The sequence below is a fragment of the Aplidium turbinatum genome, chromosome 2, assembly GCF_918807975.1.
Source record: "Aplidium turbinatum chromosome 2, kaAplTurb1.1, whole genome shotgun sequence".
In the NCBI taxonomy this organism is placed as follows: Eukaryota; Metazoa; Chordata; class Ascidiacea; order Aplousobranchia; family Polyclinidae; genus Aplidium; species Aplidium turbinatum.
This window is the reverse complement of record NC_137473.1, coordinates 14,056,234-14,200,412: the sequence shown is the minus strand read 5'-3', so window position 1 is coordinate 14,200,412 and position 144,179 is coordinate 14,056,234. Positions and strand designations below refer to the sequence as shown.

The window sequence follows — 144,179 nt, the reverse complement described above, 5'->3', positions numbered from 1 at the left end:
ATTAATAGTCAAGAATTTTTCCCCAAAATGATTTGCAGTTAAAATCTATGGTTTAAAACGGTTTAAGCCTATCATGTAGGGTTTACAGCAGTGCTACAATGTAAAGTTATACTGGTACTTCTCATATAGCCTACTATTGTTTAAGATAGGCAACATTTCTTTTTTGACTAAAATACGTTTTTAAGAATGCAGTAGGCCAGTGACATTCTTGTGAAGGATTTTATGAAGTGTTTGGGCCATCATGTCCACCATCCACCGTTAAAATTTAGAAAATATTTTTTTGCAAATGTTCTCATCAATTTATTGAAGGAAAAGATTCCCATAAGGTCAGCGTTTCTCAACCTGGGGGTTGCGAAGGTCATTTCATGGTGTCGCAAAGATATTCATAAAAGATTTTCGAAATTGCAAAAATTTCCAGATAAATGAAAAAATCTTTGCAGCCATCACTTTAGTATAGGGGGAAAGTGGGGCTTTAACGATCATGCTCTCGTGTTTTCTTCAATATCAAGAAATGTATAAATCTCAGGCTAAAAAAAATTTTTGTGTGAGATCAGGACAACCTTTTTTAAAATGTTTTCAATGATCATTATAGCCCCAGTAGTTAAACAGGCTTGTTACAATGGTTTTTAAAAATCTTTTTGGTGATTGGTATAGCCCCTATGAACTGGGGCTTTAACGATCACTATTATGTTTTTTAAAAAATGTGCGATAATCGAACTAAAGTTGCAACAGTATTGTGTAGAACATGTGACTTTATCAACACAATGTGCCCACCTAAATAATATCCACACCATTGAACAGTTGAACATAGTCAGACCAGAGGACTAGTGTTTGTTTGTTACATTAAAATGTTCAATAATAATTTATTGGGTGCATGATGGGTGCATTCCTTTTGGCAGACGCTATATTTACTATATATATATATTGTGATTAGCTATATATTTTGAATATATACGTAGCCTCTGAGATTATATTCACAAATTTTTGAGCATGACATTTGACCTCAATAGGCCTATGCGTTCAGGTGTATTGTATACATCAGCTCCGCGTGTTTTATTTTCCTAAACTAGGCAAGCAAGTTTGAAAGAAAATTTCATTCAGTCATATAGAACAAACAGTTCTATTCAACTTTGTTTTTTCTCTAAAGATCATGTGCAAGTTCATTCGACAAACATGGTCACATCCCTTATTGACAAACAAAAAGTTACCCTAAGAAATTCTCAAATTCTAGCTAAATTAAAAAAAAAATCAAAATCTAAACCGGATTACTCCTATTTTAAAAGGCATAAAAAATTGGGTTGTTCTCAAATTAAAAAGCACCACACGCAAATAAGTTTCAATCAAGTTAAAAATTGTTCGGGCTGTTTCAGAAAGATATCCTTTGGAATCTCAACCGCAGACACAATGCACAAGCTAATGATTCTCCTGACAAAACTCATGAGTTTTATGGTCATATACACATCTTTTCTTCGTTGTTTTCTCGTTCTTTGTTAAGGAGGTGAAAGAATAAAATATATCATGCTCGAATGAACATGTGCATTGTGCATTAGGGTTATGACTAGGATTCTTTTTTGCCTGTAGCTGGATTCAATGAACATTTTGGTATAAATTAAAAAAATTATAATTATTTTGTTCAAATCGTAAAAAATGTCTCGCACAAACTGACTTTAATTTTTGACATTGGTCCAAATGTAAAAAAAATTTACAATTCAAAACTTATTCTTTGCTACAAATTTAATGTTTAGATATTTGTCCTTTTTGCGCTTCTGGTAAAGTTCTTCCATCAATTTGACTCCCTTTTCTGCAATTATGTTAGTGCGTGGGATATCTACAATTGACTTATCCAAATTCCATTGGGTTTTAAGGCTCCAAGACATTCGAGCTCAAAGATAGCATCAAATAATCTTTGGTATGTTCCATCTTTAAACCTTTGGTTAGAAAATCAAGCTTCCTGCCACGCATTTGCGATGAATGAGCAATAAGCATGATATCTTATGTTGGCAACCAATATACTGGCAACCAATATGTTGGCAACCAATATACTGTGGTTTATCAAACCCTTGCTGATCATTGCATTTTGCAGTTTCACAACAACGCCATGCAGCCGTCCAGTATTAACAGATATTGTGTCACATTATGATCATTTTCAAATTTTTCCATTCATCATATTCATCTAATAGGTTTTCTAGACTCCTGAAAATATCTTGAGCTGTTCCACTTTCGCATTTTAGAACACCCAGTTTGATTTCTCTTGATGGACTTTTCAAGCATGCTACCTGATATTCATGTTTGCCAATCTTTTTTCTATCAAAGTGTAAACAGAAATTATTCTCTTTCATAATTGATTTTAGCTTTGCATTGTTGCTATCTCTTATAACTGCTCTCCAAACACCAGATTGCGATGGTGTGATAACACTGATTCCATCATCAGCCAGGCTAGCACAGACAACTGCTGCTTTGTTGGTTGAAAGAGAATTGCGTATAACCAATTGTGTTGCATGCGATGTAGAAAAATGCAACACTGGTTTTGACTGGGTAATATTGTCACTGTATTCTGCCATAGTACTGTCTGCATCACTTCTACAACTCTCGACATCAGTTGATCTCATCTTCTTTATTTGGTGTGACATGATGTGAAGCCACATTGGTACTGGTATGTGAAGCACTTGATGTTCGCACTCTCTTTGAAGGCTGGATTGACGATTTTGGAGCAGTTTTGTTGGTTGTATAATATATCATATATAGTCAATTTTTCCTTTAGATTCAATTTGTAGGTTATATAGTTTTTGTCTTCTTGGCACAGCCACTCTCCTTCTATCTTGGTAATGTTAAACAAGTTTTCTGTTTCATCTTTAAATGAATCCATTTTTCTTTTTATATTTTTCTCCTGTTTTTCCATCAATTTTCGTAGCTTTGACATTATTGTTTGCTTTGTCACCGCTGGAAAGTTCAATTTTGCCCAGAGAATAATTAATTCATCAGCTATTTGAATCGTTCTTGTAGTCTTGTCCTTAGCTTGGTACAAAAGTGAGTGGTATCGCCCGATAATGTCTTTCTTTTTGGGAATGCGAACATAATTACTCAGGGTTTCAATCATTGGCATGTTTCTTCTTGTTGGCTAGAAAGGTAATCGCACCACAAGAAAACAACGAAAATTTGAGATCGCAGCAAACGTGTTAAACTGTTAAAGTGTAGCAAATTTATTAATAGTGGCAAACCTAATCAATATTTGATTATATTTAATTTAAGCAATATGCATATAATAATAAAATAGACTCTCGGATTTGAATGTAAACTTGCGGAACCCCTAGACTTACTAGCAGAACCTTAGGGTTCTGCGGAACCCTGGTTGAAAACCACTGGTCTATATCTACAAAAGAAAGCCATTCCTTCATACATTGAAAACTGGAAAAATTTGGTGCGGGAGATTTTTGTTTAAACAGTCTTAACTTTTGTGAGTTTTCAAATTAGGACATAAAAGTTCATCATTTGTGACTACAGGACACACAAAATTTTGAATTTTTTTTTCAAGTCATAACCTTAATTTGCATATAACCTCAAAGGCTGTATTTATAATACAATATATGGTAAGAGTAGCCACTGCATTTCCTTTAAACGGTCATGTTTATAATCAATTATAATTTAGTGAATGTTATTTTTACATTGTAGTACTGTATTCACCTAATAATATTATTAAGTTTTTCAGTATCTGTAGAATAGATAACACGTTCAGTCGTTTAACAACAATGGGAAAAACGTTTATTTTAATTTCCGTGTTCTTGATGGCAATAGTTGGCCTGACCCAATCAGCTGTCGCCAAGAAGGATCGTGTCATTGATCGTCCTCTCAGTGACAAAGAGCCAGGATCGCCGGAATATGATCATGAAGCATTTGCTGGCAAAGAAGAAGCTGAAGAATTTGATGAGTTATCACCAGAAGAAAGTCTAAGAAGGCTTGGCATCATTGTAGATAAAATTGACAAAGATGGAAATGGAAAAGTTACTGAGAAAGAACTCCATGACTGGATTGTATTTACACAAAGTCGTTACATAAATGAAGACTCTGATAAGCAATTTAAACAGCATGATAAAAATCAAGACAATAAAATTGACTGGGAAGAATACAAAGAATCCACATATGGTTTCATGACTGAACAAGACATGGCAGATTCTGAGTCAGATGGATTTAGTTACCGCCAAATGATGGCAAGAGATCGAAAACGGTGGGAAAAGGCTGATGTTGATGAGGATGACAAATGTTCAATAGACGAATTTCGTGCTTTTCTTCATCCGGAAGAATACGATCATATGAAGGAAATTGTTATAAAAGAAACAATGGATGACATAGATAAAAATAAGGATGGTTTTGTGGATTTGGAAGAATATATCGGTGATATGCGTGGCGGTGATGATGAAGAGGAACCAGACTGGATTGAAACGGAGCGACAGCAGTTCAAAGAGCATCGTGATATTGATGGGGATGGGAAATTGAATGAAAAAGAAATTGGTTATTGGATTATGCCTGAAGATTACAATCATGCTGAATCAGAAGCTAAACATCTTATTTATGAAGCTGATAGTGACAAAGATGGAGAATTAAGTAAAGAAGAAATTCTGGCAAGCCATGACAAGTTTGTTGGGTCTCAAGCTACAGATTGGGGTGAAGCATTGAAGCGTCATGATGAATTTTAATTTTGTCTGCATAGTGATGCATGCGGGATTTGAATAAGCCTTTTGTCAGCTTCATACCTTTTGTAGATTATGTTTCTGCATTCAATGATGATGTTTTAGTTATGGGTATCTTTATCTTCAACTTGACAAAGCCTACTTTAACCTCCTTGTGCATGTCTTGAACCACCGTCGCAGACTCTGTGCTATAGGCTATTATCGTGAGTGAATTAAAGTTTTGCATTTACTTACGCAGACTTCATATAACTATAAATCATGGCAGTAATCCAAACAAAAATTTTGAACCTGGTTCTGTGCAGTTTGCAGAGCATCGTCAATCTTTAGTTATTTCCCACCAGTTTATTGTCTGCTTAGATGCTATTTTCATACAATTTGGCTTTAATATGCATATGTCCATCATAATATTTTTCTTAGCTTTTGCATGTATACCATAACTTTGTCTTCCAACCTATTTCGCATTGTTTTTTGCAGCATTACTAATGTGTCAGTTAACATCAAATGTACTAGTGTATATTTTTCTTAAGTAAAGAAAATTTGTCCTTAAATAAAACAAAGCACAGTAATATAATGCATGGTTGTTGCAGTTGCTGTGTGATCTTGTTTTGTGTGGAAGACAGCGCTACTACATGTCACCACTCACCGGTGCATGTGTCTTGTTACCATTTATTTACTTTTACCTATTACGATTGGCAGTATGAAAACACACGCCTTACTACCCGCAGTGTCTCTGTTTGTTTGTGGAAAAGTTTTAAATCTCAATCATTTTGTATTATATTATATATCACGGCAAGCAAATCCTTTTTGTGCAAGGTTAGATTGTGTACATTAAAATTTCTGTGTTGCAGTGAGCAAGTATCACATTTGAATTTGCTTTGTGTTTGTATGTTCATTAGTAGTTGCACAATGCATATGGCATCATTTTTTTCTATGCTGAAATTACAATTAGACTTTGCTGTATGATCCATGCTTGTTAGTTACTATATCAAATGTAAATCAGTTTTAAACTAGTTGGCTACTTGGCAAGTGATTTACTATCATCGTTTTTTTTAAGAAGTTAGTAATTGTTTGTGTCACAATATGCTACTTTAATAACCACTGTTCCAAGTTTTCCATTTTAATGAAATTAAACATTCATTCTCAATTCTCATCTCATGGCAGTTTCCTTCTGATACAGGAGGTGATTGTTTTTCCTAAGTAATTTTTCTTCCAATTTTGCATTTTTCTTACCCAACATGACGCCTTTCTCTCTCCACAGCACTTCTCTGGTTTAACCCTGCTGTTTTTCTGTTTTAATCATGTAGTGCATTCAAAATAGAAGAATATTATAAACAATTTGAATATGAAAAAGAGATTGCAAGTTTTACGTTTCAATGTATGTGAATTTGTGACTTGGTTAATTGTATGTCTGTTATCTGGCTTTTGCATTATTCATATATTAATAAGTATTGTTTAAGATGAAATGTGTTAGGTCAAATTCGCAGATTATTTCATGTGTAGCTTTTGCTTTTGATGTAAGGCTAGTTGTGATACATTTGGAAAGTTTATGTAAAGTCCTGGTGATCTGCCTGGCGTATAAACGTGTTATAAACCAACTTTTCTGATGAATAATTTCGTGTTTTTTAATTTTTTTGTGCCATATACGAAAAGAAATTTTGATGTTTATTGCAAACACTTACTCGATTTTTTCGTTGCCCAATATCAAATGCAGCATATATCTGAAGCGCAGTCATGTCAATTGTTACTTTGCATTTGCAGGATACAACTACGTTAAGATGAAATATCACTTGTTTTTCGTTTCTATGTTAATTTGTGGAGCACTTGCTGGTGTTGCGCAACACAAGGATCGTGTTGTTGACAACTCCTTAAGTGACAAGGAACCGGGATCAGAGGATTATGACCATGAAGCATTTTTAGGAAAAGAAGAAGCTGAAACTTTCGATCAATTGTCTCCTGAAGAGAGCAAAAGAAGACTCGGGATCATTGCTGATAAAATAGATAAAAATGGAGATGGAAAGATCAGTGAAGAAGAACTTAAGGATTGGATTGTATTCACACAATTGAGATACATTCGGGAGGACTCTGATAAGCAATTTGATTCGCACGACACTGACAAGGACAAGAAGATTGATTGGGCTGAATACAAGAAAGCAACGTATGGGTTTTTAGATGATCAAGAAGAAGAGACTGATGATGAATACGAAAAGATGATTAGCAGAGATGAAAGAAGGTTTCAAAAGGCAGACAGTGATGGAGATAAAGCTCTTACAGTTGAAGAATTTAGAGCTTTCTTACATCCGGAAGAATACGATCATATGAAGGAAGTCGTCACCAAAGAAACTCTTGATGAAATTGACAAGAACAAAGATGGGTTTGTGGATTTAGAGGAATACATTGGAGACATGTACAATCCAGAAGATAATGAAGAGGAGCCAGATTGGGTGACGACCGAAAAAGAGCAATTTACCCAGTACCGTGATGTGAACAAAGATGGAAAGTTGGATGAAGAGGAAGTGCGTGCTTGGATCATGCCCGAAGACTACAACCATGCCGAAGCAGAAGCAAAACATCTCATTTATGAAGCAGATGATGACAAAGATGGTGAGCTAACAAAAGACGAGGTTATCAGTCATCATGATAAATTTGTTGGTTCTCAGGCTACTGATTGGGGTGAAGCGCTAAATCGTCATGACGAGTTTTAACGAAATTGTTTTAACGCTGCTACACCAAATTGTAACCAAAGCCTGCTATACTACCGGTTTGTATTATTTATAGCTTCTTACACAACTTTTGTATCCTGAGCACGAATAGAATGATTTTCATGGGATGTAGCATGTGTTTGCATATGAAACAATTTACTGTGCACAAGAGGGTTATAGGCAAAGTGTTCGTAAGCAATTGTTCGTAAAGCAATTGTTCGTAAGCACGTGTTCGTAAGCACTTGTTCGTAAAACAATTGTTTGTAAACTGTTTTTCGTAAAATGAAATTCGTAAAACAATTCTTCGTAAAGCATTTCTTTGTATACATCAAATTTTAACTGCATGCACGAAAAATGCTTTAGGAAGAATTGTTTTACGAAGAATTAATTTTACGAACAATTTGTCGGACACCGCACAAGAGAAATAAAACGGCAGAAAAAACATAGTGCATGCTGATTTGCTGAATCTGACGTCATAAAGTAGCTCTATAATATTTTACACATCAACAAACAGAATAAACAACCCTCTTCATGTATGTACATAAAAATAACTTAATGAAAATTGGAACCAGTTTGTGCCTTTCGAACATTGCATTCAGATAACAAGCGTATTGAATTTTAGTTTGACACAATACTTGTTGATTTCATCCTAGAATAGTGTTAAATCTAACTATGGTGTTGCTTACTGCCATAGCTTATATCGTAATTTTATCGCTAGGTTAGTTGATGAACAGAAGCTTATTTGTTCCCGTGTTTATAATAGAGCATAAAAATTCGGCATTTTTAAATGCCCAAGATAATTTGGGATTGCTTACAATTCATTTACGAATTTCTATTTTTCATTCGATCAAGGTTATTGAGCTGAGCAAGATGCAGTTACATTTGTAAGACTTTGTTGGTTATTTGATGTCGATTGTGTTGCTTTTTTAAACATAAAATTGATTTGATTATTGAGATCAAAGAATTTTTAAATGTGCCATCACGCTTTTGTTTAGTTGCGTATTTTTACATAGAAGAAGCAATTTTTGGAAAGTACTGCTATTATGTGTTTGTGAAATTTACACTACGATTTATGAACACAAGAAACTCTTGCCATGAATGTGATCGTGATCTTTGTAAATGGAAAACAGCGAACAGAAGGTTACGGCTTAGTTCTGCAACGCAATTACCGTGGAAAGAATTTCTATGTCTACCATAGAAGCCATCATAGCTGGTTGTTGCGTGGTATTTTGTACGGTCTGGGGCAATTCGAAGACGTCGATTCGGAGACGACCAACTAGGTAATTTTTTGAAAATTCAGCGATGGCTTATGTCTATTTAGTGAATTTGTAGGGATCTTGATTTATACAGGCGACTTTTGTATTGATCTTCCCATATACCCATGCAAACGAAACAGTTTATCTTGTAATTGTTTCACGCAATGAGGTAGCCTAAATGTACATTAGCTGATATCTTGGGGAATACTTGGATTAATAGCGCGTTAGCCTAATCACGAAACGCAGTTGGACGGTTGTTTTTTTTTTCTCAGACTTTTCGGTCATTTCTTCAAAAACGGCCGTCTCCAAATTGAGATATCATCTCCAAAACTAGCCATTACAGTAGGCTGTTGAGAGTAAAAAATAAACAGTTTATACCAGAAAAAAAAAAAAAAAAAAACGCTTTCAGCACTACACGGTTAGTGCAGGCCCTTAGGGGCAAAAATGAGCATCTTTAGGCTAAACATGTTACACGTTGTTTTTTTGTAGTTGATGAATCTAACTTCAATTTTAGTGGGTGCCGCAACTTTTTGGGTCACGTGATCACCCCCAAATCGGGAATTCCCCCCAAGTAAATTTTGAGCTCTTTTCACGGCATTTTTATGCAATTAGATACGTTATTTTTTTATATTTGGACTGACTGCCACTACAAAATACACGAGATAAAAATCACACAAAATTATGTTATTAATGACGTCATTGTGACGTCATGTATTAATTTTTTGCTTGTTTTTTTCTTATTGTAGTCGCTTATTTGTTGTTGGTGTTACTTTTTTGGTTACAATAAGTTACCAATGGTTTTTCAACTGATTTGATTAGTATGGAGTGTCAGTACTAACATATTCAAAATCTTAAGGAATCCAACTTCCGGAAAGTGGTTATTTTCAAGATAGCTTCCAAGATGGCCGCCAAACCATTGAACAAAACAGTAAATTGACCATAACTCGGTCATCATATGACCAAAACATGTAGTTTTGGTGTCTATATCTAGGTTTTTATACCCTGTGAAGTCAATGAGACTATTCTCAGAATTGTTGAATTATCTGATAGCCTATAAATTCAATATGGCTATCCAAGATGGCCACCAAACCATTAAAATAACAGTAAATTGACCATAACTCGGTCATCCTATGACCAAAACATGTAGTTTTGGTGTCTATATCTAGGTTTTTATACCCTGTAAAGTCAATGAAACCATTCTCAGAATTGTTAATTCATCTGATAGCCTATAAATTCAATATGGCAATCCAAGATGGCCGCTAAACCATTAAAATAACATAGTAAATTGACCATAACTCGGTCATCATATGACCAAAACATGTAGTTTTGGTGTCTATATCTAGGTTTTTATAGAGAGAGAGAGATATTGTTTATTTGCCTTTCTAATACGACTCGATATAAAGAAACACAATTACATACAAATCAAAATATGGCAATAGAAAGGTCTGGCAGCACCGAACAACCTTGCGGTTAACCAGTCAAGGTGCTGCCTGTCATCAGTCATCTTACATTGCAGCATCAGACATTATAACTGTATCAATAAAATATAATGATGGATGGAACAGTAGCTTCGAAATCGAATTGTATATATAAGGTTTTGTAGAATATTGAATCAAGACCAGCTGGGAAAACATGAGCATATAATGAATCATATCGTTTAAGAACACAAATACGAGGTTACATGAGATAAAATAATTTAACTGAACGATTTTAACGATTTAATAAGAACTTAACAAGGTAATTTTATAAAGTTTTTTAAACAAAGCTAGGTGTTTGCTTTTAATACATTCATCCAATTCACTCCACAGTTTAGTACCCCGATGTGTCAGAAGATTGTGTGCCACGGATTTGTTTATTTGTGGAAGAAAATACTTCATTTTATTTAGTTGTCGAGTGTTGTGCGAGTGAATATTATCAAGTTTTATAAAACGATCTTGCAATACAGGCGGTAGATTATTATTGGAAACTTTATGCATAAATTTTGCAATTTCGAGTTTGTAAATATCTTCACGTTGTAAAATATTCAAAGATTTGTATAAGCTAGTGACGTGACTGAATTTTGTACTTCTAGTGATTGCGCGAATAATATTATTGTGTCTTACGTCAACTTCCTTGATTAGTGTTTTACCTGCAGTACCCCATATAGTAATACCGTATTGAACACGACTATATACTAGACTATAATATAACATAAGCAATGTTTCCTCTAACACATAGTTACGAAGGCGATAAAAAATTCCGGAATATCGAGCCAACTGCAGCGACAAATGTTTAATGTGTGAGGACCAGGTTAGATTTTCATCGACATGGATTCCCAGGTACTTAACTGTTTTCATTCTTTCAATCACTGTTTGGTTTATACACAACCTGAAATTAGTTTCAACAGTACGCTTAGGTACTTTGTTTATTAAAATGTAGCTTGTTTTAGAGTAGTTTAAAGAGAGTTTGTTTCTTCGTAGCCAAGCATCAATTTTTTGTAGTTCAGTATTGGTTTCTGTTTGTAAAGATTCCAAGTCTTCACCACGTAAAGCTAGATAGGCCTATGTGTCATCCGCAAAAAGCACTGTAGAAAATTTAGACATTAAAGGAAGACATTAATTTTATACCCTGTGAAGTCAATGAGACTATTCTCAGAATTGTTGAATTATCTGATAGCCTATAAATTCAATATGGCAAACCAAGATGGCCGCCAAACCATTAAAATAACAGTAAATTGACCATAACTAGGTTATCATATGACCAAAACGTGTAGTTTTGGTGTCTATATCTAGGTTTTTATACCTTGTGAAGTCAATGAGACCATTCTCAGAATTGTTAAATTATCTGATAGCCTATAAATTCAATATGGCAATCCAAGATGGCTGCCAAAACAATTAAAAATGTACAATAACAATGTATTGTTTATTAATAAACCCGGTAAATTTCTATATATTATATTTGGGTTAACTGAGCAGGCATAAAGAGCTCATACGATGTGGTCATGTAGACTCTTGACATAATCAGCGTAAAGAAAGCAAATGGATCAAGTATTACTAATGCTCATCGCTGTCATCGTCTGTAATTATGTGATTGCTGTATGGACACATGAACCAGTTTGGCATGGTCCACATCCAGCATGGTATGGTAGCACATATCTCCGGCAACTACAGTGAGGTGACCACGATTCGCAATTGCAGTGATCATTTTCAGTAGGTTGTCCGGGGCAGCTTTCATGTCCGTCATGATTGGAACCATCTGATTATTGTCTACTTTCCATTCCCAGTCTAGAGCATCCATACCATCGTCAGTAGCCTACCCATCCTGACCATAATCTGGTAGTAAACTCTGAGGCAGTGGAATTTGGTAAAGGATGATGTAGGTGGCAAACGTTCAGGGTGAACAAAGGATTTAGCTGTTTTAATTTTCTTGACCAATGTATTGTATCGCTGTGTTTCTAGGTTGCTACTGCCATCGTTGCCAAACATAACGGTCATAGCTTTGTTTCCAAGATCCTTAATGATGTGGTCTGTCTGATTTGGGAGAATAAAGCAATTTGCACATTCTTTGATTATTATTGGTTGACTTTTCACTAGTTTCTTGAAAGCGTCTTCTTCCCGATACCAAATATCCTTGACGTTGAATCACAACCGGTGAATGAAGAGGAGCTGTAAGCATAACTATGTTTGGTCCGATGATTGCTTTAAGTTTGATGATGTCGTGTATCTTGGTTGCGTAAGCCTTTTCGGAGCGGAAATAGAGGTCTTTAATGTCTGGGTCAGTGTCAGCATAGCGTAGTATCAATATTAAAAGGTCCGGGTCTTCACCAATTAAAGTCGTACTATGTCGATGAGGGCTGTCCATCTGCCGTCTTGACGATGTCAACATCTGCATCACCTGGAGCGTTCATCACATTGCAGCTTCTATTCCTCAGTTGAGCAGAAATGAATCCTTCCTTGTTGGAAGCTCGAGGCAAGAACTGCTCCTTCTTTCCAATGAACTGGGTGTCTACAGTAAAGTGAACAACCGGGTGGACGTTCATGCCGCGTCTTTGATAAGTATGGGTAAGCTCGAGGCAAGAACTGCTCCTTCTTTCCAATGAACTGGGTGTCTACAGTAAAGTGAACAACCGGGTGGACGTTCATGCCGCGTCTTTGATGGGTATTGTCTTTGATAGACGGACCACCATATCCATCAAAGACCACCGTTGCTTAGCGATAATGACGAATGGTAAAATCTGCGTACGACTGTGCAATAGACCCATAACTGTCTCCAGTTTCCATGGCACTCGATGCAACAAGAACCCTCCATCAAAGACGTAGTGATCGGTTTTCGAGGCAGATTCTTTCACTACTTCATAATCGGCTGACATCACACTGCTGGCATGTTCTGTGATGGCAGTAGCTATTTGAGGCTTATCCTCTGCAAGAAACAGGGTCTGGATGTTACGTGGCTGTCACAAGTAATACTCGTCTTCCTCTCAACTGGCCTGAGTTTTTGGGAAATGACAGCAACAAAACTGCGTGATATCAACTGGGTCAACAAGCTGTGATAACTTCAGTCGATCCAAACTTGTTTACGATTGTTGTAACATCGTTAGATACAGCTCTTAACAATCAAACATTGGACATGTCTGAGGTTTCCCCATGTGATCACGAAGAGGCAGACACCCGTATGTTTCTCCATGTGAAACATGGAAAATCCGATGCCATAGTCAAAACAGTAGATACTGATGTGGTACTTATTGCAATTTCGTGTTTTGACAAGTTAGAAATCTGTAAACTATGGGTTGAATTTGGAGAAAAAACTAGCTTCATTCCAATCCATGATATTGTTTCATCTTCACCTCAATCTCCGATGATTTGCGCTTCTTTACCTTTGTTTTATACTATCACAATCTGTGATACTGTTTCGTCTTTGGAAAAAAAGGCTTGGGATTGTTGGAAGCTTAATCTTACCGCAATGTGTGGCTTATTTAACTCTCTGAATTTCTCAAGCTCACCTAGTTCTATAAATGACATACAAAAGTATGTCATAGCTCTTTAGGCAATGGTCCTACTATCACGGATGTAGACGAATGCCGTTATATGATGTTTACCAATGGTTGCACTATTGAAAAGCTGCAACCAACGTCAGCTGCTCTGATGCAACATACACGCAGATCGATACATCAAGCTGAAATACGGAAATCAAGCCTCGTAAATGTTCAGCAACTACCTTCTCCTTTAGCTTGGGGTTGGAAGCATAATGATGCAAATCAACTTGTTCCGTTTTGTCAGTCTACTTGTGGCTCTCGATGTTCCTGTAAGAAAAAATCCATAAAATGCACAAGTCTTTGTTCATGCGAGTACGAAACATGCAATTCGACCACAAAATATCCAATCCTCTCTGATGTTTCATCTTCAATCCACATTGACGTTTCATCTCCAATCCACACTGATCATTCAAGAAATGCTTTTGACTTTCTAAACTCTATCTTGTAACTTGAAAAAACTTGTCGTACACGAATTTTTTTAACATCAAATTACGTATGGTAGAAATTTAACATCGAAAACCGCTAGTTTTTTCATCTTGAATTAACAGTGTTAAGACTCTGACATTGCATCATCTGGGGTCGTGTATTAATTTGATTTGTAGATCATAATTAGGCCTACATATTATTTTAAATTTTAAAGTGGCATGACCAAAAGGGAAATTCACCCCTGGTAGCTGCTCTTCTGGTTATTCCCTTGATGACGTCGTTATTGCGTCATACTGTACTGGAATTATTGTTATTGCTTGCAATTGTAAAATTTTAAGCATTTGCAAAACTTATAATGAGAGTATTTGATCGCTTTTTTCGGAATAAACTTACCTTTGGTTCCTGAATTTGAAGTTGTCTAGTTTTAATAATGTAATGATGACGTCATAAAAGATGCAATCATGACGAAACTACTTTTAGGAATTGTGAAATGGTTTTAGTAACCGGTACTCCAACTAAAACCAACAGCAAACGACCAAAATAGGTTAAAAAAGCAAAAAAATATATGTGATGACGTCACAATGACGTCATCAGTAAAATTATTTTGTGTTTATTTTGTCTCACTTATTTGTATGTGCTTTTTAAGTTAAAATATACAAAAATCAAATATGTAATTGCACAAAAATGACGTAAAAAGAGCTGAAACGTGATTTCTGGGGAAATCCCCGATTTGGGGGTGATCACGTGACCCAAAAAGTTGCGGCACCCACTAAAATCAAAGTTGGGTTGACCAACTGCAAAAATATGCAAAAAAACAACGTGTAACACGTTTAGCCTAAAGATTCCCCTAAGGGCCTGAACTAGGTGCCCTCATCAATTTTAGTAAAAACTTCTCAAAAAAAATAACCATCTCTGTAGCCTACTTAACTACTGGCGATGCCAACAAATGAGACAGCACAACTACACATCAGACAGAGGATAGGAATGACAAGCAGAAGTTATCAGGGTTGCCACACGGCATAAAATCATAAAATCCTTCCAAAAACACCGTGTAGCATAAAAAACTCATAAAAATCATACTTTCTCATAAAAAGTCATAATTTTTTTGAAAAATCATGGTATTCCAATAATTATATGACGCTAAATATTTTTTAAACTTTTGTTTGATTGTTGTTTCAATTGCCAACCTGTTATGAACACATTAAAAAAACATCATTCTTTGCATGTTTGTTTATCTGCAACGACAACAAAAGTGATTACTGCAGCTAACTGCATGGTTTAACCAATTGGTTATGGATATACAGTACTGTAATATGTCGGGCTGTCTGTAGACTTGGTCTGATTTGTTGTTCGGCAGTTGATAACTATTTAACTAACTGTGCTTGTGGAAGGATAGTTTTATCACTATGTATTCAAGACTAACCATGTTTATCCGATCAGCACAGGAGCACCAGAAATTTAAATTTCCCTGAACCCCTTCTTGCCGTAACTCACACAACTGCACAATATCAATTTCCTAGTATTTCGGTTCCTGTGCTAATTGGATGCGGCGAAATGATTTATTTTTGAGCATTTTTGTCTCAGAAATTATTTAGAGTAGGATAATGGGTAAACCTAAGTTTCAATTTTCCTGGGAGGGTATGTACTATTGTACTTACCAATTACCATGGATTGATCATATGAAGAATGATGTATAGGCCTACCAAGCATTTTGTAAGCAATGTTAAAAACGGTTAGGATTGATGGCAGTGGTGTTGCAAAAGTTAAATTTCACGCAAAAGTTAAATCTCACATTCCGCATCATTGCAACGCACTTTTGTTTTGGCTGGCAATAGCACAGTAGAGCTTTCTGCAGCAAAACCAGAAATTCTTGTTTAGGAAGACGAAGTGGTTAATAATAATAATATATGAGATGTTGTAAAGCAGAGTGCTTATTCATCTTTCAATCACGTACAGTAAACAACTAATAAAGATAATAACAATATTAAGATTAACAGAGGTATCAACAGTGATACACACGCAAAAGTAAACAGCTATTATATATAATATCAATGTGACTAGGTAAAAAGACACACAAAAACAATACCAAAATTTTGTTATTGTACTAAAGCAATATTGGTATGCATCAATTAGGCAGTGACTACTGGAGTGCCTAATGTTAACAGTGCAATTGAACACTAGTGTTAATGCCGAGATTCTTCAGGCATTGCATTTTGTTCAGTATAATTACTCGTTTTTGAGTGCTAATCCTGATAGTAAGAGATTTCAACTAATATTTCCTGATTCAATAATTGCACAAAACTATGGACAAGCTAAAACAAAAGTTAAATATAACATTCAGTTCGACATTGCTCCTTTTCTTAAAGAATTGATTTATGATATATGATATGATTGATTTATGATATGCTCAACACACCATTCTCTTTCAAATTTGATGAAACTGTCGCCTTTCCGCTTATGGATGGGTTGGGGTCACCAGCTTAGCCCTTTGCTAAGCGCCACACGGTCTACGAAGCAACTGTGATGGAAGTCGCTACGGCGACGCGACCGTGTAACTGTATAACAATAACTGTGTAGCCTACTTATTACCGTATTCACTGTTCACTGCGTCCAGTAGTTTATTCCACGTTACTGTACATCCAAAGGTTGAGGGTTGTATCTCCAATATATAATCATTACTTTGATACAAGATCCGAAATAAATCGATTATGCATTTAAACATATATCCAGTGCTTGACTGTAATAAGCGACCGTTAAGCAGACGTCCAAAACGAACTAACTTTCTTTTTCAAGTTTCAGAAATAAAAAATGGCTTCTTACAAGAGAGGAACGCATCTCTCATAACGAAGAAACAAACACTGCGCTCTCACTAAATCTAACGTCACATTCCAGAACTGTGGAAGAGAGGACCAATCACGTGCTACTACGAGCTTGTCTCCCCAGTGATGCACAAAACACATTATTATTTGGGTTCCATGGAGGGGAGTACCGCGACAAAACAACAGCCTCTAAGTGGGTACGAAGTTATGCGAACACACGACAAGAATACAAAACGAAATGACAAAAATATTGGTAGTTCTGGGTGAATCGGCTGATGGTCGTTGTTACGGCATGAAGCAGGCGGAGAAGAATGATCGTTGTTCTTCTAGCATGACGGTCATTCCGAGTAGCAATCCGGATGTGATAAAAATCCCGCGGAACGGCCGCAGTATCGCGTGAGCGATCGACATGCAGAGTATCCCTGCTCGCGATGACATAATGTCCGTAATTGTCCAATCAGTCCTTAGATTTCTTCTGATCTTTCAAAGTTGTGTCACCCAGTCTACAGCAGTGTTGGAGGTGAATATCTACAAAGTATATACAAGGCAGTAAGAGTCCTTCATAAGGAAGGTATCTAAAGTAAGTCAAAAATTTTGAATCACACTCATACTCAAAGATGTTCAAGACTCACCAGAGAAACGAAGGGACACGAACACAGAATCCCTAGACTCAAGGTAAGGTAAAAAAAAAGGGACTGTGTACAGCAGAAAGGTACGGTAAAGGCAAGGGTTCATCACTTCCGGAAACGAGTAGGTAACTTGACTTCTCTGCCGGTACGTGTCACGTAGTGTGAAGCGGTCGATGAGACTGGGAGCTCATCGGAAACCCTAGGATCATCCTGGGAACGAACGTACTGCATAGAAGAAGTCGAAGAAGTTAAGAACGTATCGTCTCGAAACGGCAGTGACGTTTCGGCATGACTTGAAAAATCCTCATCAGGGGAAGTGTCCATATAAGCAGGTTTTAATCTGTCAATGGTAACTGTATCAGTGCGACCAGCGATGTCAACAATAAAGTACTTCTCACAACGATCGATTACACGGTAAGGCCCGTCGTAAGGTGGACGTAACGGTCCCTTCACTGCATCATGTCGTATAAAAACGTGTGAGCATGTGTCAAGGTCAGCGTCCATATAAACAGAGCGTTTGCCATGACGCGGGCGTATGTAAGGAAAATTGTTGACAAAATCACGTAACTGACGCACGTAGTGGGAATTGACAGGACCTACAACGGGGTCTGCAAAAAAATCACCTGGTAAACGAAGGGTGGTGCCAAGTGTGGCTTCAGCAGAAGAAAAACCAAGATCTTCCTTTATCACTGCACGAGTGCCCAGGAGTGCCAATCCGAGGTGGGAGAACCAGTTGTTTGGGTTGGATTGAGCTCTGATGGTAGTTTTGAGTGTGCGATGCACCCTTTCAACTAATCCGTTGCAAGCAGGGTGGTAAGCAGTAATTGTACGATGATCACACCCAAGGTATTGGCATAGCTCTTTCCACAGGAGAGAGGTGAATTGTCGACCACGGTCAGTGACCATGGTGACAGGGGCGCCAAAGCGTGATACCCAACCCCAGAGAAAGGCATCAGCACATGCACGTGCAGTAATGCTGGTCAACGGTAGGGCTTCGACCCAACGCGTGTGGCGGTCAATAACGGTGAGGAGATACGAATATCCGCTGGACTCAGGTAGTTCTCCAACAATATCAACATGGACATTCGCAAAACGTTTGTCAGGAGTAGGAAAATGAGTTAGAGGCGCCGAGACGTGCCGTTGAATTTTGGCGCGTTGACAAGAGACACATGTCTTAACCCAAGCTTTAATGTCAGCCTTCATGTCAGGCCAAACGTAGCGTTGAGCAATAAGGCGTTGTGTTGATTTGATTCCTCCGTGGTTGAGGTTGTGCAGTTTGTCAAAAACTGTTTGGCGATACGTCGTCGGCAACAGGACTCTAAAGCGTCCAGTTGAGGTATCCCCCTCGATGGAGATGCCGTGTTCAGGTAGGAGTCGTTTTTCCAACGTAAGAGAGGTAGGACTCATACGAAAGTCAGCTAAGGAGGTGTCATCGTGTTGAGCAATGGCCAGGTCACAAAAGTCGAAGTTGATACCATCTTCATAAATGGCATTGACTGCAGCGCGACTGAGACAGTCTGCGACCACGTTTTCACTACCCTTTAAGTAGCGAACATCAGTGGAGAACTCACTGACGTAGGCCAAGTAACGTAACTGTCGTGTTGTGGCTTTCGCCATCGTTGCGCTGAAAGCTGTAGCTAGCGGACGGTGATCTGTAAAGATTGTGAAATCACGTGACTCAAGGAAGTAGGAGAAATGTCGGACGGCGAGGTACATGGCTGTAAGCTCCCTGTCAAAGACACTATACTTCTGTTGAGCTGTATTAAAGAAACGAGAAAAAAACATGAGCGGCTTTGCTTCGCCATCGATGAGTTGTTGAACAACAGCGCCAGCGGCAGTATCTGACGCGCCTGTGACTAGTTGGATGGGAGCACCATGAACGGGGTGAGAGAGTAACGTGACTTTCGCGAGGCTCTGTTTCGCAGTCTCAAAAGCATGCTTCATGATGTCAGTCCAGATCAGAGGTTTCTTTGACGACTTACCAGGCGGTAAGGAAGTATACAGAGGTTGAAGGATTTCCGCACAGCGTGGTATGAACATGCGGTAGAAGTTGAGCATACCCAGGAAACATCGTAATTGTCTTACGGTGGTGGGTAAAGGAAAGTTCAGGATAGCTGAGACTTTGCCAGGAAGCGGCCGTATGCCGCTCGAGTCGAGCTGGTGTCCTAGGAACTTCAGTTCGGGTACCGCAAAGGAACATTTTTCCTTGTTGAGGATGAGACCGTAGTGGTCAAGACGTTTGAACACCTGAGATAGGTGGCGTTTGTGCTCCTCTAAGTCTCGAGAATGGACGAGGACGTCGTCAATGTAACAATAGACATAGGGAAGACCCCGCAGCACTTCATCCATGAAGCGCTGAAACGTCTGTGCGGCACCCGAGAGACCCATAGCTGTACGTTTGAAGTTGTAACTCCCCATTGGAGTCACAAGGGTCGTCTTGTGACGATCCTGTTTTGCTATGGGTATCTGGTGGTAGCTCTTCACGAGATCCAGGCTGGAGAAGATAGTGGCTCCAGAGAGGTGGTCTACAAAGTCGTGAAGATAGGGTATGCGGTAAGAGTCTTTCGTGGTTTGTTTGTTGAGCAAGCGGAAATCACCCGTGATTCTGTACCGCCCATTTGGCTTGGGTACAAGGTGTACTGGTGTACCGTATGGAGAGTTCGCCGGTTCTATAATGTCCAAGTCAAGGAGCGTCTGCAGTTCCTTGCGGAGACCCTCCAGCTTTTCTGGAGATAGTCGTCGTGCCCGTTGGCACACAGGTGGACCATTGGTAGGAATATAGTGTTCCGTTGTGTGGCGAACTGGACGGTTGAAGTTCTCCAGCTCAAAAACAGAAGGAAACTCTTCCTCTAGGAAAGCTAGTTCGGCAGGAATCTGTGCCGTGCTCGCAGAAGGTGAACAGGCATCAGAATAGAGTTGAACTTCAGAAGCATCAGTAGGTGAAGTAGACAAATCCGTATCAGGAGCAAAGTCAGTACTCGATACACAGGGATCGGCTGGGGTCGTCTGTAGGAGACGGCCGTTAACAACGTCAGGTGTTAAACAAAAATGGCGTAAGAAATCCAGTCCAAGAATGGGAAAATCTACGTCTGCAACGCGGAACGTCCACTCAAATGTGCGGTCAAACCAAGCGACAAAGTCAATGGTCTTTCGCCAAAAATGTTAACCGCAGTGTGATTAGCTGCGCGTAGACTGGATTGCGGTTCGGAAACGTCGGTATAACAACGCGGCAACAACGAAAAGGTCGATCCTGTATCAACACAAAAGTTAATGTCAGTAAGAGTGTCAAGAATCATGAAAAGAGCGGAATGTGTCGTAGGTCCTGCGGAGCCGAGGCTGCCCACTCGTCCATCCCTCGGCGTTATTCGTTTTTTGGCTTGCCTCTTGGGACCCAAGAGCAAGGTTTTTCACAGCGATGTGCCTTATTACCATATGTGAGGTGGTAATAGCATAAAACACGCCTTAAGTCATTGGACCTCGGTTTGGGTTTGAAGTCGGTGGAGTCCGTAATTTTCGGAGTAGAGGTACTCGGCTCCGAGCGCCTAAAATTCGCAGGCGAGCTCAGTGTAGACATCGAGGTTGTACATGAACGAGAGTCAGAGGAAGCAGTAATGGAGGTTTGGAGCTCCTCCAGGCGGTCCGCGAGTGAAGAAATGCGGTTCTCCAAGTGGAAGTTAATTTCTGGCTGTTTATTGGTATCTTGCGTGGGAGCAGAATTAGATGGCTCTCCCGCAGCAATGATGTCATCTGCTCGTTCGGCGAGCGTTTGAAGATCGTCACCCTTACAGATGGTTAAAAGTTGTCGCACTCCAGGAGGAAGACGGTCAAGAAAAACTATGCGAAGGAGAGGAAAAAAATTCTCAGGAACACGACCGTTTATAGCAACTAACTGACGTAAACGCTTTAAGAGCTCGGTCGGCTTAAGGCCTCGATCTTTGTTACCATGTAAGAACTCGTGAAGTCTCTCCGTAGAAGACTTCATATTCTCGGCAGTGATCAAAGTTTTAAAATTTTCATACGGTAAATCACAATGTACACAATTATCCAAAATTTCTGTCATATCAGCCAATTGCTTAGGATCAAATTTTTGTACGATGCAATCGAACTTATCACGTGAGCTCATGTCAGGGTGCTGCATGAACGCAGATTCACACAATGATAACCATAATTGCACATTGCTATGAGTAAACACAGGTAATTTAAGTTTTTTTGATACTGGTACGTTTGCCGACAAGTTCATAATATTTTGTGCAGCAGTGTGAAAAGCCTCTGTGGCGTTATTATTTGCCTTAGTATTAATGCTACGTACTACGAAATACAGTAAGGTAGTTAAAAATGACGTCACAATAGCCAAAAGTGACACTACAATAACAATAAACTCCATGTTGGTTGAATTAGGCCAAGTTAAGTTACATAAAAAAATTGTTGCAACGTTCCAAATCCAATCACGTCGGGGTCACCAATGTCGCCTTTCCGCTTATGGATGGGTTGGGGTCACCAGCTTAGCCCTTTGCTAAGCGCCACACGGTCTACGAAGCAACTGTGATGGAAGTCGCTACGGCGACGCGACCGTGTAACTGTATAACAATAACTGTGTAGCCTACTTATTACCGTATTCACTGTTCACTGGGTCCAGTAGTTTATTCCACGTTACTGTACATCCAAAGGTTGAGGGTTGTATCTCCAATATATAATCATTACTTTGATACAAGATCCGAAATAAATCGATTATGCATTTAAACATATATCCAGTGCTTGACTGTAATAAGCGACCGTTAAGCAGACGTCCAAAACGAACTAACTTTCTTTTTCAAGTTTCAGAAATAAAAAATGGCTTCTTACAAGAGAGGAACGCATCTCTCATAACGAAGAAACAAACACTGCGCTCTCACTAAATCTAACGTCACATTCCAGAACTGTGGAAGAGAGGACCAATCACGTGCTACTACGAGCTTGTCTCCCCAGTGATGCACAAAACACATTATTATTTGGGTTCCATGGAGGGGAGTACCGCGACAAAACAACAGCCTCTCAAGTCAAAAAGAAATACGGCGATTATGTGCAGTATTGGAGTAACAAACAAAATGAAATTGTTAATGCTTATTGTGGTTCATTGTTTCTGGGCCATTGCAACAGTGACCTTCTTCTGGAACACTTGGGACAGTTCATGCAAAGCCTTTCTTTAAACCCACAATTGATTTTGGGCATTGGAATGGATGGGCCAAATGTAATTTTAAGTTTTGAAAGAAAACTAAAGGTGTATTTGGAAGAAACGTTGCAAACTACCATGCTTAACATTGGGACCTGCACACTCCATCCAGTTCACACAGCTTTTCGAAAAGGAGTTGTTAGTTGATTGATTGATTGAATCTTTATCCTCGGACTGGGAAAGCTTCTTGCTGAGCTTAATCCTGGCAGTTTCGCATACTTGTAGAGGCTTTGAACCACTGACGTAGGCCGGTCACCGAGATTGGCAGAATGAAGTTTCCGATTGTTGAAGTGTTGTTGCCGGGGAACTATTCCATCCATTAGATGCCGCTGAATGGAGAGCAGTTGTTAAAGAAAGAAGTTGTCCAGTGCAATGCGTGAGGACTATAGTTGAATGGCAGATGTAATCGATATTGCAGCACACTATGTCACTCATCACATTGAAATTAGATGGTTATCGATGAAATATGTTGCAGTGCGTATATTAGAACAATATACCAACCTAAAGCAGAATTTCTTAAACTTCCTTCCGAAGCAGAAAAATTTTCATTTATCAAGAAAACTGCAAGGTATGAGAGCAGTGTGCAAATGCTCTGAAAGATCTAACTGAAGCATCAATTTTCGGCGGTTAGCATAAAATTTTCATAAAATTTGAGATAAAATTATAAAAAATAGGCATAAATTTTCACTCCATTTTGTCATAAATTCATAATAAAATGTAACTTTTTAAAGCGGCAACCCTGAGTTATGCATTTTGACCGAGAACAGATCTGATGAGGTGTGGAAAAAAAGTGATCAGAAATAGCATACAATTGCCTGTTCAGCGAGATAATGTTAGCTTACAGATCTTCAAAAGTTTGCTATTCATAGCCTACTGCTTAACCCAAACTTTATTGTTGCACGAGCAACAAAAAGCGACCGGCTTCGATTGCACTTTTGTTAATAAGATTCTAATCGAAATCTAAGGTGTTTGCGGCCGTGCCATATTTTAAACTGATTGCTTTGCTTCGGTATCATACACGTTATAACTTAAGTTATAACGTCCGCGTTTTGTCGCTTCTACCTTTTTCTAAACTTTTGCTATGTTTGGCATAGGCCTATGTTGTTTTTTCGTTTTGATTGTCAGAAATAAAAACAAACTGAAATGCTCCCCGGTCATAAACGTCTGCTGACCAATGGTGCCACTGCTAGTGTTTTTCCACTAGATCTAGTGTTTTTGGATTGCATCTAGTGTTCTAGTGTTTTTTTTTTGCTACCGTATCTGTGTTTTTTAGCGATTTAGCGCTATGTTGGTGTGCATCACTTTGGACAGTGTTCAAAGTAGCCTTACCTATTGTTTTGTTTGGCTGCATCAATGTGTTTGTAGGGCTTTTCAAAGTGGACAACGAGTTTTTTGTCCGGTTACACCCAATGATGACCAAATTTGAGATATTTAGCATGAATAATTTAAAAAATACACGCAAATAACTGTGAAAAGTGTTCAAAGTAGTCCCATTTTATCGTACGCTTAGTCGCTTACATTTCGGCTGTGGATTATATTGGTAAATGACGAGGGACCATTTTATTGTGCTCCTGCAACCTTTCCACTCGGGCTTTGAAGGTAAAACACAAGGGCCTTATCCAAACAGGTTATTTGTGCAGATTAAATTGCCATTTGAATTTGACTTGCTACCCCTGTTTATTACAATATAGCCTAACTACAAAGAGCTTGAGCAAAGATGTTATAGACAAAGCTCTGCACAAAAGATATAGCCTAGTAGGCCTACCAGTACTTCAACAATGTAGCCTAATTGTTTCTCTGGGCAAGAAACTTTACGATAATTGCCTCTACCTATAGTGATCGATTTCGAGTAATGGGTAGTAGTGATGCAAGCCGCGCCGTGCCGCGCCGCGTACGCGGCCGCTTTTGACTTTTTCGCAGCGTGCCGCGCCGCGTGGAAGGTTGAAATGATAAAGCCGCGCCGCTTGCCGCGTAAACTTTCAAGAAATTAAACTTTCGTAAACTTTCAAGAAATTAAATTTTCGTCAACGTAAACTTTCAACTTTTCAAGAAAATCAGTTATGAAACTTCAAATTTAAATTGGAAACACGAGTCAGTTTTTTTCCTTCGGAAACCCTAAGCTGGAAAGCTATGCAAATGCAAATTGCAAATTGCGAATAGCTTGCAGTTGCAGTTGACACTGTTGACAGGGTTTTGGGGCTGGCTTGTCAGGAAAGCAGTACGAATGTTTTTGGTTAATAGCCTAGTTGATAAGCTCAGCTCCCCGTTACCAGGCTATAGGCCTAGTGCAATTACCGCATTAGTTACTATAGCAGTTAGCCCTGTGAGTTCAGGCTATAAGTTTTACTCTTGTGTGTGTAGTTCATATAGCCACTGACATTAAAATTGCATTATTGCTTACAAAAAGTGTTCAAAGGTCCTGGTACTGGATCCAGGAACATTCTATTTGTCTTAGTTTGTATTATGTCTTAGAACTTAGATGCATTGCTGATAAGAGAATATGATTTTTGCTATTTGTTTTTTGGGTTTTGTGGCCATGCTAACTACTGATATATAGCCTACTACATAATTTTTCATTCAGGCACGTTTTAAACCTTTCAAGGTTTTGCCACCTTTTCCTGTTCGTTAACGTGCTTTGAAATTTTAACGTGCTTTGAAATTTTAATAAAATTTAGTTCTATTACTGTCAACGCATACTTTTTAATGTCTGAGCTGTTTGCATTTTTTTTATCAAACTTTCCAAATTTTGAATAAGTTGAAAGAATGTTTTCAATGGGCAAAGACATATTGAAACCAAAACGCAGCAAAAGGTCAGATGAACACTTTCAGATGCTTGTGTTTCTTCGTAGAAATTCAAAATAAAACTTGTTTGTTTCGAGTGGTTTATACCGTGTGAATGTTTGGCACCTAGCAAACAAAATGAGTTTACGCTAGTGTATGCGCTGATGCTGACGCCGCCAACTTTTTTTACAAGTTACGTGGACGCCTACGGCGTATGGTTTTTTGAACGTTTGCGTTAACACTGACGGCGTCAATATTTTTTGTATGCGCGTACATCACTGGTGGCAACATTGCTGACAGAGCGATCGGCGTCTAGTTTGCATTACGCGAATAACTGAATTTCATTGGCCGCATCATCAACAACCTCACTGGGCGCTCAGAAAACTCCCCTCGTCAGTGCCCCATTTCTGCTAATGCCATCGCTTCCCAGCTAGTGCAGAACGGGGTTTACAAGACAAAGGACCGCAAGGCATCCCGCCTTGTTGCCAAGGAAGTATCTGCCCTTCGGCGAGTGGAAACACCACAAGAGGAAGCAATCTCTGGAGACTTCACTCCAGAGGAATTCGCCACCGCCCTCCACCTAGTGAAACCACACAAGTCTCCTGGGCCGGATAAGATCTGCCCTGGGTTTGTGCTCCATGCTGGCCATGCCCTCCTGGTTACGTAGATTCCTCTCTTCCTGCCTGCACCACTTCACAATCCCAAAAATCTGGAGAAGAGGTTTAGTAGTTGCGATCCCTAAGCCTCACAAGCCACCAGAGGACCCAAGGAGTTATCGTCCGATATTCCTCCTCTGTGTTCCTTTCAAGATCCTCGAAAGACTGATCTACGCACGCGTTAACCCAATCATCGACCCGCTCTTTCCAAAAGAGCAAGCTGGGTTTCGGCGCGGAAAATCCACTGTAGATCAGGTCACACTCTTAACCCAAGACATCGAGGATTGCTTTGAGGCAAAAAAGAAGGCCGGCGCTGTCTTTTTAGATCTTACAGCTGCCTATGACACCGTATGGCATCGCGCCTTACTTGCAAGCTGCTTCGCCTGCTTCCTGATCGACATATGATTCATATGATTATGGAACTTGTCAGGAATCGAAGCTTCACTCTCACCACCAGTAGCTCACGGCAAAGCAGACTGAGACGCCTGAAAAACGGCGTCCCACAAGGATCGGTCCTGGCTCCACTTCTTTTCAACATCTACACCCACGACCTGCCAAGCACGGTCTCCGCAAAATATGCTTATGCGGACGACCTGGCAATTCTCCACTCCACAACGTCGTGGGAAAATCTAGAAGACACCTTGAGCCAGGACATGAAAACTCTCTCAGCCTATCTCCAGAACTGGCGACTGAAACTCAGCAAAACCAAAACTGTGGCAGGAGCTTTCCACCTCCATAATCGGGAAGCTGATCGTGAGCTACACGTCCAGAACAACGGAAAATCTCTGTCCTTCTGCCCCGAACCAAGATATTTTGGGGTGACACTGGACAGATCGCTCACATACCGCTACCATTTGGTGTCACTGCGCAAGAAACTCACATCCCGCGCTGCGCTACTCAAGCGCCTGGCAAACTCTAGCTGGGGGGCGAGGGCTGACACTTTGTGTATAACAGCCTTAGCCCTTGTCTACTCTTCAACAGAGTACTGTGCACCTGTGTGGTGCCGCAGTGCTCACTGCCATAACATCGCCACTGCCATAAGCAGCGCCCTGCGCACAGTGACCGGATGCCTGCGTCCCACACCATTGGACAATCTCCCCATTCTCGCTGGCATCCAACCCTCTGAGCTTCGTCGCGAAGAAGCCACTCTGTCTCTCGGTCGACGGGCACTGGAGCCTAACCATCTTCTCCACCACAAGATCTCTGCTCTCCCAAACGAGCACCCCGTCGACTAAAATCAAGACACCCATTCGTGCCAGCCGCTCCACTTCTTATCAACGAAGCTGGTGTACAAGACATCTCTGCGGCTGCTTGGGCGGACCATAAATGACCATAATGGACCATAATGGAGTTCTGAATGGAAGTCAACCGCCACCAGACTCTATTCGTTCATCCCCGACGCCGACACACGCTCCATCGGTCTAACACTGCCAAGACAGGCATGGGTGCGCTTCAACCGTCTCCGTACGGGCGTCGGGCTTTTCCGCTCAACCATGCACCAATTGGGAATGGCCTCTTCCTCCTCTTGTGAATGTGGTGCCGAGGAACAGACCGCAGACCACATCATCAATGACTGCTCCATCTTGAAGCCACCTAACGGAGTGGAAGGTCTGCGTGTCATGGATGATGAAACCAAAGACTGGCTGCTCTCTAGTAGCCTTCCAGTGTAGTCCGGGAACATTGTGAATCTGGGGTGGTAAAAGGATAGACCCTCGGCCCCAGACGCTCACACGACGACGAGACGACGATTGGCTGCTGTATAAAATTGGTAAACACATAGGGAGTAGGTCGTTTCAGTTGCATATATATAGGCCTTCGGTAGAGAGTTTGTCTTGTTGAACCATAGGCATACGAAGCCGAGCAACGTGATCAAGTTTAACATCTTCAAGTTTATTACATTTACATAAACATAAAACTACGCAACAAATTAAGTGTCGAAAATATTAAAAGCTTTTTTGGATACGAAACTGAAAGATAAACCCGAAGAAGACGATTTTAGCAACTTTTTTGATGTACCATTCTTGGGAAAAGATTCGGTAAGATTTTCAAAAAATCTAGCTAAAATTGTCAAAAAGAAATTTGATTGTGACATTTACCCTATATATAGAACGTTCAAAGTAGGCATATATTTTTAGCTGAAGTCGCCTACGCCCTTTGCTCTATGTTCTAATGTCGTTTATAAATTCAGTTGTTTGCGTGATGCAAGCCTGACATACATCGGTATGCCAACAAGACATTTATCGACTAGAGCTGGGGAACACCTGAATTTGAATTCTATACAGAAAAGCGCAATTAAAGATCACATTTTCTCATGTACAGAATGCCAAAATAACGTTTCTATCAAACAGTTTGAGATCATGTCCAGAGGCAGGTCTGAGTATCAAACTAAGATCTTGGAAGCCTTGTACATAAAACGTCACAATCCACTTTTGAATAGACAATTGTTTGCTTGCGGCTCGTCTTTCTTGTTCTCTGTATTTTAAAATTAGTTTTTTCGCACCTTGCCTTTCTACCATATCATGTGATTTGTTTAACACCTTTTGATGCAGTTACCTTTGATTCTCGTGGAGCCTATATCGTTGAGTTTGAGCTAGTCAGAAGTACTGTGCAGTTTTTGTCTTTTTCTGTTTATAGATTTTGTTAACAATTGTATTTTTTCAGATGTAGTTATAAGTTGTATGTATAGTATTCCTGAAGAGGACATCTTGTGATGTCGAAAACGTTCGATACTTAATTTGTTGCGTAGTTTTATGTTTATGTAAATGTAATAAACTTAAAGATGTTAAACTTGATCACGTTGCTCGGCTTCGTATGCCTATGGTTCAATATAATAGGCCTACGGCAATCAAAAACAATAAGCGGGCAGAAGTAAATCAGCATTGTGTTAAGAAACGTAAGTAACCTAAACTTGTCGTAAAAGAAATGCATACAGACCAGTGACGTAGCCTAGCTAGAAAGAAATTTTAGGGTGGTAAAAGCAACTGTGGGGGGCGGGGGAAAGCATTTTAGCATTTGGAATAAAAAGTATGTTTGAACATATAGCTACTGCAATGCAGCCAAACATTTATGAAACCTCATTCAACATGTAACAACCTGCAAATTATTTAAAAAGGTTGTCATATAGCATTAAAAACCTAATTTTTGCTCCTCCAACCTCTCCATGGCTACGTCCCTAATATATAGACTACACCAGGGCTACTCAACTGGCGGACCGCGGTTCGAATCCAGACTTTCTGGGTGTTGATGGTCGACCTTGAGCTTTTGGAAGAATAACCTCATTGCCACGTTTCATGGCTTCTTTAAACAGATTTTTACTGGAAGGAAGCAATTTTTACTGTGATTATCCTAGTTGCTGGAGTCTCCCAGACACCCTAACGCTTTCTCAGAAATCCAATTCGAGTTACATTTTACCTAAAAAAGTGGTTTGGTACAGATAATTTAACTTTCGTGGTTGCGTGGGAAATAACTTATTTACCGGACCGCTAAAAATATTCAACTTGTCAAACTGGACCTTTGTTAACATTAGTTGAGAAACCCTGAACTACATGGTCTGCAGAAAAATAATAAGTTTTCCAAGTAGGTTATCTGTCTCATGTAGTAAACAACACAAGTAAAACCAAAACTTGGGTGTGTTTCTTTGGAAAAGTATATTCCAGAATCATAGACTTGTACAGGTTCCAGCCTTTTACATATCACACGCTAGGCTATAACAGAAATACGCGAAGAAGTAAAATCTTGAAATACGGCAAGCCACAAAGATAAAAATAATAATAAAAATGTTACATCTGCACATCCTCAACGGAAGTAAGGTCAGAATGAGTTGCTGATTGACTTGAAGAAAAAAAATTAGGCGGAAAGGACACCTCACTTCCATTTCTACCTTTGAAGTTTATCCGACTAGTGAGGTCACTTTGCTGATGACTCATAGTTTCAGCGGTAGTTTTTAATGTCTTTTGTGCTTTTGCATTTTTTCCATATTTTCTTGGCAGTTGCTCGGAAAAGCGAAGATGGTTTTTTATAGCAGTTTCCTCCTCATCGTTATTATTGCTCTCAAAGCTATAGTTTACACTTCCTTTGTCAAGTTGAATTGAAGACGATCGCCGCGAAGCAATGGACCAATTGTCCAGGTCAGTGACTGCAATTAATAGAAAAATAGAGTGTATTGCACAGTAGCAAATTAGAAATAGGCTACACTTTGAATTACTAAAATAGTTTTTAAAGCTGATTTGTTCCAGTTTCGTATATATACATCAAAAAGCGCAGAATATTTATGATTTATGGCTCAATAAATAACTTACCATAAAGCGCATCTTCATCATTCTTTTTCTTTTTGTTGAAAAATCTTGCCAGAGCTTTGTAGCAACATTGATCAGCCACACAAATTGCAAATCCAAGAACAATCGACAATCCTCCTGGAATAAAATAACATGTAGGCCTATTTTATTGTAGCAACAGTATTGAAGTAAAATTGTAGTAACAGAAAAAGGAAATCATTGAGTAACGAAGCAAATTAGTTGCAAAATACTTTGCAACCACAAAGCAACGTTGCAGAAAAACAACAGCACGGCATTGCAAGTTGCGACTGTGAATGATGACACAACAGTGGGAAACGGATTGAACCTGTCCGTCATGCGTAAACCAGACGATTCATTGGCCATTGCATCATCAACCGAAACTTAGGGGAAGGTCGGGTTAGTTGAGCCACTGGGTTAGCTGATCCACCCCTTTTAATTCTTAAATGTGGTGAGGTAACTACATTTTTTCATCACGTGATCTTACAGTTTCTCATCGCGTGGTCTCCCATCTGGTTTGAGTTGACGATTGATATTATATATGGTGCTGAAGTTAAAAAGTTGTGTTTTGACCTTGGAAAGTAGATTTTGAAAACAGAGGTATGTCCAACAATATTTTTTTATGCTTGGTTACTGAGACAGTTTCATTTCATTTGTTTGGTAGCTTACCAAACAAGCTATGTTCTGAATAAAAAGCGGCATAGTGTGCCATGAAGTTTTGCTGTAGTTTTATCATTTTCATGGCGGTATAGTTAAGGTGTTAGTTGAGCTAGTGTAAAAAGGGCGTTATAATGCTTACAATACCGCTACACACCTTACATAGATTGCAGCCGTTGGATAAGTTTGTTTACGATTTAATAAATCTCTTTGAACTACATAAAACTCAACAAAGGTAGCCTACATAAACTTGGTCAAGCTTTAATGAAATGGTGTTATTTGGATGCCGTAGCAATACCTTCATTATTTGATGTGTACATTGAGTTACGAGCGACTCTTGGAACAATTTGTTAACCTGTTTTCATATATTGATATTATTACTTTAAACGTGGTTAAATTTGTGTTTTCAAAAATAATAAATGAAGCTCAACTAACCCCAGTCTGTGGCTCAACTAACCCTTACCGTTGTGTTAGTTGAGCCATATGACTACTAGTTTTTAAACACCTCTGGACCCGGTTGTCATCCTTCGATAAGGCCGTACTTCCTACAAATATTGTTTGATATACCCAGAAGGTAGAGCACTGTAAATGAAGAAATAAAAGCAACTCATATGAAAAAAATTGCAAAAATGCAAAAAGTGGCTCAACTAACCCGACCTTTCCCCTACCCTGTCAGGCCTACGACTAATTAATTGACGGAAAGTATCCAAAATGGGAAGGTTAAAAAAATTGAATCTTTCTAAGTTAACAGAACGTTTTTCAATATCAACGCTTGCTCTATCTATAAACAAAATTAAACGTTTTAGAGTGGAGGTGTATTGCCAACTTAGTTTAGTGCAAGTGAGATTGAAACTAGGTAGGCCATAACTCATACAAGAGAACTTAACTGTTACAAGCACATAGCATCAAGTCAAGTTACTTTTGTTTCAACAGATCAGACATGTCAAAAATGTTGGAGTTTAGGTAAGCTATATTGCAATAGACAATAGCAGTAGAAAACAAAAGAAATCAAATAATTCACTGTCTTGCAGTAATATTTTGACCCCCCCCCCATGTTGAAGGTCTGGCGGCACCACTGAGGCGTAACTACACCAGAAACAACCTGGAGTCTTAAAACAGTTGAGTTTAAATCGAGATATTATTGTAGGCGCTGCTGAAAGTTATTCCGGCAGGCTACAAAAAATTGACAACACTGCTTAGCGTTTTGCAACATTTAGAAATTAAATAGCCTACTTGGGAAAGTCTCAGTAAAGTGTCACCACATTGCTATTGGCTGAGGCTATACGGTAGCCTATAAGTTGTAGGTTAATAACTATAACCAATATCATAACCAGTTTGCTACATGTGAGGGGAATTCATTTCACTAGACTAGAGAGGAGACAAAGCTAAGTAAACAGTTACAAGCCTAGATGGGTAGCCTATATTATATTGAAAACATGCTTCTTAACATAATCAGCTTGAATTTTCAGGGTGGAAAATTTTTAAGAGAGTTTTACCCTTTGGAATTGATCTAGCTGGGATCTTGCAAACAATTAAGCTTAGCATATAACTTCAATATTTTTGCAGGTTAAACATTACCCACCTATGAGCAAGCATAACCAAAAGCACCATCCATAAACTGGTCTAAGAACGGCCGAATTGTAGTAGCCAAGGCGAATTTCTAAATGGCAACCAACGTGACCCACGCTATAGAAAGATAAGTTAGCTCCGACCAGTAGGAAACCGGTGAAGGACATCATCAAACCTCCATATCGAAGAACAGCGTGAAATAAGAGATTTGTGAAGACCCACGTGGCGAAAGCAGACCTAAATAATATATGCTAGTTATAAGTTTGCCATTTGCATGGTAGGATATACTTCATTGTAGGCCTCGAGGCGTGTTGACAGATGATAATTGTCTAATTACCAGGATTGTCTGACACGTAGCCTAATCACTGTAAGCCTATGCTCTGAGGAGCCCGAAATCGCACAAACCGTCCCGATACCATCGGTAGCTCATTCAGATGTAGTCTATGCAGCTAATGTACTCTTATGTAGAAAAACTATTGATGGTCTATTGAGAAAAAATGTGTATAATTTTCTACCACGCTGCTCAGACTTCGAAAATAATCTGATTTGTGTCATGCTAAATACTGATGTCTATGATCAAAATGTCATGATGTTGCTTGTAAATTGTTGCACAAGGAAGATTGAGATGTTTGTAGACGTGTATTTTTCCTCACTTTGTTTTTTCTTTTGTTTTTTTCATGTATTTCCATAAAATGGATGTGTAACATGTGTGCATATCTGAAGCCAATCAATAAATAAATAAATAACAATGAAATAATTTACAGCCAACAACACTTCCACAGCAAGCGGAAATTTTAAACTGTGAAACTCGGTGACCGAGTTTGCGTCAGTGATTTCCAGTCATGCTACCGGGAATCAAACTAAGTCTTAAAGACATTTCTAGGACAAAGATTCCTGCAAAGATGCAATTAAAATAAAAGCAAAAAACTGCTTATAAACAGCCTAACCTACATCCAATTAAGACTAGGGTATTTGGGTTATATTCATATCATAATAGACTCCAAAACACTTTCCCGACAAAATACATTTTCTCTACTCCGAAACTGGAAGGTTTGGCTTAGTGAAGTCGCTCTTGTGGAAACTGTTTTTGTTTCCCAGTTCAGTATTTTCTGCAAATTTCTTTGAAGTGTTTCTTGGTGTCACATTTCGATCTCTTGCACCTCTAAACGTTTGCCATTCGAGTCTTCCACTGTAGCCTACCTTTGTGACCTTTGTCTTATGATTGAACGAAACTGTATTTCCAACGTGTTAGTCAAATCAAACAACAAACTTAACTGAACGTGAACCTATTGTCTTCAACACCATTTAAAATTGCGTCGATTACTGTAGATCTTAAATCCTTCTAGTTATTTCAAAAGCTGATTTGTCAAGAGGTGAAGAAACATATCAGCCAAGTTGTCATCTGATAGAAGATTGATTTCTTCTAATCAAACAACTCTTGCATCATTATTCTGCAGTGCTATGTTTCAATATCCATCCATTGCTTTGACAAAAAACAACTTAAATTGTATTATCCTTTGCTCCAAACTAAACTATACGCCAGGGTTACTCAACTAATGTTAACAAAGGTCAAGTTTGACAAGTTGAATGTTTTTGGCGGTCCGGTGGTCCGATGGAAGTTATTTCATACGCAGCCACAAAAGTTAAACTGTCAGGAGCAATACCGAACCATTTTTTTTTTCAGGTAAAATGTAACTCGACTTGGATGTTTGGCAAAGTGTTGGAGAGTATGGAGGCGAAGTCCCCAGCTACAAAGATTATCACAGAAAAATTGCTTCCAGTATAAATCTGTTTAAAGAGGTCCTAAAACGTTGCAATGAGGTTATTTTTGCTCGAGCCCGAGGTCCACCATCTGCACCCAGAAGGTCCGGATTCGGACCGCGGTCTGCTAGTTGAGTAGCTCTGCCATACGCCATGGCCTACGTGAGAGCCATGTGCTTTAACTGTCAAGAATAGATTAACAAGTTTTAGCATGTTGCAATAGTTCTGGAACTGTGATGGGCCTATATTAACTGCCCGTGCTGCATAACTACAAATACACACTTTAGGTTAACGTGTTACTTGCGTTTCAAACAATCAAAGCAAATAAGTAGGCCTAATAATTACTGTACCAGAGTAAATAACTGGCGTAGTGACCGGCTATCCAATATCGCCTTCCCCATAACCACATGGAGCTGACTCTACCGACACTGAAATGTTCCAGCACATTTAGAATAGGATATGGAAGACCAAACTTTAAACCACGCGCCAAGGCGGCGTCGCTCTCAAGAAAGTGAAACTCCTCACTCAACACCATGGGATTGTGGCTTTGGGGACGACTTAGATTGCCTAAAAAAAGGTGCTTTTGTTCATGTTGAATAATGACAATTAGATTATTGCAACTTGGCGACTCCACTTAAAGTGGGAATAAAACCAGATGAAGAAGATTACTGCAAAATTGATGTATGTGAAACGTATAACCTACGTAAATGTAAAGTCAATTGCATGTAAAAAGTAGCCTAACTGTAAATGTACTGTAGGCTTGCACCTGTACTGCATACAAAGCTTGTTTCATAATAAAAAAGACTACGCAAAAATAAAATAGGCTTTATATAAGAAGATAGCAATTGCTCTCCCAGTCATTTTGATGTTGCAGTAAATTGTTTTATGTATATTTTAAAACAAGTGTTTTGATAAAGTTGGGGTGAAAGTTTTATAGTTAAAATAAACTTACAACGCATCAGGAGTAAAAAGATAGGGTTTACAGGGGTAACCTAACTTGCGTAGGTCCACGGTGCAATTTACAATGAGTGTAAAATCTTGGTTTTACATTGTGGATGCTTTGGTGCATGAAACCTGTAGCATTATTGAGCTATGGGTTACGGCAGGGTTTCCAAACTTTTTTGGGCCACGGACGACTAATTTTTTGTAAACAACTTTTTAACTGCAACAAAGGTGCAACAAGTAAGATTTACGATACTGGATAGCAAAAGCTTTCGAAATCATTGTAAAGAACTGCGGCAATTATCTTTGACAGGGTACGTACTGTACAACGTATATGTGTAACTTTTTAATTTCTTGCCATGGACTACCTGTGCACTCAGTGTGCAGTCATCGCGGACTACCAATGGTCCACGGACCACAGTTTGGGAAACCCTGGGTTACGGGGTAACTTAATCTGGCAATGCGTGCAGTTGAATTGTAGGCTACAAACCTATTCGTCAAGCAATAGAATATTTCATATTCAGTTTAATAAATTTGGCATGAACAATTTGACGCATCTCTAATTTATGTAGCCTTCAAGTTATTAATTATGACGTAAGCAGATGCAGTCACTATAATAAAAAATTCAGAAAAGTTGTTATTTAAATTGTTTGTATAAATCATGTAGCTAATCATTGAATATCATAAAAATTATACAATTCTTATGAGACCACAATGAACACAAAGTCGAATGGGATTTCACCAGACATCCAATCTTAAATGAGTTGCGCCGTTCTTCTCATGATTGAGATGGTGAGTCCGACACGTTAAAAGTAAAAATTAGCTAATTTCCGACGTTTCCTCATCCCTCTTGGCTCACTTTATTAATTAGTTGAAACAGCTATTCTGTACCTGTCTAGCGTGAATAACACAATATAGAAACAAAAACACATTGAACAGAAAACTAGAAGTGTAAGCTACAGGAAACACAAAATTTGAAGAGTAAGAAAAAAATGTTTTCTAGAAAAAGAACATCGTGCGCTGATGTGAAAGATGTGGTCCTTATAGCTTTTTGACAAAGTGAGTAATGCATATCTTACTATTGTAGTTATTTACATTGCTAGGAGCAGGGGCTACTGAATTACGGGCCACATGCTGAATCACTCCCACGACGTCAATTGATCAAGCCGATGAAAAACAAAAAAAAAGCAAACTGGCTTATCATGGTCAAGAAAACTTTAAAAAAATATCTCGTTCAACGCTTAAATTGAGTTTATCTTTAGGTAAAGGGTTCTTAAATTATCGGCCGAGATCTGAAGTTGGATTGCGTAGCCATTTGAGTCGGGCCTCTGAGAATTTGGTAGCCAAATGGTAAATAACTAAATGCAGAGCATTCCTTCTCTATTGCAAGTATTGAACAGAATGAATGCGGCCGGAGTTTGTCTATCATTTAATTCTCTTACTGCAGTGGTTCCCAACCTTCCTGTTGTCACGGACCCTTTTAGACAAAAAATTCTGCAACCCCTACCTAAATTTTGCCTGAAACTCAATTAACATACTATTGACTCTTGTAATAATTATGCTATTCAACTACTGTACTGTGTCATATTGCATTGCCGCTATGACTCCTGCGGCAAATATCACGTTAAACAGTTGCTCAAAGAAGAAAATGAATAAATTGTTTAAGAAATGTCAGCAGTATTTGAGTATTAAGGTGACCCAAAATGCCATGCCGAAATTTTTTTCAACGTAAGCAAATTTAATGAGAAGGCTGTTGTTGCCTTTCCTGAACTAAACGACTGAACTTTGGTTGCACCGCATGCTTTCTATTACGTAATAGACGAGCCAATCCTGATTTGACTGTAATAATTGACATGCGTTGTGGTTAGAGATGTAAAAAAACGTTTTTTTTTGTTTTTAAAAAAAACGAGCTCGTTTTTTTTGTTTTTTATCGTTTTTTTTGTTTTTTATTCGTTTTTTTTGTTTTTTTTACCTATTTTTTTATTAAATGTCACAATATGCAGCAATTAGGGTAAAATCATTGCAATAGCGTCTCTTTCAACAAAAAAATAGTCTCATAACTCGTATAACATCTTTCAAATGAGACAATATGTCTCTCAAGTCTCAACACACGAGCCATAAAGGTTTCTCATCGTCTCAAATAGTAACACAGTGTCCTATGGTTGGCACATCTCAAGTATTGTCTGTAATTTGGTTCAGCCAGTTGTTAAATGCAGTACCACACTCGTGTACAGTTTCGAAGCCACCTGGGATTTTGGTTAATGGGCATGTTACGTTAGGACCAGGTGGTCAGGGTCCTGTTTCTCTATTTCACAAAGGCACTTTTCACCAGCACACCACACCATTACCAGTACAACGTCAAGAGATTGTTCCAGTTGATGTGCATTTGGTGCAACGTGATGAAAATCACACAAGCGGTTCTCGAGTTATAAGTGAAATAACCTTAGCCACTAAGTGGCTTTATAGATAAGGAGCAATAGAAAAACGGCCATATCTCAAGAACCGCTCAACATATTTACATAAGTTTTAGCTCTATACCCCCATGTTTTATGGGGTGGGCTATCTGTTTATGAATATTAAAACAAGTTTTGGCTACTACTTTTTGAGCTAAAAAGAAATTAACCTCTTGTCGTTACGCACCAATAAAACCATGGTGCGTAAATTAAAAAAAAAAATAATTGGGTAGAAGAAAGATTGATGACAAGTTTGGCAAAAGCAGTGTAGTGCTAAAGTCCCAACTTTTAGCCCAAATCACATTTAAATGTAGTGAAAGATGGAAACGTTTTGATGTTTTTTTATTTTTCCTGAAGAGATTCAATAATCCTTTGTGACGTCATAGTCATGTTTGTTTTCCCTTAATCACATCATTGTGCTGTCATAGACATGTTTAAAAGAAGTATGGTTATTGGTTGCACTTAATCCATCCAATTTGAACTAGTTTGCAGAACTTTGAGACTTTAGCACTTTTTTTGTTTTTGCCTAACTTTTCGTCAATCTTTCCTCTGCCCAATAAAAAAAATTAAAGTTTGCATCATGGTTTTATTGGTGCGTAACGACAAGAGGTCAATTTCTTTTTATCTCAAAAAACAGTAGGCCTAGTTCTCAAATAAAATAAGTTTTCATCTTTGATGTTTGTTTTGTATCTTTATCCTGCATTGTGGGAATATGGGTAAAACTTTATTCTTGTCAGGAAAAGCATTATAAAGCATTTATTCACTATGTGAAGACTGAGCACTGAGCAGTGCTGAAAAACTCCACTTTAAAGGAAAAATTTCTTCATTCAAGGTTGGTAGAATGGTAGTTACTAGCAATAGTCAACATGGGTGGTGGGCATTTGAAAGGAACATTAACCTAAACCTTTTCTGACAAATGCACTAACTTTTGACAGCTAAAAATATCAGTGATAAGGTCTCTTGCATTATATGTCCCAAATAATCTGCAAGAAGCATCAATGACGAAGTGTCCAATCCAAGATCTTACAACACACGAAAAGAATACTTCTGTTTCAACATTTATAAAGCATATACATCGTTGGCAAGCTATCAGTTACAAAACATGTTTAAACAAGCTATTGGCAATAGCTTGCATTAGTAAATTACCACGTCCACAAACAAGGTAAATGTGTGTACTGAATACTGCCACCTTGTTTTGTCAAAATTTCGTCAACCCATTGAGTATGTACAAGAATAACCAGTACCGTCCACAGTATACTAACATCATAGGCTAACTTCCATAAAAGGAAAAAGAAATTAACTCATCTACATTATGTCATGTATCAAATTTCATTAATTCAATGTTTGTCAGGTCTACTGCCACAAACATGCCAGAGAATGAAGAAGAAAGCGAAACAGCATAGGTCCTCATAGGACTATGCAAGAACATATGCTGCCAAACACAAACACTTAGGAATTTCAGCACACCAATAAAACTATTTTTAGTAATTTAATGTTTTTCAAGAGCACTATAATGAAACTAAGCTGTAAATTGCAAAAAAATTGCAATTTTTTCAGAAAAATATGAAAAAAAACAAAAAAACCAAAAAAAACCAAAAAACGAGTGTTTTTTTTGGCTCAAGTTTTTTTTGAAAAAAAACACGTTTTTTTTTTAAAAAAACGGTTCGTTTTTTTCGCATTTACATCTCTAGTTGTGGTAGATGTAGTTTAAGGTCAATGTACGTAGGCCTACACACACACTGTAGGCAACAGCATAGATTTATTTTAATGCATACCGGTACAGTTTATTCTCGCGGTCTTGATACTTGACGCATTTGCATTTAAAGAGAGAAATGAAAGTAAAAAGATCGTATTTCGTTTTTTTTTTCTACAAAATTCATCATGGTAATCACGGACCCCCAAATGCTTTCTCACGGACCTCTAAGGGGTCCGCGAACCCCAGGTTGGGAACCACTGTCTTCCTGGCTATAAAAAATACTTTGTATCCTTCCTGCACTCGAGGAATAACAAAGAAATTAGGAAAGGTTAAATATTTCTTCCGCAAGCAAATTGTTCTTATTTTTCAGTCGTTTTATGTTTCAGTTTAATTTTAGTTTAAGTTTAATAGTTTTTAGTTTAATAGTAAGATATATCGAACCTTCGCAGCAAAACTCTTACCTTTCAAAGTGACATTGAATGTTACAAGCCCAATCTTCAGTCCGATTTCAAACTGCTCCATGTTTTCTGTATGTACGCAATAAGGCATTACCGCGTTTACTTTTGCCACATGCCACGATACTCCTTGAGTACAAGCTGAAACCAAAAGTGTATTATTGTTAAGATGCACTCCTGTAACTCATTCAAGATGAAAGAAATGCAATTTGTCAATAGTAGACGGCTTACAGAAATTTGGGCTCTTAAAGTGGCTTGAACATCATTTTTTTTTTGTAAAAACATCTTAATTTTTAACAAGTCGCTTACGACAGCCCCACAATAAGTAACCCCCATTGCTAATAAGCTCAGTGTACTTCGATCCAAAATTCCGGTTACTGTACTTGATTTACTATCTCGTCTCATGACCACACTCTCGCATAATTATGACAGATTGCTACCACCTTTTGTGTTTGTTCGTCAGTTGTTGCTTGTACGCAGGTCAGTGCAGTTTTATTGAATTTCAGTCATTTATTATTAACATTTCACGAATAACTGTTTTGTTTAGATGAATTAAGATATTTTCCTGAAGAGGGCAGAAAGTTTTGCCGAAAACGTTCGAAATTATGTATCTATTTCATTTCTGTATTAATTTTGAATTATGCAATTCAATGTTATTAAGTTGTTATCGATTGTCTGTCTATGGTTTTTAAAAAGTACCTCTCTACCAAAGCTATACTGTACTTGATTTATTTTTGAAATAAAAACCCCGCTTCATGAACTCACAACCCCATTAAATAAACGCAATTTTGAGCAAACGTGCTCCATATTCTGTGAAAAAGCACCGCAATTCAAGTGTCCTGCATAAATAACGACCGATTGGTTTGAAGCAAATAAACAATAACAATGCGACGCCCTAACTACAGTATATGGTAATGGTAGCCAAAGTTATTTTGCATCAAAGTAGGTTTACAGATCGGTAGGATATACAGTACATTGTAGGCTACTATATTGTATTTGTAATCAAAGCACTAATGATGCTCTACAGTAGTAGAGCGAAATGCATATGCCATAAATAGGGCTCTGCTGATTCTCCATGCACTTTTAATAAAAAAATACTATATTGCAGTGACGCAATAAATTCGGCTATTGGTAAGTAAAAAGATAATTTTTCCTCTTTCAAATGATGCCGCTTCCGTCTGAAACAACATTTATTGGCTCAAGATTGATTGATAAAATTTAACACAATGACGCACTGAAACACTTCACTTTTCTAGAGTTAATATAAAAGCTTTGCAATAAAACAACAATACAGTTCAAATGACTTTAACAAAACTAGTATAAAACACTGTCACAATGTGGTTAGCTATCAATGCACGAATTTTATTAGCATCGTAACTCAAAATTTAGTTATGATAATTTGTGCGTTAACACCACACTGTGGCACAGAAAGGTCACTATAGCCTATGGCTTGCATCCAAATTGGTTTTCAAATAACTTTTTTGAAAGTTTATTAAAACCAAAAAGAAGATGTTTTGCCGCACTTTCCTTAGACATCGCTATTTGCTAAGAATTTTTTAAATCAAAGCTAAAAATTTATTAATAAAATCTACTTTTACGCTATGTTTTGGCACAGATTTTGTTGGAAATTTAAACAGATATTTGCATACTACAAGTGCTTCGCCAAAACTTTGCTTTCGTATATTTTAATTATCTGACCAAATTAGGCATTACATTGCCAACCAGTACATCATGTTGTTTGACTTTACAAGTCTACAACATCCTATACGTAGTATGTTGGTTAAATGTTACGGGTCGGTATGTTAATTACGGTTTACTCGGGCAATAACAGTTTTATTAACCTTCTTTCTTGTGGATGTTTATTTTATGCCATGCTTGATTTTATGAGTAGGCCTACTGCCATACTATTTCAAACGCTTTGTTGGTGCCGTGCGGTCTGTCAGACACGCTTGCAATAATAAAAAAACGATATGTAACGCAAACATGCTTAATTCAAAAAAAGCAATCTAATTATTTATTTTATCTAGTGATCATACCTATAATTGAGGCTCCAATGATCAAGCTGGTTGTCCAACGAAATAAAAAGAAGATTCTCTGAAAAAATAAAAAATTGTGTAATGGAAGAAAATACTTAAGTTTGTGTCGAAACAACTTTGTTTTTGTATTAGATTTTCGTTTATTGCATGGCTAACTTTTTTTCAAATGTAGACAAAGAAAACTTGCAATGTAAAATTGTCCCACAGAAAACAAGAAACGCATACGAGCCTACAATAAGTAAGCTTTCTATTTTATAAGGCCACCGCAATAAGTGCGGTGGGTTAATAAAAATTTCACAGAGATGCTAATTGAAACCAATAGCTCAGTTGGTCAGCGTGACTTTGTGAACGGAGAAGTTTCAAGACCAAGCGGCGCTGGTTCGACTCTGGGTGTGCGCTTGAGCAACGCATTCTAAGGACTGCTCTCCATCCAGTGGCACCTAATCGATGGAATAATTCCCGGCAACAACACTTCAACAATCGGAAACTTCACTTTGTCAATCTCGGTAACCGGCCCTGCGTCAAAAGCCTCTACAAGTATGCAAAGCTAATCAGAAATAACCTATCAAGGCTTTGTCAGTCCGACAATAAAGATTCAAAAACCAAACCACTTTTAAAAGTATATCCTTCGTTGCAACGTTACTCTACAATCTACATCACGACAGAATCAACGCAGTTGCCCAACACGAGCTAAGCATTGCGGCATAAAGAATGTAGAATTAGCTCATATAAACTGCAATAAAGGCAATACAGTTACTTACAGATTTCCCTCTTACTCCTGGAAGCACCAACAACAGACCAATCAAAATAGCAACCGCAGCGTAACCGAGATAAAGTTGATTTAATTCGACCAGGGCTGATGAAGGTCTGTCGGAATAAAATGGCGCAAAACCATCTCTTAAAGTCATTGTGGGTTAAGTAGTTACAAAACAAGAAAAAATATACAAACAGCCTAAAACTTCTGAAATAAAGAAATATATATGAAAGCACTGATAGGAATTTAGGTGGCCTATCACAAACGGATGACTCCAAGCAAGAAATAATTTGAAAAGGGAATCTCTATCAAAGTAAGATCCTTGAAACCCTTGATTGATTGATTGATTGATTGAATTTTTATCCTCGGACTGGGAAAGCTTCTTGCAGAGCTTAATCCTGGCAGTGTCGCATACTCGTAGAGGCTTTGAAAATTTTTTAAGATTATTATGATTATTATGACTTTTAAGATTATTATGACTTTACAAGTTAAAACTTAGCAATGCCTCACTGAGAAAGTTTTTCTTGCATGCAAGGCAAGTACACAGTAGAGTAGTCTACGTTTCATACATTTTCTCGAGCAAAAATTTTTCACACATCCATCGATTCCGAGCTTATTGCTATGCTCGCAGTTGAAAACTCATTTCTCTTCTGGCAATACAGTGAGAACATCCAGTCAAAAAAGATACAGTTGCAGAAGAAATGTAACAAATTACAAGAAGCTGTTGGTCAGAAGCCAAGAATTGCTGTTAAACATAGCAAAATTAATCGCAAAATAGAACCGAAGTTGAAAACCACTATAGTATATAACTTGACAACGTGCAATGTGGCATGACATTCAAAATATGCTAAAAAAGATTTTTGTTGTAGGCTAATTAGTAATTACGCTTTCTGAAAATGCATATAGTTATTCTACGTAAAATGCCTCTTCTGTTCCTTTCACAGCGTAAGCTGATAGTGCTGGTCGTTGGCCGTAACACCATTCTTTTTAATATTTTTAGAATGTAACGCCGATTCTTAAAAGTAGACAAGCGATAATTATTCCAATCAACATAAAAACTTTTCCATAGCCTCAGCTTACAATTTAAAAAAGTGACATGGAAAAACCAGTTGAGATAAATACGTGTTTCGCACAGTTTGTTGAGGTGTTTGTCTTTGTTTGATGGGACATAATTACTAACATTCAGTTCACTTTCGACTTTCACTTTTCTTGTCAGTCTTTTCGAAAAAGTCACAAGAGAAGTATAAGAACACATAAAAAAATCAACCAGTCTAACACAAGACAGATGCAACCCTTCCTTAAGAATCAAGAACTGAACCAGAATACACAAAAAACAATCGATTTTAAAAGTCACTGAAATAACACGTAGCAGAAAACAATGACCCGAGAACATACTTCAGCCTCAAACAAGTTTTTCTGCCTCAAATAACAAATGGATGTTTTGGAATGACAATGGGTTTGCTGTTTCCTGTGCAAGTGCATAACCAGAAAATACATTTAAATAGTTTTGCTGAGCTGACTACAAAAAACAACTTTTCGAGATAATGACAATGCAGTAAAAACACGTATTTCTGTGGCTTGTTACATGCAAGTGTAGAATGTAGGTATAGATAATGACCATAGCGTAAAGATTATTAAACTTTCACTCTGAAAGATCGTTATAAAAAACAGGAAATTGTAATTTCTTATTGTTTGCTGCAGCTTATTTTAATATAAGACGTCAAGCCAGCTATGGTCATTAAAATTACAAAACATCTTTCTTCTTTAACATCATTATCAACTACCAAGCAGTAAAATTGGTTATTTTATCATTGATTCAATGTCCTGTAGGCTACTAGTACTACTGCACTTGAGAAAGCTACAAAACGGAATTTCCTGTTGTATTTAAAAGTGTGGAAATTATGACAGTAGTATGCAGAAAGCAGTTTACTATATTCTTCAAGTGGAAAAATAGTTTCACAAAATGGTGTGTACACTGTAGATGAAAAGTAGCTCACGTGCTTTCATTACATGAAACTATATTTTAATAATGAAAATTTGTTTTTCGCTTTGTTTTATCTTTGGCAATTCTGTATGATGTTAATGCGGATTTATCACTTTCAAGGAATCTAATGCACTTGGAAATGTAAATCACACTATTACTAGGTAGGTAGCCTACTACATGAACGGACTACACAGTAGACCTTCTGCATATTCTCCTTATTTGAAAAGTATCGTCTTTCAATAGAACAAACCACACGTTTTCTTGCGTAATTCCTTGATTACGTGGCAAAGTGCCACTTTTTCTGAGTAGGCCACTAATTTCTTCATCCTGGATTGACATGTCGCCTATTATGTTGTTATAACTAAACATCGTGGCTATCCTTTGCTTTCGAAGAAAACAACCCTCTTATTGATGTTCATTTTGTGACCTTGAACAACTAGACCAAAAAACTGCAGTGTAGCTCATTGGGTGATGTACTGCAATAAGTACTGCAATAAGCGGGGTGTCTCAAGTTGGAAATATCGCTACAGTGAAAAATAGCGTTGTATACGTTTTCACCAAACTCTAGTCTAATCATATAATATGACAGCAAAGCGTCTTTACCCAAAACACTGAAAAAATCAACTACTGATTTCAAAATGTGAATGCATGCTAATTGTTTTCATGACCGCATCAGGTAGGCTACATCTCGGTGGTTCGCACTTCGCGCAAATAGAGCAAAGGCAAGACTATCTGCAGATATCTCTGTTGTGAAAACTTTCAAGAAAACATTGTCAAAGAAAATTATACGACTAAGAATTGATTCACCAATCACCACACAAGCTCGTTTCTAGCTATCTACGACAGTTTAACTTGCACAACATCGACCGGGTTAAAATTAACTATAGTTAAAAAACAAACATTAGGCTGTCATTAATGAATTACTTAAATCAGTAAGTTTGAGAAAATATTTTCAAACTGTAAAGACTTTAGTTTCATCAATTTTTGGTACGATTGTTCACTTTCTGTACTTTTTCATCACGGCAAATATGTAACGCAGCTCGCTTGATTAAACTTAAGTTTAATCAAGCAGGGTTTGACCACTTTTCTTCCAGTATGGGCAAGTGGGCTTGGTTCTTTCGTTGGTTTACGAATACGGTGTGGAAGAATCTGAACAAGTTGCTGACAATGTCTTCCTTGAGCGCGTCTAATCTACAGCTCACCATAAGAACCATGGTTTTGATTATTTTTCTCAGCAAGCATAACCACAAATTTTATTTAAGAAAAAGAAGATGGACTGTATCTTCATAATCTGTTAGACTAACCTACGCTTTTACACGATTATAATGTAGCTTAATATACATGCCTGTTTTTTATAAAATTCACCGCCCTGTTGAATTTATAAGGTGATTAGATAAATTTACGATTTTTTTATTCTAATCTAAAGTATGCAATTAATCGCTTTTTTCATAAATTAGTTTCCACTTGACATTTTCTGTAACTATAACTATTGTTGTCTGTCATTTCGAATATAAAACACAAAAAGCTCTTTTCTGAACAGTAAGCCGATGTTATAACTCACAACCGAAAGCCCAAGCCTGAACGAACTTAGATTGTTAAATAAAAAGGCATCATATCATTTTCTATCCATTTGTTCGCCAACTGCTAAAGATTGAACCGTTGAAAACACTATAACTGATTTAAAATAAACAAAGAAATTTCTGCTGCCACCACTCAGCCTTAAAGTTACATAAAGCTTCTTAAGTCGTTTTCAAAAAATGACCAAGTTTAAGTTTTTACGCTGCAAATTCATAGTAATTTGTCTGAGGTCTACACCGGTTTGATAAATTAGTAGCAATTACTTCGAGGTAATTTTCTGTTAAATTTCGCGTCATCCGCTGCCAATCATCTGGTTGAGCAGCAAATAACTCATGTACGGTAGTTTAACTAAACTTACGTTACGTACGCAGCCTAGCCTACGTGTATTTTTCCACGTGAACGGACCAGAAGACACAAAACACTAAAAGTTGACAATATTTTCAGACAAAGAGCCATGAAATGCTACACAGTAACACTCAGAAAAAGGTTGTCAAGTCGGTATTTCGAAAAGCTCATTTTTACATACATAGCTTATATCACAACGCTAAACGTCATACCCTTATTGCACAAGCAGCCTATGCGATGGTTACTAATGTTGAAAAATACCGTCAAGAAGTAATGCAACATTGATTATTTTGAAAATCTATGCCCAAATACTTTTCAGTTAGCAAAACTTTTTGACATCGTTTTAACGTCTATTGATGTTGAAACATGGGAAAAAATAATTTGTATTGGCTAGGTATAGCCTATATTGGTTAGTTTTCGTTAAAGTCAACCAGTTATTTTTAAATCTCATTCAGTCTTTTTAGCTGGATCTTAAACTATACTTTGAACTACATCTTATTGAACAAACAACACTGACAAACTCAAACTGATTCCTTCCAAACATTTTGGTTTTAGTGTAATAATCTCGACCACTTGAACCACTCTAGCAAAAATCGCGTCAATAAATAGTTGTGTTTGGCGTGAAACTTTTTTGTGCACTCACGTTTTAAATTACTATTTTTGTATGACTCGTCTTGCCTTTTTGTTTTCAGGACACTGAGAAAACAAAATGTTCCTCTACCACATTGAAGTCGAGGCACACTGGCTGAAATACATTGCTCCTCTCAATAAATACTTTCTACACTCACTAGCGATCACAAAAAGTTTGTTATCATATCATCACTCAGCTGTTGTTATTGTTTATGTAGTTTCAAAACATGTCTGCATAATTACCACAATCATTCTACGGTACTAATTAAGCAAAGACAAGCATATTAAAGGAATGTTAGTTGATCTCAAGTTAAAATATGATTTTTAAGGTTAGGTAGGCTAGTTGATGCAATCCAGCATCACGAAAATTAAATCGAGTTATTGGTTATAGGCTACAAACTGGTAATGACATTGTACTAAATGCAGAGATGTACGTATACGCCGCAAATTCTACGCCGCATACTTGCGGCGTAGACTTTTTGTTTACGCTAACGCTTGCGGCCACATTTTTTTCGATAGTTTGCGCTTGAGGCTACGCCGTAAAGTTCTCGCGGTTTTTTAGCGCAAAGCGTCAACGCATACTTTTTAATGTATTTTTTTCGCTACAACACGCCAATACCTTCCAGCGCTGCAGTTGAAAGAATGTTTTTAATGGGCAAAGACATATTGGAACCAAAACACAGCAAAATGTCAGATGAACACTTTCAGATGCTTGTGTTTCTTCGTGGAAATTCAAAATAAAACTTGTTTGTTTCTAGTGATTTTTACCGTGTGAATGTTTGGCACCTAGCAAACAAAATTAGTTTGCGCTAGTGTATGCGCTGACGTCGCCAACTTTTTTTACAAGTTACGTTGACGCATACGGCGTATGATTTTTCGAACGTTTGCGTTTACGCTGACGAGGTCAATATTTTTTGTATGCGCGTACAACACTGACTAAATGTGACTAACTTTGTGGTCAACTCTGATGAGTTTGCGTTTCGACCATAATCAAATACCCAAAGAGATGTTGACAATATAAACTTTGCGTTCAAACTAGTCAGTAGACAAAATTTAAGCAAAGAACATTAGCATACACTATTGTAGCCTACGTCGAGTTCACTTTTCTGATAAGATCGGTTGAACTTATTGACCTTATTGCTACAATAAATTGCAATGCTCACTAAACTAAAAAGCACAGTTTATGTCAAAACAGCGAAAAAGCCAAAACGAAGAATTTCTAAAGTATTTTAGGTACGTAATTATTTTTTATGAAATAGTTTTGGCTTTAGGAAGCTTGAAGTTCTAAGTCACTCAGTCAAGTAGGCTAACGTAGGGAAAAATGAAAATGCAATTTGTTATTATTACTCACGTTACTCACATTTAAATAATATTTTCAATACCAATCGCTGAAACGTTTCTGTGCAATTACAAAAGGGATGGTTGAAAAACTTGATTTGGTTAAAACAAAATCTTAAGAGACTAATCCAAGCAAGATGGCATGGAATAAAATCTTCAACTTAGGAATATTGAAACAAAATAAAAAAAACTGTTTCAAAAAATACCATCTCCCTGCTGCTTGATACACAGTGCTGAGATTCGAAAGTTGTATGAATTTATCAGGTCTTTTCCCAGAACGCAACAATGCTCTTCTTAGCCTGACGCAGCAACTACTTCAGCCTCGACAACTTGATTAGATTAGCTATTTTTCAAAATTTCTGGATGCAATTTGCGAGAACAAATAACATGCTATCACTTTGAATATAGACTGTTCACTGTTCACTGTTCAGTGTTCAGATCAGATCTTTGAAAGCTTTCTCGCAGCATAGAAATCAACCAACCATTTTACTAATGATCTACTACTCCAGCTGCCTTTTTGCACTTGAAGAATGTTTAGTTGTGTACCCATCAATTTTATATCCACTTCCTGATTAGGGAAGCAAAATTACATGATTGGCAGCGGTTTGTCTTGGTTGATTAGTCACCCATCGCTAAAGTCTGGCAATTATAATTATTCGAATCATATCGTAATTACAAATCGGGAAATATCTGCTTTGAGTTGACATTATAATGTTTTCCAGAATAGGCCTAGAGTTTTACAGAATTTGTATAAAATGTGTGAACATAAGCAAAGCTTGCTTTTCACACCACACGAAGGCAATTTCTTCCTTTATTATTTTCAAAAAGGGCTTTATACTGCAACCAGCTTGTCGAATATATTGCAAACTTTGATAGTCAATTTTACTTTTCGAAATTCTTTCATGCAAAGGAAGGGTGGGCTACAGCCTATATCGTGACACCAAAACAGATTAATTTTGTTGTTGAATTGGGTGAATGTAACGTAGCCTATTGTGTTTTTATATGCAGTAGGCTAGTCTTAACATTGCATTTATGTCTATATGTTGTGTCTTACTTTTTCGTATTTTGTCTGTTTTCATATGCTACAGATTTTTTTCTTGTACGTTTCAGTCCTGCATGTTTCGTTTAAGACACTTTCTTTTATTAAAATTTCCAGCAGTTGTCATGTATATCTGGTAGCGGATCTAGAAGGGGACACTTTGTCACATGCAACCAAGTGACTAAACAAAGGTTGAAAACCACTGCTCTGAGTAAAGGCTTTACAATGTTGTTCAAGTACAGCCGTATGAAGTCAGAGAATCGACAACCAAGTTGGCTACAGTATGAATTGCTTATCAAGAGAAAGTTAGTGCTACAGTCTGAGGGCAGGATTTTTAAGTTAGGTCTGAAAAAATATGGACGAGAATTCTACAAACCTTCATAGGTGAGCTTGTAGGGTTTTATCCTTTAAATATCCAAAATACAGCGTCAGATAGCCAAAACCCTACACTGGGGGCTTCAGATAGGCAAAACCCTACAAGCTGTCTAACAATTCAATTCAGTAAAAAAATTAACGCATTTTGTTTTTGCGGGTCTGGACCAGAAGTTTCTGCAAGGTGCGATTACGAGCCGGTGGCCTGTAAGTTACGCACGCACCTGTTGATGGTGAAAAAACAACTCTTCAGGAAATGGAAAACGGAATCCATACCGTTGACATTGCACACGCTCGTGAAGATAACGTGTTATCTTTTGGTGTTGGTCTATGTACACTTTGGTGTCTTTGCATAATGTTGTTAGAACAACAACTATCACTGTGACTTCCAATTTTACGAGAAAAGAAACAACAATGCAAGCGTGTTAAGTTGGTCTTGAATTATACCTTGTTATAACAAAGGACCCCGATATCGTGAACAAACACATATCCACTTCAGTCCACAAAGTACAAAAATACTAACCTTGAAATCTTTAATGTTTTTTTTTATAACAAGTGAAAGGTGTTTGTTTAAATTTGTGTTATTTTTAAATTCTTCTTCAAGCTTTTTATGCTGTAAAGTAAATTATAAGGTGTTTGTATGTCTATTATGACGACGTAGACTAGCCTACCCAACATGAAGTTAATGGGCAGTTGTATATTTGTAGGGGGTTTTCTTAAAATAAACAGCCTACTAGGCCAGGCCCGGATTTAGGGGGGGGGGCAGAGGGTGCAGGTGCCCCGGGCCTCCCGACTTTTGAAGGGCCCCCCTACGTGGAAAGAATGTGATTTTTTGTTAATTTTTGTTTCTTGCAGCCTTTAAAGTTTCTGCAAAATGCTGTGCAGTGCTGGATTAATGCTACTGTAGACGTAGAGGTGGTTTTTCGCGCCGTAGGCGCAAAAAATTTTTTGCACGGGGGCCCCCCGATCTAAAAGTGCCCCGGGCCCCCCATCAGCTAAATCCGGCCCTGTATTAGGCCTATCTACTGTAGTTTACTGCATTTGCACAACATGGAAATCGCAGCTAATCTCTAAATAGCTTCTACAAAACAATATAGCAACTTATTGATTGCAATGATTGTTCTCATTCCGCGTGGTAAACAGAAAAAATATGTGTTCTGAAGGATTCTACCTTGTCTTGTTAAGCTGAGTTTTTACACGAACGGTTAGACCTCTGTTTCAACAGGAGCATATTGCGTTGATTGGTAGGTTTGGTCAAGCTTATGTTACATTGCCACACCCATAAAGGGAAGCAATTATGTATAGGATCCAAGAACGCTTTAATTTGCAGCATAAATCGAATTAGCCACATCTGTAGGCTACTATCTCGAACTCGTCATATCAGTTAACTTACCAATTTGATTCATCCGGTAAAAGAGTACTAGTAGGCCTAAAAAAACTTGGTCGACTTTATCTTTTGTAGTTTACCTTCGGCCTTATAAGGTTTTGACCCTATGCCAAATAGCATGTATGCGCGTTCTATCTTGCTTGGCTAATAGGCCAACTGAACCTACCTTAAGATGAATATTTAACTGTTTGTTGCCACTCTAGGGTCACAAGATTGTATTTGGAATATGCATAACGATTTCATTCATGTCGTGTGCGAGCATTGTAACGATAACTACAATCTTAAGAACCCAAAACAACTTAACAATCATCAAGCGGCGCTGGCTCGACTCTCGGGGTGTGCCCTTGAGCAAAGCACGTTATAAAGGACTGCTCTCCATTCAGCGGCACCTAGTGAATGGAATAATTTTCGGGCAACAACACTTCAACAATCGGAAACTTCACTCTGTCAATCTCGGTGACCGGGCCTGTGTCAGTGATTCAAAGCCTCTACAAGTATGCGAAACTGCCAGGATTAAGCTCTGCAAGAAGCTTTTCCAGTCCGAGGATATAAAGATTCAATCATTAAATCAATCAACTGCAATCTTGGGATGGACGACAAGTGGCTTCCCGTGCCCCATCCTGTGAGTAAGATATGTTTTCAAACAGATGAGAAACAAAACCTGTCAACCAAGAGCCTCCACTCGGCGGTACAGTGCAAGGGGCAAGTTCATACTCTCCACCATCCAGCAGCTCAACATTGAAGGCTGCACAATAAGCAAAATCCAAGTTGTGGAGCAGCTTGCCCATACCAAAGTGCCCCGTTTCTGCAAATGCCATGGCTTTCCAGCTAGTGCAAAACGGGGTCTACAAGACAAAAGAACGCAAGACCTTGTCGCAAAGAATGTGTCTGCCCTGTGAAGAGTGGAAACAGCACCAGATGAAACAGTATCCAAAGGTTTCACCCCAGAGTTCACCATCCCCCCTTCGCCTAGTGAAACCACACAAGTCTCCAGGCCGGATAAGATCTGCCTTGCGCTCCATGCTGACCCTGCCCTCCTGGTTCCGTAGATTCCTTTCTTCCTGCCTGCACCACATCGCGATTCCAAAAAACCAGAAGAACTCCGGCAGTTGCAATCCCTAAGCCTCACAAGCCACCAGAGGACCGACGGAGCTATCGCTCGATATCTCTCCTCTGTGTTCCTTTCAAAATCCTTGAAAGGATAATCTATACCCGCGTCAATCCAATCATCGACCCACTCCTCCCAAAGGAGCAAGCTGGGTTTCAGCGCGGAAAATCCACTGTGGATCATGTCATAGGCTACTCTTGACCGAAGACACCGAGGAAAAGAAGGCCAGTGCTTTCTTTCTAGATCTTAACTGCGGCCTTATTTTCAAGCTACTTCGCCTGCTTCCAAACGACGTATGATCATGGAACGTGTCAGAAATCGAAGCTTCACTCTCACCACCGGCAACTTATGGCGAAGCAGATTGAGACGCCTGAAAAATTGTGTCTCACAGGGATCAGTCGCGACTCCACTTCTCTTTAACATCTACACCCACGACCTGCCAAGCACAGTCTCCGCAAAATACGCATGCGCGGACGATCTGGCAATTTTTTACTTCACAAAGTCTTGGGAAAGCCTAGAAGACATCTTGAGTCAGGACTTAAAAACCCTCTTAGCTTATTTTCAGAAATGGCGACTAAAACTCAAACCAAAACTGTGGAAGCAGCTTTCCATCTACATAACCGGGAAGCTGAATGTTCTGAACAAGGGAAAATGACTGTCCTTCTACCACGAACCAAAATACTTCGGGGTGATATTAGACAGATCGCTCACGTACCGCCACCATTTGGTGTCACTGCATAAGAAACTCTCATTGCACGGTGCTCAAGCGCTTGGCAGCCTCCAGCTGCGAAGCGAGGGCTGACGCTTTGCAGCCCTCGCCTACTTTTCAGCAGAGTAGGCTACTATGCACCTGTTTGGTGCTGAAGTGCTCACTGCTACAACAGAGCTTTGCGCACAGTGACCGAGTGCCCGCATCCCACACCATTAGACAACCTTCTCATTCCTGCTAGCATTCAACCTGCTGAGCTTCGTCGCAAAGAAACCACTCTTACGACGGACATTGGAGCCCAACCATCTTCTCCATTCCAAGATCTCTGCTTCTCCAAGAGAGCACCCCCATCGACTGAAATCAAGACATGATTGCGCCATAACCATAATCTAACCAACAGTTGTACAATGCATTGTATTGACAATTACATTTTACTCTGATTGTTTGTTAATATATGGCGCTGTTAAAACAAAATAAATTGACTTGACTATTCGTGCCAGCCGCTCAACTTCTGATCAACGAAGCTGATGGACAAGACATCTCTGCGGCTCATTGGGCGGACCATAAATGGAACCTGGGTGCGCCTCCTTAGCCTACGGGCCTTTTCCCTCAACCATGCACTAGTAATGAATGGCTTCTTTCTCTACTTGTAAATGTAGTGCTGAGAATTTGTTGCATACCTAGCCCATTTTCTAGTCTTTAATTTACTGGGTTTTGTTTTACAATTTTACTGTAGCCTACTAGATAAATTAAAAGCATGTCACCTAGGGTGTTTCATTTTTTCACCATTTTTGAAATTCAAAATACCTTGGGTCCTATCTGGTGGTATTTGGGGTAAAAAGCTTACACCCTAAATTTTTTTCAATTATGACGTCGTATTGAGATGGTCCACAAGGTTTGAAATTTTTGGGCCTCAAAATCTCGAAATTTGGCCTTATCTCCAGAACCACTTATTATAGATCAACAAAATTAGTGTCAAAACGCGCAGAAGGGTCGGTTTCCTATACCTGATGTAGAGAGTATTAATGTCTATCTGCTTCAGAAAAAAAGTTATTTCAAAAAATCTGATTTTCGGTCTATTTTCTCCTGATGAACAGAGATCAGGTGATCAAGATAAAAAGTTTTTCCGTATTTTTCCACTCTTGGAAGCTGATATTGCATAATAATAGTCCTTGTTCGTTTTGCAAGAGATGAAACGGTAATAACTGAAGATATTACTATTGTAATGTAACCGTTGAGGAAGAGGTATGCTGCTCCCCTGCTTTAGATTTTTATCTATCTCTGTCATTATGGCATTAATGTCAAGTATTAGTAATTAAGTGGATGCAAAACTTCAAGGAATTGGAGAGAAATGTGCTTCTTAATTCAGACATAGTCAGTCACTATTTTTACTTGAAGCAATTACTAGCCGAAACTAATCTTACGTTTTTGAAGAAAATACCCCATTTCAAAGATGAACTGCTGAAAGATGCAGTTGGCATAAGGAACAAAGCTGGTCTTCCAGTGCTCAGCAAACAGAGAATTGAAGCGAAGTTAAAAGACGTGATAAAGAAGTACAATACAGCAAGAAAGAAGGAAATGAAACGCAGAGGTAATGAGGTTAACCCTATTTCCTGTGACGTATTTTGGCCAGTTGACTTGCGGAGGGGGGGGTCGGTGCGACACTATCACTTTCAGCTCGTGTAACTCAAAAACTACGCAAAATAGATCAATCAAATTTTCACATGATGCAGATAATTTATCTGACAACATAGCGTCGAAAATCTTTTGCAATTTGTTCAACAGCGTAACTTGAAAAATCAAATAATTTGATGGTTGGTCATATTTTTTTATTTGACTTGAGAAATCGTTTCTTAATTACTTTATAATTGAGTGTGACGGGATAATTCTATTGTGTTGGATTTTAATCTCTTACGCGTGGACGTCGTCCACGCTTCAATGAAATCGTAATTGGCGTCTGACTTGCGTTTGCTTGTTGTTTTGCCCGAGGCATTGCAAAAATCTTTCGCTTTGTCTCAATATTTGCAGAGAATGAGACAAAATCACGGCAAAATAAACTGTTTCAAGTCATTTTTGAGCCATATGTTATAGTCTACACATTTTCAAATGTACTGTCATCGCTTGGTTTAAAACTAAATCAAGCAATGAGCTTTAGTAAACATTTTATTTGTAACAATTGTGTTCAGTTCAGTTTTCTTTTCACACTCATACTGTCCAATTTGGTTATACATGATCAAGAAACACTTTGCAGTTTACAGCACATCCCAGGGAGCTATTTATTTGTTTTTAACATTGTTTCAACGTCTAGAGACGTTGAATTGATGTAAAAGTATCTGATTTGCTTTCTAGCTAGCGGTTGATACAGAAAAGAAAGGTAGCCTATTGGTGTCACATGGTGTTTGAACCACAACCTATCCAAAGGTAGTTACAGTACTTGCTTCGATAGGAGCTCGTTCCAACTTGGACCTTCATGCACTTCAAAAACAAAAAGTGTCTAGAACTCCTGACTGATAAACTATGTCACGATGCATTACAAAACTGATTTGTTTCCATACCTACCAACAATGATCACTTTGAATGAAATAATTTTGCAACAATTTTGATAAAGTGAAGTGATAATAATCGTTTAGTCAAATCGTATTGGTAGGCTATAGAAAAGGTCGTTTGTACATTGCCAAAGGGAACTCCCGTTCTGCGTGACAAACTCAAAGTCGTGGCATAACGATAAGACGTAATCTTGCAAAAAAAATCTTTTTTAGGCTGATTGTTATTATCATACAAAAAAATCACTAAAATTTTGACTTTTTTCTTCGGCAAAATTGAAGGTTTTTGATATTTTGAAAATGCACGTTTATGTCTAAGCGATTGAAACGGCTTTTTTATGTTGTCAACTATATTTGCAAGATAAGGTTTTCTACATGTTTTTCTAATTTGTTTGACATGCATTTTGTGTCAAGCTATTTCTTACGCATTAGAAGATTTCTTTCTCTTCAAATTTTGAAATAACTTTTTAGATGCAGTTTACGGTTGACGGCATTACTGCAAAAGCCATCTTTTGTAATTGATACATAACCAAAAACAAAAGGCGCATCAACTACTGCTGGCTGATAGACCACGTAACAATACATCATAATGATGTTTTTCCGAACCAAAGACCCAGAAAACCAATTTTGTTGTATATTAGTTCAGACGTTGAACCAGTGACAAAAAGTGATTTGCTGATTTGAAACAAAGTGATTGCTGTTCCCTATGTGCAAACCTTTTGATAAAAGTAATCAAGTTTTGGCCACAGCTTTCTGGTCCACTGAGGCTACTCTGGTCAATCGACTCACGTTGCAAATAACTTATCGAAATTATTGGGTAGGCTCACACTGAAGTTGTTTTGTGTAAAGTCTTGCTTGTGAAAAAGTCGAAGTAAAAACACAAAAATGAAGTAAGTTATATTTACAAAATATTATATTCTTGAATCAACCAGAGTTTTAAAAAAAATTAGTTTGAACAGGTTTCATGTAATAGAAACTACAATTGATATCATCGCGAAGGATCAAATAGCTGTGAAAATCACTTCGAGCAATTGTTTGTTATGATTTTCATTTTTCATCATGCAAACCAAGGTGAACCTCAATATCATATTTTTATGCCAAACGATAAAAATCGTTTTTATTTTTTTTTAGTTACTTTTAGGAGACAAGGAAAACAATCCGTATAAAAAATAATTCAATTCAACATATTTCCCTTATTTTGTCAGATATGTATTTCGTGCAACAATTTTTTAGAAAAATTGCTGAGTATGATATCGCGTTTTAGATGCAGTCAGAGAATGCAACTTCGCGGTTGATGGCGTTATTACAAAAGCCAATCTTTTGTCACGGAAATGTATTCGAAAACAAAAAGGCTCAAAAGCGGCTGACTGATAGGTTACGTTGCGATACGTTACAAAAACAAGGCATTGATTTCAGATTCTTTCAACCAAGCAAACAACTTTGCTCCAAATGACATAAACATCCAAATTTATTGGGAAAATGATATATGCCTACACCTTTTTGAGGTAAGCTTTTGTGAAAATAAGCTTTTGAAGATCAACATTTGAAAACAAAGTTTGAAATTATTGAGTTGGTCCTAATAGTGTTTCTGCTGAGATATATCAAAACTTTTCAATCCTCGTAGAGAAAAAATAATTTTGTAATCTCTCAAGCAACTGCAAAATTACCATTTAGGTAAAGATTCATTGCTGACAATACAGTATGTGCAATGTTTGTCAAAGCACAACAATTTCGCTGCGCGTGTTTTTCCACAAAAGCAGAGCAGTTTAGATAGACGATGTCAAGTTCTTTTCAGTATCCTTCAATCTCTCGTTTTTATAAAAACGTTTTAACAACATCCATAAATATTTATGTGAATATAAGTGTACAGGTACATGCAGAAGTTTATTGGCGGGTCAAAAACTCACTCCTTGTTGCTTTCCGACAAGAAATCAACAAAAAACTTCCCACATCAGTTTGTTTGTTTTGTGAGATAGACTGAGTTTTGTCAAGAAATTTTCGCACGGCTTCTTGTTATAAGTTAGAAACAAAATGTATTGGCCATAGAAAACTATGTAAAATTACATCTTTTTCAGCATGGCTTATCGTATACTTACTCTCTGATATAACTTCAAAGAAACCCAGATGTAATTAAAAGATTAATCAAAGCAACTCAAAACTCGAGTTTGCAAACAAAAGGCGGAATCATTACGGTCGAATGCTTTACAACAAAGCCAACTCACGAGATATCTGCGTCGCAGTTCCACGCACGACGGCGCTCAGTAATCCTATTAATCCGTATAATTAGAAAACAAAAGGACTAGCTAGTAACAGGCTAAAATATCCGAGTATGTTATGAAAATCATGTCATATCTCTAAAACTATAGACAATAGCAATGCCATTTCAAGCGGAATAAATACTTGAATAATTTTTAGGAAAAGTCAAAAAATTTCAAAGGTGTGGATTGCGTAGTTCTTTAGTGATATTGCTTTGAAAAGCGCCAAGTCCCACCCGACCCCCCCCCCCACAGGACAAAGGGTTAATCAAGAATGGCTATAGAACTTGTTCCATATGTGCATGCAAGTGTTCGATCTCCGATAATCCGGTTGTTTTTCAAAAGAAACTCCCTTGCAACTGTGAACTCGACAACCGAGTCCAGGAGAAAGAAACCGCTTTCTTGAAAGATCAGCGAAAAGATCGAAAAATGTTTATCGATGGCATAGATGTCAACCATGTAGAAAAGGCTTTGGAACGGGAAAATCATAAATGGAGGTGGGAAACGAGCAGTGAAGTTAAACCAATGAGCACTTCTGGCATACAATCTGCTAAAGCATCGGCACTACTATGTTCGAAACAGAGAAAAAGAAATGAAGCAGTTATATATCTACACCGTAGCGAAAGCGACTCTGATGGGGATATGAATTGGAAAGATGATAAGGAATACGAGCCTCTGAAACCAGCTGTTGGGGAAAAAAATGTACAAGAAAGTAGGATATTCTTTTTTAATAAATGATAAAAGTTGTGTACCTGCTGATCGTAGGATGACTTCGGTACGCCAGCAGTCACACCTTATGAGGTCGGTTCTTGGAAAAGATCAAATAGCTGCATCACCGACAGTATACCGCCAATGACAAAAAACAAGAGAAAAGTCTCTGATGGAAAGTGAGAACCTTCTCAACTCAGCTTCTGCTATGCAGTTATGTTATGATGGGCGCGTTGTCGATAAAATAGATTGATACGTTTTCTTGGGTCAACTTGTTGATGATAATGGCATGAAGCACGAAAGTGTGCTTGCTGTTAAATCTTTTCCCAAAACTGTGTCGGTCACTACAGAACTGATTTTTGACACCATCATCCAAGAGGCTTGCAGAGTTCATCTATCTCAAGTATATTCAGTCATAATAATAATAATAATGTTAGTTTTTATATAGCGCTGTATCCATCGCAGAATGCGTTGCTCCTCAGCGCTTTACAAAGCAGACAGTGTCAATGCAGCCGTATAGAGGCGCAACTGAGTACATTATTACCCGAATCCACTCCATTACTCAGTGCCAAGCAGAAATTAGATTCAGTACCATTTTTAAAAAGTCTTTGGTATGACCCGACAAGGTATCGAACCCATGCCTACCGATTCAGAGGGGGCTGATAGGACTGCTCTTAACACAAGAAAAAAGTCCTGAGTCAATACTCGACTGGTCAATTATTTTAATGATGAAGTTGGTCAAATGGTCATGATATTCATACCCTTGAATGCATGTTCCACATAAACGAAGTATATCTTCCCCATGTCATTTCTTTTGTGGACGGCGCCAAGAAAGGTCCTGGAGCAATGCAAGATTGGGCGTTGCTTAACCAGATTGCAAGACTAGACAAGCCAAGTACTGGAACCTTAACACCAACTGACCAGTTGAACGTTCCTTCAATTATTACCGTTTCCTCTTTTGCAAAACGAACAAGGACTATTATTACGCAATAGCAGCTTCCAAGAGTGAAAAAATACAGAAAAACTTTATATCTTGATCACCTGATCTCTGTTCATCAATGGAAAATAGACCGAAAATCAGATTTTTTGAAATAACTTTTTTTCTGAAGCAGATAGACCTTAATATTCTCTACATTAGGTATAGGAAACCGACCCTTCTGCGCATTTTGACACTAATTTTGTCGATCTATAATAAGTGGTTCTGGAGATAGGGCCAAATTTCGAGATTTTGAGGCCCAAAAATTTCAAACCTTGTGGACCACCTCAATACGACGTCATAATTGAAAAAATTTGGGGTGTAAACTTTTTACCACAAATACCACCAAATGGGACCCCAGGCATTTTGAATTTCAAAAATGGTGAAAAAATGAAACACCCTAAATTGTCACCAGTTAGCAAAGATTTCATTTGTTACGTTGTTTTAACGTCCCTAGGTCTTTCCAGTGGCCTACTTATAACAAGCCAGCAGGTCAATTTCTTCTATTAATTCAACCTTTGCAGACGTTGAATCAAGGTAAAAAAGATCTGATTTTGACAACCCAACTGCTAAGTGTCCGTTTTATAGGAATAAGATGTGGAATTTTTCCATTGGCTGAAGATACTGACAACTTAAAAACAACTTCTCATACGAAAAAGAAACTGACTTAACTTTAACTTTTACGCATCTAAGATACAACTGCTCACGAATTTTTTAATCAAGCAACAAAAATAGAAAAAAAAAACAACGACGAAAATCAATCAAAACCAACCAAAACTACAAATGCAATTTCATTTTTGAAACAATCGTCTTGGAAAATATGAAATAACCCTTGAAGTATAGTTTCTTTTTTTGCGAGACCATTTGGGCTTTTCAAAGTTTATCAAACAAATCGAACAAAAGCACTGCGAGGTAAAAGTAGCACATAACGAATTAGATCCAACTGCCATGTTTGATTTTGCTTAATATAAATACTTGATTAAGATATTTCGCTGATATTCTAGTTAACGCTTGGATTTCTGCCTTCTGCTTTGTAGCCAACATTTCGTGTATCTAAAAGAAAACAAAAGCGATGTTGACAAAGATCATCACCTAAACCACCATTAAACAGATACTATTACATGCATCATTGTATTGTACAGGATATGTTAAAGGATCAGTGAATAACTATGAGTAGGTTTAACTTTAAATAGTTCGCTTTTTGTAGCACAGACAGGAAAGACAACACAACAGGGTTGAGCAGTGAGCACCATAAGAATATGTTTCACTTTTTACAAATAAGTTTAACAGTCGAACGTTTTCGGCTTAACTTAAGCCCTGATCAGGAATCTGAAAATATTTGTAACAAATGCAATAAATTTCAACTTTTTTTTATACTTTACCAGCTAACTGATTAAATAACGAGAAACACGCAGCAATACAATACTAGCCCATCAGTCTTTCAATGTGCTTGTCTATTGTACAGTTAGGGCAATCTGTCAAGAAAAATAAGGTACGTTTCTTGTACAACTACAGTAATTGCGAATAGCTTATATGTTGATGTTGAAAACTTTCTTTTTGCATCGCAAATCGGGTAGGCTAATAAGAGCGTTGTAAATTCTGTAAGAACAGCAGTGTTTTATTTCAATTCAATTCATTTTTCTTTGTCAGAATGCAAAAGAAATGATATTGTGAAAAAGAAATACAGTAACAAAACCAACAAAAGGAAAAGGTGGCAAAACCATAATGGTTTAAGACGTGCATGAAAGGATCTAATATTGCGGTATATGCATCGATAAATATAGTTATTTTTTTAATCGGCTTTTTAAAGTAATTTTGTTATAATAGGTTGGCTGGTGGTAAATAGAAACGATGCAACAGACAACCTGATGGTATACTATTTACTGTATTGCAACGCTTAGTCAATTCGCTTCGTCTGCCAGCCTACACCTGTAACCATGCACTTAACAGTAGGCCGTAGGCTAAATTTCGAACGAGTAGGCAAACAGTCAAACATTTTTTTAGGGAGAACATAAGTCTATGAGTAAAATTTAGGGACTTAGGTCTATAACTTACTTCACTCTCAATTTTAGGAAAGTACTCTATGTAGGGTCGACCCAGCATATCTCTACATTTCGATTCGTCCTTGTTGGTCAATGGCATGATTACATCTGGAGGTAGCCGAAGTCTTAACAAAATGATGCGGAGTTAATAGTCTTAAAATAAAAACTTTATGCTATCTCACAAAGGGGGAAAGAAGGTTCATAGCGGTTTTTCACGAAAACTAAAGTCAGCTAAATACCTAATCAAACTTCTAAAACAACAGCAAGTGTATAAGTGAATCTTGGAATAGGCTACATTAGGCAATTAGGCATATTATGAATATTGGTATGAAAACAATAACTTTAAAATGAACATTGAACCATAAAGTTGCCGGTTCAGATTGGACTATGCGCAAATAGTTTTCTTTCCAAGGAATTTATAAGAGAACTTTCAGATGAGCTGTTTCTATTCATTTTATGGATATGCCTTTTCATTTGATTGAAATATTATGCTACGTAACAATAATAACGAAGATTTTCCTCATTTCCACGGCGTTCAATTTTCACACGGCAAAGCGGAGCAGCGATGTTTCAGCCGTAAAACACGAGAAATAAACGTCACAATGCAGGTCAATACATGCTGAAGCCTTTGCGAGATATGCGTAGACATAGGCTACTACGGTTACTTCTGAATTTCATTTTCGCTTAAATTGAGAAACAATCCAAAATTAGAGTTTCCCATCTTGTAAAACCCGTTTTTTTTACATTAAACTAGTGTCTCACTGGACTGATATTGTTAGCAGGGTTTAGATTGGGATCTTACATATCCAGGTTAATGCCCAGACTAAAACATCTTTGCCGACAGCCAGGCCCGGATTAAGGTCAAATGGGGCCCCTGTGCTAATGAACTTTATGTGGGCCCTTACCAGCTTACGTGGAGCGTAATGGAAGTGAGCTGGTTTCGCTTGCAGAGGAAACCGAGCGTTGCTTAGGTAAGTTAGATAACTTTGAAATAGCACGTGATCGATGATTAAATAAGCATGTGCAAATTAAGTCAACAATGTTTACGTTATAATGGATGCAAAATCACACACATTAAATCAACGAAACCGTGCAAGGGAAAACATTGTAGCAAGGGACCACTGTTAGTACTGCACACTACACTGCAAATTGCAATGAAAGGTTATTCTGAATTTCTATTCTAAACTGCTCTTTTATTCACTACTAACTACCAATAGGATTTAGAAAACTAACATGAAATTCAGTCGAACGACTTTTTTCTGGCTTTCTTTGCTGCAAAGTCTTAAAAAAAAAAATACAAGAACCATATTTCTATTTCACGTGAAGAGGAAGATATATTGATAAATGTATTACTTTTTTTAGACAGAGGGGCCCCACTTTTCTTAATTTTTTTTCTTGAAAAATTTTTTCAGGAAAAATTTGTGATTTTATTTTATTTATTTCATTTTTAGGAAAAGTGGGGCCCTCTGTCTGCGGGGCCCCTGTGCTTTAGCACACCCTAGCACAATGGTTAATCCAGGCCTGCGGCGACAGCTACTTACATGTCCAGTCCTCTACAAGAGGAGTTGAAGTCTTAAAGAGTAAAATTCAACTTATAACGGCTATAAATTCACTAAGAACCTATCCTAACCCGTCAGAATTCTCTTGATGCAATTTTATTAAACAAAGTTACCATGATTTTACTGAGTAGCTTACCTTCTTATATCAGATGGAAACACGCCTATCCACTTCATGAAGGGAAGGGCAAGACTACTGGAATCAAACGACTGAGACTAGAACAAAAAAACAACACTCAACCAAATTGTCATAAAACAAATAAACCAAAATGAAATAAATTTATCTATTTGCAATTTCGTCCGCCCCGTTAGCTCTGTGGTAACGCGCCCGACTCAAGATCACGCAGCGCTGGTTCGACTCTCTGGATGTGCGCTTGAGCAAAGCATGCCAGGACTGCTCTTCATTCAGCGGCACCTAGTGGATGGAACAATTCCCCGGCAACACTTCAACAATCGGAAAATTTTACTCTCTCAATCTCTGTGACCGGGCCTGCGTCAGAGGTTTAAAGCCTCTACAACTATGCGAAACTGCCAGAAATAACCTATCAAGGCTTTGTCAGTCTGAGAATAACGACTCCAGGACCAAGCCAATTTCATTAACTTTTGTAACTAATATACACCTGGTAGCATTTAGTGAATGTCTTGGAGGTAGTCCATATTTTTACCGCTTACGTTAAGTTGGCACTAAAAATAAATGCCAGGGATGCATATTTTCATAGATTAGACTATTTTCGAACTTAAATGTTAAAATGTAACATTTATGATTTTTTTTAAAGTCTGAAATGCATTGTACTTCTGGTCTTCTTTCAGAGACGAACTACCTTAAAGAAAGCTGAATGATTAAATGGGATCTTTCTTTGCTCATACTTCGAATCAAAGATATAGCCAAGCTTTTGTTCAGCTGTACTTGCCTTCCCCCCCTCTGGCCAAGACTTCTACTGTCTTCTACACACAAGTTGTCTTTAATACTAATTTTTTTTATTGTATTCCATGTCGCTAGAACTGGACTGATATTACTGTCATAATGAATAACCTTGCTTCAGAACAAGAATGTGTATATTCTGTATCAAAATAAATCTACTAAAGCTCACTGCGCAACCTCAAATAACTCACCATTGAACCAAATCTATAAACAAACATGATTTCCAGACCTGTAAAAACAGGAATTTTGATCAGTGAGACGTAGAGTTCAAAACGTATGTGCAATTAGGCCACATATGGACCAAGTCGTAGTCACCTACCATGTGGATCTGCGTCCATCAGTCCAAACACAGGGATACGCAAAACGTTCCAGATTTTCCTGATCATCAATCGAGTGTTCACGTCAGGTACACCTTTGCCCTAAATATACAGATAAAAGTGAGTTCCGATACAGTTATGTTTAATATTTTGTTGCTTGCGTACTACCGACAAACCATAGCACGCGAAGCCGCACAAACAAGTTGTTTATTTCATCCTTGTTTAAAAGTTGCGTGGCTGAGCGGTATGAGTGCCTGCTCAACTCTAAAAGACGTCGGTAAGAAACCGATCGCAAGCCCGCAGCTATGCCTTAGCTCAGCGGTCGGCAACCCCTGGCACGCGTGCCACTTGTGGCACGCGAGATGATTTTTCATGGCACGCCTAATTCGTAGTTATTTTATCGAGGAGCAGCGTTTTTGGAGGCCTCGGACAGGCAGGGTTACCAATTTGGTATAAAGATGCCAATTTTCATCTCATTAAAAAGTGACTCTTACGCCTGCATTCGATGTTTTCCAATAAAGTTAATAAAACAAATCTGTTTCTTGTCTGTTAACTCAGTCAACTTTACTGTTTAATTTTAACATCATATAGTTGCCAGTACAAAACCAAACATACAAAGATGTTTGGCACGCGAGTTTTTGGTATTTTGATATTATTCATAAACTGGCACACTGCATACAAAAGGTTGCCGACCCCTGCCTTAGCTAGATACTTTACAACATCCATGAAGGTAGATAACATAAATTACACCATTAGTTCTTAACCTTTTTCCCCAGCGCCCCTTTTGGAAGATTCCCATAGCCTGGCGCCCACCATTATATAAGGGCTGTGCTAAAGATGATGAGCGATACAGTGAAGTTGCATCGAATTCTGCATTGTAGCGATGTGCAATTAAGAAATTAAAATCTAAATTCTGAAAATATGATTAATTTTCTTGAAGACATACATTCACACTTATTACATCAAATATAGTTATAGCAACTTATTTGATGGAATTCGCTCTGCTTGGCTTTTTGCTTAGCATTGAGCACTTTTTGTAGTATTAATAGTATTTATTGTTCACATTTATTATATATTACTTCAAGAAAATAGGGCAGTATTTCACTCAATTGTCAAGTACAACACGCATGTGCCCCAACCAAATTGTCAGCGAAAATAATATTTTTACACCTTCCAAATATAGCGCCCCTCTAAAAGTCAACAGCGACCCTTACGAGCTGTAGCGCCCAAGTTAAGAACCATTGATTTAATTAAAGTACGCAATTTCTGGACATCAGCCTAGATATACTTAAACAGTAAAATTAGCCTAGCTGAAGAACATGCAAAAACATTTTCATTTGTGAATTAACATAACTTACAGTGATAATGATGCAAGGCATGCTTGAGAGAAAGTCATCATCCAGCAAACGCTGAAAAGTTGCATCTTTTTCAACGACAAGCACAAAACGAGCTTCTTTTGATTGCAGTTGGCCTATCTTGTCTATCTGTGTTGGAACCATCACTCCCTGAGAAAATAAATGCATAACTACATCTTGATCGTTTAAAGGAAAATATAGATAGCCTACGTTATAAAATATGCAAGAAAAATGTAAAACTGTCAAATGAAGCAGTGCACCAAATCGCAATGAGATGTAAGAAAAAATAACACAGTTAGAATAACTAATAGTTTTCTTCAGTGCTTTTGTCAGATTTCAAGAAGCAATCAATGTAAAATATAAAACATTGACTACACTGAAACTTGGTTATAGGTGACTGTTCGTAAACAGTTGTTCGTAAAACAATTGTTCGTAAACAATTCTTCGTAAAATTAATTCTTCGTAAAACAATTCTTCGTAAAGCAGTTCTTCGTATAGGTGAATTGTTCGTAAACAGGTGATAGGTCAATTGCTCGTGAACAATTTTTTCGCATCAGCAAGGTTTGTCTTGCAATTTCCGATAAAGGTGCATAATGCAAATTTTCCTGAATAACCAAGTTACGACGACATAAACAAATAAGCACAATAAAAAAGCGCATTTTTTGTTATTTATTGGAATACAACAATTGTCTGTGTTTAGCAATTCTTTGCTTACACTACCAATACTACTTTAAGTAACTTCGTACAAATTATTGTCCATGAGCCAAGTGTAGTATGAAGTATTGTGTGCAATTTCACGCAAGTAATCACAAATTTCATCATCTTGAAAGTCTTGACGCCAAGTTTGGACGACTCTAGTTAGTCTTTCTGTACTGTCGTTGTACTTCTTCTTTGGAAGGGGTCCTGCCTGGCCACTGACATACTGTTCAATGCGAACCTCATTTAGGTTTTGCTTTCGCTTGATTGCAGATACGAACTTCCAAATATCTGAATGATTTGCAGATATCTGGAACATGAACCCTCTGTGCCATCCTTCAATGCTATTATTAGTTTTGGGAAGGCCACTGAGGACGCCATCATAGCAGTTCCACATTTGAATAGCAAACATTGGAGGACGGCGCCCTTGACGACGATCTGGGCACCCAACCCAAGTGTCTTCAAAGTAGTCAATTACTGGCTGAGCAACATCTGGTAATACATTCTCATCAATAATAATGTCAAAGGCCCGGCTGACTTCATCAATAGGCACAAAGGCCAGAGACAACAATATGCGCAGCCTCAGAGCAAACTCTGCACTTGTCTCGTGCTGCTCTTTCAGGCCACTTGATTGCGTCTTTCTCCAAATGCACTGGCACAAATGGAAGAAACATCCACGGTGAGTTGAAAGTGGGTACTCTCTGCTTACTGCATTGACCATGGCCATCTCAAAGTCAGTCATGATTGTCTCTGGAACAGCAAGTAACAACTCCTTGATCTTTTGCAGCAGATGAATGTATGTCCCTCTCCTTTTGTCCCCCTGCAGGGCATTCACCAGAGGCACTGAAGTGTTGTCCTTCAGTCTGTGTATTGTGTAAAGCTGTTCAAACAGTGAAGGCACTGTCTTGAAGGTGCCGTCAGCATACCAGTGCTTTGAACGGGCAAGGAGCTGCAGGTTTCTTTCAGTGGCAAAGAGGACCATACGGTTATCTGCAGGCCCATAATCATAGGCCAAGAATGTTACACCAGCAAACGTTTGCTTGTACTCTACTGGAAACACAATGTCACGGAGAGAACGTGGGATCGCTGGGCCTGCATTTTCCTTCAATCGCACTTTGGTGACTGTCCTTTTCATGCTCTGCACACTTGGCAGTTTTGCTGCCGTGGTTTGACTGAGTCCAATAGTTTCTGCTGAGACTAGGTAACTTGGGGCATCACGACTGCCTTTTGCTGCACAACGAATATTTTCAATGACCTTTGTTGCTTCGACATGACCAGCATCTCCAGCATGATTGTGCTCACCTCTGGATTGTACAATGGCTGCCATAGCAGTTGTTACTCGTGCAGGACATTTCTTATGAAAATGCTCACATTTCCAATAAGTAGTTTCTTGCCCTTGTGTGTAAAGTGCACTACAATCTTTGTAATAAAGCTGGCCACGATACAAAAGTTTTGGCTTTCCTCTTTCGCTGCTCACAAACTGTAATGCCATTCTGAATCAGGGACTCTACACTCTGTCTGCTCGTCTACACTCTACAGGTACAGCACGTCTATAAGCACAACTAGCACATCTCCAGCATATAGGCTGCCCTAATTAATTGTTTTTTTGTTCTTTTTTAAACTGTAGCCTAACTTTTATGAACATTTGTTTACGAACAATTAGTATTACGGTCAATTGCATGCCCCAAGAAATGCTTTACGAAGAGTTAATTTTACGAACAATTGTTTACGAACAATTGTTTTACGAACAACTGTTTACGAAGAAAACGTCGGACACCCTAAAACTTATTGAAAGTAAGTTGATACAATTCGTTTGACTTTTGATTAATTGCCATAAAAGGTAAAAGTGGTGCCACAACTCGGTTCCCGAATGGCGGCTGTAAGGTTATTATTTTGCGTAATCTAAAGCGCTAATGAGGCAGAGTAGATCATTTGTTCTCTCGGCCACGTTACCTCAGCAACTACATCGTATCCATTCAACACCTTAGGCTTAAGTAATGGTGAGTATTAGAGATGCAGTGAACCCAAAATTTTTATCCGCACACCGCACCGCAACTGACTCATCTATCCGCGCACCGCACCGCAATTTATCTGGAACTTTGACACTGCATCGCACTGCACACCGCAAATTACAAAATTTTCAAAAAAAATTTAACGCGTTATTTTTTAGAAAGTCAATTGTGGCAAAAAGCACCCATGGCATATAACTGGTAACCTACCACACCAGTACAGTTGTGCACTAATTGACTAGGCTAACCAGATCATATTCTCTTATCAGCAATGCATCTAAGTTCTAAGACATCATGCTTTTTTAAATAGAATGTTCCTGGATCCAGTATCAGGACTTTTGAACACTTTTTGTAAGCAATAATGCAATTTTAATGTCAGTGGCTATATGAACTACACACACAAGAGTAAAACTTATAGCCTGAACTCATTGGGCTAACTGTTATAGTAACTAATGTGGTAGTTGCGCTAGGCCTATAGCCTGGTAACTGGGAGCTGAGCTTATCAGCTAGGCTATTCACCAAAAACATTCGTACAGCTTCCCTCACCAGCCAGCCCCAAAACCCTGTCAACTGCAAGGTGCAAGTGCAAGCCATTTGCAAGCTTTCCAGCTTAAAGTTTCCGAAGGAAAAAAACTGATCCGTGTTTCCAATTTAAATTTGAAGTTTCATAACTGTTTTTTTTTTGAAAAGTTGAAAGTTTACGTTTACGAAAGTTTAATTTCTTGAAAGTTTACCTTTACGAAAGTTTAATTTCTTGAAAGTTTACGCGGCAAGCGGCGTGGCGCGGCTTTACCATTTCAACCTTCCACGCGGCGCGGCGCGGCACGCGGCGAAAACGTCAAAAGCGGCCGCGTACGCGGCGCGGCACGGCGCGGCTTGCATCACTAGTGAGTATTGTTAAAAATACCAACTGGGTGTGTCGAACCAGGTTCGTCTGATTGAAAACCAAGCGCGGTACATTGTCATCACCACATAACCACTAATAAAGTAAGAATGCTAAAGTAGGGACATTACATTATTACGAACCCGCAGCTACGCTTTTAGGACAACATTAGAAACTTGAAAAGTCCATTGCCAATTTTTTACGCCTTGCTGCAAGCTTGCTTTTAACAAAAAAACCCAAGTTACTTGAAAGCAACTTCACTACTCTTACATAATCCATAAAAAGTACAATATTTTTAAATCAAAAATACGTATTACGTAGGCCTTCCTGTAGTGTGGTATGCAAGCCAAAAGCAGATGCTATTTCGCATCCCCATGATCAAAAATCCGTGTAGGCTACTAGAAGGCACTTTTTGCTGAAAAAAGAAGAGGGCAGTCTCGAGAAGTAACTTACTGCAGAAGCTTGTAAACAGTCAACTGTTTCTCCATCTGGTCCAGTAAAAACCAAATAACCGGCTATACATCCTTTCGACGTTGCCACAACGTTCAGATAACGTCTTGGAACTTCTAGCATACAAGCTATATCATCAACAATTCGATCCAATATGCCTTGGTTTTGAAAGAGCTAAAATAAACAGAAAAAATAAGATTAAGACCAACAAGGCATAAAGTATTCCGTAAAAATCACAAGACTTCTTTGTAAAAATGTAAAAGCTCTTACGTGAGGCTCTTCATAGAACAAATCTCGTTTGGTGGCAACTTGTCCAGATTTTAGAAGTTTATATATCATAGACATCACTTTCAAGATCAATCCTAAACAACACATACACTTTATGAACATGTTTTACACATAGATTATGCTTGATAATTACGGTATACAGTCGGCTGCAGAGTCCAGTGAATGGAACCCTGGTACAACACTTAAAATAAAGCTGGTTCGATACTGCTCTTGAGCATGCGGCTGTGTCTTTGACAAGACACTTGAAGACATATACCTGAAGGTGGACATAAGGATTAGCTTCCTTGCCTTTGTCAACTTAATCCAAATCTTCAACCTCCAGGCGACAGCCTAAATATGACAAAAATGTAGGCTAAATCTTTTTTGTTTGAACCTTCTTCTTTGCCAGGAAAGTGTGGCTGTGAGTTGGGCTAGGTGTTGAGCATTGAGCAGCCATTGCATTGAGTGGCAGCCATTCAGTTCATGCAGACTATTCACACCGTTTGACACGTGGGAAAAGGTGCAATCGAAGATCTGGTTTGCAATTTGTTTCTCCTTACCGCACTTACATATTACGGATGATGCCATACACCATTTGTGCATGTTGGATCAAAATAGTCCGCCAGGCCACAGGGTGTTGAATGGAAAGAATCAAAACAACATCTAGGCTTTTTTTGGAAAACGCATTCCGGTTGGATGACAACCATAGTCGGAGATGAAGCTCTAAAGTTTTTCCTATACTCCACTGGTGGTCTGTTCAGTTAACCGTGCAGATGGATTGGTCTTAAAAAGTTTTCATCAGGTGACATAACTGACATATATATAATAGCCTTGCTAAGAAGTTGTTGCTACAGCACTTCCTATTGCTGCTAGTAGTTCTAAACAATATAACTTCTACAGATATTCTCTGTAGGCTATTGTATTAGACTCACCAAACTTTTCAACAGATGTTTCATTGGCTAGCGAGATTGTAACAAACAAAGAGTTTTCAGCCATTTGTAGACCAACGTGAGGGACATAAACACAATTATTCCAACTATGTCTACGTCTGTAAAAAAATACTTCTTTATTTTAAATTTAGGCTAATAGTTTAAATAGGCTATACTTTAGGAATGGTTGCATCTCAACAATGTCTATGTTAGGTTAATTGGATTGAAATAGGACAATATTTTAACCAAAGGGCTATAATGTAATTTGCAATTGGGTCACATGATTAAGGGAAAAATATTTTAGTAGCAGTATTTGGTTTCCTAACTCCTCAAACAAATTGAGATGGCAAACCATAATTATGTGAGAATGAGAGGAATCATTGAGACAAGTTACAAGATTGAAGTTTTTGAAAATATTATGTGAACAACGTTTCTGAAATATCTGAGTCTTAAATTTAAATATTTGTATCAATGCGCTTGGCTCCTTCTGTTTGTTTGTTTGTTTATTGGCCGCTGCGAAAAATATGTACAATAAATCAAAACACAATGTACAGTAAAACTGTTGAAAAGTTTACAATAAAAAAAACGAGTAAAAAATGCTGGTAGCATCACAGCAGCGGGAGGCTGCGAAGTGACCGTTCAAGGTCTTCAAGTCAAGCAGCCACCGCTTCAAGAAAATATACTCAACTATCGGTACATCTGAAGAAAAAATAGTAACACTGATAATTGTGTGAGTGTTTTTATAAACTATTTTAATAACTTTTCATGCTTAAGTAAGCTAAATACAAATATTGCTGGACTACATGCTGACCGTATTTTTAAAGATGGTGATGCTCCTGAGGATAGTTGGTGTAAAATTTCAACAATAATGTCCTCGATTCGGCTGATAATTTCTTCTCTGAAATATGAAACTGTTGAAAAATATTTAGCAATATTGTGGCATAATGAAACGTGAACATAGCCTACGTATATGAAACAACCTAGATAAAGTCTTTGTTTAGAAATTGAAATTTTCACTACCAACCAATCACATCAGTAAAAAATAAATTCATTGGTATTATTGATTCTAATCCTTTCAAAGAACGTCACTTAGCTCACTTGTTTAGCTTAATAATCAGACTGAAAATAGTCTATATCATAATTAAACAAACACAGAAAATAAAACAGATAGGCCTACTTGACTCTGAATAGCAGTTAAAATGTACCAAACAAACATTGATAGTAAAAAGCTGTTTGTACTGCAGCCTCAGAAGCACCCAGCTAACGCACTTTGCAACCATAGGAGCACCCATCACACAAAAAGATCTTTCATCTTCAATTTGGAGGTTTTCTAATTTGCACCAGAAATTTCTTCCAAACGAATCATAAGTTGCATTCATATTGGACTATAGTTTACTTAAAACTGATATAGAAAGTTAGTACAGCTGTATTTGTCTAATTTTGCACCTAAAAAAGGAAATAAAAAGAATTGTGTTAGTCAAACTCGCCAGCAAATACTGCCTTGCTTTTCATTAAAATAAATATCTCTTCTATATGAATAGAAAAATCACTAGGCTGCTTTTATTTAGCAGAGCATAGCCTAGTAAGGTAGGTCTGAATTATCACACAGCAGCGTTTCTCAAACTGTGTGCCGCAAGAGATTCTCATGTGTGTCGCAGAACTTTTTCAAATTTTAGAAAATAAGCTACGGTAGCCTATTCGTGGAGATGTGGGACCAATGAGCAGGGTGAGACCAAAGACCATAGGCTCAATTTCGCCATCCTGTAGGCGTTTTGTTCATTTATTTGTTGTTTTGGTGTCGAGATTTCTTCTTTGTCAAGCACATGTGTTTTGGTCAACTCAGACTTGCTAGTTTGATTTTAAGAGGCAGAAGTTGTTTTCAGAGGAAAAAAATAAGTTTTTTCGGTCGCATTCATTTTTTGTTTTTGAATAGGAAGAGAACATTTTTAAATACTTTTTTTAGTTCAGGCTATGCACCATGGATTGGGTGATAGAACTGCATTGGTTTCCGGTAAAAATTCACACCAGTTTTTTAACCATTGCATGAATGCGAAGATGGAGCAGATGTGGGACCTTTGACCCATGCTTGCCATCAGGTGGGTCAAAGGTCCCCTAATGTTATTTTATTTGTTTTAAGCTTCAATATGCCTACTTTTAGCTGTGTAAAAATAAATATTCCTTGTTTACACAAGAAGTGTTGAACAATTCTTTGAAGGAAGTAGCCTATTAGAACATAATGTCAGTTTAAGAAAGACTGCCAAAGAAAACAATATTGATAGAAACACTTTGTGCCATTAGTCAGAAAAGTGTTACGTCATGACACGACGACTTCGCCAAAGCAGAGTGATGAAGCTGGTTTCTATGCGCTTGTGAAAGTGTATTCCAGTGAAGGAAGATGTAAGAGATTTGCTGGCCTGTTGCTGAATGGTCCTGATGAGTGATGAGGATGGAGATTTGAGATTTCTTTTTTGAAGGGGAGCGTCAAAATTAAAAATGCTTTTGTGTTTCCTGATATTGAGGACATTGTGAAGTGCTCAGAAATTGTGTGCATTTTTGACAAACCTACACAGGTAGCACGTACCAAAAGGCTTTCTAGAGTTATGCGGTTTAACTAAGATTCATCTCGCCATGACATTTAATGATGCATTGTAACTTTGTTTTGACAGTGCATAAACGAACACTTTTTTGATGCTAGACTTGAAATTTCACTTTTCGTATTGTTTTGATTGTATTTTTTTGTGCAAAATAAAAACATGAAACCTAAAGGTATTGTGTAGTTTTCGACTCGATTGTAAGGGTGGGTCAAAGGTCCCACGAGGATGGGTCATCGGTCCCACATGTGTGGGACCAATGACCCACTTTTTCATTTTTTTATAATTTCAGTTTTGGAGGATAAAACTTCGAGATATTCATTTGGTTTTTGGCATGTAGGTAGATGGGTTTGCTGACAACTTTTCTGCAGATTTTGGTGATTCTGAGAGTCAAACTTTGAAAAATTTTGGCCAAAGTGTGCAAAAAGGGTCATTGGTCCCACATCTCCCCTATTACAAATAGGTTTTTGGTGAATTTTGGCTATCTACTTACAAATCCTATTGAATGATCGGTGGAAAAAGCATCAAAGTAATCTCACCATTTGCATCTTCATGGTTCTGTGAATACGGATTTTCTGTTATGACAGAAAGTAAAAGCAAAAAAAAAAACAGGAGAGACGTCTTAGGATTGATGACAATGCAGGTGTGCTTGGCAATGATGAACTGTCCGCCCCCAATAGCTCAATTGGTTAGTGCGTGACTTCGTGACCAAAAAAGCTTCAAGATCAAGCGGCGCTGGTTCGACTCTCGGGATGTGCACTTGAGCAATGCATTCTAAGGACTGCTCTCCATTCAGCCGCACCTATTGGATGAAATAATTTCCCGGCAATAACAATTCAACAATTGGAAAATTTCACTCTGTCAATCTCGGTACCGGTAACCGACCCTACGTCAAAAGCTTCTACAGTACAACTATGCGAAACTACCAGAAATAACTTATCAAGGCTTTGTAAATCAGGATAAAGATTCAAAAACCAGCCAACCAAGCCTCGTTTGAATCTTACTTGTTTCCAAAAACAGGCATGCTCAATGCTCATCGCATTAAAATTTGCAGAATAATTTTTTTCAAAACAACTTTGTTTTTATAGTAAGTGTGCCGAAATTTTTTATCTTTTCTTGGTGTGCCGAAAGGTGAAAAAGTTTGGGAACTACTAATGTAGGTAGGCTATAGGAAGCATAACTTTGAAACATCAACATACTGTCATTCATTTAAAGGCTAGAACTATACCACCTTATTTCAAAATATTTTAATCATTTTTTTAACAATAAGATATACCGGTATGCCTCGTCAATAAGCCATCAATGATGTAATTAATTGGTTAGATTTATGTGTAGGCTAACCCTTTTCCTTAAAGTAGGCCAATATTTAGATCAGCCTACATACGGTACTGTAAGTGGTCATAACAGGATAGCTTATAATAACATTACTAAAGCAAACATTAAATACTCCCATATGATTTGGTGCAGAGCAGCACAATAGTTTCAGTACAGCATAGGCTGGATCTGCATGTCGCATAGATTTTCACTTACTTACAAGAGTCAATCCAAACTCCATCGTCCAATTTCCATAACTAATTGCATTTGCAGTCTGCACTTTGCAGAAGACAAGCAGACTAGCAGAGTTGCCCGACGACGTGCTAATTTACAAAATTGCAATTTAATTAAAATAGTATTTTTACGATAGGCTAGGCCTAAAATACCCATTGTCGGGTATCGTCAGGCATTTTCGGCAAAGGCGTACAGAATCGGGTTTTTGGACTCCGACTCCGAAGTTTGTTACTCCAACTCAGGGATATCTATAACTACGGGATTGAAAACTCTATCCAGTGCTATACATCAGTAGGGTCATCACATTAGGCTACTACGACTACAGAAAGATTAACAAAATACAATACCGACTAAAAGATATACAAAATTCGATTTTACAATAATAATAATACAAAATGTACACTCACATTAAAACTTAATTGATGTATAAAAGTACATTTACGTTGCTAGAAAAAAAAACGATAAATCCAAAAAATGAATGAATGCAATTGAGTCCAAAAACCGCCTACCGAACTGTTGTTCTTTAGCATTTTGCGTACTGCAAATCGGATCAGAAGTAAATGAGGAGTGTTCAGCAGTCAGTGAAATATGCTGTTGCATCATCAACTTGTTCACAGACCAATCCGGTACGAAACCAATACGTTTACGATGTTATCAAAACTAAAACCAATAGTCATTCTGGAAATTTTTTTAAGCAGCAAACAAAATACAACCTGACTACACTAATGGAATACAAACAAATAAACAAACCAGGCAAGCGTAGTTCTTACAATTTACAGCAGGTGAATTGATTGTTACACTTTTGGTTGTTCGTTTAGCCTACCACTTGCTGCTCTTTGAGGTCAATTTATGTGATTATTTATCACAGCAGCGCACAAAGAAATGTGACCCTACTGGTGTACAAAATGGTTTTCAGTTCCGCAGAGTTTCCAATCCCGTAGTTATCGATATCCCTGCTCCAACTCCACTTTTGCTCCAAATTGTTTAGAGCAGTGGTTCTTAACCTTTTTTTGACATGCCCAGGCCCGGATTTAGGGGGGCAGAGGGTGCAGGTGCCCCGCCTCCCCCCGAATTTTGAAGGGCCCCCTTACGTGAAAAAAATGTGATTGTAGGCCTACTGTATGTATTTATTTTATTTTCTTTCAGCCTTTGAAGTTTTCTGCAAAATGGTGTGCAGTGCTGGATTAATGCTACCATGTAGACGTAGAGGTAGCACTAGCAGATATGTAGCGCCATAGGGGCGAAAAAATTTTTTGCGCAGGCGACCCCCCGATCTAAAAGCGCTCCGGGCGCTCCATCAGCTAAATCCGGCCCTGGACATGCCCCTTTTAGCAAGCAATGGTTACACGCTTTGCGCCCCCCTTCCCAATTTTGAACAAATGCAACACTGAAAACAATTTTGTTTTTGTGTATTTATTTATTGATCACGACCACGTAGGCCTACATGTTAGTAAGATACCATACCTGAAATTGTTTCTCAGCAACTAAATTTTTATGCGAGGTTTAACTCAATCCAGAAATTGCGCAACATAACTTGAATCTTAACTTTCAGCCTGTCTTTGATCTTAACAGCAACTGCAGTAGAAAATTAAGCTTTAGATAGGCTACATAGATAGGTGAATCAGGGCACTGGTAGCCTAATATGTGAATATCCTTAGTTGAGAGTGAGACAAGTGAGTAAATAGAAAGATAATCTCTGGTTTCAGTTCTTCGAAGACAGCCTACTTAGCAGTGGGGTTGAACTTCAAGACAATTCCAGGTTTTCCTTTATGTTGTTACTGGATTTGTCCGCTTAAACTTATTAATTGAGAGTGCAGAATCTGAGTTACTGAAGCATCTCAGTTCCTCAGCATCACATCCACATGCAGAGAAAGAAGCCAGCATTCCCCATTGGTGCACGGTTGAGCGGAAAAACTCGACGTCTGTATGGAAACGGTCGAAGCGCACCAGGCCTGTCTTTGATTGAATCTTTATCCTTGGACAGAGAAAGGTTCTTGCAGAGCCTAATCCTGGCAGTTTCGCATACCGTACTTGTAGTATATCAGTTGGGATGAACGACAAGTGGCTCTCCATGCCTCATCCTATGAGGTTGCTTTCAATCAGGTGAGAAACGAAACTTGTCAACCAAGAGTCTCCATCCGGACGGCACAGTTGTAGGGGGCAATGGACAAGTTCAAAGGCCATATTATCCTGCAGCTCAACATCAGCAAAGTGGTGGACCATAAACAAAGCATTTTGCATTGGGCTACTTGTCTTGAAATGTCCGAATTCCTCCAGGATTATCTGGCAACTTTGTTCGGAGCTGTGTGGAATCAGCAAAAACATGCACTTGTTCTTAATTTTTGTCATTTTTTTAACCGTATCTGTCACTGCTTCCTTTTGGCGTCAAGAGTTACTGGCCGAGACCATCAGGTCTACGTCTCTCTTATTGCTAATTACTCCGTCGGCTTATATCAAATAACAACGGGGAAAAGTATGCCGTTGGTCAAAAGCCTTATCTATCACTTCAATCAATTTATTTCACAAAATATATTCGTGATAGTGTATTTTAGGTAGAAAAGGTGATAAAGACTCGGTTTTTGACCTATTTTCGCCATTTCTTGGTCAAATTTCCCAGTTCACATTTTATTTTGAAAGTCCTCTTGCATAGAACACAGAATTTCATCAATTTTGTTTTTCCGCTTCTGTGCAAACAGTATTCCATGCACTTTTTGCACTACAAAGCAATTTGCGCAAATAATAAATTACCTTCCTAATTGATGTCTGCCAGCAAAGAATGACTCATATCGCGTCAAAGACCAACTCCCTACCCAGACAGCAAAATCGACGTTGAATCAACGTAAAAATGACGAATTTTGCTGCCTGGATAGAGAATGGAATTTTAGCGCCGTCGTGTTATGACTGACAGAAAATGAAACCGCACGTTAATAGTAAACTGTCAATCAAGCTATTGAATATCAGGAAATTTCTTGCATTTTATAACTGGCTGTGACAAAAGGTTATTGTGAACTTCACAATTATCCGATACCAACATAATCGGGATTAAAAGTTGGGGCAAGAAAAAAAGTAAAAGTCAAGAAATCTCAGGTTTCTAGCGTCACTGCTTCTATGTGAAATTGCTGAATTAGCAGAGGGCGAGACCATAAGGTCTACGCCAGTGACGGATACGGTTAAGATTTAGCCTCTGGAGACTTTCACTAAAACTGACAAGAACAAAAACTTATATTTTCTAGTAAAGTTTTAGAGCGCAATATGGAGAATAAGAAGCAATATTTTGAAAAAGAATTGCAAACATTTAGCTTTCCCAGTCCGAGGATAAAGATCAAATCAATCAAACAAAAATTGTATTGTTTTGTATCAAGCCGGAGGTGTTTATTTTACTACTCCGACCACGCTAAAATCCCTTTTTTCCCACAGCCCGGATTGTTGCAATGTGTCTAGACGCCGTTTAAAGTGTTATCATTTTTGGAATTTTAAGCCTGCTTAACAAAGATAACCCTGACGGACTTGACGACAGCGACCGGGTTTGGATTTAAGCTATTTTAACAACCAGATTTGGATACGAACTTTATTTAATAATTCCAACTAGTTTCGCATAATTGAGTTTTCTTCAAGAAAACAAACTAAAAGTGGACATTGTTGTAGGAGATCTGCCCCTGCCTACTTTTTTGAGCAGCTACTAATAAATAGGCACTAGAACTATATTTTGGTTGTTCAATCGACCAATTGTCTTCCTGTAAAACCAACTATTTTCATAATACATTGGTTTGTATAAGTTGAAACGCGCTGTTTTAACATCCCGATATTTCAAAACTACTGTAGCCAAACTTACTTCATTTCACTGTATGCAACTTTATGGTCTCATGCAAAAAAATGTAATCAAACAAGCAACAAAATGTAGCCAACTATTGCTCTTTGTATTGAGTAGCAAAGCACACCGTTTATGAAAATTTTATACAAAACAGAAATAAAGGTATCATTCATTCATTCCTACAAATGCAGTGCTCAAATAAGCTTACAGATAATATCAACATTATAACAAAAAATATAACAGAAAACAATACAAATCACGTATTTTTATGAAAAAACAAACATTTTTAAGTGAAAAATAGAGAATTAACTTGAACACCTCATTTCAAGCTTGGCAGTTACAAGATTCGTGTAAAATTACTAAAGTTCCGGGTAACAGCACTTTTGTGGTGCTTTACATTCTAGTTTCATCAATATTTTTCTATATTTGTTCGAATAATCCAAAAGTATAATGTGAATACTATAAGCACAAAGCAGCGTTATTTAAAAATACAAAAAAAACAAAAAACTTTAACTTGAAGACAAACGAACTTGAACTAACGATGGCACAAAACAAAACAGCAATTTGTAAAAACTGGTCACACTTCACCACACACACCAATAAACTAACAAGTTATTATCAACTCACATCCAAACTTCAATTCTATGTTGAATGGCTTAAAGTTAGGAAAGGTAATTCAAAATACTAATGATATCTGTCAATTGTTTTCTTTATTGCACGTACGTGAGGAAAATGACGTAATATGCAAGGTAGCTCGGAAAGAACGGAAGCGCAAAGATCTACAGCAAAAAGTACAGAAAACATACAAAAACAGCAGTGATAAATACTCGACAGTTTCAAGGAAAAAAAAGAATACTGAAATAAGAGAATTTTACTTTTGCAAAAAATTTGACCTTTGAAACATAGATATGTTTTATTGTATTGCTTGCATCTAGAACCTGCCTTTTACGGAAAATTTTAATTTTAAAGGTAGTAACATTTAAGTATGTAAAAAGCAATGCTGTAAGAAACTAAAAGTGAGTAAATGGATTTGTACATAGACTCTTTTGGGATGTACTATGTTACTTGTGCAATGTGCAGTCAACTGAGAGAAACATATAAACTAAAGCAAGCTTTTACAAGAATACAGTAAACGTGAAAAATGTGTTATGTCACCAATCAGAGTCATAAACAACCTTTCTATTGCGTATCGAAAGCGAAATCCACTTGAACGTTGAACACTGATAGCTTCCAAAAATAATCTTTTGTGATTTGGAAAAATGAAGCCAAACGTCGAAAATTTTCATTCGTTTTTCGGTTTTGTTGCGCATAAGCGGCAATTGAGAACGATTGGCCTGTCTCCGCAACTAGGAATCTGACGAGTTTGTTATATTTGACCTTCGCATGGTTACATCTATAAAAAACATATAAAACATTAGTGACAGCCTACTAAGTAAGCGATAGTTTACAATCATCGTGGTCACAATACGCATGGTACTGATGAGAAAATGTGTGGCACTGCTAATACCTGTACTGGTAATAATATGGGTGGAACTGATGAGCATGCATGACACTGATGAAACCTACATGGTACTGATGAGTCCCAAAATGTGTATTCTACAGTTGATAAGTGTCGATGTGTGCGCAAGATATCATACGAAACCCATATTGCAAACTGTGAGGAAGTATGAAAGCTACGATTATAACAGAAAATGGTTGGATCAAACTTCCATGAATTCGAAAACTGAACTCAAACTCTTACCCATACCCTGGGATGCTTGTCGGAAGCGAGAAAATTCAAAAGAATAACTCGGCAGCCAGCTTAGAAGTGTGGTGAAATATAATTGCCGAGAATTGCTTCGCCTGGGTCTTCCTTCACCTATGGCAGCGCGAACTCTTCCATCAGCATCTGAAATAACTTAACAAAGTAATCAAGGCCGCTAACATGTTGTAAATACTACACAATACACACTTCTTGCTACAATGCATGACACGGCACACGGATATTCGTCGCTGTTTGTTTGTCATTTTTGTTTGTTTGTCATATCTTTATCCTGCATTGCGGGAAAGCGGACTTGAGCGCTATGCATCGGTGTACGCCTTCCGACGTACACCTGACCCACGCTGCAGCCGACGGCAATGTCTGTTTCCGGTTGTCTACTCTACTTATGACTTAAATTTGGTACTACCCATTACTCGAAATCGATCACTGGGTAGAGGCAATTATCGTAAAGTTTCTTGCCCAGAGAAACAACAGCAAGTGCGGGTGGCTGGAGTCGAACATGCAGGCTCTCGACTGCGAGCCCAACGCACTAACCACTCGGCCATTGCTGCCGACGGTAGTCATTTTGTCTATTAAATCTATCTGGTAATATGCGCGCAGTTGCAAACACTACTTTCACTTCTAATCTCATTGTTAAAGACATTCAGTACTCTAAGTTGAATAAAATATTCTGATAACGTGTCAGTTAATCTAAAATATGTGTTTTTCAATGCAGAAACTTTGCTACAAGAAACTTAATCTTTATAGACCTACTGTAAATAGAATATCAGTGTATCGTGTCGTTTAATAGAAAAAAAAACACACATCAATTCCAAAATCAGCGGTGCAGTTTTATCAAGCAACACATGACAAGAAAAAGTAACAAACCATCGTCGTTGTCTTCTTGAACCTTCGGCTGCGGATTATGATTAAGATCCAGTTTCTTCCTGAGAAAAAACAAGATGTTATTTACTTATTAAATAACAAAACTGGAGACTGTTTGCTCACTCAGTTTGGTCCAAGGTCAACAGTTAACACATTTGCCCAGTACAATAGTGATAAAAAATTTTATGGCGCCACAACGGTACAAAAGTAGAAAGCCGAATATACTTTTGGTTTTGGAACTTGAGCTTGACAGTGAGAATATCGGTGTTTCAGCGACAAATAACACTAATAAAACATTATTTCTAGAAACAAAATAGTAGAGCCGTTGTGATGTAAGCATGGCAACTGAATGGTTTAGTCAAGAACTACTCAAACTTAAGCGGTCCGTGAACATAACAGCACTTTAAAAATGTTTGAATTAGTACAAAGAACGCTGAACCTTAACCATTGGAAAGCTTCATTGCAGAAAAAACTTTTGGGTTGGTCGGAGCGTAAGTCATATTACAGAAAATATGAAAAAAAATCACTGTTTAAATTCGCTACGTACGGCTTTTGTTGGTATGCTAACTCAGTGTAAAATCAAGTTTTTCTCTCGTTATATACATAATGGTAGTTGAAACAATAAATACTATTAATACTACAAAAAGTGCTCAATGCCAAGCAAAAAGCCAAGCAGAGGGAATTACATCAAGTATAGTTATCACTCTCTAAAACCTCTACAGCCTGTTTCAACCGAAAAAGGGATCTATATTTGATGTAATGGTAGTTTATTTATCTAAGAAACATGCTTACTGCTTATTTCGGATCGCTCTGACAGCCTAAAAAAATTGGGCAGCCTATAAGCGTGTTGCAAAATATTCCCAAGTAAGTTTATATATGAAACCCTAAGTGAAACTATAACAACTTGATGAAACAGCCCTTACAATAGAAGTATGCCTACGTAATTAACTCACTGTTTCAAAATCAAAAATTTGAAAAGCTAGAATGTTGTAAAAGGTTGGGAGGGTATTCTACCAGGATGAAATGAAAAATGCAAAAAAAAAATTAAAAAAAATCTTGAAGTTAAATTTGTTGCTCCAAGCAAAAATTACGATTTAGCAGAAACCCAACGTTACTGCAAAAACTTAATCACATAGAAAGTGTAGACTCGGTACTATCACGTAAGAAACGTCCTGAAAACTTTTCAGGTTACAAATAAACATGAACCATCCATGCACGTGGATGACAGCTCTTTCATATGTTTGGATGCAGTCATAAAAATTGTAATTTAGTCTTTGAAGAATTTGCCACGCTGAAGTATCTTACAAATGGCACTTGTAAGCTTAACAATTCTGTGTGCAACAATAAGAGCTTGGGAGAGAAGACAGTATATCGCCCCTTTTTTTACTTTTGATCCAGATGTACGCTTCGTAACTGAAGATTTGGATTATGAGAGAAAAAGGCAAAATCGTGGTGTCCACTTTTAAACGTTAGATGTCTAATGGAGACGATGTCCGTGAATGCTCGCATATGCTTTTTCAATCATGTTTGCCAGGATTTTTTCAGGAAACCATGACGTCACAATTATAACGCTAAAAAATTGATATCACACTTTCGACGTAAACAATATAAAAAACTTCGAAATCTACCCATCAATCGCACGATGTAACTTCTTAAGTCGGAGAAAGTCCGCTGTCTTTTGCATTTAGTTAAATTGTTACAACTATAATTACATCGTGGTAAGACGCATATGAGGCTCAGCTTGTTTGTAACGGGTTGAAGCAAGGTTTTACGTTGCTAAGTTATTATGATCCATCGCAAATTACATCTTTATTCAAATTGCGCCCTCAGGGCAAAACTACTTTGAAATAACAAGCTGTTGTTGTCATCACGACACTAGGTGCTACACTACGTCAAAGACAGCTCGACATTTAAAAAATTTCAAGTGTGAAAGCATGTTTAAATCGAACAACGTTTTAGGGCAGCAAAACAACGTTGAATTTTTACAAGTATAGGATAAACAGAAAAACATTACTAAATTTTTTAACCTACACATTTATAGAAAGTAAGCTACCTGAACAAACTGAAGTAATATATACTGATTGAAATAAAGGGAAGTAATCTACCTATCTATACCAGGGATCAACAACTGGCGGCCCACCACGCTGATATGTGCGGCCCGCGGAAGGTATCAGCGTACAAGTATAACCAAAAATACTTTTCTTGAGGAGATAAAGTGCATGAAGGCAAAAAATACTTTCCGGGAAGCATATTTTCGCTTTGTATACGATTCCACCGACCTACCAATCAGATTGTAGTTCTAGGTGGGGGTTGCTTAAAGTTATTCCAATGCGATGTCCAGCCACACTGTCCCAGTGGTTAATTAAAACGCGTACAAAGTGGGCAGTTGAAATTATTATGCTTCCGGGCAGTTGAAAAGTATTTAGCTTAGTATATATACATACTGTAAAAATGTTGTTAATCAACAATTCTTGCCATGCTGATAAGCACCGCAAGTGACAGTTGTCTAATAATAATCATCAAAGAAAGACGATTTTATAGACTCTCACAAAAAAGGATGAAAAACCAACTAATTGCTTTTTTAGAGGGAGCACTGTTCATGAGTTACGATAAAAACGTTTTTTCCGTGATTTCCACAAGCGTTCTTCTTGTTTACTGAAACTGTTAGTTGCAAGATATCTTTCGTGAAGCGAAGTGACAACACCAATCTTGCTTGACGATGAATATTCGCTCGCCTCACTATAAGAACGCAAAACAAGTGGCCTCGTTTATTAGACACTGTTAAAGAAGTCAAAAGTGTTGTTAAAGGAGCTTGGCCTGGCAGTAGCGCTGTTCGACTAATTTTGTTGCTGCGATATTCTAAGATAAATATTAACAACATGTAACGCTGGATACTGGGCACGAAATGCGTTCTTTTCTAGCATAAGAGTCAACCTACCTAAAGTTTTATTAGTGCGGCCCGCCACAGCTCTCCTTAGGGCCAAAGTGGCGCGCATGCAAAAAAGGTTGGTGACCCCTGATCTATACGATTTATCGTCTCCTGTTATCCGTATAGCGAGGGTCAAATGCAAAATTAAGAAAAAAGCTACAGTAATTCGAAAATTTCAATCCGATTGTTTTATTTTGACAATACGTTACAATACAACACTGTAAGTCTGTAACTACAGAAGTATTATGTACCGGCATGTAGGACAGGTTGTGTCTTGCTGCAACCATGATCGAAGACAAGGAGCATGGAAAAGGTGTCTACATGGTAACTTCCGAGCTGTTTCCATATGATCCCAACATATAGCACAGCGATCCTCTGAAGAAGATTCACATTCATATTCACATTCATATTCATATTCACATTCATATTCAGATTCATATTTATAATAAAAGCGGTATTTTTCTATAGTACTAACGTCGTTACAAACAAACTGAATTGGAAATTGTCATTGGCGTTCATCCAATTCTAAGTCAACAAAACCGTCTCATCCTGGCTGGCTAGATGGCAAATGAACTAGTCAACTGGTAACACCTGGAACTTTAAATCGTATTTGAAAAAACACACATATTGAGATCTATACTTCGGTTGTTGAGGTGGCATTAATAACAGTGATTTCATGCACTTGAGTAGGCTCTGTGTTAGCATTGCGCTCGACATTGAGCACTCTTTTGTGGTATTAATACCATTTATCGTATCGCTTATGTATAAAGCATCTGTTGGTCGTAGTGAAGCTGCATAAACTGAACATTTCGATGAGTCTAGATATCGAGTCACGTTCATGCGCTGAGAATAATATATTAAAGCATGAAAAACTAGTAAAACACTTAACCACACTCAAAGCTATTCAAATACTCTTCAATGGGTATACGCGATTTTTGTTAAAATCAAAATAAAGAAATCAATGATCGGCTTTTAAAGTAGAGCGTCTCTAACACGCTACACTGCTAGCAAACCAATAAAAATGGATTCATTTGCCGGCTGAAAGTAAGCTACGGGTACTCTTACAAATTAAATCACACAACAAACAAACAAACCGTGATCGTCTATCTCTTCCCTCGTGGCTGTAGGATACCGTGCGTCCATGTTGGCAACTACCCTTCTGTAGTTTCTATAGCGAAGGTAGCGTATGCGCATTCCAGCGAAGATGAAGCGTAACTTAATGAAATGTGAAAAACACAATTTAAATAAAGTGGAGTTCATAGCACAACTGGAAAGTTTTGATGAAAAATATATTTAATAAGTGCGTCTGAACTCATGGCTGGTGGTAAAATGAATTCCATTAAGCGGATGGGAAGTCGAAAATGAAAACCTTTGTGTCCACTCTCTACCTTCAAACACGTCACCAAGTGCTCATAGGATTCTCAATGGTAGAAAGTCTTTCAGACATCAGTCAAACGCTCTAATCACTCTGTCAAGCTATCGAACTATGAATAAATGAAAACTTGGAAAGAAAAATCGACTAACAACCACATTGGGATTTAGTTGTTGGGAAAGATCAAGCGGCGCTGGTTCTACTCTCGGGGTGTGCGTTGGAGCAACGCATTCTAAGGACTGATGGAATATTGGAATAATTCCCCGGTAACAACGCTTCAACCATCGGAAACTTCACTCTGTCAATCTCGGTAACCGGCCCTGCGTCAAAAGCCTCTGCAAGTATGCGAAACTACCAGGAATGCCCTATCAAAGCTTTGTCAGTCCGAGGATAAAGTTCCAAAACCAACCAACCGATAGTGCTGTCCAACAAAGAAGCTTTATTAAGTTTTCTAGCTGACCAAAACTTCGGAAAGACATGAAAGTTTTAATTGCTATCAATGTACCTGCATACAAATCACTAAGCTTGCCATGGACAGCCATATGCTACTAGAGAAAAGCATGTGGACATGGTGCATACAGTTGACCGATAACGAAAACGAATCCAATATCAAATCAACATAAAAGATCACGGTGGATTTCATTTCCCACAATTCAGCGAGGCGAATGTCGTGTAAATGTATTCCGTATCTAAAAAATACTTTCTTGAAATATATGATAAGGTGTTTATAATGTTAATATTATTTTTATAGGCCTTCAAGTAACAGCCGCGAACGCTAAATAAAGACTAAAGCGGCGTAAAATTGTTTCAAGCAAATACAATATTTAAATTAATCTCAGAACTTTGTCTCATTCAGCTTCAGAATAAGAAAGTATTGAGATGAAATGTCTTGTTAATGAAAAAACATTTTAAATTTATTAAGATTTGTAATTCAATTTATTTTTTACCGTTTCGATTTGTAACTTTTATGAAGAAACCAAAAAAATGTCACCTGATTAACACACGCAGAGCTTTTGTTGTGACAAGCAAGGATTCAGCGAGCATAAACATGATAGAATGAATTTCATATTCGTAAGTGGAAGAGAACGAAATAGGACATGGCATTGTAATAGACGAGATGATGAGAAGTATACAGCATAATAAAATAAAATGTAACAAAACAACCACCTGGAAACATATAAGGGCAGCATTAACATTCTCTATGGAGCACAATTTTATACATTAATTTTATTTTGATTTATATGAAAAACGACAGAAAAATTATATACTGTACGTTAGGGTGGCCAAAAAAAATTGAAATTTTTTATTTTTGTTTGCACACCCTCTCATTTGAGGAGGATTCATGAAAAAATGACTCTGTGAAAATTTGAAGTGAATCCGACAAGAGGAAGTGCTCTCCCACTGACCTCAAAGTTTGCTTTTATTGGCATAATCTGTCAAAATTCCTTGAATATGTGACGTAATTCTTTTTTGACTTATCTACATTGCAGTTGCAGCATTTTTGTTTTAACCATTGTTTTACTCTGAATTTATGATACAATAAGTGTTTCCACATGCAGAAAAACATAAATAATGCACAAAATAGATCACATTAACAAGCGTTTGGTATGAAATTAAATGCACTAAACTTTAGCGAAAACCGCATAAAAGTACGTTCACCAGTCACGATCGCAACGCTTTAGGTGACAACACGTTGCCCAGAAATTGCAAGAGAAATGTTTGTAAAGAGTCAAGCCATTGGTTGACTTTATTGCACTTGTTGGAAGCAGCTTTCTGTGGTGTTCGACCACTTGATAGAGGAGCTGGCGCTGTTGTTCATTTTTTGTAAGGACTTCATTGAAGTGAGTAGCTAATTTGACTGCCCAGTGCCCGCTCTGCACAATCATTGACGGCTTTGAGATGAAGCCAAACTTTGCAGGCTTCTTTATAATCATCACGATCACGCCATGTGTCGACAGAAGCAGTGACTCGAAAAGGTTAAGTGAATGCTGTGTTACAAACTGTGCCAAAGAGAGACGTTGAAACTTGACAATTTTGTTTGGGGCAACACGACGAACATCTTCGGGAAATGGGTCTTTCTTAAGAGCATTAACGATTGCTTCTTTTCATCATCTGTGTTATTATCATTGAATAAAGGTAGTGCAGCAAGATCCTCACCGATGTACCACAAGCGCAACCTCAACTTTTTTCTGCCACTTGAGAAATTGCATTGTCAACCTCTTTATAATCCTCTGTGAGCTATAACATTGCTAGGTCATTTGTAGGGGCAGATATTGATGAAGGTGCTGCAAACCAAAAAGTGGCATAGATAGTAGTAGTTAATATTACTTCATGTGCAACTGTACTGCACGCAAGTGGCAGTGTAATCTTATTGATCTTCATCTCGTAGTAGAGACGGCGAAGAACCACACCCCATACAGGCAGCTGACATGGCCCCTCAAGACAGTCAACAAATGGACACCCACTCTCTAGTGTTGACTCTCTTGAGGGGCCATGTCAGCTGCCTGTATGGGGTGTGGTTCTTCACCACCTCTACTACGAGATGAAAATCAATAAGATTACACTGCCACTTGCTTGCAGTACAGTTCTTGTGGGTGAAAGCTAATATCGCTACCACTGCAAAGACTCACGTTGTTACCAAACTAAAACGCATCCATCAAGAGCATATAGGAGAATCAAAGCACAAAGGGAGGCGAAATTCAGCTTCCTAGCTGACCTCAGAAGCTGACTTCACCCAGAGCTTAAGTGCATTATTTGATATTACACATGCTAACTGGGAATGCCACACAACAATACCAGAAGACTGCCAGTTTTTGATAGACCAATGTGGTGCATGACAGATACTGATGACAACAGAGGACCCAATCATGGACTTCTAAATAGTATCAGGACTGGAAACTCAGTTTACAACAGTAGGCCAAACAGTTGGTACAACAGTTGGCCAACAGTGGGCCAACAGGGTTAGTTACTTGGCTGTTGGTCCACTGTTGGCCAACTGTTGTACCAACTGTTTGGCCTACTGTTGTAAACTAAGTTTCCAGTCCTGATATATTTAGAAGTCCATGACCCAATGCATCGCAAAGCTGCTGCAAAGTATAGAAAGCGCAAAGATGATGAACAAAGACGCAACAGAAATCGCATTGATCCAGTACCATCAAGTGCTGCTGCTTTCTCATCTGAAAATGATCAGCAGATGATGAAGATTCTTCCAGTGACCCACTATTTGCACCACAAATCCAAATAACAGCAAAACAAAACTCAGTAGGAGCAGCCATTACCAAAACGCTGCATTATCGATAATCCACTGTTTAATCCAGCACTGAACAGAACTATAACATCAAGTCGTCAAGCAATGATGATCATCACTCCTGATCTTGCTGCAGCTGGAATTGATATAAATGAATTGACAATGTCACATTCCTCTGTCATGAATGCTCAAAACACCTCACGTGAAAGCCTTGCAGCTGCAGTGCGGAAAAAATTTAAACCAACTGTTCCACTTGTTGCTCATTTTCATGGTACCATTTGACTAATGCCACTGGCACAAAGTGCGACTCTTTGGCCATTGTAGTTTTTGGTATGCATGTTGAAATACTGCTTGGCATTCCGAAGCTGCCTATTGGAAGGGGATCACTAATAGTGTTGGGCGATATTGAAAAAAACAAAACGATACGATATTTGAAAAAATACTCGATATTTCGATACTTTTCGATATTTTTGTTCTAATTAAGAAAAGAGTTTCTCAGTCTTCGAAATTAGTGCCGGCGTTTGCCGACGCAGATGCATGAATGGCGCATTAAAAATGCCGAGGCCAAACGAGCGCTTGTAAAGGTTAGGATTAGTTAGACATTCCTCCCAGTGGTTATGGCACAGCCATAGATTTGCTCCTTGGTCAACACCGTGATGGAGCTCTGCGAAGGAGGCGTGTGGATGGGTATCAAAGCCCGAAAGCCGCAAAACGTGGATGCTTCATTGCGAACGGCGAAGACAGTGTAGATTTACAGCCAAGCGATGAGCCTCTTGTTGTTTCTGATTCCAGTGCTGACGTGACAACCTCATCTTCCAATGCCGCATCTGATGATTCCGATTCTGACAGCTAGTTCTTTATCAAACAAACTTTGTGTTGCTCGCAGTATCCCAATTGCGCCGGCCGAAATGATGTTAGTGCATACATAAATCGAGGCAATCATCTCGCAGGGAGCTATTAATTTGTTGCTGGTGCTTGGTTGAGCAATTAACGTTATTTTATGATAATTCAACGTCGCTAGATGTCGAATTAATGTAAAACAAACGTAAATTTCTTATTGGGTTTTGTTACGCAATATAACCCGCCGGGAAAATTAAACCGATTTGTGTTGACTCGAACGTTGAATCAACACAAAATTAACCTACTTTTCCTCCCCGTGAGTTATTCAACGTGAATTACCGCAACAGCGTGCGTATCGCGTTGTTCGCTTTATCGCTACTTTTGGTATTATTACATCACAACAAATCAAACAGTGCGGTCGTGATAGACTACTCAAGTATATTTTTCGCTTCTCGTTTTACATGTTTTGGTACAATTTTTTTCGTAATAAACGTTCACAGCAATTGCCGAGGCAATTTCAACTTTTGCCGTTTGGCCTGGCAACGTTTTTGTTGGGGTTTGCAGTTACGAGTTAGGGCTGTAATAGTTAAAATATCGAACGATATTGAAATAAATATCGATATTGAAAAGATATCGTATCGTATCGAAAATTCGATATATCGCCCAACACTAATCACTAATGGGCCAAAAAGTAGTGGAATTCATACACGAGTTGTAGCAGAGCATTTAGCTGCACTTTGTTTTGACACAACATCAAGCAATATGAGAATCCACACTGGAGCTATCACTGTCGTGCAGCAGGCATTTAATCGAAGGCTGCTATTTCTTGCATGCCGTCGTCTCAAAGCCGTCAATGATTGTGCAGAGCGGGCACTGGGCAGTCAAATTAGCTACTCACTTCAATGAAGTCCTTACGGAAAATAAACAGCAGCGCCAGCTCCTCTATCAGGTGGTCGAGCACCACAGAAAGCTGCTTCCAACAAGTGCAAGTAAAAGCCAACATGCCAACAGCTCCATTAAATAAAATCAATGGCTTGACTCTTTACAAACGTTTCGTTTGCTTTTTCTGGGCAATGTGTTTTCACCTAAAGCGTTGCGATCGTGACTGGTGAACGTACTTTTATGCGGTTTTCGCTAAAGTTTAAGTGCATTTAATTTCATACCAAACACTTGTTAATGTGAACTATTTTGTGCATTATTTATGTTTTTCTGCATGTGGAAACACTTATTGTATCATAAATTCAGAGTAAAACAATGGTTAAAACAAAAATGCTGCAACTGCAATGTACATAAGTCAAAAAAGAATTACGTCACATATTCAAGGAATTTTGACGAATTATGCCAATAAAAGCAAACTTTGAGGTCGGTGGGAGAGCACTTCCTCTTGTCGGATTCACTTCAAATTTTTACAGTGTTATTTTTTCATGAATCCTCCTCAAATGAGAGGGTGTGCAAACAAAAATAAAAAATTTCAATTTTGTTTGGCCACCCTACTGTACGTGTAACCGGTACATGAATAGATTTAATTACATTTACTTCAGCAAATGACAAAACTGAGATCAAGTTTCGGCTACCACTAAGCTCACTTCCATAGCGATTAAAGGAAAATGTTAGCAACTTTTTTGTGATTCAGGTTGGTATATTGATGATAAATTTGACAAGGTTGATTTGGAGAGTTAGAGATGCAAAATATGGACTTAATTAGGTTTTTTTCTATATATATACGGTATTGAACAAAATCATAGACTATTATTGTATCGGCAATTTTTTGATACATCTAATGGTTTGATCAAATATAATTGAGCCCCGTTCTATCTCCTTGTGTGCACCTAAGCTTTCAACACATTGGACGTTTTGATGCAACGACACGGTTGCAGATGAATGTGCACTGTGTAGGCTAGTGGACTATCAAAAAAATTCATATGATCTGATAGAAGAAATTAAGCATAATAAAATGTTAAATGAAATTGAAAATTGCTGAACGATATACCTTCCAAAGATGATAAGTGGGAGTGTTAGGAGAGAATGATAAAAATTTAAAGCGGACTTTTGATAGTTTGGTAAGGAGTAGAAGACACAATATTGCAGTGAACCAGGACACCCAGAAAAACACTTCCTTCAATGATTGAACGTTCAATACACCCAGGGCTGCGATTTTTGTCTTTTTCGGTGACGAGGTCACTCGACACGCGCCATCACTATTCGACAAACGCCGTGCCTTACGAAAAAAAAAAAACGAAAAAAAAAAGGAAAAAAAAACTGAGAGAGGACTAAACGTCGTCAGGTCGAGGAACAATCGGGGGGGGGGGGGGCATCACGTGATGCAATCATAAGAGTGCTGACTTACGTAAACTTTCTTGCGCCAGGGACCTCAGAATACCTGAGATCCCTGGCCAGGTACTTCAAAGCAAGGTCTAAAAGCGACGCTTCACACGAGAAACTCCCAAGGCGTCAGCGCCGCCATTTTCAACACTGCTGGAGAATGCTTTGATCGAAGTTCCAACGCCTGGCATCAAACATTTCGCCACACACGTTTTGTGTTATTCGACACAACGGGTTTCTTTTATAGATAAAATAACCGAAGTAGGCTACTTTAATTGTCAACGTGTTTGCAAGTTAGGATTTATGTCTGACTTATGCACTTGTTGTTCCAAGATTGCAGAAATGTTTTGCAATGTGAATATTACGTAATGGGCGAGTTTGCATTTGCATTCACAAAAGCACACAACCCAGCTGGCAAAACCCGTCGTTTTTACATTGATTCAACGTCTGCAGACGTTGAAGTCGAAAAAACGAGAAGCGAAAAATATACTATAGAGTACGGTAGTCTATCACGAGTCACGACCGCACTGTTTGATTTGTAGTGATGTAGTAATACCAAAAGTAGCGATACGCACGCTGTTACGTTAAATAACTCAGGGGGGAAAACTAAGTTAATTTTGGGTTGATTCAACGTTCTAGTCAGCACAAATCTATTTAATTTTCCTGGCGGGTTACATTGCGTACCCAGACAGCAAAAATCATCATTTTTACATTGATTCAACGTCTACAGACGTGTAAATGTAACAAAACAAAATAAAATGTAACAAAACAACCACCTGGAAACATATAAGGGCAGCATTAACATTCTCTATGGAGCACAATTTTATACATTAATTTTATTTTGATTTATATGAAAAACGACAGAAAAATTATATACTGTACGTGTAACCGGTACATGAATAGATTTAATTACATTTACTTCAGCAAATGACAAAACTGAGATCAAGTTTCGGCTACCACTAAGCTCACTTCCATAGCGATTAAAGGAAAATGTTAGCAACTTTTTTGTGATTCAGGTTGGTATATTGATGATAAATTTGACAAGGTTGATTTGGAGAGTTAGAGATGCAAAATATGGACTTAATTAGTTTTTTTTCTATATATATACGGTATTGAACAAAATCATAGACTATTATTGTATCGGCAATTTTTTGATACATCTAATGGTTTGATCAAATATAATTGAGCCCCGTTCTATCTCCTTGTGTGCACCTAAGCTTTCAACACATTGGACGTTTTGATGCAACGACACGGTTGCAGATGAATGTGCACTGTGTAGGCTAGTGGACTATCAAAAAAATTCATATGATCTGATAGAAGAAATTAAGCATAATAAAATGTTAAATGAAATTGAAAATTGCTGAACGATATACCTTCCAAAGATGATAAGTGGGAGTGTTAGGAGAGAATGATAAAAATTTAAAGCGGACTTTTGATAGTTTGGTAAGGAGTAGAAGACACAATATTGCAGTGAACCAGGACACCCAGAAAAACACTTCCTTCAATGATTGAACGTTCAATACACCCAGGGCTGCGATTTTTGTCTTTTTCGGTGACGAGGTCACTCGACACGCGCCATCACTATTCGACAAACGCCGTGCCTTACGAAAAAAAAAAAACGAAAAAAAAAAGGAAAAAAAAACTGAGAGAGGACTAAACGTCGTCAGGTCGAGGAACAATCGGGGGGGGGGGGGGGCATCACGTGATGCAATCATAAGAGTGCTGACTTACGTAAACTTTCTTGCGCCAGGGACCTCAGAATACCTGAGATCCCTGGCCAGGTACTTCAAAGCAAGGTCTAAAAGCGACGCTTCACACGAGAAACTCCCAAGGCGTCAGCGCCGCCATTTTCAACACTGCTGGAGAATGCTTTGATCGAAGTTCCAACGCCTGGCATCAAACATTTCGCCACACACGTTTTGTGTTATTCGACACAACGGGTTTCTTTTATAGATAAAATAACCGAAGTAGGCTACTTTAATTGTCAACGTGTTTGCAAGTTAGGATTTATGTCTGACTTATGCACTTGTTGTTCCAAGATTGCAGAAATGTTTTGCAATGTGAATATTACGTAATGGGCGATTTTGCATTTGCATTCACAAAAGCACACAACCCAGCTGGCAAAACCCGTCGTTTTTACATTGATTCAACGTCTGCAGACGTTGAAATCGAAAAAACGAGAAGCGAAAAATATACTATAGAGTACGGTAGTCCAGGGGTGGGCAAACTTTTTGTACTGAGGGCCATATTTGAAAAAATGTTGCAGCCGGGGGGCCGCACACTCTCATTACAAAGTAGGAAAATTTTCCCGGTGTGTAATTAACGCATATTCATATTAAATACAATTTTTGTATTTCACACTCAGTTACGTTTTAAGCTATGCAATCATCATCACAAAAGTTAATGAGACTTGTGCAACTGTTCACAGTTTTTCACAATCTTCTGCAAATTGGGAGCAAGTTTGCTGGTAGATATCCTCATAACATCATGCAAGTTGGTGTCTGTCAGCAAAGACCTGTTCTTTGACTTGTTTATTTTTAAACAAGAAAATGCTTGTTCGCATATGTATGTGAATCCAAACAGTGTCAAAAACTTAGCAGCAAAGTTTTTTAAGTTTGGAAACAAATCGTCAGACAATGACTTGTAAAAGTCAGGCAGTGAATCTGACTTAAACTTCTCTTTCAAGTTATTATTTGCTTGCAAGTCCAGCAGTTCCAGCTGTAAATCCTCAGGGGCCGAATAAATTTCTATAGTGAATGGAGAGCTGAGCATATTAAACTGTGGTTCCAGGTTCTTTAAGTCTTGGAACCTTCTGCCGAATTCGATAGCCAAGGTATCCATTTATCCAACTGAACTTTATACTTTGCTGCAAGTTCACCAGAAATGTTTGCTTCTTTCAGCAAAGGAAAGTGACAAAACCTGTTGTCACCAGCTTGTCTGAGGAACAGTGACAGCTTCATTTGGAATGATTTAACGTGGACGTACAGTCGTACATCTCGTGTGCAAATAAACCATTGCCCTGAAGTTTTACATTCAATTCGTTCAACTTTTGCACGATATCAATGGCAAACCTAAAGTCCAACCTCCACTCTTCATCAACTATGTTGGTACTAAAATCACAGTGAATGCTTTTCATTTCCAGGAACATCACGATTTCTTCTCTTAGCTCCCACACTATCCTCAATACTTTGCCCAGGCTCAGCCAGCGGACATGGCTGTGGTAGAGGAGTTTGCGTGTTTGGTTTGATTGTGTCTTTTTAAATTGTACTCTTTGAAAACAGCCACGGACTCACGGCACAACAAGCAAACTGCTTTATTCCCAATTTTGATAAAATAGTATTTAACTGTTCATTCCTTATTGAAAATACGACTTTCGTCTTCAATCTTTCGCTTCTTAACAGCACTCATTATTTTAACAGAGTAAAAATATAAATCTTTTATTTTTTAACAAAAATCCTGTCGAAGTAGAAAACATTAAACTGTGCGTCTCAAATAACAATGAAAGCTATTTGGAGGAAAGTAGAAGTACTGGTAGGCCTATGGTAGCCGCTACCGTATTTGTATTTTATGATCAAACAATTGAATCAAACAATGCGTGAGAGCATGTAGCAATACATGCGCGACTGACGTGTGTGTGTTTACGCACTGAAACTGAAGAGAAAAACACACTCGTAAAGGGAATAATATTTTGTCATGTAACCTGTTTAATTAAAACAATAAGTGATGAGTAGTAGTTTCTGCAAGTGCCGGCGGGCCGCATAAAATGGTCTCGCGGGCCGCATGCGGCCCGCGGGCCGTAGTTCGCCCACCCCTGCGGTAGTCTATCACGAGTCACGACCGCACTGTTTGATTTGTAGTGATGTAGTAATATCAAAAGTAGCGATACGCACGCTGTTACGTTAAATAACTCAGGGGGGAAAACTAAGTTAATTTTGGGTTGATTCAACGTTCTAGTCAGCACAAATCTATTTAATTTTCCTGGCGGGTTACATTGCGTACCCAGACAGCAAAAATCATCATTTTTACATTGATTCAACGTCTACAGACGTGTAAATGTAACAAAACAAAATAAAATGTAACAAAACAACCACCTGGAAACATATAAGGGCAGCATTAACATTCTCTATGGAGCACAATTTTATACATTAATTTTATTTTGATTTATATGAAAAACGACAGAAAAATTATATACTGTACGTGTAACCGGTACATGAATAGATTTAATTACATTTACTTCAGCAAATGACAAAACTGAGATCAAGTTTCGGCTACCACTAAGCTCACTTCCATAGCGATTAAAGGAAAATGTTAGCAACTTTTTTGTGATTCAGGTTGGTATATTGATGATAAATTTGACAAGGTTGATTTGGAGAGTTAGAGATGCAAAATATGGACTTAATTAGGTTTTTTTCTATATATATACGGTATTGAACAAAATCATAGACTATTATTGTATCGGCAATTTTTTGATACATCTAATGGTTTGATCAAATATAATTGAGCCCCGTTCTATCTCCTTGTGTGCACCTAAGCTTTCAACACATTGGACGTTTTGATGCAACGACACGGTTGCAGATGAATGTGCACTGTGTAGGCTAGTGGACTATCAAAAAAATTCATATGATCTGATAGAAGAAATTAAGCATAATAAAATGTTAAACGAAATTGAAAATTGCTGAACGATATACCTTCCAAAGATGATAAGTGGGAGTGTTAGGAGAGAATGATAAAAATTTAAAGCGGACTTTTGACAGTTTGGTAAGGAGTAGAAGACACAATATTGCAGTGAACCAGGACACCCAGAAAAACACTTCCTTCAATGATTGAACGTTCAATACACCAAAAATGAAAATAAGTTTATAAAAAATGAAGTTCCACAGTTTGCCCTGAAATAGAAAATATAATTTTTTTTTTTAACTCAAAATCGATTTTTTCAGTCTTATACACATTACCAAACAAATTTACTACAGGAAACAAGCTTATGCTGTATTCCTAAACATGTATAATATATAAAAAGTTTCAGGTCACCAAATCTGATTTCAACAAATGTGCAGTTGCAGTTGAAAGAAAATGGGATGCATCATTTTGTTGTGGTATGAAATTGAAAGTAAAATTGCTTATTCAACTTAATAACTTAAAACTAGCCTGTAAACAATTTGAACTTTCATGCAGCACAACTCATTATACACCTGCATAAAGCATAAACACACCAGTAATAACTTAACTATTGCATTCATAAAATTACCTTCATATGTTGTCTTTCTAATGGTCGAACTATTCCAAAAACAATGTATTGAATGAAACACATAAAGATAACTAAAGTGCAATATGCTGCATTGACAGCCAGTGCAAAGCCAATGGGCTGATTTAGTATCAAGCAAAAAATTCCTGAAAAACAGAAATAAGCAATAAATTACATGAAAGTTTTCTTATAAATTCTTATTTTCAAGCAAAGCTTGTATTGTACGAAATAAATTCTATAGAATGACACATTTTACAGATATGCAACTGATTTTGGCAAGAAAAATTAGTTAGGCTACGATGGAAAAGTTACCATATGATTAAAATTGATATGGTTTGTGTGATTGAAAGTTTCAAAGCTAGCACTAAAAAGTTGCTCTTATTGTATTAGGAAATGGATTTTAACTTTACTGAAAGATGGTAAAAGGTTTGATTATTGTGCAAAGTACAGATGATTATTTAAAGCAAAAATGATGACTCCAGCCAGCATTGTTAACTATAAACATAAGCCAATTTTTTTTAATCAATCAATGCAATAAATAGCATAATCACAACAATGACTAGCACAACACTAATTCCACTAAACAAAATCACTACTTTGAGGACTTGCCATAAGATAAAGAATGGTTTCCAGCTTGAATGGATTTGGCAATGTATGATTTTCCATGTTGTACGTTGGGAAGTCCAGTTGTACTGTTTTTCACTAAAAAAGTAAACAATATATAATATAATACATAAATTATGTTGTATATAATTATCTTTTTACCATCTATAATAATTTGTTGTAATGTTAGCCTTACAACATGTAACAGGTTTGGTCACAGCGGTAAACCATAATCTCTTCTTGGGAAAATTTTAACATAAAGTTCCCTAATCCGTTCGTCTGTATATAATGACCGAAGAAACACACACTTGAACTTCTTTTCAAAAAGTGTATTCCTGTAAAATTAGCCCGAGGCTACCGAAAACGAGGGGGTGCAACGCCTACACCACTTAAACTGTCACTACACAACAGATTACTTGGATAAAAGACGGAACCTTTGTCCAGCTAGCAAGCACTAAGCCAACAGTTAAATGTGCGGCCAACTTTCAAACAATCATTTTACGAATGACCAGAATAGATAGCAATATCTCAAATTCACGTATGCAGTACTGTGACGCAATAATGAAAGACAATTATGAAGTCATTCCAACAGGTGTTTAAAGCTGATGTAATATTTCCTGTTTAAACAGGCCCAAACAGGTCTGACAGGTTTGACACAATTCTTATGAACGCTGGTGCAATTTTGGCACATTTTCTAGCAACTTCCATGACGTAATATTCAGTAGACTTGAACGGTTTTATATGACGTTTGATTTGTACAGAGATTGGCCGTAACATAGCGGCCCCTAGTTATGACAGTCTAACATGGCATAACTAAAAAAGAATTGAAGGACAATCGTGAGCCAATGAATAAAAACACATGATACACAAATTGTTTGAATCACTCACGTTTAAGTTAATACGCAAATACAAAGGGCATGCAAAGAATGAACAGCAATACGGAATAATACACGACGATACATGAAATTGGTACCATAGGTACACGCTAAATGACGCTATATACAATAGTTGCGATAATAACCGACTGTTCCGGGCTCAGACAAGTATCGGCCACCGCAGACAAAATCAGGCTCAAACCCTAACACTTAGGTGTTCTTTACGGGGGCGAGGCACGAAATATCCCTCAACACGTAGTCTACTTTTACTTTCCCCGTACTCTCATCATAGTTGCAGACGGCAACTTTGGCTCTACGAACCACAGGCTTCCCTTTCCTAATTTGTGGAACTACCTCATGCACCCTCCCAAGTTGATACTTCCCACGTTTACCAATGTCTTGGAGAGAACCTACCACTACAAGTTGACCAGGCTCCAAATTCTCGGCCATTTTTAGCCATTTTTTCCGGCCCTGAAGACCTGGCAAGTAAAAATCGATCCATTTACTCCAAAACTGCTGAGAAAGTGACAAATTGAACCGATAATCCCTTCTTAATTGGTCACGATCATGTGGTTTCCCAACAGCACAGTATGGGTCTAAGTATGGGGTCAAAAGTGAGGCAGGGGTGATGACAGTAAAATCCCTAGGGTCGTCACTCAAAGGTACCAAAGGGCGTTCGTTCACGATCCGAACGGCACTGCCTGTGTACGTAAGCAGTTCAATAAAATTGGGCTTACGTATTGAAGAGTCCAAAATGTGAAAAAAGTATTTGGTCACATCAGCCATGAAACCAAATCTTTCAAGCCGAAATCTAGCCAAGACATCTGCCAGAGGGTTTAACAAGTCAGACAATTCAGGACAAGAAGACATTACATCATTTACACAAGTTCCTCGGAATTCAGATTGTTTTAAAGCCTTCTTCTTTAAATCAGCAGCTCTATCTGACGCCAACACAAATTTGTTAGGTAAATCAATAACTTCCTTCAACGGAACAGGTATCTCAAATCGACCATCTTTCAACTCAATATTCGGTTCGACAAGTTCTCTAGCCAAAATATCATTGCGAGACAATTCACAGGTTTCATTTTGCAAGGTCAAATCCTGAATGACTTTATTCAGGTCTGCTATTTCCATATCACGAGACTCAATTTTACGCTGAAAGCCAGAGATGACATCCGACTCTGAAGACGTCTGCACTCTGCACACTTTAGCAACGCTTTCAACTAAGGGTGACTTACCACCACAAGCCAACCAACCGAGAGGAGTGAGTAAAGCATGCGGTTCACTGCGATTTTCACCAACACGTTCTTCTTTTGTCCACATCAAATAAGCGTTGTCGTTTCCAATCAGTACATCTACAGTACTACAATCATTCAAATGAAACATATTCACGTCATGAAAATGACAGAAACTACTTAAATCCTGCTTATGTGGTAAAGTCTTAACATCGTCAGCCCAAGCTGGGTTAACCACCGAAGTTATATCACAAAACAGTTCATCAGTCTCTAACGACTGGATGTTGAGTTTAACAAGTTCAGCACAAGTAGGTTTCTGACCAGCCAGAGTATCCATTTTAAACGACGCTTTATCATACGGTTTAAGACCAAGTTCGCACACCAAGTCACTCGAAACAAAGGTCAACTGCGAACCAGGATCATGCTGACAATACACCAACTTCGATTTGCCAGTCATTGGATTCAAAACACGAGCAGCAGTAACGCGGTTAAAGGCTGCTTTAACATTTCCAATCTTAACATTACGCACAGGAACTCTGGCACCAGCATCATCTTTACCGACCGAATCCAGAGAATCACGTGACGTCACATAAAAATCATGCAGAAGAAAATAGTGTTTCCTATCGTTGTTAGGCCCACACTGACGACAGTTGTTTGCATGATTACAGTCCTTAACCATATGCTGGCGCAAACAGTTCAAGCATTTTCCAGCTTTCACAATGACATCTCTCCGACCTTTAGGTGTCAAGCGCAAAAATTCTTTACAATTAGACAAAAAATGATATTCAACTTGACCACGTGATGAACAACAAATGCATGCCGGTATGTCACTACGTCTGGCCACACCGCCGCGCGGTGCGCCAACAGCAGTCGAGTACTGCGAACTCCCTGAAATCACATTATCATGGGGTTTTACCGACGTCTGCCTAACCGGACATGAAGGCAATTTTCCTTTGCCAAACTTTTTAAAATGCTGCGACTCACCAGAATCGCCCATTAGCATGATGCTAAAATCAGTCGACTTGCGCGTTTCCTCCCGTACTACAAAATCAAACAAACTCTGAAAAGTAGGTTCCTCAGTGCTACCATACTGATCACCTAAAAAGTCAAGATAACGCTGCTTAGCGTCAAACGGGAGTCGCTTAGCCAAATCCAAAACAAAACGTCCTTCTAATTTATCACGCTGACCATAAGCTTTCGCGTAAAGCAAACACTGCGACAATTCATCTTTAAACTCTTTCAAATCACTGGAAGAGATAGAAGTCAATTTGCTACCATAGCGATACTTTCTAATTTCTGGTTCTGCGAAAAGACCTCCACGAACTCCAAAACGTTGGGACAAGCGAGCTAATGACATTTCTATCCTGTCTTCCTCTGACAAGCCAGGAGTGTCAGAAACCAAATTAGCAATCGTTTGTGCAGCTGTTCTAACACAAGCTGCTTGCAACAAAGTCAAACGAGTTCCCTTAAAGGGCGAAGCTGCCATCAAGGCCATAACACGATTTTTAAAGAAGACAAATGGCATATTATTACCATCGTAACCAATCAAGGCCGCCTTATCGAAGAACGTCCTACTATTTTGGTATTCAAAAAAGCAATCCTGCTGTTGAGAACTCGATTTAGCGGGAGAAGACGAGCTATATCCCTTAAGGGGCTGAGTGGGCTCAGTCACATGCACAGCCCGATCACGATCCTCAAACATGTTAAAATCAGGAGACACGATACGCCTCTCACAACCACCCAAATTACGTGTAGCTGGGCGATCAGCAACTAGCGGCGCAGAAAACTTTGAAGGGGGCAAAGCATTACTGCTAATGGCGGCCCCGTGACCTGTACGCTCTGGGGGAGGAGTTCGGTTGTAATTTGCAGACCTTGGCTCTACAGCCTTCGGAAGACCCTTAGCCGTGGCCCCGAGACCTCCTGAAACAGCTGGAAAACATGTGGATTGTACAGGTCCACTTACGGATTGAACAGGCGTGTGGAAAAGGTTAGGTAAATTAAACTGTGATTGATGTTCACTTCTGGAATGCCTAGAAGAGCCCTTCCTAGAGCTACGCCGGGAGCCCAACTCAGAACGATATTCAGCTAAAACTACCTCTTTACGTTGTTCGGCCCTCAACTGAGCGTCTTTGAGTGCGAACTTAGCAGCTCTCGCTTCGGCCTCAGCTCTCGCGATGGCCTCAGCTCGTATGGCCTCAGCTCTCGCGGCGGCCTCAGCAGCTCTTGCTTCGGCCTCAGCTCTCGCGGCGGCCTCAGCAGCTCTCGCTTCGGCCTCAGCTTGGATCTGGAGCTCCTCTCGTCTTAACTGTAGGTTAATTTGTGCAACTATCCGTGACGAGCTCTCAGACATCCTAGTGCTTACATTTGAGGCGCTATCCTCAGGATGTATGTCAGCATCCAACCTATCTGACAACTCACTTTCTTTTTGTTCGAAGTTATTTTTTAACGAGTTAAATTCGGGATCTACCCTATCACGAAGTTCTGCCAAGATTGCAGAGTTAACAATTTTACTCAAAAGAGCATGGAAATGCCGTAATTCCTCTTCTAAAGTAGATAAGTTAGACCGAAAAATTAACAGTTCCTGCTTATCACTCAAAGAACCTAGGGCTACAGAAAGTTTCCCAATTTGAGTCAAAATATCCCGTCTAAGATGCCGGGCCTCTCGAACTGACTTAGCCTCATCGTTAATGGGTCCCTCCCCAGAATGGCCTGCCCGACCGCAAAGAACATCATCAGGCTTAAACTCAGTCGAGTCGACGGCGGTCGAGTCCCTGTCACCACCGAGTGTAGACATATTAAATGTTAGGGCTAAATTTAACAATTAAAAAATTAAGTTACACAAACACACAAATTACAGTAGTTATAAAAAACTTAACTGCAAAGACCGTAAAAATACAAAAAAGAATTTAAATGCACGATACCGTAGCTGTACGAGTATGTGAAGTCCAAACGTCCACAAAACTTGCTTGGATTCTTCCACTTGAATCTTCAAGCACAGATGGATTGCCTTTAATCTTCTTTCTTGCCAATAAATGTCAAAGTTATTTTTCTTCTGTACCAAACTGAGAAGAAATGTCTTTACTTTTTAGCTTAAAGTTCTTCAGTTGCCTACCGAGAAGAAATGTCTTTAATTTTCTTTGCTTCTTTAGACTACCAACCAATAAGATCTTCTTTTATTATTTCTTTGCTTCTAAGTGCTTCTGTGCCAAACACTAGACAGAGAATCGTCTTTTATTTTTTGCTTCAAAGTGCTTCTTGGCCTACCAACTAACAAACTTCGTCTTTTATTTTTTTATGGTCACAGCGGTAAACCATAATCTCTTCGTGGGAAAATTGTAACGTAAGATTCCCAAATCCGTTCGTCTGCATGCAATGACCCAAAAATAAACACACTTTCGAAACGTCTATTCAAAAGTGTATTCCAGTAAAATTAGCCCGAGGCTATCGAAATGACTGGTGCAACGCCGTACACCTAAAAACTGTCACTACAATACAAATTACTTGGATAAAAGACGGAACCTTTGTCCAGCTAGCAAGCACTAAGCCAACAGTTAAAAGTGCGGCCAACTTTCAAACAATCATTTTACGAATGACCAGAATAGATAGCAATATCTCAAATTCACGTATGCAGTACTGTGACGCAATAATGAAAGACAATTATGAAGTCATTCCAACAGGTGTTTAAAGCTGATGTAATATTTCCTGTTTAAACAGGCCCAAACAGGTCTGACAGGTTTGACACAATTCTTATGAACGCTGGTGCAATTTTGGCACATTTTCTAGCAACTTCCATGACGTAATATTCAGTAGACTTGAACGGTTTTATATGACGTTTGATTTGTACAGAGATTGGCCGTAACAAGGTTATATATTACTTAAATAGTTTTGCTTAAAAAGAAAGTTTTCTACATAAAGGGCCCTTTGTGGTAAGTTAAAAAATAAAAGCATAATAACAAAAATCATCGGTAAACAAATTTAAACATCTTCTGTAAACGAAACAATTCCAGCTATAGTAACAGAGGGTATTTATAAAATTCAGCCAAAGTTTAACTTAAAAACAACCATGATGGTAGATTACTGTATATATTGGTTTTAACTTAAATCCACAACAACAATACTGGTCGATATTTTGGAGGTGGTGTACAAGTCTCTGCCCTGGTCATTAATACTATGATGGGAATGCAAGTCAAAGATTGGGATCGACCAAGACATATTGCATTGAACTATTGCATTCATAAAATTACCTTGATATGTTGTCTTTCTAATGGTCAAACTCTTCCGAAAACAATGTATATATTATATTGAATAAAACATATATATAAAGATAACTAAAGTACATTATGCTGCATTGATAGCAAGTGAAAGTAAGTCAAAGATTTGGGATCGACCAAGACATATATAACTAGATAAGACACAAAATAGTGACTTCACCCTATATTTTCGGTCTTCCAATCAATGCCGTCAGAATTTTAGACCAGGGCACCAATACACCAGCTCTGATATTTTTATACACGGCCACTCAATACTGCAAATAAATACAAAATTCTATGAGCTACCCTGCTTTGATATGGTTTTGAAGATCATGTAAGTCTCAAATTAAAGGGTAAAAAAACTACAAAAACTGTAAGTTAAGGTTACCTTTTTCTGCAACATGATCTGTGTTTGACACAGGATTCTTTGACTCCAGTGATCCAGTGACTGCATCAATCCAGTAAGCTTCTACACCCAAGTGGTCTACATCAAAGATTTTAGATGCATTCCCCTTTATAAATCCCTGTTCTTCTATTAATGTGTTGCTAGCCCAAAATATTGTGAAGAAGAACATGCTAATACTTGAAACCAAATACATTACTACAATCAAAAACATAAATTGTCCCATAGGCATTGTGAGAAAATGTTATTGAAAAGTTAGCAAACAATACTTTGTCGCATGGTAGCACATTGATTTCTGCAAAGAAATAAAATTCTTGAAATTTTTCTTTTGACAATGCAGCATAGCAATTTTGGCTAAGCATTCTGCCTAAATTGCTGCACTATCATACTTATATAATTGTTGTATTTGACAAAAAGCTAAATAGCATAAAACCTACAAATTTTTTTTTGTGGAGTTTGGTTTGATTGCTTATGAGAATCTTTATCCTTGGATTACAAAAGCCTTTTTGGAAGATAAATCCTGACAGTTGACCTGTCCTATATACTAGTGGAGACTTTAAACTACTGATGCAGATTCACTAGTTGGGCTGGTTAGTTTATTGTTAACAACTTTTACCTAAGTTTGGTTGGTTTTTGAATCCTTATGCTCGAACTGACAACACTTTTATAGATTATTCCTGACAGTTTCACATATATACTTGTACTAGGCTTTTGACGCTGTGCCGGTAATCGTGATTGGCAGAGAGGAGTTAGTGGTTGTTGAGGGTGTTGTTTGTTTTTGATCAATGATGTGACCAATAAAAAAATCTCAGCGCAGGTACTTGAATATTCAATCAATCAATAACAAGTTATGTTCTAACAATGTGCTGCTATTGTTTTGCATTAAAAATAGTAATTATTCTAATGAAGTCGATTAGAAGTAATATGAAATCAACAATATCAAAACCTGCAACCGCGAAAATTTTTCTGCAACTGGGAAGGCAAACTAGCCCAGTAGGAGGGCAAAACTTGTGAATCTGGCGACCATCGAAAATCACCATGCATAGTCGAGCTTTATCAGCTTTTTCAGAAATTTACAGATGTTTTAAATGGTTGTCGGATCATAATCTTCACCCCAATCACAACCCAAACTATAATTTGCAAAACTGGTCCAATTTGAACTGGCAACCCTGACAATGCCCAAAATGCTTAACAACGCCTGAAAAAAGATGATAGTGTAACATGTACCATGTTTTTAACTAACAAATTTATATTTTAACATTTGACCGAAATTTATCATTATTGCAAAATGCATTTCAATGCTGCAAATTCAAAACCTAACGTTCTCACAGAACATAAGTCAAGCTTCCTGTTAACAAACGCCACTCACACAGAATCTAGCTCAACACATCTGTATTTCTAATGCGACATAACTATGAAACCGGTATAGCTTTTCCCTTGATTCTTACGATAGCTATTATTGATGAAAAGGCTCTACCGGTATATTATGAAATAAGCGGGGAATTGAAAAGAACAGGCATTCGAAATTAGACTGGCAAAGCAAACGGACTGAACTTTAAAACGAGAAGGTTAAATTCACGACTGGGGAATGTCGCTCTTCTGACACCGGTCGCAATAAATTATATTGATTAGAGATATTTTTCAATTCCCGAATAGCAAATTTGTAACTTTGATTTAATAAAAAATGATTAATTCTATTTAATTTGTCTGCTTTTTTGTAGGAAGTCATACCCCTAGACTAGACAGCCAGAAGCCTAAATTATCCTTTTTTAATTAGAGACTTAGAGTCTCTCAATATTCTTATAAATATCCTTTTTATTTTTATTAACAAAATTTACGACAATTAGACAGCCAAACCCTACGCTGACAACTTAAGATAGGCAAATCCCTACACTAGGGGACATAGAAAGGTAAAAACCCTACAATAGTGCCTGACAATGGGTATTTGGAAGTACCACTTTTTTGGTTGTTTGCTATTTTTTGGGCTTGTTTAAAACATATTTTTGGCTGGAAATTCTTGAAGGTATGGCAACCTTGTATCTAGGCTAGCTGTAGGGAAATTTAAATGTCTAAAAGTTGAGTTGATTTACCATTTTGCTCATGTTGGCAAATCCGTAAAATTATTTTCAATTACTGTAAGATGGAGGAATGTGAGTATAAAGTTCGTTTTTCTTTAGCTTATAGAATTTAGGCTAGCCTACTACCAGTCCTAGACTATATGCAATTATGCATGGTTGGTACAACTCATGGAGCCTGTACAACGAGCAAAAATTTTGTTTCCTAGGATAGATTTTTATGTTTTTTATCGCAAATTCTTTAATATTTCGTCATAAATCTCCTTTTGCTTTGATTTTGCAATCAGCTTTACTCACAAGTCACATTGCCACAAGTAGAAGCAGTGTTGCCAGATTTTTTGAAAAAAAAGAGCCCAAAAATGCGCCAAAGCGATTTAAAAGTAGCCCAATTTGCCGTCGCGACGTCGACGATCGAGCGACAAAGGCGCAAGCTTTCTAGGGGGGTTTTGGGGCATGCCCCCAAGAGTCATGGACAAAGCAACATCTTTGTCCATCATGCTGATTGTGTAGATACAAAATGCATACACTGTTACAACATATAAGAAGTAGAATGTTCAATATTGAATCAAGCATTGTTCAATAGAAAAAAACTTAGACGGGACAATGCTATATATACAGACTTCCTACAAATTCCTATTTTCAAATTCAAGATACAAATGGTTCCATAGTAGATGCTAACGCATAGCATAAGCCCTTCAACTCAGATGAACTACTTCTTCGTCGTATGAGCTGTTCTTCTGGACTATATGTTTGGGCATGATGTCATCAGCCACTCGACAGTTTCGTCATCCAGGGCCTTCAGTCCAAGCGCTCCATGTGGTGGTTGATGGATTGGGCAGTCATGGACGACATGATCTACTGTCTGGTCTGTGGCGCCACACTCGCATCCCGGTGAGGGAGCCAGGCCCCATTTGCACATGTCTGAACGAAAGCGACCGACGCCGGTTCGTAGGCGGTTAAGCCGGACCCACGCAAGTCTTGCGAGGGACATTCCCGGAGGGTGGGGATCGACGTCGGGTAGGAAATCACGGAGTCGGGAGGTGTTGTTTTGCCACTCCATGTTCCATGTGTAGTTCGTCCAGTGTGCCGCACTTATTCCAAGATCTTCAACGTTGTTCAGAAGCTGTCGTGCGGCGGGCACAAATGGGCGTCTTGATTTCAGTCGCTGCTGTCCTCCAGGTAGGCGCTGGAATGTACTGTGGAGGAGGTGGTCGGGGTCCAGTGCGCGACGAGCAAGGGAAATCATGGCTCCTTTACGGCGAAGCTCAGCAGGTTGGATGCCTGCAAGGATGGGAAGGCAGTCCGTTGGAGTGGGACGCAGGCATCCAGTCACAGTGCGTAGTGCGTCATTGATGGCGGTGTCAATGTGGCGGGTGTGAGAGCTGCGGCACCACACTGGTGCGCAGTACTCAGCGGTAGAATGGACAAGGGCCAAGGTAGCTGTGCGAAGGGTTTTCGCATCAGCTCCCCAGCCGGAACCCGCCAGCCGCCTCAAAAGTGCAACGCGCGCAGATAGTTTTTTGCGCAGTGACTCCAGGTGTCGTCGGTACGTGAGTGACCTGTCCAGGGTTACGCCGAGGTAGGTGGGCTCGGCGCAGTAGGGGAGGCGCTCGTCATCGGTGGTAATGTTGATCTCACGTTTTGCTTCCTTGTTGTTTAGGTGGAAGGCCGCCGACACTGTCTTTGCCTTGCTGAGCTGTAGCTTCCATTTCTGGAGATATGTTGATATAGTTGACATGTCCTGGCTTAGGTTCCTCTCCATTGACTGCCAATCTCCGGCTGGATGCAGGAGAGCCAGATCGTCTGCATAAGCATACTTCCTGGAGATGGTGTCAGGCAGGTCATAGATGTAAGTGTTAAAGAGGAGGGGAGCCAGGACAGAGCCCTGTGGGACGCCGTTCCTGAGTCGACGTAGTCTACTTCGTCGGCCGCTACCGGTGGAAAGGGTAAAGCTGCGGTTTTGCACAAGTTCCATAATCATATGGACCATGTGCCTGTCAGGAAGGAGACGGAGTAGTTTGCAGGTAAGGCCGCTGTGCCATACAGTGTCGTAGGCAGCCGTGAGATCGACAAACACGGCGCCAGCCTTCTTTTTTGCCGAGAAGCTGTCCTCGATGTCTTGGGTCATCAGGGTGACCTGGTCTACAGTTGATCTTCCGTGGCGAAAGCCGGCTTGTTCCCGAGGGAGCTGAGGGTCTATTATCGGTTCGACACGGGCGTAGATAAGTCTTTCGAGTATCTTGAAGGGGATACAGAGCAGAGAGATGGGGCGGTAGCTCTTCGGATCCCCTGGGGGCTTCTTCGGCTTTGGGACTGCAACCACTAGGGCTCTTCTCCAGATTCTTGGGATGCGCAGGTGACGCAAGCAGCAGGAAAGGAATTCTTTTAACCAGGACCTCATAGAGGGGGCAGCTTGGAGTATTAGTTCCGGGCATAGGTGGTCAAGGCCCGGGGATTTGCCTGGCTTTAGGTGCTGGAGGGCGGAGGCAAATTCTTCTGGGGTAAACTCACCAGAGATGTTGCCCTCGACAGGTGTTGGGACCTTCCAGAGGTCCGTCATTTCCTTGAGGACGGACTTGTCTGATTCACGGTCTCTCGTTCTGTGCACTCCATTTTTCACAAGTTGTGAGGCGATGGCATTTGCTGAAATGGGGCATTGGCGACGAGAGGCACGTGATCTGCCAGTGAGGTTGTTGAGTGTACTCCAAGCTGTGCGGCTGGAGTGCGTGAGGTCGACCGAGTCCATGGCCTCCGCCCAGCGCTTCTTCCTCTTTGAATCCAATCTTGCCAGCAGGGCTGCTGCTGAGTTGGTGGTGGCGGTACCCTGGGGGGAACGGAGGAAGTCGCGGTAAAGCCCGTCGCACTCCACATCCCAGCAAGGCACGTAGTTTTTCCGTCGACCTCGCGGGATGGAGTCTTTTGCCGCAGATATGATTGCATCACAGAAGTCCTGGTAGGCTTCATCCACTTTGATGGTGTGTGGGGATGGGAGGTACTGCGTAGCTTCGTTTGTGAGGAAGCTGTAGTATTCCCAGTCGGCCTTTCTGAAGTTCCATCGCTTGACAGGCTTGCTCGGAATAGGTGTGGCAAGCAAGGGGGCCGTGATTAGCGAGGGTCGGTGTTGAGACCTTGGGAACTTCTCTAACACACGTCTGTCCGGCTGGCGATCATCGGGGTCATCACTTGCGAAAGCCAGGTCTGGGTTCGTGCCAGTGTTCCAACGACCGGAGTGGAAGCTCGGTGCGCCCTTAGGATCGTGTAAGAGGGCGAGGTTGTTGTTGGTTGCCCAAGCGGCCAGACTATCTCCGTCGTTGTTGATGGAGTTGTATCCCCAGTCAGTGTGGTGGCAGTTAAAATCGCCAGCATAGAGGCTGGGGTGGGGGAACACTGGGATGGCTGTTGATGTTATCCGCGAAGGTGGGGGCTTGTAGACATTGACGATGTTGTAGCCTGCTACATCTACACAAAGCCACTCGATCTCCGATTGAGCTTGGGATTGGTCAACCAAGGACCAGCTCAGCCGGTCATGGACAAACGTGGCGAGGCCGTGTTTCCTGCTGCAGGTTGCGCCTGCGAGTGTGAAGTTGGTTATTACCAACTTATCCACAGATGTACAGTGAGTCTCCTGGAGGAGGATGATGAGGGCTTGATGCTTGGTGGCCAGGTGCTCGATGATGTTGAGCTTGCTGGCCGTGATGCCCTCGGTGTTCAGCTGCAGTACGGTGGGTCGTCGGTACTTTTCGACAGTGCGAGCACTGCCGTGCCCTGAAAAGGGCATTTTCCTACCCACCCTGCGCTGAACAGTCTCATTAGCTCTTGTTTGACAAGCTTCGTTTCGCATACGTATTTTGTATAATTTCGTATGTTACTGACGGGGGGGACCACGTGAAGGTGCTCTGTCTTCCTCCCCATGATGTAGATGAACTACTAAGAACCAAGACCCGACAACATTCTATCATCAACTGCTGAAGCTTCATTTTCATAAATAGAGCTGTCATACTTCAGCTCTGATGACCGGGGATCAAACGGCATTTTTCCAATTGTTGCAGCAGAGTTCTGATCCTCAAAATCGCTGACAAAAGTTGAAGTCCCATACGATTTCGCAGTTTGGTTTTGATTGCAGAAACTCTCGAAAAGGCTCGCTCAACCAATGCATTGCTGATTGGTATACGTTGTCAGTGCCAATTGAGTAATTTCTCTAAATTTATACTCCCCTGCACTGCAGCATTTCTAAACTCGTACACCTTGGTACAAAAAGTAGCCTACAACAATTTATCATTGTTTTTTCATCATACAAGGAAGACGAGTTTACATACAGTAAATTTCTCCACTGACATTCAATTTTTCTAACTTTAATTTATAGCTTAGACACCAATAAAAGCTTCAAACATTATGGCACTAATCCAAGATCATAACTATAATTTCCGATATTCGATACAAGTGCAATTTCGCCACTCGCCAGTCAGTCCTTCCGTTTTCCCGGATGAAAATGAATACAGCATTAATGTGACAACAGTCAAAGCTGCTCATGGTCAGCGGTAAAATCAATCCTCATGCCGAATCATAAAAATAACGTCTTTTTTTCGTAATAAACCGAAACTTTACCAACATTTTCAAAGGCTCGTCGGATTCTACCAATTATTCAATTCTGCCAACTCAAAATTCACTGCCAAACAACTTAAAATTCTGCCAAATTTAAGCGCCGTATCGCGCCAAATAAGAGACTGAAAGTAGCCCAAAAAAGCGCAAGTCGTAAACCAACATTTTTTGGCGCCAAGCCCAACTAAAAGTAGCCCAATTGCAGATAAATCGCCCAATCTGACAACACTGAGTAGAAGAAGCCAATTTCTATCTCTTCCCTTTGTCCTGTTTCACCACCAATGTTGCCAGATTCGGCCAAAAGAATTCATACAGTCGCATCAAGAAATTCCTCAATCATATTTTCATTTGCTAGCGCATTTAGGCACCGGTTTTGACGGGATCCTGGACTAAACTTCAAATGTTTTTCTGGGATCTTAAACAATTTCTTGTCTCCGGTTGTCACCAACAACTTTAAAATTTTCTCAAATTATGAACAGATTTTCTCATCTTACACTGTTGGAGCTGTATGTAAACATATGAATTCACTGGACTGAAACCGGTTGTCTGTTGTTGTTATTTCACGCTTGACCAATTCGTGAAATAAACCATAATGCTGTTGTAGGGACCTGTGATAGCTTAACCTTGTATTGGTTGTAACTTTATGTAAGATGTTTTATTTATAATATTTGCGTTTTTTAAAGTTTATATATGTTTATTTGACTTTTTACTTCTTATTCTGTTAATCTTACATAGGCACAGTAATGGACAAATTATTAGCCATTCTTGCAAAAAAGAACAATATTTCGTTTATTCTTTTTTTAATTAAAATCTACATAAACTAAACTAATAGTTATTAAATGCTAGTGAAATGACAAAATAGTAGCTTATTTCAATACTTGTATCACCGCTTTTAGTGGGATTAAGAACAGCAACTTTTCCAGACATGCCGCTTTTCAATGTTCCACACAAAACCTTGATTTTTTTTTCGGCTGAACCCAAACATACATGATATATCAAGTGTTTCAAAATTAGTTACTATTTCACTAAAAACCTTAACAGCCTGTATAGTTTCGTATAGCCTACTTGTAGAGACTTCAAATCACTGACGCAGGCGCGGTTATCGTCTTGTTGCAGGGAATTATTCCATTCATAAGATGCCACTGAATAGAGAGCAGTCCTTAACGTGCGTTGCTCAAGCGCACACAGGGGCGCCGGAAGCGGGGGGGCAGGGGGGGCGGCCGCCCCCCCTGCCCTCAATTTTTTTGCAGATGAGGGGCAGGGGGGGCAAAGGTGCCCTTTTAAATTCATGTGTAAGCTACTGCACATTTTGCAATATAACAATTTCTGCTATTCGCTTTTAGCCTAATTATAATCATTCATTTTTGCCTCAAAATAATATTTACGGCACAAAATTTTGCAACAGAGTAGGAACTCGTTTTTTTTCGGCAGTTATCGTAGCCTACCGGGAGCTCCTTCTCGGCGCCAAATCTGCGTGCTTGGAGGCCAAAATAAAAATAACGATAGCACAAGTAAATAGAACTAAACTTGAAACAATGCAAAAATGATCACTTAGCGTTGTTAAAGTCTGGGCCTGGGCGACGTCCTACAATAGAATCGTTGCACCACGCAATAACTGCTTTATCGGGATTGTAATCCAATACAGCGGGACCATCTAGCGGGACTATCTAACGACACTCGCATGAGTGTTTCCAATGTGGCTAATTTTAAAGAAGTTCGCCACTCCCCTAGAATTCTCTTTAGCAACGAAAAATAACGTTCGACATGTGTTGACGATGACGGCAAGGAAATAAAATAAGTATTTCAATGATGTGAAGGACATTACTGGTCACAGCGGTAAACCATAATCTCTTCGTGGGAAAATTGTAACGTAAGATTCCCAAATCCGTTCGTCTGCATGCAATGACCCAAAAATAAACACACTTTCGAAACGTCTATTCAAAAGTGTATTCCAGTAAAATTAGCCCGAGGCTATCGAAATGACTGGTGCAACGCCGTACACCTAAAAACTGTCACTACAATACAAATTACTTGGATAAAAGACGGAACCTTTGTCCAGCTAGCAAGCACTAAGCCAACAGTTAAATGTGCGGCCAACTTTCAAACAATCATTTTACGAATGACCAGAATAGATATCAATATCTCAAATTCACGTAGAAAGTAACTGTGACGCAATAAATGAAAGACAATTATGAAGTCATTCCAACAGGTGTTCAAGCTGATGTAATATTTCCTGTTTAAACAGGCCCAAACAAGTCCAAACAGGTCTTATGAACGATGGTGCAATTTTGGCACATGCTTTAGGAATTTCCATGACGTAATATTCAGTAGACTTGAACGGTTTTATATGACGTTTGATTTGTACAGAGATTGGCCGTAACATAGCGGCCCCTAGTTATGACAGTCTAACATGGCATAACTAAAAAAGAATTGAAGGACAATCGTGAGCCAATGAATAAAAACACATGATACACAAATTGTTTGAATCACTCACGTTTAAGTTAATACGCAAATACAAAGGGCATGCAAAGAATGAACAGCAATACGGAATAATACACGACGATACATGAAATTGGTACCATAGGTACACGCTAAAATGACGCTATATACAATAAATTATTGCGATAATAACCGACTGTTCTGGGCTCAGACAAGTATCGGCCACCGCAGACAAAACCAGGCTCAAACCCTAACACTTAGGTGTTCTTTACGGGGGCGAGGCACGAAATATCCCTCAACACGTAGTCTACTTTCACTTTCCCCGTACTCTCATCATAGTTGCAGACGGCAACTTTGGCTCTACGAACCACAGGCTTCCCTTTCCTAATTTGTGGAACTACCTCATGCACCCTCCCAAGTTGATACTTCCCACGTTTACCAATGTCTTGGAGAGAACCTACCACTACAAGTTGACCAGGCTCCAAATTCTCGGCCATTTTTAGCCATTTTTTCCGGCCCTGAAGACCTGGCAAGTAAAAATCGATCCATTTATTCCAAAACTGCTGAGAAAGTGACAAATTGAACCGATAATCCCTTCTTAATTGGTCACGATCATGTGGTTGCCCAACAGCACAGTATGGGTCTAAGTATGGGGTCAAAAGTGAGGCAGGGGTGATGACAGTAAAATCCCTAGGGTCGTCACTCAAAGGTACCAAAGGGCGTTCGTTCACGATCCGAACGGCACTGCCTGTGTACGTAAGCAGTTCAATAAAATTGGGCTTACGAATTGAAGAGTCCAAAATGTGAAAAAAGTACTTGGTCATATCGGCCACGAAACCAAATCTGCCAAGCCGCAATCTAGCCAAGAGATCTGCCAGAGAGTTTAACAAATCAGGACCCGAAAACATTACATCATTAACACAAGTTCCTCGAAATTCAGATTGTTTTAAAGCCTTGTTCCTTAAAGCAGCAGCTCTATCTGACGCCAACACAAAATTGTTAGGTAGATCAATATCTTCCTTCAACGGAACAGGTATCTCAAATCGACCATCTTTCAACTCAATATTCGGTTCGACAAGTTCTCTAGCCAAAATATCATTGCGAGACAATTCACAGGTTTCATTTTGCAAAGTCAAATCCTGAATGACTTTATTCAGGTCTGCTATTTCCATATCACGAGACTCAATTTTACGCTGAAAGCCAGAGATGACATCCGACTCTGAAGACGTCTGCACTCTGCACACTTTAGCAACGCTTTCAACTAAGGGTGACTTACCACCACAAGCCAACCAACCGAGAGGAGTGAGTAAAGCATGCGGTTCACTGCGATTTTCACCAACACGTTCTTCTTTTGTCCACATCAAATAAGCGTTGTCATTGCCAATCAGTACATCTACAGTACTACAATCATTCAAATGAAACATATTCACGTCATGAAAATGACGGAAACCACTTAAATCTTGTTTATGGGGTAAAGTTTTAACATCGTCAGCCCAAGCTGGGTTAACCACCGAGGTTATATCACAAAACAGTTCATCAGTCTCTAACGACTGGATGTTGAGTTTAACAAGGTCAGCACAAGTAGGTTTCTGACCAGCCAGAGTATCCATTTTAAACGACGCTTTATCATACGGTTTAAGACCAAGTTCGCACACCAAATCACTCGAAACAAAGGTCAACTGCGAACCAGGATCATGCTGACAATACACCAACTTCGATTTGCCAGTCATTGGATTCAAAACACGAGCAGCAGTAACGCGGTTAAATGCTGCTTTAACATTTCCAATCTTAACATTACGCACAGGAACTCTGGCACCAGCCTCATCTTTACCGACCGAATCCAGAGAATCACGTGACGTCACATAAAAATCATGCAGAAGAAAATAGTGTTTCCTATCGTTGTTAGGCCCACACTGACGACAGTTGTTTGCATGATTACAGTCCTTAACCATATGCTGGCGCAAACAGTTCAAGCATTTTCCAGCTTTCACAATGACATCTCTCCGACCTTTAGGTGTCAAGCGCAAAAATTCTTTACAATTAGACAAAAAATGATATTCAACTTGACCACGTGATGAACAACAAAAACATGCCGGTATGTCACTACGTCTGGCCACACCGCCGCGCGGTGCGCCAACAGCAGTCGAGTACTGCGAACTCCCTGAAATCACATTATCATGGGGTTTTACCGACGTCTGCCTAACCGGACATGAAGGCAATTTTCCTTTGCCAAACTTTTTAAAATGCTGCGACTCACCAGAATCGCCCATTAGCATAATGCTAAAATCAGTCGACTTGCGCGTTTCCTCCCGTACTACAAATTCAAACAAACTCTGAAAAGTAGGTTCCTCAGTGCTACCATACTGATCACCTAAAAAGTCAAGATAACGCTGCTTAGCGTCAAACGGGAGTCGTTTAGCCAAATCCAAAACAAGACGTCCTTCTAATTTATCACGCTGACCATAAGCTTTCGCGTAAAGCAAACACTGCGACAATTCATCTTTAAACTCTTTCAAATCACTGGAAGAGATAGAAGTCAATTTGCTACCATAGCGATACTTTCTAATTTCTGGTTCTGCGAAAAGACCTCCACGAACCCCAAAACGTTGGGACAAGCGAGCTAACGACATTTCTATCCTGTCTTCCTCTGACAAGCCAGGAGTGTCAGAAACCAAATTAGCAATCGTTTGTGCAGCTGTTCTAACACAAGCTGCTTGCAACAAAGTCAAACGAGTTCCCTTAAAGGGCGAAGCTGCCATCAAGGCCATAACACGATTTTTAAAGAAGACAAATGGCATATTATTACCATCGTAACCAATCAAGGCCGCCTTATCGAAGAACGTCCTACTATTTTGGTATTCAAAAAAGCAATCCTGCTGTTGAGAACTCGATTTAGCGGGAGAAGACAAGCTATATCCCTTAAGGGGCTGAGTGGGCTCAGTCCCATGCACAGCCCGATCACGATCCTCAAACACGTTAAAATCAGGAGACACGATACGCCTCTCACAACCACCCAAATTACGTGTAGCTGGGCGATCAACAACTAGCGGCGCAGAAAACTTTGAAGGGGGCAAAGCATTACTGCTAATGGCGGCCCCGTGACCTGTACGCTCTGGGGGAAGAGTTCGGCTAAAATTCGCAGGCCTTGGCACTAGGTCCTTCGGAAGACCCTTAGCCGCGGCCCCGAGACCTCCTGAAACAGCTGGAAAACGTGTGGATCGCACTGGTCCACTTACAGATTGAACAGGCGTCTGGAAAAGGTTAGGTAAATTAAACTGCGATTGATGTTCACTTCTGGAATGCCTAGAAGAGCCCTTCCTAGAGCTACGCCGGGAGCCCAACTCAGAACGATATTCAGCTAAAACTGCCTCTTTACGTTGTTCGGCCCTCAACTGAGCGTCTTTGAGTGCGAACTCAGCAGCTCTAGCTTCGGCTTCGGCCTCAACTCTTGCGGCAGCCTCTGCTCGTGCGGCCTCAGCAGCTCTCGCGTCGGCCTCAGCTCTCGCGGCAGCCTCTGCTCGTGCGGCCTCAGCTCGTATGGCCTCTGCTCTTGCGATGGCCTCAGCAGCTCTTGCTTCGGCCTCAGCTTGGATCTGGAGCTCCTCTCGTCTTAACTGTAGGTTAATTTGTGCAACTATCCGTGACGAGCTCTCAGACATCCTAGTGCTTACATTTGAGGCGCTATCCTCAGGATGTATGTCAGCATCCAACCTATCTGAGAACTCACTTTCTTTTTGTTCGAAGTTATTTTTTAACGAGTTAAATTCGGGATCTACCCTATCACGAAGTTCTGCCAAGATTGCAGAGTTAACAATTTTACTCAAAAGAGCATGGAAATGCCTTAATTCCTCTTCTAAAGTAGATAAGTTAGATCGAAAAATTAACAGTTCCTGCTTATCACTCAAAGAACCTAGGGCTACAGAAAGTTCCCCAATTTGAGTCAAAATATCCCGTCTAAGATGCCGGGCCTCTCGAACTGACTTAGCCTCATCGTTAATGGGTCCCTCCCCAGAATGGCCTGCCCGACCGCAAAGAACATCATCAGGCTTAAACTCAGTCGAGTCTACGGCGGTCGAGTCCTTGTCACCACCGAGTGTAGACATATTAAATGTTAGGGCTAAATTTAACAATTAAAAAATTAAGTTACACAAACACACAAATTACAGTAGTTATAAAAAACTTAACTGCAAAGACCGTAAAAAATACAAAAAAGAATTTAAATGCACGATACCGTAGCTGTACGAGTATGTGAAGTCCAAACGTCCACAAAACTTGCTTGGATTCTTCCACTTGAATCTTCAAGCACAGATGGATTGCCTTTAATCTTCTTTCTTGCCAATGAATGTCAAAGTTATTTTTTCTTCTGTACCAAACTGAGAAGAAATGTCTTTACTTTTTAGCTTAAAGTTCTTCAGTTGCCTACCGAGAAGAAATGTCTTTAATTTTCTTTGCTTCTTTAGACTACCAACCAACAAGATCTTCTTTTATTATTTCTTTGCTTTTGTAGCCTACCAACCAACAACTTCGTCTTTTATTTTTTTATGCTGCCTGTGCTTCCGTACAAACACTAGCCAGAGAATCGTCTTTTATTTTTTTTTGCTTTAATTTCTTGGCCCACCAGCTAACAAGAACTCGTCTTTTATTTTTTTGCTTTAATTTCTTGGCCCACCAGCTAACAAGAACTCGTCTTTTATTTTTTATGGTCACAGCGGTAAACCATAATCTCTTCGTGGGAAAATTGTAACGTAAGATTCCCAAATCCGTTCGTCTGCATGCAATGACCCAAAAATAAACACACTTTCGAAACGTCTATTCAAAAGTGTATTCCAGTAAAATTAGCCCGAGGCTATCGAAATGACTGGTGCAACGCCGTACACCTAAAAACTGTCACTACAATACAAATTACTTGGATAAAAGACGGAACCTTTGTCCAGCTAGCAAGCACTAAGCCAACAGTTAAATGTGCGGCCAACTTTCAAACAATCATTTTACGAATGACCAGAATAGATATCAATATCTCAAATTCACGTAGAAAGTAACTGTGACGCAATAAATGAAAGACAATTATGAAGTCATTCCAACAGGTGTTCAAGCTGATGTAATATTTCCTGTTTAAACAGGCCCAAACAAGTCCAAACAGGTCTTATGAACGATGGTGCAATTTTGGCACATGCTTTAGGAATTTCCATGACGTAATATTCAGTAGACTTGAACGGTTTTATATGACGTTTGATTTGTACAGAGATTGGCCGTAACAATTACTAAAAGAAGCATAATTTTTGCAAAATATGATCAAAAAATGTTTTCTTCTCGGATGTCAACTAACCTAGTTCTCCTTTCTAACTAACCTAGTTCTCCTTTTTAATGTCCGACAACATCGAATCGACATAAAAACGACAATATTGCCAGCCGATGTAAATTAGCACTTCGGATTAAGACTTTGTTAAAATAAACGTCGGGAATTACAAACAAGACTTACAGCGCTGGTGATCGCAGATGGATATATTCCAGCAATAACAAATATTCCTGCACAGTGCAACAGTGGCGATTATGAGGCGCTGACCTAATTTTGCGTCACTCTTTGATACTACATATTTTCGACAGTTAATTCACGATCATTCTATTGCGAAATTAAAGAATTGGCTAGAAGAGACCGGCGGCCAAACTTGGCCGATTTCGGAGGTAGCACCGGCGGTCATTCAAACGCTACTCAGCGGCCATGGCCGCAGGCTGCTTTAAGGCTTGACAGTAGGTGACATCATTATAACATAGCATGATGCCCTTCTTTGTATACCGGACACTTGTAGGCTATCATTACTCAATAGTGAGCTGATAGATGAGCATTGTCGCTATATCTTATCTTAAAACTTGAAAAAAATTGGGCTTTTAGTAAACAATAGTGCCCTTTTTTCGTAATCTTGCCCCCCCAGTCAAAAATCGTTCCGGCGCCCCTGAGCACACACACCGAGAATCGAACCAGGCAACCAGCGCCACTTGATCTTGAAGCGTCTTCGTTACAGATTTTTTTGTTTTTTTTGTTACAGAAGTCTACACAGAGCAGGAAAAATATAATGGTGTGAAAACATATGAGGCCATCTGCCAGCATGACCGGTTGATGATAAAAGCTTAACAAAAGTCGAGCATTATTTCAAAAACATTTAAGCAGACCAAACGTTGTGAACAATTTTCCGAATACAGTAAAATTCGCCTATAACGGCTTCGTTTATAACGTCAATTCGCCTATTACGTCACATTTCGCTCGGTGCCCGCAGAATTCCTATATTTTACGTACATTGTAGTTCGGCTACAACAGCATTGCCTATAACGTCAATTCGCATGTAACAGCAGTACAGCACCCTTTATTGGTCCCCAGACGTCTTTTGTTCGTTTATAACGTCACTTTAAGCCATCACCTTCACCACGAACGGTCAGTCTTTTAATCCAGTTGGCGCTGCTGCTGGCAAAATGTCTTCCCTTTATTTTGCTACGTGGTTTGCAGCAGTGACTTTAATCAACTGAATTAACTTTTTTCCCGCATAAAAAACTATCACGTGTAAAAAGCAGCTCTACAGCGCTGACCTTTAAACAACTCAAAGCAACAGTTGTAGGCCTACGTGCAGTATAAGATCAATGCCTTTTTTGTTAATAAACAATGAACTTCTCTACTACTGTATGTAACGAGCTGTATTGCGCAAATTTCCTGTACCTTTCGCTGTAGGTTATTTTTTTTAAACAATTTATTTGTTTACTGTATTTTCTGCGTGACTTTTATCAGTTTGGTGGTACACAGTAAACCTGACTGGATTATACACCCCTTTCTTTAATCAAAAGGCAGTTTTGGAATAGTTTGCGTTAGTTCGTCTATAACGTCAATTCGGCTATAACGTCAGTTTTTGCAATCCCCTAGAGGTACCGTTATAGGCGAATTCTACTGTACAAAAATGTAAGAAATCCAGAAGACCATAAATGGCAGTTTATTTTCTTCAACAGACAAAATAACCCAGACAGCCAATCAACCGTTTTTATACATTGATTCAACCTTTGCAAACGTTGTTTACAAAGGTTGAAGCAATGTATAAAACGGTTGATTGGCTGTCCGGGAAGTAGCTTAAATTGTGTCAAAAACATTTCTTTTGTTCAATGAAACAATAGGCTACCACATGAAGGACAATTGAGTAAAAACCGAGCAATACAGAAGAGACTACAGTTTTGTACGACAACGAATTGGCCTTCCAGCTTCTGAACCCCGCTGTTTTACATTAATTCAACATCTGAAAACGTTGAAGCAATGTAAAAAAGATTTTACTACCTGGGATACCTCATTACTTCCTGGACTGGCAACCAAGTGAGACAAGTTCCCTTCTTGGTTCTATTTTGAAGTCTCAGTGATAAAATTGCTTAAAAAAGCCATATTTCTTAATACACGTAAATTTTCACCAAACCTTGGGATTATACAGTAATCTTTTCAATAACATGCAAATACTAAAAGTGCTGTAGGCTTACAAAGCCAAACTTTCACCAAATTTAATCGATTTCATTTATTCAGGCACGTTACCTTTCAAGGTTTTGCCACCTTTTCCCGTTCGTTAACGTGCTGGTAGGTTTATATCGATTTTTGTAGTTAGTATCTTTTTCGTCCAGGAGACGTTAATGACGAAAAATAAAATGATTGATAGTTTCGTCGGAGACTACTACTTGAAAGCTGTCAGTTTAAACAAAAAAATCTGGGCTTTCTTCGAATCGTATGGAATTATTGTTGGATTTGAACAGTATATCTTACTACGCCGCAAATAAACAGACATTTCTGTGTGAATTGCTCGATGCATTCTTCCAAACTTCTAGCTTAGCCCAGATGTGTAAGGGCTACGGAGTCATGTTTCTCAGAGAAATATTGTCCAGTGTACTCGAAACTGTTTTCCTTTGGTACTTTTTATGTCAGCACGGCGCAAAGTGAAAATCATGCCATTTTTCAGATATTGACAAAATAGGAATGGAATAGCCTAGCGGTAGTAAGTTGTTTATATACACAACCACGGTCGCATTTATGAAGATACCATAAATAGCCAATCTGCATATTTTTACGTAACAAATGGTTCAAATTATGGGGTCTGAGATAATTATATTGTAGTAGCCAATATTTTGCATTTGTTTATTTTTCACGACAGTTATTTGTGGTCTCTTGAACTGCTAATTTTGCCAAATTGTACAATACAATTTTATTAGGCATCCCTAATTTGGACTCCCTAAAAAAACCTGGCCCCGATTGCAAAAGCGTTTTGATTGCTGCAAGGTTACAAGATGGTGTTTATTTCTAACATAATTTGACACTGAAAAAGTTTTTATCTTACAAACTACGCTGGACAGTCGATTGTTGAAGATGAAACTTTTTGTTACAGCAGTAGGCCTACAATGTTTGCAGAGAGTGTTGTTGTCACATCTCGCATTCTTTTGTGATGTTTTAGACGTTGCTGAATGTTTGCGCGACATCTTAACTCTCGTAAGGGAACGTTCAAATATTACGTAACGCCTTCGAGGGGGAGGGGGGGGTTTATGCAAAGCGTTACGTTAGCGTCACATCGGGGGGGGGAGGGGTTCAAGCAAAACGTTACGTAACGCTTTCGAGTATGGAATAGTAGTTTTTTGTGCTGAATTCGTAGTGAAAAAGCGTTACATGGGGGAGGGGGGGGTCAAAAATTCGGAAAAAAAGCGTTACGTAATATTTGAACGCTCCCTAACACAACGGATTTCTGACACAGCAGCCTCGAGCTTTAGTTGTAGGCTAACAATAATGGCAACGACTGACCAACAAGTGACAGAGGCTAGAAGTACAACAGTATCCCCAATTCTACAATAGTAGGCTACCATGCGTAAACTATTTTTTTAATTTTAGCATTGATTTAATCAGGTTTACTTTTAATTAATCAGTTCTATTGACATAAAATGAGTGGGGAAAAAAAGAAAGTATAACAAAAGTTATCTGAAGTTTGGCTTTATAGATGTCATAGTAAATGACCAAGTAGGCTACAATGCGTCATATGTTTTTTAAATCTGAGCAATGACGGTTTGAGACCAACTCGTTCGTATCGTCATCTTGGAAAAAAAACCTTGACCACCAAAGTAAACTTTTAGCTTTTTCCAATGCAAGAAAAACTCTTTTAAAAAAATGAAGATTGCAAGTAGCGAGTGCTTTCGCCAATCGTCGTCGGCGGAAGTTGTAGAAGCGTCTTTCGGAATTTGGCATCGTCCAGTTGGCCTACCTCGTGGACATTTTCGAAGCCCTTAATAATTTAAATCTGTTCCTGCAGGGAAAGAATACTAATCGTATCAAGGACTATGATGTTATCCAGGCTTTCATAGCAAAACTGGGGCTGTGGCATCGTCGAGTTCAAAAAGGAAACGCAGCTTCATTTTCCAACCTTGATCTACTGTCCTTGAGAAAAACCAAAATTGAACTGAAGGGCGAGCTGAAGTTCAAACTTTGAAGTGGAGTGCTACCTTCAACTTTGGAAATAAAAACTTTGAAGGCTATTTTCCAGACGTGGGTGACACAGAACTTCCAGAATTGCAGATAAAAAAATTCTTTCCAACAATTTACAAGAGGAATTCATGAAGCTAAAATGAAATTCTGCTGCAAGGGACAACCTTGAAGCAATGCCACTAACAGAGTTCTGGGAGAAATATGTGCACATTTACAAGAGTGTGGGTGCTGTGGCTATACGCACACTTCTTCCATTTTCATCCACTTACTTGTGCGAAAATGGATTTTTTACTCTCGTGAACATAAAGACAAAATCTAGAAACAAACTTGGACGTGAAGCCGATCTGAGATGTGCATTATCTGCTACTAATCCCCAAATTAAACATTTGGTATCCACAAAAAACTTACATCCTTCGCATTAATGCAACTTACCTGGAAATGAATTGCTGTTCTGCTTAATGTTTTTTGGTTTTGAAACAAGGTGGGGCGCGAATTTTTTTAGAATTGTAAAAGGGAGGCGTGTCTCAAAACGTTTAAGAACCACTGGTAAAGATATATCGCTTGGAATGAGGCTGTAAGTGGACACCAAGCTTTATGACATAACCTTGAGTTGGGTGTTGTTGCGCTATTTCGCATTATAAACTCTCTGAAACCAATACTGATCACGTATTTCAATACCCTTTGTGGGAAGTGTTTCAATATCCCAGCCAGCAAAACGTCTGCAGACGTTGAATCAACAATAAAAAACTGTTCTGCTAGTTGGGATCCGCAACACTTTGTTCATTATTTTTTAATTGAAAATACACCACAAGTCCACACACACAAAACACAAGTGCAGAAGACACATATAAGAATGATTTATTTGTTTCAGAATGTCAGATAATTGCGCAACAGTGAAAAGTCCATCAGTTGCAGTGAATTTTACAGTTGACTGCGCATCCTTGCACAAAAGCAAAGCAAGCTTAGGTCCAAAGCCAAAACAGTTGTTAGTTGTTTTTATCACAAAGTCTGTTGATATTTGACCATATGGAGTGGACTGTCTCACCTCATTAATGCATAACATATTAGCTCAACAACACACCAGCTGGTATTTACAAATTTTTCTGTACGTTGCTATAAAATCCGAATAAAATTATCACAATTCTCATAATATCGTGGTTTATGAAAAATAGAAAACAAAAAACTAAACGAAATTCCAGGAAATTTGACGAGTTAAACGAGAAATAACAATCGACAATGTTACATGACTGTGAGTTACATAACTTTTGAGCATTGTCTCTACTGTAGCTTACACATTTCATAACAAGTAATAATTTTCCTGGTATTGGCAAGCCAAACTATCACAGTATGACAGTGATCATTTGTACTATTTCAACGTTTAATTAAGTAGACTCGATTGACTTTTTCATGAAAAAAAAAAGTGACCTGGGCTAAAGTGTATAGCAATAAAATCACGCTGTTATAAAAACACCGTGCTTGGTTGAATGCTACTTCATCTCAGACAACAAATCAATCGTTATTTACATTGAAACAACGTCTGTGAAACTTTGAATCATTGTAAAAAAGGTTGATTTGCTGTCTGGGAAGATTCTGTCAAACGCCACCGAGTGAAATTTAATTAGATTTTACAACATCTTGTAGTAGCACACGAAAACATGTTATGCTTGTGAGATGAAATATGTCATAATGATATTCTTATTTGTTACTAAATGTTGTTTTTAGGATTGCTAAACAAATAAAAGACAATTTAAAAACCATTTAGATGCTTAATTGCTTATGTTACTTCCGTAAAAATGCTGCTTTTTTTGATATGTAGGCTACTTTCTACACTTGTCATTGCACAAAAGAGAACTTCTTAGGAAAAGATTCTATGAACTGAAAACATACCCACCACTCTATTTCCCAAGCGTTAGAGCACACACCTTTTACATTATGGGTACTTAACCTCAAGCGTAACCAGAAGATACATGCAAGCCTCGCCGTGATGCAAGCATAGGCCTTCAAAAAAACGATAAGTTGCATTTTCTCTGATGTTCTGTCAACCATGAACAATCCAACACGCAAAAATCCATCTTTCTAGCATTAATTTAACGTCTTTAGAAACGTAAAAAGAACGAATTTTGAAGTTAGAACTTTGAAGCATTAATAATAGGGTGTTTCAAAATTTCACCACTTTTAAATTTCAAAACGAGTACCTTTTTTTCTGATGGAGTTTTGGCCGCTGATTACGAATCTGGCATTATTTTTTCATTATGACGTCATCTTGAGGGTGCCCCACGCGATTTTTCACGATTTTTTTGCGTTTTTTCAATATCTCGAAAACTACTTGGGCTAGACGTATGGAATTTGTATCAAATGATGCAGAATATACAATTTCCTATCTCTACTTAAGAGTGTTTAAAGTCATATCTGCTTCAGAAAAAAAGTTATTTGAGAAAAACACTTTTTTATTGTTTTTACATCCATTCCATATCTATAATCTTCGAGCTATATGACAATACATTGTGACGTCAATTCGGTAATTGGTAATAACAATGGTAATTGTTTGTAAATCAACTATGATAATTGTTTGTTGACAATACGGGTCTTAAGGGATAAAAACAATTTCCAATTTGAATTTAGTTGGTCAGTTTTAAATGCAGTATAAGCAGGAATATGGCATGGTTGAGATCTGTTGAGGTTAAGTCTCTGATAGTCTCGAAAAAGTTACTTGGAAATACATTACCAACGTGTAGAGAAGTTATAGAGCACTATCATTATATTCAGCAGCTTTTAATGGATACAGACACTAAATTTTTGAAGAAAACTTCAAGATTCAATGATATCAAAGATGTAGTTATGAATGACATAGTTCAACTGTGGAGAAGAGCCAGCTTGCCTGCTATCGAGTTGAGAAGTATCCATACAAAACTGAAGCAACTTATTCACAAGTTTGCTGTGGCAAGAAAACGTGCCAAGAAATTGAAACTTATTTCAATCAGCGATGGCTGGCTCGACTAGCTCTTTGATATAACCAAGTGCCGGTGTGAAATACCAGATATATTTCAAACGTATAAAGGTAAGCTGATTTGTAGTTGCAGTTTTGACCACAGAGTTCCAGAAAAAGAAATTATGTTTCTGAAAGATCAAAGATCCGTTAGAAGAATGATTTTATCTTCATCCAAAGATGCACTGTTTAATATACACAAGCTGCAGAGTGTAATCAAGCTCAAGCGACGCACCACGGCGGAAGATGATATTGAGAACCCCACATCCAGTAAATTAAGAGCTACAATAAACGGAGGCCTATCCAATTCTAAAGTTTTGTTCAATTCGTTGAGACCGCGCCAGTTCGATTTAAATATAAATTCTAATGAGAGCAATGATGATGTTTTGGAAGCAGAGACGAGTGATAATGTTAGGGACACGTCAACCTATTTCGACCTGGATTACCAGCTCCCAAGCATCTTGCAGGAGGAAAAGCTTACCTTAAAAAACGTTCATTTTCGATCAGTACCAGTGACTATGTTAAAGCAGACCGTCGTTTAGTGTCGATTCGCCAACAATCCGATCTGCAGCGATCAACTGTTGGAGAAAAAAATATTTCTGCTTCGCCAACAACTGTACTTCGAAAGCGCGAGCAGTGTCGACTTGAAGCTTTAAATCAATGTGAGTAAGAGCTGAAACATGCTAAAGCAATTCAATTATGCTATGATGGAATAATCATAAACAAAATGGACAGGTACATCTTTTTGGGACAATTTGTGGATACAGGAGTCAAGTGTGAAAAAGTTATAGCTGTGAAAACTTTTTTGGAAGGAATTTCGGTAACTTCTCAGACCATTTTTAACTGTGTTACCGAGCAAATTTGTGAGGATACTTTAAGTAAAATATATTCAGTTATGTCAGATACTACTGCATTAAACACAGGGAAAAAATCTCGTATAAATAAGCGCCTGGCCGATTTCTTCATGGAACGGCATGGTCGAGGCATCCACACATTGGAATGCTTATTTTATGTTAATGAAATATATTTCACTCATGTCATCTAAAAAATCGAAAATCACAATTGTAATTGTCATATAGCTCGAAGATTATCGATATGGATATAAAAACAATAAAAAGGTCTTTTTCTCAAATTACTTTTTTTCTGAAGCAGATACGACTTTAAACTCTCGTAAGTATAGATAGGAAATCGTATATTCTGCATCATTTGATACAAATTCCATACGTCTAGCCCAAGTAGTTTTCGAGATATTGAAAAAACGCGAAAAATCGTGAAAAATCGCGTGGGGCACCCTCAAGATGACGTCATAATGAAAAAATAATGCCAGGTTCGTAATCAGCGGCCAAAACTCCATCAGAAAAAAAGGTACTCGTTTTGAAATTTAAAAGTGGTGAAATTTTGAAACACCCTAATTAATAACTGTCCAAAACATGTCTGATTGACATAACGTAAAGAAGAATGCAGTTTAACAAATTAGCTTACACGTGCCACAAGAAAGTAACAAAAGAATTACTGGCTTAGGAGTCACAACATACAGACTTTTGAACCACAAACTAAACTTTAGGGTAAGCATGTGATAAGAAACTGACAAGAAAAAGTGTAGTTACAAAAATTTGATAAAATTTCCTCAAGGTAGCCTAAGTGCTGAAACCACAACCGCCAACTATACTAAGCACTAACTACTACTAATTCTAAGCACATCACGAGTTTTTCATTTTGCACAACTCACTCTTACCGAACACAGAGAATAACATTGAAAAGCTTGAATAGTGAATAATGGCATTCTAGCTCAATTTGTAAATTTACAAGATAATTACACTCTAACTTTCACCATCTTGATTGTTTGGCTGCGCATGAAATCAAAGTCTAAGCCAATTGAATTCGAGTCATTGTTTGTTTTTGTATTTACAGCCTCATGCTCACCCAAAGCGCAAATCAACAGTTTTTTTTTTACATTGATTCATTACATTGAATATCTTCAGACGTTGAATCAATGTAAACAAAACGGTTAATTGGCTGTCTGGGAATTTGAAAAGTAGCACACGTGTCTAAATCACGTAAGGTGGCGGTTTTGTATCCACACTTTCTATGTCATCACACAATGGGACCTTTTGGATGTCTTCGTATTTTGGTGGCTGCAAAAAATAAAAAAATTAAAGTAAACTATACAATTATACAATTTATGTATTTGCTGCAATGATGAATGTGACGAATAGTTAAAAGATATATGACACAAACAATTGTATGCAGTCATTGTAACTTTATGACAAAAACTAGGACAAATTTGAACCTATTCTTGTTTCATGCGATGCGTCTGCTTAAATAATGGTGTAAGTCACAACAACAAGGGCTGCCAGTTGTATTTAAAGGTAGGCACTTTAACATCACCCACTCGTCGAAGAGTGCCTGCTTTTCAATGTGAAATTGCTTTGTGTTTTAGTCACAATTTTCCTTATAAACTCCATTGATTGCACTCATTAAGATCCTTCTTGCACTCAGTTCAGTTGCAGAAGAAAAAATAGTATTACCAGAGGGTGGGAATCGAACCCACGAAATCGAAATTACTACTCTTCTGCCCTAACCATTAAGCAACGCTGGTTGTAGCGAAGCATTCAGTTAAATTTCTTTGTATCAAGTTTTTCGATCAGAATATCTTGTGTCGAGTCACATGACTGAAATCAGCTGAATCGCGAGTACGCTTTTCGACGAGTGGGTAATGTTAAAGTGCCTACCGTATTTAAATGACAGCTGTTGTTGGCGGAATGGAAGCACCACAGTGAGGTTGGAATTAGAGCCGTTTACACCAAAGCTTTGACAAACGCATGCTTCATTTTAACGTGCAATCGCTTGCTAGCACTTTGATTGCTTGTTCGCTTTCTGATTTTTCCGCTTTGAAAAACGCTCTCTCTGGCATTTTTTTAGAGTAGCCTGCAGTATTGTGTCACTCGCTGTGTTATGACGTCATAGAATTTTAGCCGGAAAGCTAAATTGAGGAGAAAAATCTGCAGCAAGTGTGTTGATGTTGATGTGTGACGAATATGCTTATCAAAACTTCCTTTGGCTTCGTGCAACATAAACACTTCCTTTTGTTTTATCAAAACGATTGCTGCACAATGCTGCCACACAGTTCTGGCAATGAATAAACGGGTCCGGAAGACTGAACTAACAGTCACCAACGTGAAAGCATGCACGGTTCTAATTGTGAGCCATCATTCCATCATTGAAATACCATTCAAAGTTTATTTTGGTTCATTCCAACTCCCCAGACAGCAAAATCCGTCATTTTTAATGTCTGGGTCAGTTCTTGACGATGTGGCAATACAATACGTAGTCCCGTAGTCGTATGTGACTAGCCAAACGTAGGAATACAGGATTACAGGTCATGCTTTAAGTTTGAAATCACATGATACAAATACAGGAAGACTGGATATAGCAGGTGCCTAAGATGATCAGTCAACTGAAACTCACAAGTCATTGTAAGGCACGAACTATTTATGAACGTATTTAATGGTGCAATAAAGCGCTTTGTGTTTGCTGGCACTGAAAGGGAATTACGACTGACTGTAGTGGAAGCATCGAAACCGAGTTTGGAAAGAACACTACTTCACTTATGTGCACGAAAGATTTAAATCTCGCCACATATGTCGCACCAACGAATACAATCGTTGAGCATCACTGATAGCTTTAACCAAACAAGCAAGATCATTACCTTGTAAATGGGTTGATCCGTAAAGTTGCTGTCAGACACGGTTTGGATTTGTGGGTGTTGCTGATAGATGCCAGCGGCCTGAAATGTGATGTTAAAGAACTTTAGACTACTTGAACATACGCAGGCAACTACAAAGCAAATTCGCAACCAAAGAAAGCGTACCGTGCATCGCACACAAAAAATGTATTCTCAAACAGTTTGAAACAAATGTTATTTGAATACTTGATGGTTTTGTTGAACTGATGCGGTTTCTTCAAATGTACCATATCAGGATTTTTCAGACAGCATATCAGTCGTTTTTGCATTGATTCAACGTTTAAAGAATGTAAAAAACGACTGATTTGCTATCTGGGTTATATCAGAGCTGCAACAAAAATCAGTCGGACAAGGCAAACAGAGACCTTCATACACAGAAATAGTAAACACAAAAACAGCCAATCCAATAAGCTGCAATGTGCTGCTTTTTGTGAGGCATAACACTGAAATTCGGCACAGTCAATCTGTTGTTGTGAAAAAAACTCGACAGTCGCTTGAACGGTCAGACTTAACAATACAGCAGCCAGCAAACGTGAGTCCATGTTATTAAATTGATTCAACCTCTACAGACGTAGAATCAATGTAAAAAAGGCTGATTTGGTGAGTGGGACGGCGCTCGTGACTTTGAGTCATATATGGCGTTAATGTATCAACGGAAATGAATATTTAGCTTGGTTAAGTGAGTTGCTTCAGCCGAACTACTCGCGTGGTTAGTTCAATTGCTTTTTGCAACGGCGTATTTATCATTGCATGACAATTGTTCGTGACGTTAGAAACCATCTTAGAATGACTTTCTAAGCTAAACTTGTACCTTGAAATACGTTAATGTTTCTCCTGAGTATATTTGCTATGTTTAGCCAACTTAAGTCACTGACGAGCAAAATAAGAAATGGTTGAAAGTAGCTATTTTTCAATCATTTATTTTAGCTCTATCGTGCTGTGACGCCATTTAGGAAATTACAAGATGGAAAAGCAAACAGCTGAAACATTGCTTCCAAAATACCATAAAAGATATGGTAGAGAGTTAATGTAAACCATGGCCACCTAAAGATACGGCCTGATTTGTCACATTTTGCAAAAATTTCCAGGTTTTTCTAACTTTGGGCAAACGTTTAAATAATTTTTTTTAAGAATTAGATTTTTACGCTTTCTTTATTCTTTTCTCCAGATGACACAATAGGTTTTAACATCCTCACTTGTTGAAAAGCAAAGAAAATTTGATTTCGAAGATTTTAGTCAGACTGTTAATTTTCAATAACAGTCTGATTTTGCGTTTTTCAACTTACTTTTTCTCATTTGCTACTGCTTCCCCAAGGCAACTAAAAAGTTTTATGTCATTAGGAAACCGCAAAAAGTAAAAACATCTCAAAAAATGTCAGTCAAGCACTAGCAGTAGCAGTAATCAAAATCTGCAATATGTGACAAATCAGGCCGCATCTCCAGGTGGCCATGTGTAAGCATACATTCCGTTCGTTATTCATTTACCAGTTGTCCGTTATATTGCAATATAAGAAATTTACAACGTAGGGGTTCAAGTAGCACAACATGGTAAAGCCATTTGAATTGCCTTCAATGTGGACGTCCGCAGAGGCTGAATCGATTTGAAGGGCTGATTAATGATTATCATTTGATCTAGCTGGAAAGTTAGGAGCTGGACGGTAAATTACCTATCACATCTAAGATAAGCAACAAGACCGTGTCTTCAACAGCCTGTTGTTGTTGTGTGAAAAGAAAGTTCTTCCTTGCCATCATGATTGAGTTGTGTACTCACTGGTCACTACACTACCATAGTGAGTACGAAAACAGTGCTATATTTTAAACGAAACAGTGCCACAGTAAAGTTCAATAGGAACTACTGACGTTTCAAACAAATGACTGCAATACACAAGGAAATAAATAGTTACCTCTGTTTTGATAAACTTGTAACATTTGTACACGACCATAATCAGGTATGCCTTTATCACCAGAATTAGAGCGAGAACTCCAAATACAATCAGAGCTAGCCAATGATCATCAACGTTTTGAATCCATTCTTTCCAATCTTCAGGCATTTTGTTGTACTGAAGATACTATTAAAATGGCATACGGTAAGACAGAGACATAGCTACAAGGGAGGCTTGAGAAAAATGTTCTCCCGCAAAAAAATAATATCTTAACACTGAATATAGCCTTATTGTTATTTCTTGAGTTATCACAATTATTTATCTTGCCAAAAGTTTTGTGCCAACTAATTTGCCTGTTTAGTTAGATATATCGCTGATGGCAAAACACATGCCATGATTGAAAGACAATATGAAACTGGTTGGTTGGTTTTGAATCTTTACCCTCGGACTGACGAAGCCCTGATAGGTTATTCCTGGTAGTTTCGCGTAACCGCATAAACTGTAATTCGCATAAACTGTAAAATAAGGTTCTTCTCACAAAATCCGTTAGTGATTCAACATAAAACTTATCCCAGTTGAAGTCAAATAAAAAGAAATAGCAGCAACAAACATTTCATCAAACGTCAACTTAGACATAGAAAAAAGATCCCCCATCAAACTGACATGGTCTAGCGATTTTTTTACATACAACAATGTGAGTATGCTACTTTGAGAATGGTCAGTCAGACTTGAAATTTACGGTCACAATCAAGGGAAAAACTTGTCTTGTGTTCAGCCACGAAACTTGGCTGTTTTGCATCATTTCAACATCACTAAAGATTGAAATAATGCAAAACAGCAGGTTGGCTGGATGCCCAAGCAGAAAATTAGTCCGTTTTTACATCAACGCAACGACTGTGTCCAGGCCTTTAAGCTGAGAAGTCGTCAAATGGCCTCCGAAACTACCGCGCCGGTGGCGGTAGACCATGTTTGATCGCTAGCTTCCAAAAACCAAGATTTCTCCATTCTGTTTTTTCCACTCGCGTTCGTATTTCTGATTTGGTGTGATATTGTTTACTTTATTTAAAATGTTTTGTCACACCGCGCATCCCAGTGGATCATCAGTTGAATTATAGGAAAAATTGATGAAAAGTTTAGGAACGAAGTTTTGTTTTGAAATTTTTTCTCTTCACTCGCATTTGCAGCCTTTTTTCACAAACAAGGCAAAGTCTCTGGTACGCCGATGAGAAATATTGCTGAAAAAAGTTTTGCAAAAAGAACGTCGACCTATGGCTATAAAACTCGAAGACCAGCTCTGCACTACTTGTTGGAAAGCAGGAGATCAAAACGTAACACTTTTTCAGGGCCTTGTTTGCATTGTTTTTAACTGAACTTTACAACACAAAAACACGACATTAATAAACAAATATTCAAAAACAGGATCTTTTTATTTTGGCCACCGGGAAGAAGCTCTGGTAGGCCATGCTTAGTCGCCAAAAAAATAAAGGAGCTTAGAGGCCCGTGAGTTCATCTAAAAATGGACATTTTTCCTGTCCGAGTGGTACGGTATGCAAGAACACGGTCGAATGAGAGTGTGCAGCATGCATTTGCACAATGATTTGGAAGAAAAGAACCAGGTCATTTTACTCTGCACAAGCAACCTTCTTGTTTGAACTTTTTATGCCATGTCCAAATCTGCTTTCCATCTGGCCCTTTTCTTCCAAATCGTTGCACGCTGCACAGTCTTATTCGACTGTGTTCTAGCATACTCCAGTACACAAAATGCTTTTTCTACGCTATTGTATGGTATTTCTATATCGAAAAAAAAAAAAAGGCTGAAAACTTAAAGATAAAATTTATGTTGTATCGGTACATACTGTTAAAATTTGAGATCGTATGTATAAACGATAATTGGCAAAGTTACAACAAGACTGTAGTGTACAATGATGTCAATTTTTTTGAAACACTCTATACTTGTTGATGTCATTGAAATCGACAACAATCGAAAGAGCAGAGCTGCTCTTCTCTGCTTGCAGCTATTGGTAAAGTACGAACATATGAAAAAAGCTAAATTGTGAGCTCACTAATTTCATCTAACAGTCGAGATAAACGAATTCTTAATTGATACAGAACATTAAATGACAGTTGATGATAACAATAGAATGGGTATGAATAAAATATATTATTTAATTGTATACTGGTTAAGTGGTTATCATGAATTATGTCAGTTGGTATAATTTGGTATTTAGTTTGAATAAATAGGAATAGCTGTTTTTCACATGGTTTTAGAATTTAGAAGGTAATTTAGTTAGTAAGTAACAAATTTTTCTGATATCCACAATAACATATATTATATATAATTGATAAGCTACTTACATACCGTACGTTACTTATTAACATTTGAATCTATTTAAGATGACATGGCTCACCTCTAGCATGGTCGTTTTGATATCCTGCCAGTAGAACATGACATTGCCAAGATAGAGAACAGTGCATATAAAATTGAACAACTGCAGAATGAAGATGGGGAGAAGAAATCCAGCACGGGTCTAACAAAAATATTGCACTCCGTATTTAATTAAAGCATGTAGAGTTTAGATCAGTAAACATTACAAGTGTATTGCATTGAGGGAATATGACACATGGACTATAACTATAAGAGATAGAAAATGTCTTGTACTTTGAAACAGCCTGGGTTTTTTTTTTCCCAGAGACTTTTTGTCATTTGTCCGAAATGACTTGAAAAAATTCGGTCATTTTTTATTTAATTTGGTCATTTTTAGTCATTTTTGGTCATATATTTTTTTTTGGACATTTTGACCGAAGTGACTATATTTTTTTCGGACATTTTGCTAAAAAATCGGTTAATGACCGATAAATGACCGAAAAAAAAACAAAAACAGGAAACAGCTATTCCATCAGTTAAAAGGACTAAAAATGAGTTCTTATATGTCTCTGTTTCAGAGCACCTACAATGCAAACTAGTTTAAGTACCGTAATTTAACATGTCAAATTTGTTTGAAACATAGTAACATACAATTCTGTTTGATGCCATTAATTGGAACCGTTAAAAAAAGCTATTAACTACTACACAGTTTTTTGTCAATAAACTACTGAATTATATATCATAGACAATTAGACATTAACTCCAAAATTCCAAGTCCAAAACGACAAAGCTCAATTTAACTTTATCGCATGAAAAGGTTCGAAAAATGCAGTATACTGGTGGTACAGTAATTGATCCTGTGATTGGTACAGTACTTGAATGTAATTCAAAGTGCCAAGATTATATTGCAACTCCAACTGTTGCTTTGTTAATAGGGTTGCAAAATTCCCGGGAATTTTCAGAGCCGAAACTTTCCATGGAAATTTTGGGAATTAACGGGAATTTTGGGGAATTTTCGGAAACATTCAAAACAGTCTTAATTTGATGTTGAAACAGGAAAATAATGGCTTTATACTGTTTAGAATAAAAGTACTATGTATAACTAAAATACTTAAGAACATACAAACACATGGTTTAGTTTAATAACTCCAAAAATGAATCATCACCAATCTGTTTTTTACAAAGAAAAACAATACTGAGTCAGTTACAAAGTCGTTGTTCTAGTTGCTGCCGGTTAGCATCTCCTCCTGCTCGGCTACTTCAGATGATGTACCGTACTAATGACTGTTCTGGCAGCGTCATCGACTTCAGAGTCAACTTCAATTTGAGTTGACTTGTCTTCACAGGGCTCAAACAATGCCAAGTTTGACCTGACTGATACTAGTTTGTCCATCCTTTCATTTGCGAGCCTATTGCGGACCTTGGTGTGAGTGTTCCCAAATATGATCACTTGATCAGTATTTTTTTAAATATTGAAAAAGTGTGCATAAGCCTCATTCTTAATTAACACCAAATTAGTGTTTATAATAATTAAAGAAAATAAGAAATGCTTAAGATAGGTTTTTGATATTTTTTTCTAATTGATGAAATATTTAACAAATTTTTTAAACATAATAAATGCCAAATGAAAATTCCCCAATATTCCCGGGTCCTTCAAAATTCCCGGAAAGTTTCCAGGAAAGTTTCCAAAATTCGCGGAAACTTTCACCCCTTTACAACCCTATTTGTTAATGAAGAATTTCAAATTTCTGCTGATTATTATCACACAATGAAAACATTCATTGATGAATGATGATTGTACGCTACACTTGCACATACCTTTAGTATTCCATACACGGCCAAACCTGCAATCAAACTGATGAAAACACCATTTCCCAAAGCCACCCACATTGCTGAAAGATAAACATTAATAGTTATAAAAACTCTATGCAAACACTGAAAGTTTTAATTGATATACTTTGCATAAAAAATCCTTCAGCATGGTAACAGCAATTTATATCTTCACAGACTTAATGTTTGTGAAAGATATATTAAAAAAATGAGATATGACATAGTTTCTTATATATATAATATTTCTTGCAAGCTCAAAATATAATCGTCATGGTAAAAAAATGAAAGATTTTTGATACTAACTTGTACGATTATAGTGACCATAGCTGTCAATCAAATCCAGAGATCCATACTGCTTTGGGTCAACTGTCTTCGTAAGACATAATGAAGCTCCAATGATGCTTAAGGTTCCAACAACCTAATAGGATTTATTTTGATGATCAACACAAAGTGCAGTATGGCATACACTTTCAGCAACAAATTTGAAACCTGAACGAAACCACTCAAATGCATGAATTAGTTTATCAGTGGAAATGTTTCAGAAGATACAGTATACCAATATGAAAATGACAGCCAACTGTGTAATGATGTTGAAATAAGGATATCAATTTGTTTCATTTTTACCATGTTTTACTTTAGTGCACATTTCATAGATTTATTGAGCAGGAATTTATAACATTAATCAATTCATTATCAAAATTTGTGCAAATGAAATTATATATAATTTCTAAAGGACGATTACTGCCTTGTTTAATGTTTATCATAGATTAGTTTAGTTTTCTCTTTTGCGTAAACTGGAATTGTTGGACCAGATACTATGCTCTTTGTACAAACACAAACATTCATAAGCTGTTTGTGTTTAAATATTTTCTTCGGAAAGCTTTGTGCGACAAAGTTTGAAACACAAAGATTTTAATTATAACAAAATGTTTCACTAACAGTCAAAATTTATCTCAAATAATTGCACAAATAAAAAAAATGATTTAAGTGTTGTTAAAAAAAAAAAAAAATTTTACGTTTGTCCTCGTAAGTTTTGTTTGCACATTTAGAGTGCAAAAGTTTGCTTACGAATAAAAAAAGTAATTTAGGCTACTGACAAGTAATTATGACAATACCGTACATTTAAAATGATGATTAATTGATTATTATATTATACTATTAGTAATAAATCCCTTACTCAAGAACAAGCATGCTTTCTAAAATTCTACTAAAATGCATTCCATAAATTTGCATTGTTTTTCAGCCAGCCTAGCAATGAAACAAGTTATAAATGTCACAAACAGCGAAAATGTCACAAAGACGGCATTTTGAAAAAAAATTGTGTCTTGTTAATTTTGTAGCTCAAAATTACGAGTTTCTAACTTCTGCTTAATTTTTGTATTTCTACATCATAATAAAGTATATATATAATATTTTTCACAAAAAAAAGTAACAGGGTATAAAACGCCATTGCAAATCATCCTTTTTCTCCGTCCAATTATAGACCTTGTTTATGATAAAAATGTGTCAGTAGTCAGCTCAAAAAAACACTAATCATCTCTCCCCTCTTTAAGCCAACCCTGAACAGAACTGTCAGTAGAGTTTTATTGATTTGAAATAAGGGCTATGAAAAAGTCAGATCATATTTCTAACAATCAAAACAAAAACACTACATGCCAAAACATAACATGAGTCTAGAAAAGTGTAGAAATGACATCAAGTCAACATGCACAATTGCACATGTTGAAATCTCTATACTTTATAAGAATCTTTAGGCTGTTTACTTAGTAGTCTAGAAAAATACATTGATTTAAAGTTGCCTCCTTCATTGAACATGCAGATGTACTTACAAGACAGAGAATTGAAAGAACAAAGGTTCCCACTTTAACATGGCAGCATAAGCAACATTTTGGATTGTTGTTTTGAGCCATCATCAATGGACAGAAATCTTTCAAAGCGCTGTTTTCCTTTAATTCAATAAGAGTTGTATCCAGATACACACTCAAGATTATAAATATACTTATTTGGCAGTGTATTATTATTTTTTAAAGTTAAATAAAATGTATATATATCTCAATAAAAAACTTTGTCATTAACCAATGTAATAGACAGCAATGCTGTAATAGAACTATAGGGTTTAAGTCGCCCACGCCTGATAGTCGACAACGTCTCTCTTGCATTTTTCTCATGAAATCGCTTAAGACCTATAAGCCCCGATATGTCTAGCCCTCTTGGTCTTTTGTTAATAAATAATATTATTTTAAAATGAGGACACTATGTGATGTTAAAAACATTCAATATAAAATTTGTTTTAATTTAGTTTTTTTGTGAAAGTTGAAAAACAAACGTAAATAGTCTACTCAACTTTGAGTGCTTATGGTATGTAAAAGACAAACTCTCTACCAAAAGCTCTATCATCTAAAAAAGCATTAACAACTTTGTCAGAAACCTTTCAGTTTTGAACTGTTTACGCAAGTGCACAAGCTACCTTTGTTCAAAGGGTCTCCTTTGCCAAATGCCTTGTAGCAAATGTGGCGAGTGGATTTTGCTTTGACAGCTTTAGCTCGTCTGTTTAATGTTTATACATGACCTTGTTTGGAATGTTTGTTATGATTTTTGGCAATGTGTAGTCAGGGTTGGAAGTCGTTAATCAAAAAGCAATGACTATATCACTATTCGATAGTGCCCAAAAAAGCAACAACTTTCCGCTATCGATAATTAAAAAAAGCAATGAATAGCAATTACTAAAAATAATTAAAAAATATAACAGGCAACCCACAAACTCAAAAAAAAACAAGTCCAAACTTGCGGGAAAACCGCAAGGTTGGCAACACTGTTAATAACTCTCACTGGCATGGTTTTTCTGAACTGTGTTGCCGCAAAATCTTCCTTTAAAGTTTAAAAACCGGAAGGGGACTAAGTTGGATAGTAATTCGAAAACTAAATCTCGTAAATTCGTTTTGACGACGAAGTAAGTGAACAACAAAAAATGATTCAGCAGTTCTCCTAAATCGATTTGTGAAAAACAAATAATGATTTCGTTGCTTGCATAAAAAGAAGTAAATAACGCGCATTCGATATTTATTTTTAAAAGGAATGAGTATAAGCATTCGATTTTCAGAAAGCAACGAATAACGCTATCAAATAGTGACAACTAATCGTTACTTCCAACCCTGTGTATAGTCCACCATAACAAACTTGAGTTGCGACTGTGGCCACATATGCTTTCATGCTTTATAATAATACACAATAATTACAAAAGGCTTGTGTAGCGGCTAGTTTCCTTTGCTCCCTTTTGTTTTGTGCTTTGTTGGTGCTTTCTATTGCTATCCCGCTATGCACGCTTTGTAAATTACCATAAATTTAGTTTTCTGTCCGCCATGAAAGGAAGCAATAATAATTGTATTTTATCTCAAATTTAAAAAATGTTTTTATATCTCAGCACAGTAACAAATTGTTAAGTTAAAATCAAGTGATCATACATTGGAATAGGCTACACAGTTGTTGTGTCATAAACGCCATTGAAGGCTATTGTCCACTGATACCTGTTTGGTTGCCTCTGGTGATAGGTGTTTGCCGAAGTGGTGCTGGTTTAGGATCGGCCGCCTTGGTTAGTGACGTCACAAAAATCTGTGACGTCATGCAAAAAAACGCAACTACTTTTAGAAAGGGTGCAAAAACGCGGAATAGAAGTAAAAGCGGAATGCCTATTGATTTTTAAATATTTGTAGGCATTGTTATTGATCTAGCGCTAACTTAAACTGTTACTATTTTGTACCAATTCTCAGCAATTCAATTTTACAATAAAAATACTTGCTTTATTAACGTAACAACTTTCACGTTTATATGTTATCTACAAAACGAGCAATGTTATCTACAAAACGAGCAATCGTGGTTCAGTATAAGCCGCCCACAGTTTGATGTGATCGATGAATACTGCCTCCACCAAATATGCTGTAGCTTTCTCATTTCTGCTCGGATTTTAACAATTTTACTATCGTTGGATGGCATTATGCTTCATCTACCCGAATGGATTAATTGCCAATCTAAAGTAGGCACTATATTTATGTAGCGCTAACTTAAACTTTACTATTTTGTAACAATTCTCAGCAATTCAATTTTTACAATAAAAATACCAAACCAACACAAATTAAAAGAGTATGTCTTGTTTTATTAACCTAACAACTTTCACGTTCATATGTTATCTACAAAACGAGAAATCGTTGTTCAAACGTAACCGCTCGACGAAGCTTTTTTCCAATGGATTTTTCAAGGCGATTCGATCGTGGTTCAGTATAAGCCGCCCACAGTTTGATGTGATCGGTGAATAGTGCCTCCACCAAATATGCTGTAGCTTTCTCATTTCTGCTCGGATTCTAACAATTTTACTATCGTTGGATGGCATTATGCTTCATCTACTCGAATGGATTAATTGCCAGTCTAAAGTAGGCATTACATTTATGTAGCGCTAACTTAAACTTTACTATTTTGTGCCAATTCTCAGCAATTCATTTATTACAATAAAAATACCAAACTAACACAAATTAAAAGAGTATGTCTTGGTTTATTCAAATGTTAACTTTCACATTTATATCTAATCGCGATCAGTTTCCAGTGTTCATTACAAGCCGCCCACAGTTTGCTGTGATCAGTGAATACTGCCTCCACCAAATGTGCTGTAGCTTTCTCATTTCTGTTCGGATTTGAGAAATTTTACCATCGTTGGAATGCACGATACTGCATCTATCCAAATTCATTGGTTGCAAGTTTAAAGTATGCATTATATTGATCTAGCGCTAACTTAAACTTTACTATTTTGTACCAATTCTCAGCAATTCATTTTTTACAATAAAAATACCAAACTAACACAAATTAAAAGAGTATGTCTTGCTTTATTCATATGTTAACTTTCACATTTATATCTAATCCACAAAACGAGCAATCGTTGTTCAAACGTAACCGCTCGACGAAGCTTTTTTCCAATGCATTTTTCAAGGCGATTCGATCGTGGTCCAGTATAAGCCGCCCACAGTTTGATGTGATCGGTGAATAGTGCCTCCACCAAATATGCTGTAGCTTTCTCATTTCTGCTCGGATTCTAACAATTTTACTATCGTTGGATGGCATTATGCTTCATCTATACGAATCAGTTAACCCTAATTCACAAATAAACACTGGAGCCATTAACTGATGGTTTAAACTTTACTATTTTGTACCAATTCTCAGCAATTCATTTTTTACAATAAAAATACCAAACCAACACAAATTAAAAGAGTATGTCTTGCTTTATTCATATGTTAACTTTCACATTTATATCTAATCCACAAAACGAGCAATCGTTGTTCAAACGTAACCGCTCGACGAAGCTTTTTACCAAAACAATGCAAACACAAAGCGATCAGTTTCGAGTGTTCATTACAAGCCGCCCACAGTTTGATGCGATCGGTGAATAGTGCCTCCACCAAATATGCTGTAGCTTTCTCATTTCTGCTCGGATTTTAACAATTTTACTATCGTTGGATGGCATTATGCTTCATCTACTCGAATGGATTAATTGCCAATCTAAAATAGGCACTATATTTATGTAGCGGTAACTTAAACTTTACTATTTTGTACCAATTCTCAGCAATTCAATTTTTACAATAAAAATACCAAACTAACACAAATTAAAAGATTATGTCTTGTTTTATTAACCTAACAACTTTCACGTTTATATGTTATCCACAAAACGAGAAATCGTTGTTCAAACGTAACCGCTCGACGAAGCTTTTTTCCAATGCATTTTTCAAGGCGATTCGATCGTGGTTCAGTATAAGCCGCCCACAGTTTGCTGTGGTCGATGAATACTGCCTCCACCAAATATGCTGTAGCTTTCTCATTTCTGCTCGGATTCTAACAATTTTACTATCGTTCGATGGCATTATGCTTCATCTACTCGAATGGATTAATTGCCAATCTAAAGTAGGCATTACATTTATGTAGCGCTAACTTAAACTTTACTATTTTGTGCCAATTCTCAGCAATTCATTTATTACAATAAAAATACCAAACCAACACAAATTAAAAGAGTATGTCTTGCTTTATTCAAATGTTAACTTTCACATTTACATCTAATCCACAAAACGAGCAATCGTTGTTCAAACGTAACCGCTCGACGAAGCTTTTTACCAAAACAATGCAAACACAAAGCGATCAGTTTCCAGTGTTCATTACAAGCCACCCACAGTTTGCTGTGATCAGTGAATACTGCCTCCACCAAATATGCTGTAGCTTTCTCATTTCTGCTCGGATTTGAGAAATTTTACCATCGTTGGAATGCACGATACTGCATCTATCCAAATTCATTGGTTGCAAGTTTAAAGTATGCATTATATTGATCTAGCGCTAACTTAAACTTTACTATTTTGTACCAAAATTTGATGCTGTTAAGACTACTGATTTCTGCATCATTAACGGGTTTCTATTGTTTAATCTTGAAAAGTGGTGCTGCTGCGTTTGGCTAAATGTGTAGCCTACTATTTTTGCTTGACCAACTGAATCTTGACTTCAAAAACTGCGTAGGCCAAGCACATTGATCCAACATGTCTGGAATAATTAAAAATGTTCAAGCAAGATTCAATTAAAAGGAATTAGTAAACACTTTTTGCCTATTGTCTGCATATGGATATCATTGCTTAAGTTTGTTTGGAGTTCATGGTGTTGTCCAAATGTCATATCACTTTTGGAGTAATTGATGTTATAATAGTAAAGTTTAAATTAGCGTTAGGTAAATGTACTGTATAGCTTGGAGTTGAACAATTGACATGCAACCAATTGATTCGGGTAGATGCAGTATCATGCTTTCCAACGTCAGTAAAATTGTCAAAAAAGCTTCATCGAGCGGCTACGTTTGAACAACGATTTCTCGTTTTGTGGATTAGATATAAATGTGAAAGTTAACATTTGAATAAAGCAAGACATAGGTTACTCTTTTAATTTGTGTTGGTTTGGTATTTTTATTGTAAAAAATGAATTGCTGAGAATTGGTACAAAATAGTAAAGTTTAAGTTAGCGCTACATAAATATAGTGCCTACCTTAGACTGGCAATTAATCCATTCGGGTAGATAAAGCATAATGCCATCCAACGATAGTAAAATTGTTAAAATCCGAGCAGAAATGAGAAAGCTACAGCATATTTGGTGGAGGCACTATTCACCGATCGCATCAAACTGGGAGCGGCTTGTAATGAACACTCGAAACTGATCGCTTTGTGTTTGCATTGTTTTGGTAAAAAGCTTCGTCGAGCGGTTACGTTTGAACAACGATTTCTCGTTTTTTAGATAACATATAAACGTGAAAGTTGTTAGGTGAATAAAGCAAGACATACTCTTTTAATTTGTGTTGGTTTGGTATTTTTATTGTAAAAAATGAATTGCTGAGAATTGGTACAAAATAGTAAAGTTTAAGTTAGCGCTACATAAATGTAATGCCTATTTTAGATTGGCAATTAATCCATTCGAGTAGATGAAGCATAATGCCATCCAACGATAGGAATATTGTTAAAATCCGAGCAGAAATGAGAAAGCTACAGCATATTTGGTAGAGGCAGTATTCATCGATCACAGCAAACTGTGGGCGGCTTATACTGAACCACGATCGAATCGCCTTGAAAAATGCATTGGAAAAAAGCTTCGTCGAGCGGTTACGTTTGAACAACGATTTCTCGTTTTGTAGATAACATA

The 144,179-nt window shown here is 38.2% G+C and overlaps 6 protein-coding genes across 10 annotated transcripts; 2 read left to right on the top strand and 4 right to left on the bottom strand.

The window, feature by feature from the left end:
- Window positions 1-3,700: 3,700 nt before the first annotated feature.
- Window positions 3,701-6,443, top strand: LOC145765341 (calumenin-A-like). The gene has a single exon (XM_082577144.1). The coding sequence runs from the start codon at window positions 3,747-3,749 to the stop codon at window positions 4,689-4,691; it is 945 nt and encodes a 314-aa protein (XP_082433270.1). The 5' UTR covers window positions 3,701-3,746; the 3' UTR covers window positions 4,692-6,443.
- On the top strand, window positions 4,717-8,483 carry LOC145765340 (calumenin-like). Its single transcript, XM_082577143.1, has one exon. It carries the CDS (start codon window positions 6,344-6,346, stop codon window positions 7,385-7,387), a length of 1,044 nt encoding a protein of 347 aa, XP_082433269.1. The 5' UTR covers window positions 4,717-6,343; the 3' UTR covers window positions 7,388-8,483.
- A 21,374-nt stretch (window positions 8,484-29,857) lies between these two features.
- On the bottom strand, window positions 29,858-42,940 carry LOC145764492 (dual oxidase maturation factor 2-like). The gene is made up of 7 exons (XM_082576106.1): window positions 42,794-42,940; window positions 42,033-42,090; window positions 40,003-40,137; window positions 34,801-35,017; window positions 32,703-32,926; window positions 30,470-30,583; window positions 29,858-30,306 (listed from the first exon to the last, which is right to left on the bottom strand). Exons 1-7 carry the CDS (start codon window positions 42,938-42,940, stop codon window positions 29,951-29,953), a joined length of 1,251 nt encoding a protein of 416 aa, XP_082432232.1. The 3' UTR covers window positions 29,858-29,950.
- A 17,576-nt stretch (window positions 42,941-60,516) lies between these two features.
- Window positions 60,517-75,368, bottom strand: LOC145765200 (meiotic recombination protein SPO11-like). 3 transcript variants are annotated; one of them, XM_082576984.1, is made up of 13 exons: window positions 75,306-75,368; window positions 74,269-74,333; window positions 71,996-72,082; window positions 71,188-71,303; window positions 70,259-70,350; window positions 69,992-70,162; window positions 65,954-66,100; window positions 64,598-64,697; window positions 64,470-64,507; window positions 64,178-64,291; window positions 63,496-63,572; window positions 61,814-61,925; window positions 60,517-60,811 (listed from the first exon to the last, which is right to left on the bottom strand). In XM_082576984.1, the coding sequence occupies exons 4-13, from the start codon at window positions 71,249-71,251 to the stop codon at window positions 60,692-60,694; spliced, it is 1,035 nt and encodes a 344-aa protein (XP_082433110.1). In that variant the 5' UTR covers window positions 71,252-71,303; window positions 71,996-72,082; window positions 74,269-74,333; window positions 75,306-75,368; the 3' UTR covers window positions 60,517-60,691. The 3 variants fall into 3 exon arrangements, with proteins under 3 accessions (XP_082433110.1, XP_082433108.1, XP_082433109.1); XM_082576982.1 differs by lacking the exon at window positions 75,306-75,368 and adding an exon at window positions 72,454-72,630; XM_082576983.1 differs by lacking the exons at window positions 64,178-64,291; window positions 75,306-75,368 and adding an exon at window positions 72,454-72,630 and having other exon boundaries at window positions 74,269-74,328.
- Window positions 75,369-79,216: 3,848 nt separating this feature from the next.
- On the bottom strand, window positions 79,217-105,366 carry LOC145764917 (E3 ubiquitin-protein ligase AMFR-like). Of its 2 annotated transcripts, none has more exons than XM_082576613.1 (11): window positions 105,064-105,366; window positions 98,322-98,414; window positions 97,716-97,858; window positions 97,159-97,356; window positions 87,053-87,228; window positions 86,567-86,750; window positions 85,784-85,904; window positions 84,941-85,064; window positions 81,764-81,822; window positions 80,876-81,022; window positions 79,217-80,527 (listed from the first exon to the last, which is right to left on the bottom strand). In XM_082576613.1, the coding sequence occupies exons 1-11, from the start codon at window positions 105,308-105,310 to the stop codon at window positions 80,481-80,483; spliced, it is 1,539 nt and encodes a 512-aa protein (XP_082432739.1). In that variant the 5' UTR covers window positions 105,311-105,366; the 3' UTR covers window positions 79,217-80,480. The 2 variants fall into 2 exon arrangements, with proteins under 2 accessions (XP_082432739.1, XP_082432740.1); XM_082576614.1 differs by having other exon boundaries at window positions 80,882-81,022.
- A 19,143-nt stretch (window positions 105,367-124,509) lies between these two features.
- On the bottom strand, window positions 124,510-139,816 carry LOC145764506 (lysosomal-associated transmembrane protein 4B-like). 2 transcript variants are annotated; one of them, XR_014288486.1, is made up of 8 exons: window positions 138,308-139,816; window positions 136,782-136,896; window positions 136,467-136,540; window positions 134,692-134,811; window positions 132,305-132,469; window positions 130,365-130,442; window positions 128,203-128,790; window positions 124,510-128,171 (listed from the first exon to the last, which is right to left on the bottom strand). XR_014288486.1 is itself a non-coding variant. In XM_082576125.1 (7 exons), the coding sequence occupies exons 1-7, from the start codon at window positions 138,389-138,391 to the stop codon at window positions 128,704-128,706; spliced, it is 723 nt and encodes a 240-aa protein (XP_082432251.1). In that variant the 5' UTR covers window positions 138,392-139,816; the 3' UTR covers window positions 124,510-128,703. The 2 variants fall into 2 exon arrangements, 1 of the variants encoding a protein (XP_082432251.1); XM_082576125.1 differs by having other exon boundaries at window positions 124,510-128,790.
- Window positions 139,817-144,179: the final 4,363 nt, after the last annotated feature.

Coding starts and splice junctions, on each gene's coding strand:
- LOC145765341 (XM_082577144.1), top strand. CDS start 3,747: ATGGGAAAAACGTTTATTTTAATTTCCGTGTTCTTGATGGCAATAGTT.
- LOC145765340 (XM_082577143.1), top strand. CDS start 6,344: ATGTTTATTGCAAACACTTACTCGATTTTTTCGTTGCCCAATATCAAA.
- LOC145764492 (XM_082576106.1), bottom strand. CDS start 42,940: ATGACTTTAAGAGATGGTTTTGCGCCATTTTATTCCGACAGACCTTCA. Junction 40,138..42,032: donor CATTGGAGCCTCAATTATAG/GTATGATCACTA, acceptor TTTTGGTTTCAG/CTTGTACTCAAGGAGTATCG. Junction 30,307..30,469: donor TGATGAAGATGCGCTTTATG/GTAAGTTATTTA, acceptor TATTAATTGCAG/TCACTGACCTGGACAATTGG.
- LOC145765200 (XM_082576982.1), bottom strand. CDS start 72,563: ATGAATGCAACTTATGATTCGTTTGGAAGAAATTTCTGGTGCAAATTA. Junction 72,083..72,453: donor GGTGCTCCTATGGTTGCAAA/GTGCGTTAGCTG, acceptor TTCATATTTCAG/AGAAGAAATTATCAGCCGAA. Junction 70,163..70,258: donor TGTTCTATGAAGAGCCTCAC/GTAAGAGCTTTT, acceptor TGTTTATTTTAG/CTCTTTCAAAACCAAGGCAT.
- LOC145764917 (XM_082576613.1), bottom strand. CDS start 105,310: ATGCCTATGGGACAATTTATGTTTTTGATTGTAGTAATGTATTTGGTT. Junction 85,905..86,566: donor GCTTAGTGATTTGTATGCAG/GTACATTGATAG, acceptor CATTTCATTAAG/TTACGCTTCATCTTCGCTGG. Junction 80,528..80,875: donor ACAAGCATCCCAGGGTATGG/GTAAGAGTTTGA, acceptor TGTTTTTTATAG/ATGTAACCATGCGAAGGTCA.
- LOC145764506 (XM_082576125.1), bottom strand. CDS start 138,391: ATGATGGCTCAAAACAACAATCCAAAATGTTGCTTATGCTGCCATGTT. Junction 134,812..136,466: donor CCGTGTATGGAATACTAAAG/GTATGTGCAAGT, acceptor TATTTTTGTTAG/ACCCGTGCTGGATTTCTTCT. Junction 128,791..130,364: donor CGGATCAACCCATTTACAAG/GTAATGATCTTG, acceptor TATTTTTTGCAG/CCACCAAAATACGAAGACAT.